At 25.9% G+C, this 144179-nt stretch overlaps 5 protein-coding genes across 5 annotated transcripts; 2 read left to right on the top strand and 3 right to left on the bottom strand.

Moving 5' to 3' along the window:
- Positions 1-19898: 19898 nt before the first annotated feature.
- LOC145829246 (heterogeneous nuclear ribonucleoprotein H2-like) lies at positions 19899-26454 on the top strand. Its single transcript, XM_082936989.1, has 10 exons — positions 19899-20057; positions 20252-20370; positions 21463-21624; positions 22442-22586; positions 23182-23372; positions 24286-24404; positions 24791-24934; positions 25309-25444; positions 25577-25762; positions 26197-26454. Exons 1-10 carry the CDS (start codon positions 19927-19929, stop codon positions 26226-26228), a joined length of 1365 nt encoding a protein of 454 aa, XP_082793115.1. The 5' UTR covers positions 19899-19926; the 3' UTR covers positions 26229-26454.
- Positions 26455-32038: 5584 nt separating this feature from the next.
- On the bottom strand, positions 32039-40250 carry LOC145830115 (dehydrogenase/reductase SDR family member 1-like). Its single transcript, XM_082938005.1, has 8 exons — positions 40206-40250; positions 38117-38276; positions 37739-37888; positions 36948-37027; positions 35352-35484; positions 33413-33550; positions 33028-33097; positions 32039-32611 (listed from the first exon to the last, which is right to left on the bottom strand). Exons 2-8 carry the CDS (start codon positions 38261-38263, stop codon positions 32364-32366), a joined length of 966 nt encoding a protein of 321 aa, XP_082794131.1. The 5' UTR covers positions 38264-38276; positions 40206-40250; the 3' UTR covers positions 32039-32363.
- A 7950-nt stretch (positions 40251-48200) lies between these two features.
- On the top strand, positions 48201-91656 carry LOC145829967 (reelin-like). Its single transcript, XM_082937859.1, has 65 exons — positions 48201-48541; positions 49264-49341; positions 49656-49794; positions 49925-50022; positions 50289-50355; positions 50774-50913; positions 51284-51371; positions 51671-51917; positions 52809-52972; positions 53354-53482; positions 53695-53868; positions 54631-54742; positions 55037-55155; positions 55343-55504; positions 55953-56165; positions 56591-56786; positions 57046-57158; positions 57287-57427; positions 57500-57695; positions 58121-58235; positions 59003-59163; positions 59672-59827; positions 60500-60652; positions 60993-61267; positions 61516-61688; positions 62016-62235; positions 62601-62730; positions 62901-63015; positions 63293-63511; positions 64059-64229; positions 64403-64508; positions 65102-65269; positions 65770-65864; positions 66124-66294; positions 66569-66733; positions 67077-67254; positions 67570-67687; positions 68595-68842; positions 70147-70394; positions 71149-71335; positions 71848-71906; positions 72166-72263; positions 73080-73252; positions 73753-73997; positions 74505-74669; positions 75826-75982; positions 76507-76693; positions 77359-77555; positions 77848-77982; positions 78469-78545; positions 78820-78983; positions 79683-79897; positions 80174-80369; positions 80800-80975; positions 81252-81358; positions 81688-81831; positions 82278-82400; positions 82856-83028; positions 83289-83368; positions 83927-84085; positions 84717-84924; positions 85160-85380; positions 87548-87755; positions 90515-90609; positions 90964-91656. The coding sequence occupies exons 1-65, from the start codon at positions 48340-48342 to the stop codon at positions 91064-91066; spliced, it is 10215 nt and encodes a 3404-aa protein (XP_082793985.1). The 5' UTR covers positions 48201-48339; the 3' UTR covers positions 91067-91656.
- Positions 91657-98789: 7133 nt separating this feature from the next.
- Positions 98790-125706, bottom strand: LOC145830178 (DIS3-like exonuclease 2). Its single transcript, XM_082938089.1, has 23 exons — positions 125565-125706; positions 121627-121795; positions 119416-119520; positions 118891-119112; positions 118137-118235; positions 117732-117822; positions 116576-116709; positions 115703-115854; positions 115386-115533; positions 115069-115177; positions 114504-114724; positions 113359-113529; positions 112105-112241; positions 110416-110521; positions 109916-109993; positions 109654-109740; positions 108442-108589; positions 107653-107792; positions 107236-107340; positions 106193-106258; positions 105839-105891; positions 103022-103139; positions 98790-99280 (listed from the first exon to the last, which is right to left on the bottom strand). The coding sequence occupies exons 1-23, from the start codon at positions 125669-125671 to the stop codon at positions 99239-99241; spliced, it is 2808 nt and encodes a 935-aa protein (XP_082794215.1). The 5' UTR covers positions 125672-125706; the 3' UTR covers positions 98790-99238.
- Positions 125684-126607, bottom strand: LOC145830179 (proteasome subunit beta type-4-like). The gene has a single exon (XM_082938090.1). It carries the CDS (start codon positions 126590-126592, stop codon positions 125858-125860), a length of 735 nt encoding a protein of 244 aa, XP_082794216.1. The 5' UTR covers positions 126593-126607; the 3' UTR covers positions 125684-125857.
- Between the last annotated feature and the right edge of the window lie 17572 nt (positions 126608-144179).

Raw genomic sequence — 144179 nt, 5'->3', positions numbered from 1 at the left:
GATAAAAGCTTGGACTTTCATGTGCCATGAGTTAAGCTCAAGTAAGTACTTTTCATACCCTTTTGGATAAACAGACCACAAGTTTTCGGTAGACTAAGACCCGGGTCTTGTTTTTATTAAAACTCGTCAATCAGTTTTAACAAAATTACTTGTAATCGTCAATTTAAAAGTTATTTTTCATTATTTTACAATAAAGGAAGTTTGCACCTTAAAAGTGCGTAGTTAAGATCAATAATACTGTATGTCATTAATTAATTATATCTTATGTTAGGTAGATAGGTAAACAAAATAGAGCTTCAGTAGTGTCTAAAAAAATCAGTGTACAGGCAAAGTTTAGAAAAAAAACACAATATTGATCTTAGTTTATTAACTGCCATGACTCATGATCACCAAGTTCGTTTTTAATGTAAGTCGATTAGTTTTCGCTTTTTCTAACACAGACGATTTAACTATTTTTTCTAAAATATCCTAAAATATTAAACGATAGTTTTCTGGAAATTTGCCTTGAATTCCTGAAAATAAATGATCTCAAAAGACCATCCATTAGTAATATCAAAGTAGTTTTTTTGCAAGTTATACAAGCTATGACAAAACTTGAAACTCGTTAAGAAATTTCAAGAGCTTTGGAACATTTAAAAATATCTGAAAGTGGTTGACTTTATTTTACCATGTTTTGTATACATAAAATAATTTTCTTTTTCAATAAAAATGCTTGATCTAACTGTAACAAAAAGAAAAATTTAAAATCTCAAGTTTAGTTAGTTATAAACTACGATAACATATTTTTTGAAGTTAATCTTTTAAATCAATAAATAAAAGAGGGAATTTATAATACTATGCTTAGAGTTTGTAAAGCTTACGTATTCTTTGTTAGTACGAGCTTTTTGATAAAAAAACACAACGCTGTAAAAATTTTGTCTTTCATACAGTTTAGTGAGCAGTGTTAAATTTGCTTCTCCTTTTATTAATACTGAAAATAAAAATAGTAAAGATAAAAAATAGTTGATTTGTCATTAAAAGAAGGAAGAAAATTTACAATTAATCAATCAGTCCACGAATTTTTATAGTTCTAATTAACAAAATTGTGTAATAATAAAATTCACATTTAAAATTTATCTTTTCATTTGGAATCAAACAGTTTTGTAACTGTTATATTAGACTCCATTATTATTTTTAGAAACATTCTTACACATCAGGGGCGTCGCGTGTGGTGGAACGTTGGAGCTGTTGCTCCACCTAAAAAAATAAAAAATTATGCTAGTTTCTTTTTGGTTTTAGAGTTGAAGCCTTTAAAAACGCTGCTTTAAATGGGCCCCTGCTTCAGCTGTGCAACCCAAAACTTCGTCTAAATAACTTTATTTTAAATCTAAGGAATTGAGCTTTGAAATTATATAAAAAAATATATATTAGCTTAAAAAATAAGAAAGTTATGTTTTCATGAAGTTGTACAAAAAATACAGCCAAATGTGTACACACAAACGTCGTTAATTTCCCTGCTAAATTAGTTTATTTTTCATATTTTTATATTTGATATTCAAAATATTCGTAAAATTAGAGTTGCAAGCTCAATTTGTGTCAGCTGCATCTTAAATGTTTACAAGCTTTCAATACAAAAAATGTTGAAAAGTTGAATTCTGGAGCTGCATGAACTTTCAGCACCATATGTGAATTAAATCATGATCGTTGTTGAAAATTTACTGTAACGATAGAACAATAAGACAAGTTAAACTCGAGCAGAAGAAACTCGAAGAGGGGACACTCAAGCAGAGGCAAGCTGAGCAGGGAAAACTCGAGCAGCAGTAATTCAAGCAGGGGCAACTAGAGCAGGGAAAACTTGAGCAGGAAAAACTCAAGCAGGAAAAACTCAAGTAGTGAAAACTCGAGTAGGAGCAACTGAGCAGGGACAACTCGAGCAGGAGCAACTCGAGCAGGGAAAATTCGAGCAGGGGCAACCTCGTTTTTTGAAGTCTTTTGCATGTTTTTTTTGGTTTTTATCAGTAGTTAGACAAGTCATAAAATTAAGTTAGTAAATTTGTAATTGTGCAAAAACAGAAACTTACATCTAAATAAATAAAAACAAAACTAGCTATAATTGTTAAGAAAGGTTTATGATATACAAAGGTATAAGATATATGTTTTTTTTTTTTGTTTATTATTTAATTATACAAATATGTTCAATTTTTTTTCCAAAAAATTTGCTATTTCTTCATATTACCTTTATGATATGAATCTAATGTTTCAAACTAGGGGATTTTTTAATTTGAAGATGTCAATCTGCAGCACCCCCTAACAAAAAGGCCACGCAACGCCACTGTTACTCATTAAAAACAATGTATTAAAGTGTATAATACTGTGAAATTTTTTATGATTTATGGCTTACTTGTGTTTTTTTAAGGAACATTTTGATTTTTATTTGAATACTGATAATTTAAATACTATTCCCAGATCTGGTAAAACAACAATCTATTCAAAGTTTATTGCAAATTAGTGCTTTGCTCAAACGTTTCATTTATTAAAAAAATATATTCGTAATACTATATTTTGTGAATTATTCTAAACTTAAACTTTTTATTTTTATTTGAAAGTATTCGGCACGACATTATTTAAAAACCGAACTATATGTTTTTTTTTGAATATTTTTATCAAAAAATCATACATTTAAAAAAGTCTTAAAAGTTTCTAAGTTACATGTTAATGCATTTTCCACTTAGCAAGACAGCTGTTAAATTATTAAACAGCTATAAACGTTGAACAGCAATTAGACAAGACTGATTAGTTTCAATATAAACAAACCTTTGGTCTTAGTCTAGTCTACAGTAAGAATTAAACTCTAATGCAGGGCTCGGTTACCTTTTTTAACTCGTGAGCCAATATTTTCTTAAAAGAAGTTGCTCACGGGCCGCATTTATTTTAAACTTTTGTAGTAATCGGTATAAAAATAGTAGTAAATGAAGAAATAATCAAAAACAAAGCATTAATGAATGGTAATTTATAACATAAAGCCTACTTTTAAATTTTTACAACAGAAAAGTTTTCAATAGAGTTTATTTTTAGCTGATTAGTACTTTGCGGGCCGATGATTTTTAGTTTGATTTTGAAAATAAGGGAATAATAACTAGTAAGGTGCAAAAAGTAGATTGATAATTAACTAGTGATTATTAATATATAATAAAGGGGCAATTACTTTTGATTTTTCTGCAAAGTGGGTGATTATTAAAATTACTGTTGAAAACCATGGGTTAAAGTTAAGTTAAAAAGGTGTAACTGCATCAAATTTATTTATTTACAAACATCAAAACAAAAAATAACTTAGCATAAGACCTATAAACTCTTATGCAAATCTAAATACTTAATAATAAATTTACACACTTTAAAACATAAAAACAAAACCAACTAACCTATTTATTTAAAATATAATACATGGGAATAATTTTTTCCTGATTTGGAGAGTTGTAAACCAGCTGATTATTTCAAACTAACCATCTTGATTTTCTTAGCTTACTTGATCTAAATGAGTTTCTCTAATTAAACTAATTATGTCAAGGCTTAATTTGCGAGTTTGATTTTTAAGAAAATTTATCATTCATTGAACTAGGTAAACAAGTGTTGAAAAAACACCTAGCCTAATTAAGTACATTGAAAATAACGAAAAAACTAATTATAAAAATAATTACCAAAAAGGCTCTTTTTTTTCGTTTTAAGTGGTTTATAGGTACTTAGTCTTAAATTTTAGCAAACATTGTTCTGTTTATATCGTAGGTTTAGCTTTTTATTTTCTAATGCTGTGAACAATTTAAATAAAAGTTTATAGGCTATTAAGGTCAATCAAAGATTTATAGCACCAATTTTTTTTTAGTTATCGACCTGCAATTTAAGATTGGTTTTTAAAACATACTAATTTATAGTTATACAATAATTGTATAAAATTAGTTGTCTATAAACAGTAAAACCTATTTCTAAACTGATACTATGAACTACTATGAACTTTTAAAAAAAGTATGTGAATTTCATAATTTTCAAACTTTTATTTTGATTTTACTTTGCACAGGCATTTTTATTTTAAATCTGCACGTTTTTACTATATAGAATATGTCAGTTTTAATATTTTTTTTACAAAAATTACATAATATAGACTCATCAACAGATAGGAAATTTCTAAGCATAAATTTCTCTTATATCTTTTAAAACATATAGCGTTCATAACACTATGTTTTTTTTTTGGAATTTAAAATAAAATCTAACTTTTTCTACATGATTAACTTTTAAAATAACTTAAGCAAAACGTATTTTAAAAGCTATTAAATCATAGTAAATTACTTTAAAATTATTCTTATCGTTTAACACAAACTTTTTGTAAACAATTTTGATCAAGAAGCTTTTTTTATGAAATTTGTATTTTCAATAGTTCCAAATTGTTTTCTGTAAAACTAAAAATGTATTTACAAAAAAAAATATGTAGGAAAGAACATAGTTTTTGATTTTTTGTAATTATTTCCAATAAAACTTGATGCATATTCTAATACAGGGGTCGGCAAACTGCGGCCCGCGGGCCAATTGCGGCCCGCAAAGGGTAATTCTGCGGCCCGCGAGCACGTTACTTTTTTGAATGGAATGCGGCCCGCGAAAGAAAATTTTGTGGCCCGCGAGCATGTAAATGTGGCCCGCTGAGCAAAAATAGATTTTAACTTAAATTTTTTACGGTAATTCGATTTAACTTGATTAGTTTGGTTTTAAGTCTCTGTATAACATTTAAAAATAATTAGAAGAAATTACTGCTTTAGTTTAAAAATGTGAAAAAGACAGATTAGCATTCTAACAGGATATTTTTCTGAGTTTCATAATAACTTCTTTTTTACAACAGCAAGAAATTATCTGAAAAAAGAGTGTAAAGAGTGCTTTAATTTAATAAGATAGTTATATAATACCTACTTATTAAATAAACTAAATGCAAATGTTTTCCATTTTGTACAAAAGTAATGCACAGTAATTAACTAAAGTGTCATTTCTTTATAGCTTAGATATTCTTTTTCAATATTATTTTTACCTAAGTTTCTTTTATAGATGTTTTGTTTGTAAATGTTATATTTTAGTGTAAAAACATTTAAAATAACATAGTAATAAGAAATAAGGTTTATTTAATTCTCGTTTTGACACATTTAAATTTTTTAGAAGTTTTCTTTGCACTTAAATTAATTTATATGTACACCAACTTAAAAAGATGCTCATATTTTAAACCACTTTTTATTTAATGCTTCAGTTAGTTTATACAAAATTGTCTAACATTGTTGTTTCTACATGTAGTATCTAAATTTGTACAGACACATTTAAAATAATATTTATGACATAAATTAATATAGTTTTTGTTAGGTATACATTTTCATATTTCAAACATTGTTTTTGTCAAACTAAGTTAACTTTTATGCCTTGCATATCAATACACACATTTGCTGTTTTTTGGAGCTACCTATTTAATATTAACTAGATTTAGGAATGGTAAACTTATCAAGTTTGTACATTGTTAATTAAAATAGTTCAAGTTCAAGCAAACAAACAACTAAACATTGACACACACTCAGACTATCACTATTTGAAGATTTCAAATCTCAGGCCAACTAAGTCATTTATAAGTGTTTGACTAGAATTGCTTTTTGTATACAAAAATATTAGGAATGTTTTTGTTGACTCAGGCTGGCTTTTTTGCTTGAAAGAGTGGCAAATTAAACTTATGATGTAAGTTTTGCTCAACCTAGAGTGTTAGTTTTAGTTATAATATATGTTAAATTTTAAGTCTTGCAGCTGATATAATTCAAAATATTATTTATATTATTGTATACATTTAAGTGTGAACAATCAGTGTTGCCAAAAAACTTGAATCCCAGAAAAGCTTTTAACTTGAAAATTTATGCTTAAAAATTGGAAAAAAAACTTGAATTCGAGAATTTTTGAAAAAACCTGGAATTTTAAACGATTTTTATATTTTAAGTAATGAAATTTCGAATTGACACAAAAAATTTAGCAAATAAATATTTCTTTATTAAAATATATATTTAAGTAGCTTTACAGTGTTTTTTAATATTGATATATTTTTTAAGACATTTTTAAACTTTAATCAAACTTTATACTAAAAATAAAAGAAGAAATTGTACTTCCAAAAACTTTGTATTGGTGCATTGCACCTTTACTTGTAAAATTTCACCGATTGTTGTGCTTCGTGTTGGAACTAAATCAAGAAATTCTACTAAAATGTCTAAGTTAGTAAAAACACCTCTAATAAAATATCAGATGAGCAATAGTTTTTCTGTCAGTGCTCTCATGTTAACAGATCGATTAAAGTCCTAATTTGATTTATGCGACTTTATAACCTTAATGCATTTCCTAAATACGACTTTTTGTTGTCATTAAAGAAAAAACAAAAGTTTTTCATTACTGCACACATAAATTCTTTAAAAAAAAAATTCAATTATAAACGGTATCTGATTTTGAATATTAAATTTTGCTACTTTATAACTTGCCTTAACAATTTTTTTCTGATCATTCTATAGTTACTGAATATAATCATGTGCTTTGTTGTAACTGACTTTGGTGATTTGTTTTTTTATCGTTTTAGCAATAACTCCTAACTAATGTTTTTTTTATTTTTGTAGCTCGTCTTATATTTTGCAATTAATATTTTTACATGCAATATTCTTATTGCAGGTAAAGAATAGCTATAAAGCTTAATAAAACTGATCATCCTTGATTTAGAATAAGTGTGATCATTTTAAAATTAAAATAAAGGAACATTCATAAGACTTTAATTACTTTGATAAGTTTTTCTATTTCGCTAATGACTCAAAAAAGTTTTTTACTTTTGTTAAAATTGTTTAAGAAATTTAATTGTCCATTCCAGCTGACTTATATTTTTTTTTGGCATGTAATTTATTTACTGTTAATAACTTTCGTTATTTCTTTATGTTGTAAACTTTATTTTAACTAGGTTGCTCCACAAACAGGCTATTTTAAAAGTTTAAAATCTCAGGTGTGTGTGAAACTTTTATTTCAAACACTTTAAAGAAATCTCTTAATTCCCAGAATAGTTTTTATGACTGTAGTGTAGTTTACTAGTTGTAGTTTTTTCTTGTTTTCCTGCACTTTGTGTACTTTTTGATGATGATGTTTTTACTAGGTATTTAAGCTTTATTAAGAACTATTTATTAGCTTTTTTAACTTTTAATATACTTAGGCTGGTTTGATACGACTTAGACATTTTTGCTTTTTAAGTGGCAACCATGTAAAAGACTAATTACTAATAACATATTTTATTTAAGTATTCGATAATTAATTATATTAAAGAATTTGTTCTAGCTTTCTGGAATACAAACAGGTATTAATATTATTAGGTTAACTAATTACTAAATTTTTTAATGAATGTAAACTATTTAACACGCAAAAACTTTTTTTTGAAGTAAATAAATTTAGAAATATGAAAAAAGGGATTGATAATGTAACAAATATTTAAAAGTAACCCATAAAATTCCTTTCAAGTTTGGTTTTTATAGAGAGTTAGGTTTTAAGTAAAATTAAAAAAGTATTATGTTTAACTTATTAAGTGCTAATGAAAGTACATAGTTTATTAACACTTAATTTTACAAGTCAAGGTGAATTTTATTCTCATAAATATTAATTTAAATAGGCATTCTATGTATAGCTAAACGTCGTTTAAAATGATAAAGTGAATAAAAGTAAAACTTTTCTCTAGTGTTACTAAAACTAAAACAAAAGGGTTATTCAAATGTCAATAAAACTAAAACTGCGGCCCGCGAAGACTCTGGAAAATTAAAATTTGGCCCGCGACCACCAAATGCTTGCCGACCCCTATTCTAATAAATCATTAATAGGAAGTTTTACCGATATTCTAAATTCTAATAATTTCAAAAAATTCAGACAACTCTACGGTTAGATAAAAATTATCTATAACTAGTATTGAGTTGTAAAAATTCACTAATATGTTTATTATACTTCTATAAATCGATCGGTTATACAATTGTAAAGTTTATATTTTGTTTTATTCTATTGTGTTTAAAAAACCATGTTGCTATAAAGTTTTAAATGTTAAGATCTAAACCATTTTTATTAAGGCAAATTTACGACTGAAAAAATAAGATTTATAACTAGTTTTAAATTCTTAAGCTTCAAAAATATGTCTTTAGAGCTCTAGTAATTGATCGCTTATACATTTGTAACAGTTTAATAAATTTTAATTTTATTTTATTGTGTTTAAAAAAACTATGTTATTATAAGAATTTATATATTTAAATCTAAATAGTTTTCATTAAGACAACTTTACGATTGAAAAAATAAGATTTATAACTAGTTTTAAATTCTTAAGCTTCAAAAATATGTCTTTAGAGCTCTAGTAATTGATCGCTTATACATTTGTAACAGTTTAATAAATTTTAATTTTATTTTATTGTGTTTAAAAACTATGTTATTATAAGAATTTATATATTTAAATCTAAATAGTTTTCATTAAGACAACTTTACGATTGAAAAAATAAGATTTATAACTAGTTTTAAATTCTAAAAATTCAAAAATATGCTTATAGAGCTCTAGAAATCGGTCGCTTATACATTTGTAAAGGTTTAATCAAATCTAATTTTTATTGTGTTAAAGAACTATGTTACTCTAAAATTTTACATATTGAGATCTAAACAATTTTTGTTAAGATGACTTTACGTTTTGATCAAAAAACAAGGATTATAACTAATTAAAAAAAAAAAACTTCAAAAACTTGTCTTTAGAGCTCTAGAAATCGATCGCTTACACATTTATAAAAGTTAAATAAACTTATATCCTACTTTATTTTGTTTAATTAAAACCATCTAAATATGAAATTTACGAAGTGAAATAAAACGATTTTTTGATATAGAAATTTAACTTATTAAATTAAATTATTCTATTAAATTAAACTTATTAATAACTAATTTTAATTCTAAAATTTCGTTACTAAAGTAAACCGAAGTAAATAACGTGATCAAATTTAAAAAATACACTTTTAAAGACTGCGTTAGAACATCTCTAAATGAAAACTAGTGACTAGGAAAATAAAAAAGACGATGAATTTTGGCTTCAATAGGACTAATAGAAGGAAGATTATTGTAAGAATGTGACTCAGAAGTCGGTATTTGACATAAATTTAAATAAATACAAAAAAAAATAAGCTGAAATGCTATGTGCAACTCCAAAAAACAAAACTATTACTTTTTGCAGAAGTTTATGCAAACACTCATGTCATTTTAAATGCCTCTAACTACCTTGTGGACGGGAATGTTTCTGTACTCCGAAGAAAATCAACAGAAAATGTTTTTTGTTTGTGAATTATCCCTCAAGTATGTTTTTAATTATTAATGTTTTCAGAGATACTAGTACATGAGCCGAGTTGTGGTTTAAATATTTTTAATATCATACTTTAAGAAAATAAACTAGACTAAAAGCGATCAGTTTATTTAAGAAGGTTTATGAAAGTTTGAAAGCGAGGTAGACAAATACTTTTAGTTGATATAACAACAGACATTTGCAATTTTATTCTAAAAAACTTATTTTGTTTGTATCTCTTTTAGAAAAGTTTATAACCAATAAAAAGTTTTCAACATCGTTTTTTTTTTTAAATACAGATACAATATTCATATAATGAACAATGAAGTTGACTACGTGGATCTGAAAAAGTGGACTGGGAGGGACTTCAACGTTTAAGGAGGTCTGGAACTGAAAAAACAACCACCAAATCATAAAGTCAAAAACATATCTAAGTATTTTAGGTTGGCCAAAGCACGCAAAAAAAATCCAACGGCTACACAAATTTTTATTGTTCCCTCCTTCTCGTGATATTGTAGTTATAAGTTATGCTGTTTCATATGAAATACGTGTTAAATATAAGTTAATTTGATAACTATTTTTATTAAATCACTAACTTTTTTACTTCACATTTGATTATGACTAGTTTTTCTATTTATACTGTCTTATGTCGATCTAAGGTGGTGAAGTTTGAGTAATTTTTTACTGAAACTTAGTATTCTTTAGTGTATTGCTATTTTTGCTAACTTTAGTTAGATATTAAATTTAGTTTCTACAAATTCCTAAAAACTTTAAAGTTCCAGAAAAAACTAAGAAAAGTGAAAAAAACGATGATTGCATTATAGTTCAAACGAGTAAAGCGAAAGAATACAAAATAAAACTAAATGCTAGTTATCTTTAAAATTAATACACATTTAATGAAGCATTGTCGCAGGCTTCAACTAAATTAAAATACTCAAGTGAAAGGGAAGTTACAGTTTGTTTCAAAACGGGAATCTCACCAATTAATTAAAAAGAAAATGTTTGGTTTTGTTTTCAAGGTGCTTGTAATAGTAATTTTGTTGAAGTCTTATACTAATAACTTAAATTGAATTTTTATGGAGATACCGAAGTATCACGAAAAAATGTGATGTACTGTTATTACCCACTTGCTGGGATTATCCAACAGTAACTATATTTGTGAAATAACTTTCGATGCTTTTAACATATTAAATTTAAACTCTTTTATTTCAAAAAGCCAATGAGATTTAAACTAATCTGTAAGGCTATATCGTTTTACATCCGAATAAGTTTAAAATAAACTAGTTTACACTTAAATCTATTATGTTTTTTTTCAGATTATTACAGGGTCAATAACAGATCTAAATATAAAATTTGATTTACATCAGATTATGTTTGTTTCTCATTGTCAATTAACAAATTAATTAGTTAAAATTGATATATATAAAATTTCTTTTACAGACATTTATTATCTCTAAAAGATTTAAAATTAAACTCAGTCTGATTTTTTTTTTGATTATCGAAGCTAAAGCTGTTTTCAGATTATATAACATGTAGAGGAAATGAGAGTTTTAGTATCTTGTACAGAATTTCAGATAAACTTTTTTTTTATTAGCAAGTCAATTAGTTGGTACAGAAACTTGATTTTTTTAGATATAGTTCTAAGTTTATGATTCTAGATCTCAAGTAAAATACTTTGTACCAGCTCATCGTTAATACTTTTGTTTATACTTTTGATTCTCACTTAGAGAAAGCTACGAAAGTGAATTCAGGAAAAGGTTCATAAATATTTTAAAGTCAGTTTTTTATTGATAAACTAAAACACTTTCAATGTGTATTATCTATTAGTTGTATATACTATTGAATTTTTTCAAAATATATTACATAAGAGAGCCAGAACAATACGACTGCAACTTGTGTTCACGTGTTCAAGTTGGAAAATTATGAGTATAAGCCATAGTTTTTAAAAAGATGCAATCAGTTGTGGCGCTCATGTACTGTGGCTAGATTTTAGTTACGGAGTTTAGAGTTTCCTAAGATAGCCGATTAGTTTCATTGCATTTTGCTTACTACTAGTGTGTAGCCTAATTCGCATTTAAAACTAAATTGCTTGAAATTACAGGCAGCATCACAAATCACAAAAAATGCTTTATGTATTCATCAAGAGATAAAGTTGTCAGCAAATGAAACAGATTTTGAACAAAAATTATTTTACATAGCTGAATTATTAATGCAAGATTGAGGTTAAACTTTCATTTGTCTTGGTTAAAGACCGTTCTATTTTGAAACAAAAAAAAATCTTTTATTTTTGATGCTGTTATTATTTCAAAAAATATCTTTTTAATTTTGTAGTTTATTTCATTTTACATAGTTTTAATTTTTAGTTTGTTTTTGATCAATACAGTTGTGTAACTCAAATGTTTCTTGTTATTAAAAACAATTTAGTATAATAAACACTTGACGTATGAAAATAATTAATTTTCAGATTAGAGTAAATAATTTTGTTTTGAAATCGTATTAATTGTGAAAGTTTCGTTTTTTTTACTTTAATTGTGCAACACATATGTTTTTCGTTTAAAGAAATAAAAACAAAACAAAAATTTAAAGTATTGGTTTTAATTTGTAAATAAACTAAATTTAAATTGTAATGAAATTTACATGAATATTGATTAACGAGCTTTGTACGTAATGGGTATATAAGTTTCACTAATCAAGTATTGTTTAATAACGTTTAATAAGAAAGTAAAAAAGTATTTAAAAAATCAATGAAAGAATAGATTGTATAACTAAAGACCTTTAGAAAAACGCCCATACTATTAATCAAATATCAATTTTGATCTATAAGAGAATACGTTGATAAATAATAAGAACTCTAAAAAATCTTTTTGTGAACTTTTGATCTCACTACGTAAACTTTCATAGTAAGATATTTTTTTGATAGAAAATAAAATAGTACTAAAAATTACTAAACGTTTACAAATAAAAAAGCGATCGATTTCAAAAACTTTTAGAAAAATATTTCAAAAATTTAGAGTTTAAAACCGAACATAACTGTTTTTTATAGTGATGTTAACTTATTTTTTTAATGTTAGAATGTAGAATATTGGTCAAACTTCCTATTAATTTTAAAATTTAGCAAACATTCGTGCCGTTTAATTGAAGAAACTTAAAGTACAAAGAGTCATTATTGTAATGTATTATAATCCTCGACAAGACGTTTATTTGTGATAATGGTATTCGGCTCAAAAATCATATGATTTTTTTCGTAAACCAGATCCTTGGACCAAACTTTTTAAGCGCTTAATATTTTTGTCGTTAAATAAACAATAGTTATTTATTATTACAATTTACAATACTACTTAGTTATTTAAATAAAAATCTAATTTAATGTAAAATTTAAAAAAAAGAGTATAGTTTTATTTGATAAAACAAAGAAAAAAACTATACTTAAACCTTTTTAATACTTAAACTGTTTTTAAATTATTTTTTATTCATCTTAGTATCTTGTTTTGTATATTGTTAGTATTAAAGATAACATTTATATATGTTTTCTTAATTAGCATAAATTTATTCAAAGTGTAAAATTTTAATACATTTTTCATACATATAAGGTAAAAAAAATATTAAAGCTTGTTACTTAGTAGTTTTTAGTTTTTCTAACACAGTTGCCTTGCCAGATTTCTATCACTTAAAAGCCGCACAAATTAAAACAAACGCAAAGTTGCTATTTTTAATAAACTTGGTAAACGATAGTTACTCAAACATAAAAACTTTAAATAAATTCTAAAATATGCACTTATAAAGCATCAAGTGTTCGGAATACTCTATTTCTGGCAACCCTCTTCAATTGTTTGCATATGTTAAATTTCAATTAACACTCAGTAAAGTAGTTTAGTTTAGAATAACATAAGAATTTAAAAAAAACTTGTTATCAGTTTAAACAAAAAGTACTAAAAGTTTAAATAGGTCATCAAATAAAAACTTATTGATTCATATATATAAAATATTAACGTTGTTTTTATTTTTACATACTGTTGTTAAAATTTTTTTTTAAATTTTTTACTTAACATTAAAATCTTCGATTTTTATTTTATTTGTAAGAACAAATCTATCAAGATTGAGTAATTCTCTTAAAACTATACTAAAAGCAAAAAAAAAAAAAACAAAGAGTTCTAGAATCAAAAGAAATAAAGAGTTTAGTATCAACTAAAGCATTAAATTATCAAACTAAAATACTATTAAAGATGCAGAGACAGAGTGTCCTACTTTTTCTAGGGTTCGATTGAAACGTTAAGGTGATTCCTCTAATATTTGATGAGTCAGACTTTCTTTTTAAAATGCTTTTATTTTTGTTTTTCAATTTACACCCTTGTCCCAAATCAACTTTAGCGCAACATAATAAAATTAAACATAAACATAATTGTAATAGCTTAAATTAAATAGAGATGTGCAAATTACATAATTTATTTATAACCAGGTTTTGGTGACAAAAAAACTGCGACCTCCTCAGGTAAAATAAAATAAAACTGTTTTATTTTATTTGAAGAGGTCGCAATTTTTATGTCACAGAAACCTGGTTGTAAATAAAATGTTTAATTTGCACATCTCTTTTTAAATAAGCTCTTTACATTTCAGTAAACTGAGCAATCTTTTTTAGTTAAGACAAATAACTATATAATAAATTAAATTAAAAACAACATGAAAAAAACGCTTCAACAAAACTCCTTTTTTTAAACGAACAACCAAACCGAAATCACCATTACAAATAAACAAAATTCTGCCATACTGTAAACGTAAAGTATTTATCTATAGAATAAAATATAAAAAGTTTCTAGCACAAGCAAAATAAAAACTGTTAAGTTTTGAAACAATTTGAAGTTATCACAATTTTAATTTTTTTCTCTTTATGCTAAATTTCAGAAGTATCAAGAATTTTTCCTCAGAATGTATTTGCGGATTAAACCGTGTTTCTAATTAAAATATCAAAATTTAAAAAAGATTTAAGTTTTTTTTATCTTTTTATAGAAACACTGTTTTCCAACTGGAATTTACATGGAACAACAGACTCAAATAGTTTACTATAATAAAATCCATATTAAGTATAAATTAATTTAAACATTATTAGTACAAAATGACTTGTATTATGTATATGGTACTACTTACCCTGCATCAAATTATTACTGTTAGATATTAATTATGAGTTTGATGTTTTTCTACCTTGAAAAAATATATATTGTTTTTAATTTTACTAAAACCACTGGATAATTAAAAAAAAATCTTGAATACTACTTTCTTATCTAGTGCTGGACCAGTATTTGATTAGAAGACGATAGTTTAAGATAAATTTAAATTTGTGAGTTTAAACTACTTTAGTAGTAATTAATAGAGTAAACTCTAATAAATTATAAAATATAGAATACATTTGTTTTCACAAGTTTGATTTAATACTAAATTAAAAAAATGTATTTAACCATTTTAACTCTTCATTCTTATATAAAACTGATAATAATTTTTTTATCTTGTTTAAATTAATGAACTTTAAATTTTAAAGCTTTAGTTTACTTCAAAAAAATAAGCAACATAAGATTTTAGTCACAATGACGATTTTTAAGAACAAATGCAAATTTCACTCTAGAAGGGTTGCCACATACTCAGGGTACTAGGAATAACTCAGGCTAGATTGAAATTTAGTTACTACAACTTGAAGGAGCAGCAATTAATCAACAAAATTTTTTACTTTTCACAGAAATGATTAGTATCATACTATTTTTTTTTCTATACCAGAAAGAATTTTCTTGTTTAGTTTCGATAACCTTATAAAAAAAAACAAAAATAATAAAAATAAAGTTTTCTACCTTTAAAAAAAAAAAAAATAAGGTCTATTTAACTGCTGCTATTTAATTTTAACTTAAAGGAAAGACATTTTTTTTTACTAAATTAACTATGGCTTTTTATGAAAGCCTTAAATACAAACTACAAGCCTGTTTTTATAGAGTTCAAAAATATCATTTAACTTAGATATTTTATTTTTTGTTAAAAGTTTCCAATACAAACACCTCAAATTTTTCTGGTAAATTTTCTTGGAAATTAAAAAATTTACTAAAAATCTATCTCCTCCTTCATTTTCAAGCAATCTTCTTCAAATTTTCTAGGAAAAAACATTACTTTAGAATTTCTATAATGTAAAAAAATAAAAATTTTATCACAAAAATAAAAAAAAGTTCTTATTTTTCAAAAAAAAAGATTTTTACAATTTTTTTTTAATTCCAAAGTATTGTTTTCTTGTAATTGTATAAAGATTAGAATGTGAAAGTTTGAAGAAGATTGCATGAATAATGTAGGAGGAGATAGATTTTAAATAAAATAGTCTTTTTTTGCTGTTTTAGTTTTCCCTCTCCATAGGGAACCTATAATGCGGCCCAACTTTGACTAGTCACATCTCAAAAAATATTTTGAATTTTTTAAAACAATAGAAAGCATCTACAAGCTTAAAAAATCTTTAAAATAAGATCAACTTGTAAAAAATATGGCTAACCCCCCGATGGCCTTAAAGTAGCTTTAGAGTATCTTATCAATATTTTTATACTATATAAAACAGTATCTTACCTTAAACTTACTTTGTGTACTTTTGAAAACCTGGAGAAAATTTTGAAAACCTGGTAAAAGTTTGCTTTAAACATTTGGCAACCCTGTAATCAAAACATTTTTTTTTTTGATAAAAGCTGACATGACATTATTAGTAGCAGTTAAATAGACAATCAAAAAAGTAGATTCATTTTTAGCCCTAGTATAAAAAAAGTTCTTGTGAAAAGTTAATAATTTAGTTGAACAACTGCTACCCCTTAAAATAATAGTAATCTAATTTTTTAATTAATGGCTTTCTCAGGCCAGTTTAGTTTGTAAAAGAAAATTGCTGCTTGTTTTAACTTTTTTACAGATTTTAGTTTAAATAGTTTTATTTAATTATATTTTAGTTTTTTTGACTTTGCATTCCTAAAACTTGTGTTCAAATTAAGTCATATTTGTATTTTAGGAATTGAAGCTTAAACAGTTTTTTTTTTTCAATTTTTAGCTCAATTTTTATATACTTTTCCATACGTCAGGTAAACATATACAGGGTTGCCACAAAACCTGGAATCCTGGAAAAACCTAGAATTTAAGAAATTAAAAAAAAAAATATTATTTTAAAAAATTCACTAAAAAAACCTGGAATTTTAGATACAATTTACATACATGTTAATTAGTAAAAATTTGATTTGACACAAAAAATCTATCATATAGATAAAACTTTTTGTGATTATCAACAATTTTTTTATTAAAAAACACATTTTAAGTAGGTTTACAATATATTTTCAATATTGTTATACTATTAAACAAAGTTTTTACCTAAACTTAGATATTTTAAACTTAAGATATACTCAAAAATGTGTACTTTTAAAAACCTGAAAAAATTTCTCAAAAATAAGTGGCAACCCTGCATATAACTTACACTAGTTTTTGGTTGCTAAAGCTGGCTTTTTTGCCTTGAAGAATGGCAACTTTGAATAGTAATGTGATGGTTTGTAAACAGTAACACTTGAAATGATATCAACAGTTTCTAAACATAAATATAAATACCCAAATTATATTACAATGCAGATAAATGTGTGGAAATATGCTCAAGTTTGTTTAAAATATTTATTTTATTTAAAAGGGCTCATCACTGATTACGTCATCAGTTATAATTTTTTTCTGAAGAAATCATTAAGTTTAAACAATGAGAAAAAAATCTATTTAAATCAATTGTTAAGTTTAACAAATTTTTTAGTTTTCATGTTGTTTCAGGGTTGCACACTCATTATAACTCAAGATGATTAAATTTTTTTGAACTTTCAGGATAATCAAGCTAATAAAAAAAATCAAGATGACTCAAGTTTTACTATTTCTTGAATGAAATTTAGTTGTCCAATTTCAATGTTTTGATATCTTATAATCAATATTGTTAAAGTTCTTGATTACTAAATACTTTAAAAAGTTTATTTGATAAATTTATTTTTAGTCTCCCTGAGTTTTAAAATTAATCCCTTAGAAAAAAAATCCCTTAGATTTTTTAAATGATTTAAAAAAAGCTAAGGATGACTCAGGACAGTTTAAAGTCACTAAAGATGTTTTTTTACAACTTGAGCGGCAACCCCGTGCTTTTTAAAACATGAAGAAAATATTGAACAAAAATGATTTCAGAAGTAAAATGCTTTAAAAGAATTTAAAAGGTTAAGTTTTTTAAAGCTTTCAGAAGGCATATGGTATCAAATTCATTTATTTTGATCTACCAGAATTTTACCCTGGCACTTAGTTTAACACTGTTGAGTAGCAAATTTTGTGTGTTACATACTATGTATGCATTTTATTGTACCATTGTTGATACTATATGCTATAAAAATGTTAACTGATAGACTAGCTTTTTTGCCTCAAAAGAGTAGAAAACCTGTAAGTATAGGAAAGTTCTCTGTACCTCGGTTGTTAAGTAAATACATTCTCTATTATAAAAATATTATTCGTGATAAGTATACATACTATTTTTAATATAATTTAAATCTAACAACAAAAAATAGTAACAACAAATTGAGGTAGAATTAAGAATATAAGAAAGCAGATAAAACTTTCTATAATTCAACATTAGATTTTTGTTATACAACCCTAGGTTTAAAATTTTTTTATTGGGAACCTTAAATGCAGGGTGGCTGTTTTACTATAAAAACCTTAAAATTGAAAATTTAGATAAAAAATCCTAGAATCTGATACAGAATAAAGAACCTGAAAAATATTTTGTATACAATTTTTACATGTAATATAGCAAATATTAGATAAGAATCTGTTTTTATATACATTAAAATCAATTCAGTATCATTTTTAGTTTTATTCTTAATATATAGCACATTGAAAAAAGTATTACAATCTCTTTTCAGTAATTTTATACTAAATAATTTTTTACCTTAAATGTAATTTTAAATTAAAAAGGGATAGAAAACTTACACTTTAAAAACCTGAAAGAAATTTAGAAAACCAATAATAAATCTCCTTTTTTTTTAACAGTGTAAAGAAAATTAAACTAAAATATTTGTATAATAAAAAAGCCTTGGAAAATTTTCCAAAAGGCCAGTGGTACCCTATATTAGAGATCAGAATTCTTGATCAGTTGCAGAATAAAAAGGTCAAATTAAGAAAACAGCCTAAAATCTAAAATTTATTTCAAATTTTGTCAACATTTTAACCCAATTTTAACAGCTGGTCCATTATACTGGGTTAAATCAAGGAAAAACCTTGAATTTTATAATTTAGTTAAAAACCTGGAATTTAACTATTTTTACTTTTAAAGTGATGACATTTTGAATGGACATGAAACATCTATCATAAAAAAAAAAGTTTTATTAATTTTATTTTGAATTAAAAACACATTTAAAGTAGTTTTACAGTATCTTATCAATGTTGTTATAATATTTCTAAGACAGTTCGTTTTACCTTAAATCAAACTTAATACTTGAAGTGAACCAAAAAACTTATTCTTTAAAAACTTGAAATAAATGCTGAAAACATGGAAAAAATTCAAAAACCTTTGGCATCCCTGCATATAAAATAACAAACTATTGAACTAAATAACTAAATCTCAGTCAAGATTTAGAAAATATCAGTCCTGAGATTTTTAGAAATCATAAAACTACCTTGAGTTATTCATAAAACAACAAATTTATCTTAAGTAAGCCTGAGTTAAAAAATACTCATAATGTCCTGACTTATACTGAAGTATCCTCAGTCAACCTGAGATTTTTTAAATTTCAAATTATCTTGAGTATCCTGAGTAGTGACAACCCTTTATTACCGAAATACTTTTTTCTAATTTGATAAATAGAAAATAAAAACTAACTTTTTTGTGCTTTATAATTGTAATAATAATTTTGCTTTCAATAATATTTTTAAATTTTAATTTTTGAAAGTTTATAACCTATTTGAGGATTTTTTCTTGGAAATTTAAAGTCTCCAAGTCAATAAAAAGGTAAATTTTAAAACTTTAAGAAAGTTGACAATAAAAAAGTGTAATTAACAAAATTGATTATCTCAAAAAAAAAAAAGAAAGTTATCTTAAGTTCATACTAATGCTTTCATTAAGGGGTCAAAGATTAAAAAGTATTTATATGACTTATGTTTAAAGGTTTTTTGTTTATTTAATTTTCCAGTGAGTTATCAGGATAAGGCTTTATCAAAAGTTTTTTCATAAACTTTTAGTATGAAGTTGTATCGATATTGTTTAAAATTAATTTTTACAACTCTACTTAAGGAAATTTTAATGTTAAAAAAGTAATAGTAAAATACAATACTAAGTTTTAAAGAGCTATTCTGACAAAACTTATAATATAAAGCATAATAAAGTTCAAAGTTCAAGTATTAAGTTTAAACTTAATTCATTAATTTTAAATTAATGAAAAGTACTTTTAATTTAGATAAACTGAAAAAAAAACTTGATAAAGAATTAATTGAATTATGATGGATATTTTTTAAATTTAAATTTATATTTTTCCAATTTAGAATTTATTAAACTCATTTATAAAAGTAAAAATATGAGCGAAGATAATTATAATAATCGAGCATATGTAGTACGTCTTCGTGGACTGCCGTGGTCCTGCACCAATGAAGATATTAAAAATTTTTTAAATGTCCCAACAAAAGATGGAGATGATGGTATTCATTTGTAAGTCTAAAAATTTAATTAATTATATATGTTTATATACAAAAAGTTAAATATTAAAAAAAAATATTAAATAAAATCTTTGTATATATAAGGATATCTTTTAAAAATTAAGTGATAAAATACAGTTAATAAATGATTATTTTTGTTTGATTTTTTGTTGTAATAGATTTTTGTAAAGTATTAATTTTATGCAGAACTAAAAACCCAGATGGTAGGTCAACTGGAGAAGGTTATGTGGAGTTAAACTGCTTGGATGACCTTAACAAATGTCTAGATAAAGATAGAGATTGTATTGGAAGACGTTACATAGAAGGTTTTATGTATTTAGAAATATTATATAGAAGCATAGTATTGAAAATAAAAGTTGTTCAAGTACAATTTTATGTATTAAAACAAAAGTTTTTAGTTTTGCTAATAGTAAAAACTAAATCTTGTTAAATTCATAAAAGTAAAACATTGTAAATATAAAATTTGCAACTTTGAAAAATATATTAAAAATTAAAATTTATTGAAAAGTTCTATGATATTATTCAATGTTAATTTTTGAAAGTACTCTTTGGCTCTTCTTTAATCCTTTATTAGTCTTGGTATTGGAATTATATAAAGATAATTTAATTAAAATTTAAAAGTTTTTGTATTTATAAATGTTTTTGAAAATTATTTGTTATTAATAACTATTTTATAACTTATTGGCTAGCATTACTTGACTTTTTAATTCAGATTTTTGAGATATGCATTTATACTAGTATAAGAATTAATAAAAAACTTAGATAAACAAAGAGATTTAAAAGTAAATAAATTAAAAAGAAAATAAAACAGTACTGTTTTTATATACAAGATGGTCAATAAACACCAACTAAATTATTCTCCAGTTGAAAATATTCAAATTGAAATTTTTGTTTCTTTCAACTTTTTTGCACATTTATTATATCTAAAAATTAAATGTTGATTTTATGTACTACATGTAGATACAAGACTATTCAAATTCTAAAAATTCAGTTTTTAGTGTTAGTTATCTCATTAAATAGCCATTAAAAAGTCTCTTTTTTATTATAATTACCTTACTAGTCAGACTTACATGAACTATTTTTACTTTTTAAATTTAAGATATTTCAAATAGCTGAATTAAGTTTCAAAGCTAAATATATTAATTTTTTTAGTTACTATAATAACTTTTTTACAATCATAGTTTTATTGATTTGACCTTTAATTTTTTTTTCCAAAATAAAAGTTTTTTTGAGATGCAGCTCCTTAAATAAAAAATAAGAATTCCAATTGTGTTGTTAATTGAGTTTTCATGTAACTACAATGTATAGAGCTCAATGATAAACTCAATCTGACTTCTATATTGAGCTGCTTTAAAAAATTAAAAGTTTTTATAATAAATATTTAATATATTTTTCAGTATTTTCGTGCACTTACAAAGAACTTCAGTTTGTTTTGAGCCAGGAGTCACCAAACAATGATGAATTTGACGATGACTTATCAAGTAGCGAAGGCTGGTGTGTCAAGCTCCGTGGTTTACCTTACCAGTGTGATAAAAGTGATATTGAAAATTTTTTTGAAGGTATGTTTTATATTACAAAGTACAACACAATATATAAAAAATTGTTAAAAAAGATTAATGAAATAATTTTTGTATTTTTTATGGCCACATAAGAAATTATTTGACAGTCTCATTGTAACATTCAGATATAATTTAAATAACAATCGTTTTTTGAAAAAAAGTATTTTTGACCTAAGATAAAGTTATTTAAAGAAGGTTCTATTTATGAAAGCAAAAAATTAGTATCAATGTGGTTTAATTATTTTTTCAAAGTTTGTTTTACTAAAGTTTAACTTGAAACAATCTAATAGTTTCCATTAAATATAAAATAAACTCATTATTTAATTGTTTACATTACTGTTTAAAGTGTCAGTTTATAACTTAAAAAGTATCATGCGGACTTATACATTAATTTTTAGAACATTAGATAAAATATTATATAGAAGTAAAGAAAAGTTTAAACTGCATTTAAAAAAAAAAGTTTTAAGAAGAATTCAAGTATTGTATATAAATAGTAAATAAAATCATTCAATACTTATATTTTATTTACAACAAGCTTTTAACAAAGTATAAAATTTCAGAAATAAATAATTTTTGTGCATGATTAAAAAAAGGATGCCAACAGTAATATGTGTTTGCATTGAAAGAATAAAATACATTAAATTTTATTATTTAATGCAGTTAATATCTAAAATTTAAGTATTATACATCACAAATGTTCAAAGACTTTATTTTAGAAAATTCTGAAACTTAATTCTATTAATGCACCTAAAAAAAGTTTATGACTAAATATAGCACATGGTTTACCATTTGGTTTGTAATTTGTTTTTATGGGAAGGTTTGGACATAGCTGGGCACAATAACGCAATTGTCTTGCCACTAGATGGCCAGGGAAGGTCAACAGGGGATGCTTATGTTGAGTTTCAAAGTGAGAGGGGGCAAAAGGGTGCTCTTGAAAAGCACAGAAACAAGATTGGTCACAGGTGGGTCAAGGAAGGGTCCTTGAAATTAGGATTCCCTTTAAATTTGGTTGGATTGTTGATGCTTGCTGCATTTCATTTACTTTTGTTAACATGTTTTAACTTATGAAACCTTGAAATATTCTTTTATTGGGTAAGTCTGACCAATGTTTTATTATAAAGCGTTAATTATTAATAATTTAATTAAACAGGCAGCAAGCATTAATATTTTTGTTACTATGGTTGTAGATATACTAGATTTCAGTTAACTTTTGTGGATTTGAAAATTAATACTCTGATGGTGTTTTATGGTTATTTAAAAAAGCTTTAAAGGCAAACACTCATAAAAAATGTTAATTTGGTTCTTGATAATGTTTATAATAGTTATTTAGTAACTGTTTTTTAAAGATAAAGTTTCCATCCAGTTCTTGTAAATTAGTTTTTAAGCTGTCAGGTAAGTTTGAATATTTTAAAAGGTAGTTTATGTACCTTCGACTATAATGAATGTATCTACTATAAGTATAATGAATATATCTATAATTTTTTAAATTTTAAATTCCATTTTATTTCATATTATCATTGTCTTTTGTAGCTGATGAATAATATGTTTGAAATTTAGATATATTGAGATCTTCAAAGCACGCAAGCATGAGCTTGTCGATTTCGCCATGATGCATAGAAACGGTGGTCGTGGCAACATGAGGGGTCGCCCATCCCCATATGACCGGCCCTTGAGAGGACCAGGACCCAGAGGTGGAAATGGACCGCCAATGAGAGGTGGCCCGAGGGGTAGGCGCGGCGGTTTTAACGGTTAGCTTTATTTCAGTTTTTATTTAACAACTGTTTATTAGTTTAAATGAAAAAAATAAATGTTATATAATTAATTGTTTTACCCAAAAGTAATTTAAATTTTTTTTTTGAAACCTGTCTCTTACATTAAATAATGCTTTTCTTGTTTGTTTCATACAAGATAGAATTGGGTTTGAGTAGTTACATAGGAGGTGGTTACCAAGACGACTATGACGATGAAGACGATTTCCAATCAAATGGTTACATTGTCTTTATGAGAGGTCTTACCTTCCGCGTTTTGTTAACCTCAACATATAAAATTGTTGAAATAAAACTTTTTTTTGTAAAGCTACTCAAAAGAAGAAACTTTGTTTATCAAACTAAAATTGAAAATATAATGTTTTCTTTTATAAAGATTATCTCATTTAAAGCACTTAAAATAGTTCTACTTTCTGGAAAGAACCATGGGTTTTAAAAATGATAAATGTTGATATATTGATTGAAGTTTTTGAAATATAATTTACTAGAAAGTCTTATAATGTTTAATAATTATTTTGTATGACTGATCAGTTTTTTGTAGTGCCTTAACAAAAATTTTATTAAAACCTATAGTAGGAAAACCAACTTTCAAAACTTAAATTCAAAAATATCAAAAACCTTATGTAGCAGTTAGGACTCAACTATGTCATAGTATTTTCTGTATAGACTTTAATTAAAGCAGGGTTGTAGATAATCTAAAACACTGTTGGTTCGCAAATTTCAGTTTGGTTGTAACTAATTTATTTAAATATTTTACAATATCTTTATTATATCACACAGCTTTCTTAATTTTATTAATTTTCGAGCCTAAAATGTCAAAAGAATACTTCATTAAAAGATCATGTTGTAGTTATTAAAAATTTAACCTTTAATTAATTTCACTAAATGTTCATAGGCCGTGGAGATGGTTACAACAACAGCTTTTACGACGATGAATTTGATTATGATGATGAATATGACTATGATGATGGTTATAATGGCAGAGGTAATATGCGTGACAACAGAAGAAATATGGTTAGTTGAAAAACAGTTCTTTTATATTAAAAAACAAAAAGGCGTTTAAAAAAGTTTTAATTTAGTTAATATAACTCTTGTTGTTTCTTGTTATAAGTTAAAAACTTGATTGGCATTATAACTAGAAACGTTTTTTTTAAACAATTTTTCATCGGTGAATAATTTTATATCAATAAAAGATTTAAATATTGATTTTTTTTTCAGATTTATATTTTATAGTTAACTCAAATATCTGTTTTTCTATAAAAACTGAATTCACTTAATTAATAAGTTATTCAAAATTTATTTTGTGTACCAGGTTCCATCATATTTAATCTAAATAGTTTAAACTTAATAAATCTTATTCAGTAAGTCTTAGTAGTACAACTTGGGTTTAATAATTATAGGGGGGAGGTCGCGACCGAGGTGGTTACCAAGACGACTACGATGATTACGACAATTATGACGATGAAGACGATTTCCAATCAAATGGTTACATTGTCTTTATGAGAGGTCTTCCCTTCCGCGCTACTGATGATGAAATCACTGATGTAAGAATTATCATTTTTTGTCTGCTTTAAAAAAAGTATAAGTTAAATATGTAGGTTCGTATAACTTTAAACACTCTAATTTACTTATTTGAAATCTTTATAGTTTCTATACCTTTATAAAACTTAAGATAAAGTTTATCATATCTTTATCAATGAGTTCGTTTTAGTTTCAAAATGCAAGTTCAATTAAGTATATGAGATGTAATTGAAGTAAATTGTATAGTTATATTATTTGGCCAAAATAAAAAAGGTTAACACTATTTTTGCAGAACAAAGAAAATTCTGCCTAAAGTTAATTTATAATTAAGCTTGACAACCACGTAGTTTTATTTTAACCACTTTTGCAGTTTGACATTTGTTTAATTTGTTTTCAGTTCTTCCTCCCACTCAAACCATTGGGAATAAATAGATTGTACGGAAACGACGGTAGAGTCAGCGGAGAATGTGAAGCGGAATTTGCAACTTATCAAGATGCACAAGCTGCTATGGAGAAGAATAAAAACCTCATTCGTTAGTATAATTCATGAAAATATGTTAAAGCATTAGTGGTAAAAATCTTATCAGATATAATATTGTTCAACACCTTGAAGAAAATATGACTGAATTATTATGGATAGCAAACTAATGTTACAAACATCACAGAAACTCGCTACATCGAACTTTTTTTTCGCGGTCAAAACGGAGGCGACCGACGAGACACGGGAGGAAGGGGTCCACCTCGAGGAGGCGGTAGACGCCAGTTTGGGGGAAATCCCCGGCAAATGAGAGACAGAAGGGACAGCCAGGGAAGCTTCAGAGGAAGAGACGGTCATCGCGGAAGGCCACAAAGTTTGTTATTTGTTTGATTGTACATTTAATTTTTTTTATGTTTTAATTTGTAAATGATTTTACACTAAGTAGGTGTTATTTAAAAAAATATTTTCGTTTACTGTTCAAATACATATTTAGTTATCATAGTGTAATGTAGGTAGTTATATTTTTATATAACAATAAATATTTGGTATGTTTTAGTTTACAATAAAGATAAGTGCTTTTATTTTAATAATAAAAATATATTGAACTTTAAAAGTTGCTTGTAGTAGCTAACAAGTGGTTGTTAATACATTTAGTATATTCTGTTTATGCATTCGTTAGCAATTTTTTCTATTTATTAAAATAAGACATATTCTTGACTTAACTTCACATTAAAGTATAAAAAAATATACAACATTAATTTTTTAGAGTCGATTAAATTTTTATAGTAAAAATACACTGAATTTTAGGGGGACGTGGAAGTTACAACAACCGATACTAATCAACCAGTTGGCAGTTCTTGAGGAAAAAACAAAATAAATAATTTTTATCTTAGTAGCAAATTTTCTACGTGTTTTGTTGTAAAATGTGATCGCTTTTTTTACTAATGGATTTAATAAAAGCAAAAAGGAGTTGTTTAAAAAGTGTTTAATTACGTTCAGATAGTTAACTTGTGTGAAGAACTTTATAAATTTATGTATTTTTGTTAATAAATTCACAAATTTTTACTGCACGTTTGCCGTAACCAGCTATAATTACAGTTATTAATAATTAGAAAAGTAAGATATAGATGAAAATAACTTTAAAAAATGAATTTTATCTTTAAATTCTTCTAATACATGAGTTAGATAAACAAATATATATTTTTTAAATTATTTATTTAAGTTTTACATATATATGGGTAAAAGCTCTTGAAAATTTTTAATTGTATATTTTGGTTTTTTAGACCAGACAATTTCTCTATATCAAAACTTCGAACTCTCGATAATAGTCGTAAACAAGTTACCTTTTCACTTAAGATTATCCTTTTACTAGTAAGAAAAATGTCGATTTTATTTTTTTAAACAAATAAATTGATATTTAATACAGACCAATATGTTTTTACTAAAAGTGTATGATAAATACAAAAGAATAGTTTCTGAGGTAAAAACTCAAAGTTAATCTCTTAATTTGATAATTAGTATTTACTGTACAATAGCTTATTTTGTCAAATTTTTACTAAAGTAGTATCTTTACATTGATTGGTTTAATTTATTTAATAATAAATAATGAACTTCAAAACCAGTGGCGTTGCGTGGTATTATTCTTATGTGGTGCAAAAAATTCAAGAAAAAATTGCGAATCGCCTCAGCTCGAGTTGCCTGTGCTCATGTCGTCTCTGTTGTTGTTGCTTAGCTTAGTTTTCATTTTTTGTTTACAATAATTGTGGAATGATACTTAAGCCGGCACTGTTTTAGGGAATTTTAAACTTAGCTTACTTACCGCAAGATATTGATTTTGCGGTAATTTTTGAAGAAGTTTTGCTTTTTTGAGTTCATTTGCGGCAGACAGCTAAGAGTTTGCATCAGTGTATAGAGCAAAACGGTCGTTGTCTAAATTGGAGTTTTATAATATAGTTTATTCTCAAAAATAAATAAAACGTTATAGATAATTTTTTCATACAAAATTTTAAGGTGGTGCAATTGCGGTAGTACACGCGACCCCCTGTTCACGACCATCAAAAACAGCACCCGAGACAACGACGTCAAGTTTCATCCTTATTAGGACTCATCAGGCAGGTATGGTGGCGGGAAACCGCTGTTGAGATCCAACCAAGCAAGCTTAAATGCCTACACACTAAAGTGACTGTATTTAGGCAAAGTCCAAAAAATTGAAGCAGCCAACGTCCAAGACATTTTCAACTTATTGTAAGATTATAGTCTACGCTCGTTTGATCAGTTTAAACCAATATTTTTTTCGGCCATCGTCAACAAAGTTAACATAAACAGTTTATTCTAAAACGCTTGTGGTCTGCTAGCAATTTTTTGAAATTTATCGCCATTTTTAGCATCCCGACGCCTGATAAAAAGTATCTTGAATAAAATAAAGCAATTGCTATGAACATTGTTAAACTAGATGTAGGAGCAGCATTCAAGGAGATCACTGTTGTAGAATAGAAAATGCCCCCTGAATGCTTATAATAGTTTATTTTTATTCACTTATTTTTTACACAATTTACAAATAGGTACAGTCCTAGGCTTAAAAGATAAAAGTCAGACATTTTATCCTGGAAAAACCTAAAATAACAATTTTTTGTAATTGTCTAGGGTAGTAGGAACTTTTTAAGAAGAATATGCATTTAAGAAGTCATTGATAACATATGTTTTGTTTAAAAAAAAACAGTTATGTGTTAATATCATGCCCATGTTGGGAGGGAGCAAAGCGATTTTTACAAAATGAATATTCGCCGTTACATGAAAGCTTGGAAGTATGAGCTATAAGTCAATTTTTAAACAAAATAAAATTTTTAACTAATTTAATATATGTAGTCTTTGTGTAAGTATTTTCCAATACAAATGTATATATACTGTTTATTGAACGCTAAAAAAAGTGCTTAAAAGTTTGGACCTAGTGTACAAAGGAGCTTTTCGGTTATCGAGTTGTACATCACATGCTTTTACAAATTCTTACGAGCATAAAAATATAAACTAAAATCTGAACTTTAAGAAATAAAACAATGAATTAAAGAGGAAAAATTTAAAGAAAAATTAAGAAAGTAACGTGTTTACTTTAAAAAGTTTTAAATTAAAATGTATCAAAAAACTTGTCTAATAATGTGAAAATGAAAATATAGTTTAAGCCTAAAACTTAAAAAATAGAAGTAGAGATCATTATTGGAACTAAAAAATTAACTTAACTTATAAAACGAAACAAACAGCTCTAGTAGCAAACATGAAAATACTTGATAGATTTCTTACAATTCTTTAAAAAAGTTAAAAATGTGTTGAACTGAAAAGTTTTTTTTTTAATTTTAATAGTATTTTATGCTAAAAGTTTAACTATTTATTTTTTATTTAATTATTTGTTTTAAACAGTTAAGTAAATTTATATTAAATAACTAGAAAATGTTTTATATAAACTTAATAACTTTTTGAAGAAGTAAATTCAGCCATAAGCCCAACTTAACTTAATAAAATAACTACTGTAGCATCTACAGACTATTTACTTGATCAGAACAAATTCTAATGTTAATGAATATAATTACAACAAATTTCCTTTTAATTAGGTAAATAACGAACTATACCACATGATCAACAACATCAGAGACAACTTATGACCGGTTTCGTCATCGTTAGGGCTTATCAGACAGGCATGGTCGCGAGCAACCGCTGATGAGAACTGACCAAGCAGGATTAACTGCAAAATAATGAAGCGACTGTTTGTGGGTAAAATTGAAAAAATTGACACAGCTAAATCATTCACAGCCCAACGTCTCAAATATTGTCAGCTTATTGTGAGATTATAGTCAGTGCTCGTTTGATCAGTTTTAACCAGTAATTATTTTAGCCATCATCGACAAAGTTAAGATGCTTCGCACCATTAACAATAAATAATGAACTTTACCACATGATCAACAACAACAACAACAGCATCCGAGACGACCTACGACCGGTTTCGTCATCATTAGGACTCACCAGACAGGCAGAGTTGCAAGGAGACACGTTCAAAATCCACCCGTGATCAAAATCCACCCGCGTTCAAAATCTACCCGATCAAAATCCACCCGGTCAAATTCGAGAACCGCTTACCGATCGAGGGTAAGGGTTAGGGGTGACAGTGATAGTAAAAAATAAATAAAAAAAAATCAAAAAATATATAAAATAAATTAATAAAAAAAGAAAAAAAAATCGGGTGGATTTTGAACGCGGGTAGACTTTGATCGGGTGGATTTTGAACACGGGTGGATTTTGATAGTATACCAGTTGCGAGAAAACGGTGTTGAGAAAAACTGTTTTTATATTAAAACATACTTTTTTACATTTTTAATACTTTTCTTTGGCTAAAAATGTAGCTAAAAAAAGAAATCAATATTTGTAAACATAAAAAAAAAGTTAGTTTCCTCAAAAAAATAGATTGAGTTATTATAAGTTTACTTCAAACAATAATCTCAGCTTACCATTTGTTATGTATTTATCTCTTTTTTAAAATTAATCAATCTATAACTCAATTTTTACATGGGCATGCTAGAAAAAAAAAGTTTGTAAGTATTCTGAATTTAATTCTAAATACTAATTTTAATAAGTAATCTTAAGAATATCCAAATAGAAATGCTTCAATATAGACTGAATCGATTTTGTTATAACCAAACAAATCAACTTTTGAGCCAAAATTTTTGGGTATAAAATGAGAATTATTATTAACTCTACAAACAAAAGGAAATAAACAAGTAGCAATGATCACTTATGGCTTTAATAAACACTACTTAATAAGAAAATTTTATTTTATCCTGGAACTTTCCAAAATGACTTTGATATTTTGAAACGTATAAGTAGCTCAGTCCATATTTTTCTACCTCGGTAGGCTAGCGATTTGTGACCACTCTTGTTGTTTAATCTTAGTGTACCAATATCTTCATTTACAGCTAGTTATTTTTTTGTTTTTTGTTAGATAAAAATTTTAGCAACAAATTTTCTTTAGTATTATAAAAATCACTTATACGACTAAAAATAAATTTAATAAAAACTATTATTTTACAAAAAAAAGTACTTTTTTACAAACTATAAGAATTTCAATTTTTTTTCTAGAATGAAGCTGAAACTTGCGCTACATTGTTTAAAAGAAAAAGATAACAACTTATTCTAGTAGTATTAAATGTCAATCGATTTTTATTTGAACCTTACATATGGAATCTATTAAACTTACTAAATTTGATCTCTCATACCTTAAAAAACTATTTTTAACTTGGTTAACCTATGAATGCTATATGTTAGAGGAGGTTGAAATCTATAAAATTAAATTAACTTGTAGAAAAATCAAATTGACCCTTCTATGGCGTTAGTTAATTTTATTTGAAATGTTTATTAAAAATTAAAATACAAGGTTGTGCAAACAAAAAATGACTGATTAGTATCGATTTTTAACTTAATAAAGGTTTGTATTTTTAGTTTAGGGATTTTATAAAATTAGTTTAGTTTATAAAATTAATTTTTACACTGATTTATTTTTAACTATATCAAAGGTTAAAATTCTAGTTTTTGCATCGACCAGCTAAATTTTTATGTTTTTCGCTCCTGTTGGTTGAGTGAACTCGAAGTGGACAGCTTGTCTAGTCGGCGGGCCAGTTCTATCAGAGGAAGACTTTTAAGTACCGAACTTGTTAGAAAAGCCTCCTTAGGCTCCTTATTTTGAAAAATATATACTTAAAATCTTTACAAGCCTAATTGTATTGAAATGCTGGTTTAATAACCATTATTTTGTAATGGAATTTATTTTTAGACCATGTTTTGATGTGTTTGTGCAAAAACACAACTTCATTTGTTTTATCAAAAAATACATCGCAGGTCTTACGTTGCTCATCTAATTTAAACACTTGAACTTACCTTTTTTTTTTAAATAATGTTCCTTAATTTATTAATTTGTTGTATGTACTATGGACTATACTTAATTTTTGAAATTTAAAGTTCTAACATTAGATTAGACAATAGAAGGTTTAGCCTATACGTATAGACCTATGTGTACATTTTTGAAAACATTTTGTAAATAAAAAATCCAGAATAAATCGTTTGTTCATGTCTAATAATAAAGTATGTTTATTTAAATCCTTGTTGAAGTTATAGTAAAATATTTAGCTACTTCTTCAATATATCGAATTGGGAATGTTAACTTCCAATATTTTAAAATTTCATTTTCAAAACAACGGTACACTCAAAAATAGATCATCGGTTAGTAATAAAATCTTCAAAAAATATGGTAAGCATGTAAGAATATATTAGGCTTAATTTGAATTAAAACTGTCAATTAGGTAAGAAAACAAAACCTTAAAATATTGCAAGCTTAATTATTCCACTTATCAATAAGTTAAGACCTATAATTGTTATCTTTAAATATAAAAGTTTTATATAGTATCGGTATGAATATTTAATTCGTCTTGAGTATAATAATATGTAAATAAAAGTTTGAAAAAGAAAATCCAATACTTTTTATTACCAAATAGTTTAATAGAAGCTGCTTCAAAAAAACACGGCGTTAAACACAATCCAGTTTATTTAAGAGAATATAAATCTGGTTTGAAACAAATAGTGTTTAAAAGAATGCATTGATTAAACAACATAATCTGTCAAAAACGATCGTAGCTTCAAGCTGACCTAAAACTAGTTTTGTATTCATACGTAGTTTTTTCTTTAATTTTTTTTTAAAGTCTGTACAAACTTCCAACTAATGAAAAATATTTATAAAGTATAAAATGAATCCAGAAAGTTTCTATTGTACGCTTAAGTCATACTAACGTTCATATATTTCAAACAACAAACTATTTTTTATTTTTCAATAAACGAAAAAAAAAAATGTATATGCATGAAATTAAATTAGTTTTAAACCAGTTTTTTAGATAAAAGAAACAAAAAACAGTAAATCGATATTTGAAAATAAATTTTTAGATTTAGTCGGCTGTCAGAGTTTTGTTTAGGTCTGGAGTTTTCGCTCCAGCAATATATTTGAAAACTGATAGAGGGACTTTTAACCAGCGGGGACATAAAGATGCGATCCACATGATACCAGCATTTGCGAACCCCATCTCGAATGATCTCATGCTCACCGGATGAGAGCCGTCAGTGTCATGAAAACCGAACTCTTCAGCAAGGTCTGTTGTCAGGATGATTTTCCCTGTTCTTCGGATTATTTCTTTGTCTGAAATTTATTTTTTTCTGTTGAGAGCTAATATTTTCATTTTTTTATAGGCATTAAAAAATCTGTTGTTTTCAATAAAGAAAATACTTTTAAGTCTTACTGAATTTAACTAATATAGATAAACTTTAGTCATTTATATGAGTTTTTAAAAACTTTATAAGGTAAAAGTGTTAGAGCCTTTGTTTACAAAACAAAACACAATAAAAATAGCGAATACTATTCGAACTCCTTGATCAATTTCTCAAAACCTACCTTTACCAAAAACATGTAAAATATCAAGGCTAATAAAACATGCAGACTGAAATTCATGTTTAATTTATAAACGTAAATATTGAAACTTTTCAAATGCAGTTTATGTTTATCATAAAAAAAAACGTTTAAAAACAAAGCGGTCAACATAAAAATAATTTTTAAACCTGTCAACAAATGAGAGATAGCTTTTCCTGCAAATTCAGTGGATTCACCGTGATTAAACATCCATTTCAACTATAAAATAAAAGCTAATGCATACTTTTAATATTTTAAAACTTTTTTAATAAAAATCAGTTGCAATTATTGCTTTTTTATGAAATCTTTGTTAAAGAGCTCATTTTAATTTTTTCTGTTTAATTCCTTCTTTTTTGAATAAAATCTATAGTAAAAATTTTACAGTAAATCTGAAAAAGCTAGTATTAAGATAATTAAAATCTATTATGATTTTTTTTGTTTGTAACAAAATGTTTTATTTTTTGCAACTAGCTAGAAAAAAAAAAACAAACATAAGTTTAAAGACAAAAAAAAATCTTTATAAATTGTCCACACCTGTTTATTGACATCTTGCCCCTTCTTATTGATCATGTCCATGACTGTTTCGGTTTTCACTGGTCCAGGCCACAATGACACAAACGCAACGTTGTACTTTTCCAACTCCAATCCGCAGTCACGTGCCATTCTGTCTTTCTATAACATAAAAAATCAGTTATGAATGTACAAAAAATTTAGATAAGCTTAGAAACTTTGCATGAATTGAAAATAGTTTGAATAGTTTTTCTTTCATATGATCAAATTAAAAGTAAGTTTTGTAGTTAAGTAGTACACACTTCATTGAGCTTACTAGATAAGTTTGTTTGTTTTTAGTAAAATTTTAAAAGTTATTCCTATATATAACAAAAATTGTTACGCTTATGTTCATATTTAGTTGTTTTTTTGAAGCATAAGTCTATTTAATCAAAAATATATTATAAACGCTAAATGTTATAATAAACATTGAAGCTTAAACCTTGTAGTCGTTGTATGGAACCATACAAACTTACGCAAATAGAAAGTTACTTTATAACTGACTAAAAACTAAAAGATAAAACAATTTACACAGTTTGTATATTTAAAAATGGTTTAAAATATTAACTATAAACGATATTTGACAATCAAAGATCCAAACTAAACAACTTCGATAGACAATTAAAAAAAAAAATTACTATGTAAATTAAAGTTTACATCTTTTCATGTTCCAGTTTAATATCATAGTTATGCGTAGAACAAAAAAAATGTGTTAGCTTATAGGGTCAGAATATGTATATAAGGTTTGGTGTAAGTAGAGGTGGGTACGTACAGCCGTGAAAAAATTTATGTTTTATACTTGGACCGCCGATTAGGAACATAGTACACCACAGTGTAAGTACAGTAGTCTTCCGCTTGAGTAAACAGCCCAAAAGTGCGTACTCAAGTAGTCCTGGTTCAATAATTTTTATACAAGTTCTAATTTAAATGTCACTAATGTTGTAAAGTGGCTTAAAATCCCAAAAAATAAAAACAAACATTAATTATAAAATATTTTTTTACTGAAGCTGTCAAAAGCTGCAGGGTTATTTAACTATTTAAAAAAGTATTTTAATTAAAAAAAAGTGTATAGTGTTTTGCATTTCATAAATTTAAGTTTAGTAAATGATTGATTCAATATCAAACTAAAAGAACGTTTTAACATTGGCTATTATTTAAGTACTTCAAATGAGCAATATTTGTTTATTAGATTAGGAAAAGCTGAAATCTATTTTTGAAGTTAAGTTAGTTTTGTTTTTGATTTATTAAAAGACTATTATATCAAAAATTTTTGTTAAACAAAGTTTATAAACAAGCCTTGAATTTTTAGACAACGATGTCCTCAAACTTTTCCATTAATTAACTACTCATTAGTATGGGTGTACGACAATTCAAATTCTTTAGAAAAAATATAAAGGGCCTTAAATCAAAAAGTAAAATATTTTAAAACAAAATAAAAAAATAGTTTGTAGGTCTGATTTATACCTACAGACCATTTTTTTCTTTTAGAAAATTTTTAAATTTTTTCAAGATATAGCTAAGAACTGTTTAAAAGTATAGTATCTTTTAGTATTTTAAAGGAATATTTTTTAATAATTATTTTTTCAGTTAATATTTTGCTAACATAGTTTTATTATATAGATCTACAACCACTTTTTTATTTATTCTAAGTTTATATTACTGTTTGAGAAATGGTTATATAAACATTTTTATAAGAATTTGAACTGTCGGAATTTGAATAGTCCAAATTTGAGTTGTCATGTAATTCATTAGTATACATTGCGTATACTAAGTGCTCTTCGGCGATTATACCTTATTATTCTGCTACTGTTTAAAAACTATATATTTTTGTTTATAGTTGTAAAACTTAACTATATTATACATTGGCTATTAACTTTATATTATAAGACTATCATACATTTTTTGCTTCTTTCTTAAAACTGACCCCGTTTTTTCCAATCCCGTACGCAGCAGTTTGAAAATAAGCAACTCCTCCAACTGAACTGATATTTACGATGAGTCCTCTCCTGTTCGGCACCATCATCTTACTCGCATGCATTGCACATAAAAAGTGATTTCTATAAAGGTAAAAAGTTTAATTAAAATATTATGCATGTTAAACAGATAGAAAATACAAAACTTTTTCATCAAGCTTAGAAAAAAGAATCTATGTTTAGTAACTTGCCAACTAGGTACGCACTTTGAACACAGCACAAAAGTGCGTACCTAGCCAGCAGTGCGTACCTAGGAAATTTTGGTCTTTAATTACCTACATTAAGCCTAATACAAACATGTTTTATATGTTTGTATACTTTTGATAGTATTTATACTCCACCAAAAAGTTTTGTAATCTATCTCGTATTTTTTTGTACCTTTAAAATTGACATAATATATGTATAATTAATTACTGATTAAGAAAAGAAATATATTTATGAAAAATTTATCATGCCTAATAAAAAAATAAATTATTTCTATTCAAAAAATATAGTTTACGATTACAAATTTTACTTCTGCTTACTTTAGATTTTGTATTTATTTTATTTTGTATAATGGATTTAAGAAAGAATGTTCAACTTTTTCATTAATCTTTTAAGACTAAGTTTTACTTATTTTATTTGTATGTATTTATCATGGTTACCACAGTCTCAGGTCACTTAGGCTATATGTTAATTGTACTGTTCATTATTTTCTTTATTTAAATTTTATATGACTATTTAAACATATTTTATTCTCTATTTGTTAATCATGGGGTATGCAAAATTAAATTGCACTATTCGTTATCTTAGTTAAATAAATAAAGTTTTATATGTTTGTTTTAAATGTTTTATTTCATATACAGTTTGTAAGTTCATTATATATTTTATTTTCTGGTTACTTTAGTTTTAATCTTTTAAAATTCAATACAGTACAATTTACTTTAAAGTATAATAGTTTTTTATACTACTTTAAGGTTTGTTCGTAATTTTTTTAATCTTGATAAAAAACAAAATTGCATTTTGAATACAGCGTTTTTCAGCTAAAAAGTGCGTACCATACCGGCAGAGCGTATGTAGAAAGTGCGTACCTAGTTGGCAGGTAAAAAATTATTACTAAAGTACTTGTAAGTTTAAGAAACTTGTTTTTTAGTTAAAGCTTATCTTAAAAGTAAACAGACGTAAGCAAATAAAGCAAAAGTGATTTAAGTATGTTTTAGAAATATTTTGTTACCAAAAGTATTACAAAAACTTTATAAAATAAAAGATTACAATATAATAGAATTGCAAAACTTTTTCTAAAAAATAAAAAAACAATAGCTAAGGCATCTATCTGCAAAATCTATATACAAATGAAAAGTAGAAGATGTTTTCTAAAACGTTGGATGAAGTTGAGTATGGACATTTTATCATTAAACTTTGAGTAACTTTACCTTACATATGATGCATAATTAAGTATATGATAGCTTTGTAATGATAATTTTTTTTTTTTGAAAAAAATTTGAAAGATTATTTAGAATATATATAAGATTTTAAACAAAACCATTTTAGCAAAAATATTTTTTAACCTAAGTCCAACATTGTTAATTACATCCCATCCATTTTCAGGTTGTTCCCAGAAAGGTTTATTTGAATGTTCCAAAATATACTGCGAAAACACAATTATTTAAAAGAATGTAGATAATATTTGTTTATTATGTTCTGTAAAAGTTTTAAGCTTTATTCTATCATGCTTTTATTTATTATATAGTAACTATTTAAAGAAATTTTACTAAACAATTTATATATTTTAGCTATGTTTATTTCATTATAACTTTTTATCATATAAACTTTCTAGTTTTCTTAACCTAGCGTTAATTTTTTTAAACATCTTTTAATGAAAAGAAATCGATTAAGATATAGATATGTTATATAAAATTTTATAAAAACATTATTAAAAGGTTCATTAAGTTTTTGTATTCATAGTATACTAAACTACTGTAATTTTAAATTTATTATAACTTTAATTTTCATAAGAAAATTCAAAGTTTTCTATTAAACATGAATATTTTATTTGAAGACTCCAAATATTTTCACTATATATATATATTATTACTCTTTTTAATAAAAAAATGTACCCATTACCTTTTTTATTTATTTTTAGTACTATTAAGAAAAATATCGTTAGTACCATTATTTTTAAACCTAGAAAAACCAAATATTTTTTGAAAAATCTTACATTTATTTTTGAACTAACCATTGAGAAAGCCACTGTTTTTGATAACAAAGTAAAGGTTCTTTATTAAAGAGGACGTATAAAACATTAACGTGTAATAAGAAGCATTTCTATTGAAACAAAACTAGATAACAAACAACATACATTCACAGCAGCATATGCGTTGTTGACAAGTAGATCAAGCTGTCCGTTGTGATCGCTCTGTATTTTTTTAAAGACATCTTTTACAGACTGGTCATCACTGTGGTCGCATTCAATTGGCACACATGTTCCGTTGGAATTTCTTTCTTTAGCCTGTATGATGTTATATAGAAAAACATAAAATTATCTCTAGTACTATTTTTTACGTTTTAGAAATAGTAGCCAAAAACCTAACTAGCCAAATACTTTACAAATTTACTTTATGAAAGCTCCGTAGAACTGTGTTGTTGATTTAAACGTTGCTAGTTTTCAACAAACTGAATAACTTTCAAATTTTTGCTATACAAACTTTATCTATAATTATGTATAAAACTTATATACTTCTTGAGCAACGAGTTCAAGTGATTCTTTTTTTCTTCCTGTGATGTAAACAGTTGCCCCATTAGCAATCAATTGAATTGCAATGCCTCTTCCAATACCTCTGCTGGCCCCTGTCACCAGACAAATCTTTCCCTGTAAATCTGGCATTCTTAATTACCGTCTGTTAAATACTTTATTAGTTTTTACATGAAAAACAAAAACTTCTTAATTTATTTATTTAGATACTATTGTATCGTTTAGAAAACAAAATCTAAAATTGTTTGTCATTGTTATGAGAAGTCAATTTACGTACACCTAAATCTACCTAAATATTCTTACTGTTTGTTTTTCGTCGTTATTTGCATTGTAACATTCAATTTTAAATGAAGTGTATTTGAATAAAAAAGTTATTGAGAATGTATAAATAGAAAACTTAAAAGTAGATTTTTCAATATATTACGTCACTATCAAATAAGTTAGAATAGGTTGTGTGTGAATTGGTGTAAAGTGCTAAAGTCTTATAAAGTTCTATTAAAATTATCTAACATACGAAATATGGGAAACAATCTATTAGAATGAATATCTTATTCGTTGAAGTTTTGTTGTTCTAACAAGTTTAGAAATTACTAAACTTATTAATGTAGATAAAATATTTTATAAGGATTATCAATTAATTGATAAAGCATAACTTGAAACAAATTCAACTCTCAATGACCTTTTTTCTATATACAAAAGTACCATCCATCAAGTACCATAAAAGTTGTAATATAACAAGTCTATATTTTTAAAATTAACCACCTTTTCATAACATTAAGGTAAACTAGACTAAAGACAATTATTACAAAAAAGTACAAAATATATTAAATACACTAACAAAATAAGGCAGTTCAAATTAAAACAAAATTAGACTAAGATTATTTTAATGATATTTTAAGAATTTAAAGTTTTCGTATTTCAATTAGCCTTAACTTGAAATTTTCTTAGTTGTTGTTTATTAAGTAGTCATTGATAGTTTTAGATAGCGAAATAAATTATGTCTAACAGTATATAAATTTTTATTTCACTATTACATGTTGTATTGATGCTGTTTCAATGACAATTTTTTAGATAATTAAAAAAAAGGCTTATTGAAAATCAAATAAGAATCATAGTCTTCTAAATCTTAAATAAAATTTAGATCATCTGTGCTATCACAATGTGTTTTTAATGAGCCCTATCTACTATCCCTAAAGTAAATGTTAAAACTCAAAAAGTAAAATTTAAATAACTCAATTGAACATTTTTTTTTTTACAATTTTTTGAACTCGACTATAAAAGGTAGAAAATTCTATTTTGTTTTTTTCAAACTAGATAAATCCTCCAAAGAAAAAGAACTAGTTCTAAAACTGTAAGAAATATTAACTTAAATATTTAGTTTATAAACTAAAGTAAAAAAGGTATTAAAAGAGATATACTTGAATATTTACTCTTTTATGAGGTTTTCCTTGTCCTGGACAAGACGTTAAAAGGTATTTGTGCTACGCGACTCGATATCCGAAAGGTTTTTCGAGCACCAGGTCCTAGCACCAAATGTTTTGAGCGTATTTTTATTTGTTATTCAATATCATAACAATTGTTTATTGAACGACAAAAAAAAGCGTTCCAAATATTCGGTCCAAAGACCCGGTGTCGAAAAAACCTTTCGGTTATCGAGTCGCGCAGCACTTGGATGCCCTTTAATGTCTTTTCTTCGTATCATATAAATTAAACTAATGATATAAAAACTAAACAAAGTACTTTAAGTTTTACTACAACTTTCAAATAATTCAATTTCTTATTCTAAGAAATATTCTTTTTAAATAAATCTAACTGAATTTGGTTTGAAACTATACAAAATTGTAAAATATATCTAAATTAATTAACTATACTTATGCTCTTAATTATACTAATAAGCCATGCTAGTAATGCATAAAGAAGATATAAGTAAAGCATTAGTAAATAATGTTAGTTATTTTTGTACATGGTTTATTTATTGAAAAGCTTGAAGTCACGTAAAGAAACTATCAAAACAACTTTATACTGGCAAAATATTGCAATTAGTTGACTTAAGTAATTTAGATAGATCGTTTACCTTGAAACAAAAGTCGTAAAACTTTTTGCAATTTGGATTAATGATTTACTTACAGACTGGCTGGAATTTTACTATTTGTTTACAAACAGCAGCTTATCTTCTTTCACTGTATGAAAAAAAACGTAATCTGTTTAATTTCTATATTATAACCTCCGTATTTAAATTTGTACTGCTTTTTTAACCTTTAAAAATAAAAACAATTAACTTTTACTTTTAGAAGAAAAAATACATCTATAAATAAATATTTCAAAGCGTATAAAATAAAATGTTTCTAACAATATTGTTAAATGATTTAAATTTACGTGGTTTTAAGGGAAAGTATACTTAAATGTCAGTTTGATTTGCATACTTGCTTTATCAGCAACTTTTTTAAAAGCTTTTTTAAAGTTCATTTTATTTGTACCCTTATCCACCTAACCCAAACATAATAAAAGTTAATCAAAAAATAAAGTTTTAATAATTGAAATTAAACATAACATCAAAAAAAGCTTTTTTTTTGCTGATTCAGCAAATATGCAAATCAGACTGACTATAACTATACTAGCCGGTTTTATTTCATTACTTTAAAAGTAGTCAAAGTAAAAAAAAAAAAAACCTTCATTATAATTTGTAGAACAACATTTTTTGGTTGTTTAAAAAAGATACTATTGAAAGTGGTATACAAGAATTTTTTAAGTATTTATAAAACCAGCTTACAAGGTACTATATAAAACAAAGAACCCGATAAGGTACGCATTTTATCTCAAGCAAAAGTGCAGTTTTAGGACGAATTTTATGCTTTCTATCTTGACAAAAATTAATATCTCGTTGTTTTTAATAAAATACAATCTACTTTGGTTTGTTTTAGAAACTTAACTATAATTATTAAATTTTAGGTTTAGACACATAGTTTTTTTTCTGATTATTAGTACTTCAATAATTTAAAGCAGCTGTTAATATAAAGCATTGTTGTGCTTATTTCTGAACCTCAAAATTGTTCTGCCAATAAAAAGCCAAATAAATTTGCATGACTTTTCAAAAAAAGTTTTATTTTCATTAAATATATTGAATTCATGTTTTCATTCATTGTTATTCGTTTAATACGGGGGTCGGCAGGAAGAACCAAACATCAAGATTCAAAAATTTCGCAGGTTGAAGTTTTAGACGGTTTTTATTTTTACTCGGTTGTAGTTTTAGTCAGTTTTAGCTTCATATAGAGGGCCTATTCAAAATGAACATTAGTTTTGTTGTCTAAAATTAACATTTATTAATATACTTAATTCCTAAAAAGCTCTCTACCATTATCTAAAAACTTTTTTTTTCATAATATAACAATTTTATTTTTTTAAATACAACTTAATTCTGTAAAAATAAAAATAAGCTAACTATCAGCCGAAATAGGCTATGCGTTTTGTTGTTGAATTTTTTCATATAATCCACCTTCATTTATATACTATTATGTTTTTCTAAAATGTAAAAAAAAACCTTTGCATATTCAATAAATTGCATACTTTTGAAGTTTTATTTTATTTTTTCTGTTAACTAAAGTATATACATTAGTGTTTTTATGAAAAAAAGCGTTTATTAAATAAATTATTTTTAGACACTTAAATAAACACTTAGATAAACGTTTCAAGGTTTTAAACTGGGTTGCCATGCCACTTTTTGAAACAAAAAAGTAAGCCTGAATTACTTTAAGTCAGCTTTATTATAAGTTGAAAAAGCCAAAAACCGAAAAAATTTGCCATTAAACAAATCATTTTATAAATAAAGAAACGTGATATTAAGCTGAAAAAAAACGCAATTAAACTAGCCTGAGTTTTGTAAAAAATGTATAAACAAGCCAGCTTAAGCTTAAGTTTTTGAAAAATACGCAAAAATGCCTGATTAGTTTCAAATTACTAGTAACTAATCAATTGAAAAATAATTCAACCTAATTTGTTTCAAGTTTAAAAAAAAAACTGGCCTTAATTTTTTGAAAATCTTCAAACAAGCCTAAGTCAGGGTGGGAACTGGTTTTTTAGAAACTTTTTCCAGGTTTTCTGATTAAATTTAAGTTACATTAAAACACTAGGATTTTCTTTGCCTCTTTTTAGAAAAAAAAAATTGAGGTTAAAAAATGTATATTTTTTCATAAAGTTATATAAAAGATACTGTAATGTTACTTAAAATTTGTGTTTTACAAAATAAAATTCTAAACAATATATAATTATTTTGTGTTTAATAGTATTTTTTTCTTATCTAATATAGATTTAATTATTTTAAACAAAAAAATATTCAAAAATTTATGTTATTCCAGGAGCTATTTTTTGGCATAAATTTTCAAATTCCAAGTTATTCCAGTTTAAACGCCTTCCTGCTGAGCTTATGATCAATATAAATCTTAATAATGCAGAAAAAAAAAAATTAAATGGTTCTTATAGATATTAAGAACTTAAATGGTACTACTCACAGGGCAGATAGTTTATTTTTATAAAAAATAGCAAATATGTTTAAAACATCAGTGAAAGCTGGTAACTTTTTAGTCAAAAATTCTGTGTTTTAAATCCTTTGCTTTACTACAAGTAAAAGTTTACAAAACTAATTTGCCTAACAACAATTCTAAACAACAGCTCTATTCCATCGGTTCCTTTATGTTTTTATGTCCCTTTTTAGGCTTGATTATAACACAATACTATTTAAAAATAAAGCTTTTTTAAACTGTTTAAGAGCTTTCATAGGTCGAAATATACATAAAAAACATTTGAAAAAAATAAAACACAAAAATAAGTTATTAAATCATAAACACAAATATTAGTTTATTTTTATTTAAGAAAATAATATATTTTATGTGATTTATTTACTTTTCCTTATGTGTTTTTATTTACATTTATTAGAACATTTTGTTTTGCTTTGTAACCATGATATACTGTTTATTGAATGGCAAAAAAAGCGATCAAAATATTTTAAATTTATGTGTAAAACAGCTATTTTATATTTGTTAGTTTAATATAGTTTTATGTTTAAACGATTATAAAGTGTTATTGCTTGAATTTATGATTAATATATTAATTTTGTAAATCTTTTTTTGCAAAACAATTTATATTTGAGAAAAAAAAGTTGTTCAATGGTATTTAGTATATTCTAATAAATTTAAAAGTTTAAGAAGTTCAGGGCTTTAACTCACAGGGAAAAAGAAAACTAGTCTGAATGACTATAAACTAGGAACGGGTTTAATATGCACGAAGACACTTTTGCACGAAGGCTTAAATATGCACGAATGAACACTTTTGCAAGAAGACTTTTATGCATGAAGCCACATTTTTACACGAAGGGTCGCTTTTGCACGAAGGGTCATTTTTGCACGGAGACACTTTTGTACGGAGGGTCATTTTTACACGAGAGTAAAAAATTAATAAAATAAAAATAAAAAAATTGTAAATAAAAAACCGAGAAAAAAAACTATATAGAAATAAGTGTCTTCGTGCATATTAGACACCTACTCCTATAAACTAGCTCGTGTCAGCCCGATTTTATTAAATTAGCTGAATAAAAATTCAGCCTTCAATTACTTTTAAGGCAGTGTGCAATATTTTGCACTTATATATGTATAAAGTTATAAAAACAGTTAGTTTTATTGAAGTTGAAAAGCTAAAAACCTGACCTATAGTTAAATAAAACACTGTATATTTAGTATTATTGAAATATACATAAAAGTTTACTTAAATATAATTGCCACTCTTTGAGGCAAAAGAGCTAATCAGTGTGACTAAAAAACAGCAGAAGTTTATAAAAAAATTAAAAAAATAGTTGATAAAATCCAAAAAAAAGAAAAACTATTTTAAGTTGTCTAAGGTTTTAAAATTCTTTAAACTAGCCTGGCTTAGTCTGAATGTCTGAAAATGTTTAGTTTTTTATTTACATACACTTAAACTATTTAATTAACAATTTACAAAACTTAATTAATTCAACAACCAAATTAAGTATAAATTAAATCAGTGTTTTCATACAAAAGTATCTGTGCACATTAGTGTGCATAAAGAATGAATTTATGTCCAAATGTTTTATTGTTAAGTAAAAAAGTGTTTTAATTAACAAATTATCTTATCTTGTTTATTAATTTAAATGATTCAAGTGTTTCATGCAATTTAAACAATAATATACAATGTACAAAACAGTTACAAAAGAAAATTCTGTATAAACTACATTTTAAACGAAATACCTAAATCGTAAAGAACTGAAACTTTAGTTAATTAATGTGCAGTGTGCACAACTTTAGTACACATGGGAAAACACTCATTTAAAATAAATTAATTCATCACATCAACAACTTACTGAGTCCAAGACAGAAATACTCTAATCCAATTAAATAAGCTGTTGTTTACTTTCCAAGTTAATATTATAGAAAGGAAAAAAAAAACTTAGAAGAAATACTGCTAGAATGACAACCTATCTTTTTTTACTTTTTAAGCCTAAGCAGTAAAATTTTTTAATGGATTTAAATTTATTGTAGAGACTTTAAACAAAACTAATCAAACTGCAGCTACTTAGGAAAAATTACGCTTAAAAATTAGTAGTGTTAAGCGGGTCACATTTACATGCTCGCGGGCCGTAGATTTACACTTTGCGAGCAGCAGTTTGCTGACCCTTTTAACAGAATACCATAAACAAAAACACTTGATCCACTCATTTGCAAGATTTAGTGCGTACCTTACTTGTATTCGTACCTCTAAAACTGCGTACCTTTTCAGTTACTCTACACTTTTTGATAATTATCAAGTCTCATAAAATTATAATTTTTGTTTACAGATCATATTTAACAATTATACCAACTAGTATACAGTATAAATCTTCATTTGAAAAAATATTATTATTAAGTTTCAAAAACAAAACCAAAAACGCTACATCAACTAAACGAATATAATATTTTTGAAATAATTAATAATGAACTTATGTTCACCCACGCTTAACTAAAGCCTTAACTTTTTTTTATATTCTCGCTTCAAGATGTGCTTTCTTAAAAGGTAGTGCATTGAAAAGAATTGCGTGCATAAGTAAACAACGTAGCTGAAAATATTTTAAACTTTTATTTAATTGACAGAAGTTCAAGCTTTTTCAGAATAAATAAAAAAATCCTGTTTTCATGATTATCCTATCAAAAATGTTTATGCAGTTAAAAATATATCAACTTATAGTACTAAATATCTAGGATAAGTTTAAGTTATACTAACTTTCAAAAATAACTGTTATGATTACTTATTAACTTTTGCATAAACCAGATTATATCTTTAAAATAACTAATTACCAACTTTGTTGGGTTCATATATAGTTATTAAAAATAGAGTAGAATTTAACTTTAAAAAAAACTAAAAAAATAGAGATTGTAATTTTTAAAAGTAGAATTGCTTAGTTACCTTTTTGCGTAACAGCTAATATTTTAAAGTTCACATCAACTTTTCTATTCGTGAGTTTTTATTTTGAAACAACTTTCCCATAAAGCTAAAAAATGAAGCTTTGTTGTCCAACTAAACTTTTCTGCAGCTGTTTAAAACTTTGCATGACAAAACAAAAATTATGTACTTAACTATTAATGCAATTTGATTTTGTTTTACGTCGGTTTTATAAAAAATGTATTAGATATATCTATAAAAAAAACTAAAGCTAAAATAAAGCCTCAAGCTGCTCTTTAACTAAAAAATTAATTGCACTAAATTGAATATATAAATAAAAATAATACATAAAAGTAATATTTATTTATCAAATCTTTCATATACTTAAAAGTCATGACTATATTTTACTAGTTTCATAAAAGTTACGATTATTATTTTTATTAATATTTGTAAACTTTTCCAACTTAAAAATTAATTTTTATTATTTAAAATACATCTCATTTTTTCTTGTTTTGTTTTTATATGTTGAAATGTTTAAGCTAATTTTAAAATAAGCTATCTTTGATAAAAAATATAAAGGTAGTCATTAATGCGAGATATAAAACGCTAAAAAATTTTACGGCCTTAATTAAATGTTTTTTTTTTAATTTGGAGTATAATTAGCAGGTACTACACATTCTAACTTAATTTAATTGTTTCAAGGCTAGTAAGTTCAAAATTGTTAGCAACAAATTAAAAAAAAAGTTCTATAGCAAATAAATGACCATAACATTTTAGCAGTTTAATAACAATTGAAAGATAATTTTAAACTTTTAAAACTTTTTATTTCTATCACAAAACAATATTTTAGTCTTCATATACTTCAAAAAAAAATCTTTCAGAAAATTACTTATGATATTTTTTCTTTGTAAAACCACTCAGTTATCAATGAATGTTTACTTAAACTTACTTAAAATGTTGCTTATAATTTGATTAGTTTTTCATTATGGCTATCAAGATTTTTTCATTCTAATATACAAAAAAAAACAACAATGAGTTTAAGCGAGGCTTTTGTATTGTATTATGTTTACAATCTTATTTACTTGTGTAAAGGACTAAGCTTCTTTAAATTGATGATTATCAATACATCGGTATTTTACTCTAAGTCCGTTCTACTTATACGAAGTACTCTTGTGAATGATCATTATAATAGTCTGTTTGTTCTTTCTAAAACATAACCTGTTTACTTAAAAAAGTACAGACGAAACTAAAGTCACGTGATTTATGGTCAAAGTTCAATTCCAACGTGATTGCAGCAACACATGGCAACCTGTGGAGCTGTTTCCTAGGTGATTAAGTAACATCAAAAAGATTTTACGCACTGAGGCGTGATACATACAACATGATGATTGTATTCATTCCTGTAAGTTGTTGAGGTGTGATAGAAGCTAATGTAAAAGTTGAATTCAAGAGTAGAACATCAGGTGTAGCAAAAGTGTGTATTTGTTATCGAAACAACTTACTTGAGACTGGGCTTTCAAGAAAAGCCTTTTCTGTAATTTTTGTTAAAACCAGAGTTTATATATTTTATTCAGATTAAAGTAGTTTGCGCAAACTTCAAAAGTTTATTTGAAATAATTCTACTATTTATTTTATTACTATGTTTTTGTGTTATGAGAGAAAAACACAAAATTTTGAAATGCGTTAATTGACGTTTAATAAACTTCAATTCAAACGAGAAGTAAATATTTATAATCTTATTGAGTTTGTTCATAACTTTATTATATTTCTACAACTTAGATAACAAACAGACTAAGCAGAAAATCATTCGAAGTTTGAAAAAAAAAAATACTTCCAAAAATCCTTACAACACAAATGAAAACATTAACAAAACTTTAAGTGTGAAATTTTTATACTCGTTTAAAAATATTAAAATGCATTTAAATTTAAAATGAAAACTAGAAAATGTTTTTTAAACTTCTATAAGGAGTTTTTTAGATTTTTTATTTAAATTTAAATTTTGAATTTTTTAGACTGACTGTATATAAAAGTTACGGCAAGTTTTATTAATTTGTTAAAAGTTATAATTATAAAGTTAGAACCATTTTTTCAATAACACATTATTGCAACTTCAACGGAATATAAACTTTAAAAAAACCTAAAAAACAGTGTTTAGCGGTTTTAGTTTATCTTAATACAGAAAAAATTAGACGCGGTTAAAGATATCTTACTTTTGTGGGATGACTATTGTTTTCCACTTAAACAAACACTAAGTATTAATTGAATTCTTAAAGAGATTTTATTCTAAAAAACAACGTTTTCAAATCTAACGGAAAAATATTAAAACAAAAAAAAAATTTAGTTACGTATTTTGTACAATCAAGGCTTTGTCTTAGAATCTCACACATAACACTACATACAAAGTGATGTTTTGTTATTTACAAAATTTTGCACAAAGCTTTGTTAGATTAAGAATTTTGCTATTATGTTAAAGGTATTTTGATGAAATAAACAAAAAAATCGTTATTTAAATGTGAAAACTAAGTATTTATATTCAACATACATAGCTAAATAGTAAAGGCTTCAGTTTTTTATGACCTTTAAGATATAAAAAATGTGTTTTTTCTGATTCATTTGTTTTATTATTTTCTAAATATTGTACAGGTCTTAATAGTAAAATAGTGAACCGTCTCTAGAATTTTTCTTTTATTGAAACTAGCTACAGTCAACAAAAAATTGATAAAAATAGGAGAGACTTTTATATTTCAAATTAAGTGCAACCTTCGTAATATCGAGGTCCTTCAGATATGACGTTTATAGCGTCACAACTCGTAATCGCACTTACTTGCTTCGCTTTCTTGTGTGATTGCGTCACTCAAGGTTTTTACCAAACGTACGGCCCCTGTATTGGGGTAGGTGAGTACCCTGGCGGTGGAAGTTTTGATTCTGACGTCAAAATAGAGATAGATGGGGGATTTACAAGTTACGACGGAGACAAAATGTATCAAGGTTTGATGCAATTAACACTCAATAACTTTTGATAAATACTAACCAAGTTTAGTAAACTAGAACGAATGTAATAAAACTTTATTAATTTATTTGACCGTAAAACAAGACATTTTTGTTAACTAAAAAACAATAAAATTAAAATACAAGTTTACTCTTATAAAAACTTAAAGCTGATTTTGTACTTTGATAAACTTATTTTTTTAATATTAGAGACGAACACTTTTATTAAAAAGTTTTAAAGCTTCTAGTAACAAAATAATTTATAACCCTATCTACACTGTTTACATTTAGTAACAAACATAAAACATTAAGTAAGTTATTAAGTAATACTTTTTACAACTACTTTTCACAAGCTACTGTGAGGAAAATCTTTATTTTATCTTTTTTTTTAATAAACATTTTTATTTATGCAAGTTTTAATATACTTTAATAAAAAATAAAAGTTTATAATACCATACAATATTTTTGAAAAGAAAAGTATTTCAAAAAACATTAAAAAAACTTCAACATTTTAAAAGTTAGTTTAATTAGAAAAATAAAGTTTTAAACGAATTAGATTGGTAAAGAAAATTTGGAATGATAAATATTTAAGTCTATAATGCATATTTTTTGAACCAGATTTTGCAATCACACAACTTACACAGTCACGTTTATTAAGTTTAGTAGAAATAAAATCTTATTGTTTTAATTTTTTATCATCTTTAAACAAAAATATTTTCCAGCTACTTTGACGACACAGCAAGCTTTCAACTATGTTATGGTTACGTCACAATTGCCCGGAGAAAAAAGCGTAAATAGAGGTAATTAATAAAAATGTTTTTCCAACAAATAGCTTTAAAATATTGTTATATTAAACACAAAAAAAAAAACTTAAAATAAATTTTTAGTTGTGCTTATTTTTATTTTTTTTTTATGGTAAAAAAACATCAGTCTCAAACTCTATTATATTAATTATCTAAAAATAAAATTAATAAAATAATACGTATTATTTTATTTACAACATTTAAAAAAATGTATTGGTATCTTTTTACAAGTTGATTATAAAATACATTTTCTGAGTAAACTTCTCATTAGATGCTTTTGAGTATTTTTATCATTATTGTTATTTTAACAGGGGATACTCATCTGCTTGAGTCGTCAGGCGATGTACCGAAGTGTTCTTTAATTTATACTTACATGTCTCCGATGGCAACTGACTCTTTGTCTTTCTTCTTTATGGCGCCTTCTAGTGGCAGTGGATGCGTCGTATTTTAGTTGGTTAAAATTATTTACATTGAAAATTGCAGTCAATTTTTTTTTACTATAAAACTATGCTTTCTACATGGACAAGTTTAGTAAATTGTTTTTTGAAAGAGTTGATAATACTTATTAAAAACTTTTAAGCGTCATGGCTCGCACTTGGACAAGTGTTATCCACAGAGGTGACTCACCTGTTCTGAAGTTTTGTGAATCTCCACCACAAATTACTACTTCTGTTTCAAGTTCGCTTTTAATTTTTGATGCACACTCGGTAAAACATGATGTTTTTATTTACGTTTTTGACAATAGTTTATTTTAAACTTATTTTTTTCGAAATTTTGTTAGTAAATTTGTAATGATTAAGCTTTTTTGAAACTTAAGTCAACAAATTCCTGTAAGTATTTATTGGCAATTAGTAAAATATAAACTTAATTAATGACCGCTTTTAAACTACGTTTAACATTTATTTAATCGTTCATTATTTTTAACTTAGATTAAATGATTTCAGATATGAATACACACCAAGGAGTTATTTTGTTTGATGATTTTGATTTATTCACTATGTCGCAAAACTGGTAAATTATTTTTAGAACTTAGCCAAACATAAATAATCTTGAAAATTATAAGAAATTTTTTTATCATTGTCAGAGCTCGGTAACAAAAATAAACTCCAACATTATAAATATTTGTATTATGTTTGTACTAATAGGGTTTCTTCACAATTTCCATCTTAAATATTTTTTTAAGCTTGCTTAAATTTGAGATTAATCAAGTAAATAATTTTGAATTACTTCGTCTTAAGTCGTTCTGTAATTTTATACCACATGAAATAAAATAAACTTAAGTATTATTTAAAACTAAATTTTCGGTAAAATGATTATTTTTAGTATTAACATACAATTTTTCCGATTATATTTTTTAAACAGTTACACTACTTATTAATACGTATACTATAACTAGTCTGAATTTTTAGTTGTAAGCTTTCAATTTAAGGGATCTGGATCAGACAACAGCTGTTGCGTCTCAACAATGTAGAGATTCAGAAACATCTTTGAACTTTTGTGAAGGTGGAAGTCAGGCTACAACAAAGTTATTAGATATGACCTCCGCAACTTATCTGAAACTTTCAATCGGTTAGCTAAAATATTATTTTGAAAAATATTTAGAATATGCCTTTACATACTTTACTTTTTGTAACCATATTTATTTATTTTATTTGTTGTAAAATAGCTATAAAAAAATTAACAGCTGTAATACTATTTTTTAAAACAACCATTTTTTAGAAACTTGAACTATGTCAAAGTATGTTTGTTTTAAAGTTGTAAAAAAATTTAAGGAAAAAACTCAAGTATTTACACATCTACAACTAATAGTTGTTTGTAAAAATTAGTTCAAAATAACACTACAGAAGTATTTTTGAGAATAGATATTTTTAAACAAGTGTACATAACTTCTTTTAATAGTTTTAATTGAGCATTAAAATTATTTTACAACATCTTTTAGGACACGGATCATGTTCTGCAGGATATAAAGCTGTTGAGATTCATTACAAGGTAAAGAGTTCAAAATGGAAACTTATGCAGACAATAGAGTAAATTGCATTACTAATACAATTATTTTGTGTTATAAATTATTAAACCTACATGCAACATAGATAAAAGTTCTAAACATTTTTAGAGTAAAAAAAGAAGTAAACTACAGTTTATCAAAAAACTACACTGAAATAAATATTTTAAATACAATTAAGTGTAATTCTAAAAAAGTATGTGACAATAAAATCTTAAAGTAGCGGAAAAAAAAACGTACATAAACATTTTTTTAAAATTTGTTTCTTTCCAATTATAAAGAACATTTTTGGTAGAAAAAAATAAATTCTGTAATATTTTTAAGAACGAACTCGGATAGAAGCTTCTCTGATCATTTGATTCAAATTTCCGAAGATGCTAAGAAACAGGAAACCCAGGTAAAACTTACAACTATCAATGACGATCCTCGCATCCCATCAAAAGGTGAAGCGTGTGTTGCAATTGATGATGTCATAATCACGAGCTCAACAGACCTTCCAAAGTCTTTCTATGATGATTTTGATTATGAAAACAAATTAAATTGGTTGTGGAAGTCTAATGGAGAAATTTTGGTTATTTTAAAGCTTGTTTCTATATTTTAGTTTTTTAAGCACTTAGCTATTCTTTAGAAATTAAAACCAGTTTTATTATTCAGATAGATGTTAAAAAATATTCTTATTCAAATACTTTTATCAGTTTTAAAATTAAAGCTAAAATTATCTAAAAACAAATGTAATTGTTTATCTTTGTTTTTAAACAAATAACGAAAATTGCAATGTCTGAAACATGCTTATGTTTTAAACTTTTAAACTACAAATAGCGATTTTTTCTTGTTAAAACTGTCTATTCATAATTATACTTCGCTGAATCAAAAAAATATATAGTTGCATCAAACGTTTACCATGCTAAAGAGAGTATTACTTATATGATGGGTAGCAACTTATTTGTATAAAATTTTGATTAATTTTTTAAAGCTGTGGTCTTTTGAAATAAAAACATAGAGAAAGTTTATAACCTTAAGTATAGACATCTAGCATGATATATGTTTAAAAAACTTTAAGTTTTAGTCAAAAAAAATCTGTCAACAAAGAAAATTGAAGTAACTTACATGAAAACAGTTTAAAATAAAAATATATATTTTGCTTACAACATTACTTTAAGTCGTGAAAGTAAAAGTAAATTACAAAACCTTATACCCAAACAAAAAAAGTACGTAAAGTATTAAAATATAACTAAAAAAATAAGGCAATTAAAGTTAAAACAGAGTTAAAATAAAAAGATTTAAATTAATTTTTTAGCCTTTAAAGTTGTCGTATTTCAATTTGCCGTGATTTGAAGTTTTCTTAACTGTTGTAAATTAAGTAGTAACACATTTAGAAAAAAATGTTTCTATGTCTAGAACTAGTTATACATAAAATTGTTTTAAATTTGTTTTCAATGCATAAAACAGCATTTATTTTTAGTCGGCATGCGGAAAAGATAATGCCATGTTAGTAACTGGTAACGGAGATGAAAATTTTCTTATGTCGAGAGATATAGATCTTAGTGAAGTTACTAACTCCTCATCTCAACATTTTATTCAGTTCTCTTTTAACTTGCAGTGTTCGGAAACACAAGCTAGCTCTGTGTTAGTTTTACTTAAAAAGTAATTAAAAAATAAAACGCTAACCTACTCAATTCCTAACTCACGACATGAATACGAGCTATAAGTATGTTTTATTTAATAAATATAAACTTGTTTAAAACTTAACTTTATTTCGAAAAAAAGTTGGAAATGTTAAAATAAAACATTTGTGGTTAAAAGTTGAAATACTAACTAGACTTAGAGGTTTTAATAGTATTAAATGCAGTAATACAGTTAAAAAGCTTAAAACAACATAAGGTTTAAAAAACATTATAAAACAGTATCTAAAACATTATTTTAATAGTATTTTTAAAGTAAGAATTTTCTAGTTAAAAACAAGTTTTTGTTTTTAAGTTTGCAAATAAGGAACATAAATATTTTTAGATTAAGCTTGATGTTTTCGATTGATTTAGGAAAAACTTGGAAATTAGTTCATAGCGAATGTCTGCCAGAAACATGTGACAAGCAGCATAACTCTTACCACACTGTATTTGAATCACATGCTTATAATGGGTATAGTTATTTGCAAAATATCTTTTAGAACAACCATTTTCTTTAGTTTAAAATCTTATTAAAATAAAAAATTACAAACTCTTGAGTTTAATTTTTTTTCGTTAAAATTAAGTTAGCTTTTGAATTTACTTGAAAAATAATTCTAAAAGTTATCTAAAAGTTTTTATAATAACAAAATTTTGATATTAAAATTGATTTTTTATACGCAAAAGTTGGACACGGGTTTCATTTCCACTTCCAGATGAAGCTAAAACTTCTACAACGCGATTCAAACTACAGCAAAGTGGAAATGTACAATGGGCGATAGATGACATTTATATCGGAAAAAGTGATGTTTGTCCTGACTTTTGTAACGGTCATGGATCTTGCATTTCTGACGGATGCTTGTTTGTTTAAAAGTTTCTTGATAAATATCTTACTATGCATTTTGCCTACTTTTATTATTTGTTGTTTTTCATACAACATTAATTAGCTATGGCATTTATAAAAAATTCAAAAGATAGTTGTAGTAAAAAAATATGTCTTATCAAAAATCTTATTAATATTTGTTTCCAAACTGACATATAAAAAACTTAACAAGTAATTAAAAATGATTTGCTATCTTTCTAAAAACTGTGCAAAATAGGTCACTGAAAAATTAAACTCTAGATTATCAATTGAGTATTTACATTGTAAAAAATATGTAGTTATTATGAGTTTTATTTTTTTGGTTGCTTTTAATGTTTTTGAATTTATTGTGTTTACAATGAAACAAGTTAAAAGTTTACTCTTTTTTTTGATTTTATGTTACTTGTAAGATTTGGTGCACAGTAAATTAGTTTTATGTATAAGTTTCTACTGTTCTTTAGAATATGTTTGAACAAAAAAGATCTATTATACTATTAAAAAAAATTCTAAAATGTGCAAAGAAAAAAACTAAAAAAACAATTGTAACCACTAATCTTTTAAACTAAAAAAAAAACAAGAAAATTTATAGTGTTTGTATATAGAATATAAGACTACTATATAAAAATTTTTTCGTAAGTATTTTAATTGACGCAATTTCAAACCTTAAAGTACAGCTTTATTTAAAGTTGAAAATTTTCAGTGCAAACTAACTGTTTCTTGTTTGTTCTTTCAGAAAAGCTAATCTAGTTAACAAAATTTAGGTGTGATGAGGGCTACACAGGTGGTAGCTGTGAAGAAGCAACCTTTCAAATGATTGAGTTCGTATCGGAAGGTTTCTCTAACAAGAACATCAACTCAACTTTATTTTCTGAAGTAAAATTTGTTGAACCTTTGTTTGTCAAAAAAGTATTTCTAATAGTATTTATAAATTTTTATTTATAAGGTGGAATCCCATTTATAAAATATAAAAGTTTATGAAACAAAATAATAACTAACATGAATATTTTTAAATTGTCATGTAACTCGATAACCGAAAGGTTTTTCGTACACCAGTTCTTTAGACCAAACTTTTTGAGCACTTTTTTATCGTTCATTAAACATTATTAACAAACTAGATATTTTTTAATCGTATAAATAAAATAAAAACAGATTGTTTTAATTTAAAAGCTTTCGGGTGGAATAATTGGTTTTGAATGTGGAATTGTTGGGTTTGGAAAGTCTCTAGTTTTTAACAAAGAAGGTGTGAGATCAGTTACTACCAGACAAATTGACGCTTCAGGACTAAAGTTGGTATTAAATATAACAGGCTGAAAGAAAAAATTACAAGCTACACTTTTTAAAAACTAGTTTATTAAAAAAAACATTATTTTGCACAAAAAATTCTAGCCTAAAAAATAAAAAAAAGTATGACATAATAATATATTTTAAATTAAAACGAAATGACTACTTATAACTTTAACTATTTTTATTTAGATATCTTCAGTTTTCAATTCTAATGGGACGAATTTCAGCCACTGGAAGTTGTCCATCACCATCTACTCCTGGTCAAGGTGTCCTCATTGAATACTCTGTAAATGGGAGAATCACCTGGAGTTTACTAAAACATATTTCCTTCAATTCTAATAGAAAACCTAGGTATAAATTAGTCTTAATGGACTACATTAAGTTTTTACTTTCTTACAATAGATTACAAGAAAATAATAGTTTTTGGTCAAGTCTATTAATGTTTTAATTAAATGAAATTCTTTGATGTTTAAATTATTATAGTAAATTAAATAAGTATTACCTAAACTTTATGATGCTTAAAAAGGTTAACGAAAAACATAACACAAACATTTTTGAAAACAATTGTCAAATGTTACTTTTTTATATGATAGTAAAAACCAGTCTAAACTTAACTTATTTCTTATTCAAAGTCTTACATGTAAGTAAGTCTAAAACCAGATAATAATCTCAAAGATTAAATAAAAAGAGGCTAGTTTTTTTTAGAGATTTAAAGCAACTTCCAAATATACCAACAGTACATACTTTAAAATATTTAAACCCAACGAGAAAGGTATTTTATTAATTATATTAAATGTAGCATTGTATCCATCGAACTTCCGCAAGAGGCGCAAGTTCGCGGTTTGCAGTTGCGTTGGCGACAATTAGCACGAAAGTTACCGGCAGGAGGCGCAGTGTGGGCAATTGATGATGTAACAGTGACGTCAAAGTTGTTCAGAACAGCTGGAAATGAAGCAATAACTTTCCATTTGGGTCACGCTCAAGAATTCTGTGGAAAGTTTCCTGTGCTAGCGTTAGTTTTTAGTAGTAATAGTTTAATACAAAAGTATGAACAAACTTAGAAAATTTTAGTTTAACAACCTTAATAATATCTAGTTTGTTTATTTTTTACCGAGAATTATTGAAATTAGATCAATGTTTTGAAAGTTTTTTAGTACATTACCATTTTAAACTGTTTTTCTAACTATTAGTTATACTATTTTTTAGGATTGAACTTGTTAAATAAGATCTAAGGTTTAACTATTACTTTAGATTGAGAACAATAGTTTGTTTAATACTTGCTATTGTTACCTTAAAATATTTTTTTAGTAAAATTGGTTTAAGAATAAATTTCAAGTGTTTCAAGTGATTACAGTCAGTTACACTAGTGCTTCAAATACTTGCCTAGTTACAGTAGTTAAAAGCTAGTTAAGATAAAAAGTATAGCACTAAAAACAGCTTCACGGAGGAGCCCGCTCACCATTCAGATTACAGATATGCAGAGACCGATTCTCTTCAAATTTCTTCAGGATTTATAGTTCAGGCGGAACTTGTTATTGGTTGTCACGACGACCAAGTATGGAACAATCCAACCACTGAAGTGCACCTTGAATACTCTACAGACCACGGAAAAACTTGGAACCTAGTTTATGAGGTGCAACTATTTTTTATTACTTTACTTATAAGAACTGTAAACTTATTTCCTATTTTTAGTTAAAAAGTAATTTTACATTTTTAAGTATTAAACAAACAATTTAATAAGTTTGTAAGGTTAAAAACTTTAAATTTTTAATGTAAAACATATCAACTAAACCTTAAACAAAAATAAACAAAATAATTTTTAATGATCAACAAATGATTTAAATAATTTTTGTTATGTTTAAGTTTTGCTAAAAACATGCTGCATTTAACAGTTGAGCACTCCTGGTTCAACAACTTCTCAAGATTACCACCAATCTTCTATTTATCTTGCAAATGAGAACGCCGATTGGTCGAGAAAAATAATTTGTTTACCGTCAAAAGCCTGGTTAAATTTATTAATGATAATTAAAATTAAAATAGGTTTATATATTTTTTTAATTTATCAACTATTTGATTTTAATGAAAATTAGATTCAGTAAACAACTTGATATCAAAAATAAAAACTATTTAAAGGTCAGAATCTACAAGGTTAAGAGCAATAGAGTACAACAGTGAAGAAAATGCTGGGGTTTGGGCTTTTAATGACGTGTACATTGGACCTTCTTGTCCTGATATGTGCCATGGGCATGGTTTTTGTCGTCACGGTCTTTGCAAGTTAGGCCTTTTCAGCTTTGTGAAAACTGTTTAAAACATGTTATTTAACTCAAACAAATCTTATTTATTAAGATGTGATGTTGGATATTCAGGGCCGACTTGTCTTCCTATGAAGACGTTACCAGCAAACTTACAGGCAGGGTTTGAAAACATTCAAAAGTTGAAAAACTACGGTTGGCAGATTTACGGTGGAGATAAAGTTGATCCAAGCGCTGGTGGTTTCGGCTGCTCTTCGATGACTGGATCAAGCTTTTTGCATTTTGACAAAGTATTACAATTACATTAAATATTAATTAATTTTCTAGAGTCTTAAACATAATAAGATGTCAAAATAAAAATGATAATGTTAAAAAAAAAAGCTTTTTGCTCTTATGAAATAACTTAAACCAGCTTATAAAAATTTAATATTTTTGTTCATTTCTTTAAAAAAGCATATGTTTCAAACTAAATAAAAGTTAAAAAATTGTATAATGTTATTAAATACTAAGTTTAAAACGAAAACTTAAACAGTATTTAAAAATTTTAAGTTTTTAGAAATATTACGCACAAAGACTAGTCAGTGTGCTGAATGTTTTATCAGGTAACTGAGTTAGAAGTTTAAAAAAGTTCGTTAGTATGGTTGCTACAAGTTTTTAAAATTGATTTAACCTTTATGTATTTTTTAACGATTGTTGTAAAAGTATACTGTTGTAGGAAGGAAGTAGAATTTTGATGTCACCTGACATGGACCTGACACATGGAGGCCAAATTCAATTCACACTTCAAATCGGAAGCGGTGATTGCCAAATTGTAAAAGAAAGAGAAAAAGGTTAATATTGATGAATAAACAGTTTTCTGCTAAAAGTGTTTAGTTACGTTAGAAATTTTTTATAGACCAATTAACCTTATTTTTGTTTAAAGACAGTTAAAATGTAACATCAGGTCATAAATAGTAAATAATTATCAAACTTTTGATGAAAAACGTTTATAAAGTAGCAAACACCTTAAATAAAAATTAATCAAAGTACTTAACAAAACTGCTATTCGCTACTTAGTATAAAAATTTAAACATACTTCATTTTTATTCTTTTATCGTTTTTCAGTTGAGTAAAAGTGCCTAATAAAAGTTTTCTAGATTTAGAAATAAAACTGGTTGTTTCAATTGTACTTTAAACTTTTTTAAACCCAAGTTGCTCATAAGACGACTCTAGGCTTCAGTTTGTCTAAGAAAAGGTAGTATACGGAACAAAAAATGTAAAAAAAAAAATCAAGAAAGTATTCTAAGCTTTTAAACAATAATAATATTAAACTAAGAAATATTTAGTTTACATTTAGTAGACTAATTCACGATGGATCCACAGTATGTATATACAACTTTAGTCTATGCATTAACAAAAGTTCAGTTTTTATGGTTTAAAAAAATTTAAATAAAACAAACAAAAGCTTGAAAACAATCTTAATGTTCACACTATTGAAATTCATACTAATTAAAATGTACATAAGCATTTTAAAAGTATTTAAATAATTCGATAGATTATTTAAATTTGACTTAAATTGAGCTAAATAATAGTTTAAATGTGTTCTAAACAAAAACAGGAGTTTTACTGCAATATTCACTAAACGGTGGTGTTTCGTGGTTTTTTATCCAAGAGTTTTATTACAATGAGTACCTTTCGCCAACTCACATCCACATTCCAGTTCCAACTTCTTGTATGACGTCACACACAAGGTTACGCTGGTGGCAACCAAAGCACGAGGTTTGAGATAATCTTTTCTTGCATTTGAATAATGTAAGTAGAAATAACGCAGGTTTTTTGAAATGACGAGTTTTGATATCCTTAATTGAATGTAACTTTTTACTAAGAGTCATCCGAAAATTAAAAACTCACATTTTTACTAAAAATTTTATAATTTATTTTTTCATGAAGAAAATAACTCAAAGATCAGTTCAAGCATGTACTGTTCAGAGTTATTATAAGTAAATGATCTTTTTTAAAATATTTTCAACATAAAAACTAAAATAAACTAACAAAGTAGATAACTTTATTTTGCAATAACTGAAGTAATTTTTAAATAATCTCTCAAATTTTTATGTAAACTTAATTTAATATAAAAAATATGTTTTGACTGCAATAAAAGATACAAATAAGCCAAAATTAAACTGTATCAAATGCCGTAAATTGATCAAACAGTTAATTAAATTTTACTTAACTCTTCTGTATGTTTTTTTTTAAACGTCATAAGAGAAAATTGTTAATATTTAAGGGCCTATCAACTGATGAATGGTCCATTGATGACATTATAGTAGGGGATTTCATGATTTCAGACGAAGCAGAAAGTTCACTAGTCATGCCTTCAGGTGGAGATCCACTTGTAGCAAGCTTGATTGAAACCAAGCAGCTGAGAGGCACAGGAAATATGGTTTGTAATTGTTTTGTTAAAGTATGTTCAAATATATTTAAATTAAAGTATGTTTAAATTTTGATGAGTATCTAAAAAATGTTGTTTATTTAAAGCATTTTTTTAAGCAAACATTTTATGTGTAGTTTTAATGATTCATTTTTAAGTTGTGGCCGCTTACACTAGTTTTATTAAATTTTTCTAACTATAGAATTTTTTTGCTTCTTTAATTCATTTTTTCTAATAGTCTCGTAAACTAAGTCAATTTTTATTAATTGTAGAACAGGGTCGGCAAACTTTGACCTGCCGGCTAGATTCAGTCTACCATATATCTGACTCGCAACACTTTTGTATAAATTGAAAACAACTCATGAAAAAAGCAAACTTATGTCGTTTATATAAAACTTTTTAAGATGTGATTTTAATTTAACTGTCCGTAGAGAGTAGTACCTATTTAGCGATCATTTTATTACAACTTTGGTTTAAATAGTTGTTTAAAGTTTGTTTATTGAAGTTTCTAAACCACGATGTCTCGCTGAGATATTTTCCTGTCAACTCCGGCAAACCAATGAAACTATTTTTAGACATACTCTAAATAATAAACATTTTTAACATAAATATTTAAGCATAATTTCTAGTCTATTTTCTATATCTTTTATACATTGTTAAGTAGCAAAATAAAAAACTTTTTAGGTTTCATCGTTTCTTTCGTTTTCAAACAAGGGAGATACAAACGAATTTTGTTCATCTCGGAAAAATGCTATTGTGTTTAGTGGTACAAAAGGTGACAGGTTTGCTTCCACTGATGATTTCTTTCTTACAAGTGATGATGTTATACAGTTTGAAGTAAGATATTTATTTATTTTCTAGCTTTAGTACTGAAGCTCTAATGAAATTAGAAATTAATTAATTTGTTTTTTAGTATTTAAACTTTATATTGACTTAATGCGGTTTACAGTGATGGCATATAATGTCTTTTAAAAAGTCCAAAGTCTTGGAATTAGTAACAAGTACAAACAGTTTTTTAAAAGATTATAACGTAAATTTTTAATTTAGGTAAAAAAAATTGTTTTACATAAAAGATATAGTATAAACCATTACACTAGCACCTATTAAGTGATTCGTAGTTTAAAAGAATGCATTAATAAAAAGATGTTTGTCTACGGTTTTATTTATAATGCAACAGATAAACTTGGGTTGCACACGTGATTTTAGTTACGACTCCCCTGTCAGACTCGAGTTCTCTCATGATGGAGGAGTTACTTGGGACTTGTTGGTAAGATCTTGTTACCCAAGTGGTCAGCACCTTGAGACTTCAGACCAGTCAAATGTTGGAGATCAAAGATCGCATCTGTGCACAGGATCTGCCAGGACATTAGACGAAAGCTCCAGGTATCATCAGGGCGACTACGATTTGTGGACAAGAGTTACTGTTGGCATCACTAAAATAGTTGCTTCAAAGTTAGTAATTATTATAATTTTAATATCAAAATTATATAAAACATTTTGAAAAGCAAAAAAAAAAAAGAGTTAGCAGCTTCAATTGAATCAATTCTTTTAAAACTATTTTAAAAGAGTATAACATTTTAGTAATTGATTAATACACGTTTCAAAGCTTGAGACTAACTTTATTTTATTAAATTATCTTTAGAAGTATATTTTCAATCACTACAAATAGTATCTAAATAACATTATTAAAAAAATTGAAGGATAGTCCGGTTCAGATGGTACCAAAAAGTTGATGTTTCTCAACCCCCTTCCGATTGGGCCATTGACGCTGTGTATGTTGGACCAAAATGTCCCGATAACTGTGGTGGACATGGTTCTTGTGTTAAGAGAAGTGGAAGCAGACATCAGTGTATTTGTGATAAGGGTTATCAGGGTTTGTTTTTTTATTAAGTTCTAATACTATATTTTACTTTAAACTTTAAAGTATCAATGTACAGTAAATTTTTCATGAAAAAAAACTTGTTATATATATTTTGTTAGTTTTAACAAATTATATTGTTTTGCTAAATTTATTTTCTTAATACAACTTTTTTTTAAACCAACTTGGTTTTAACAAACTCACTTATAACATCTTGAATATTGTAAAATATGATTAGTGCTTTATGTTAAAACAAACCAAACGCATAGAAGCAAAATTTTAAAACAAAATAAAAAATGACTTAAGCCACTTACTTGTACTGAAAACTTTTTATATAATCAGAATCCAGTATTGGTAGTTGCCGTCCTTCAAAGGAGCACGCCAGCGGTATTTGGAGCGATTTTGAAAGTGAAATTGACGGCACAAAATGGTACCGTCCTTACGGTGGAGTTGTGAGTAGTAGTGCAGTGTGCGGAGTTGCACATGAGGAAAACTCTCTTGTTTTCGAAGGTTTAGGAACTAGGAAGTTACAAACAAAAAGTATGGATACTACGAATACGAGGTTTAACAAAATTACGCATTATAGAGCTCAGTTTTATTTTAAGCAGTTACGTTTTGAAATTAAAATATAAAAAGAAGTTATTCTAATCTTACTATTTAAAAAAACTTATTTGTAAATTATCCCAATTTTGTTTCTATTACAAACAACATAGTCAAAACAAATTAGTTAATTTAAATCTTTTAAAGTAACAGCTTAACAAATTAAAAATATTTTTAAACAAAGAATGCAATTCGGCTAAACAATAAATCAATACAACAATATTTTTAATTTTTAGATTGTAAAAATAATATGGCAAAACTAGTTTAAAATTGTATATAATGCTATGGACATATTTTATCGTAATAAAATGAATGCTTTATATTCAGGTTGATTCAGTTTTACCTAAAAATTGGTTCGATACCTGCAACAAAATCTTGCGGTGCACCAAATAGGAGGAATGAAGGAATTATTTTTCAGTATTCAAAGAACAATGGCATTACCTGGTCCCTCATAAAAGTCTGATTTTTTTTATAGATTTACTTAATGAATTAAACCTACTGATTTCAAATAAAATTTAAAATAAAATTTACCTCGAAAAATATTTATAGGCAAATGTTAAAAAAAAGCATTGTGTCTAGTGGTTGACGAAAGTACTTACATTTTAAGAAGTGTTAATATTTTTTTAGGAATTGAGTTTTGACCAGTTTGGCAGTCGAAACAACATAGTTTCTATGGATATCCCACTTCAAGCACAAACTACATCCACATCTTTTAAGTGGTGGCAGCCTCTCGGTTTAAAAGGTAACATATAGATTTTATATATACAAACATTTTTCAAGTAAAATATCATAAAAGGCAGTAGGAAGTTTAGGTTTAAATTAAAATTTGGTAAAAATTATACAACTACGTTTAATTTCAATAAAATACATGCTTTTAATTTGCTTTACCGATTAATACTATTTCAAAGTTCTTTTTTTTTGTACTATTTCGTGATTGTTTCTACTATTTTAAAGAAAAAACGTGAACTTTGCTTAATATTCATACTTCTCTATTAGTTAATTATATGTTTATATTACAGATGACCAAAGATCATCTTGGGCGATCGATAACATTTTTGTTGGAGTCGCCAATATGCTTAGCAACGGTTTCTATGAAGACTTTGAATCTTACGAGTATGAATCTACTCAGCTAACAAACAACAACAACTTGTACCGATTGAAAGGAACGACTATTACTGTTACAAGCGACTGCGAAGGAACAAAAACTAAAGTGAAAGGGCAATCTGCTGTACTTGGATGTAAGTAAAACGTTAAAGTAATTTACTTTTGTGTGTAAAAAGCTTTAAGTAAAATAAACATCACTGTAGTTAAGCAATTTAAAAAAAACAACTAAAAAAATGTTTTACACAGTACCTATATTTAAGCAAAATGTACATGGTTTGCATAGTGTTAGACTTACTCGAATTTCAAGTATTACATAGTAAAATTATTCAGATTTAGATAGTTTAGTAAAAAAAAGTTTAAAAGTTTAAAGGAAAATAAATTAACTTAAATATATGATTATTATAAACTTTAAATTAATAGGTAGTTATGCTTTTAACGTTTAATCCTGAAAGATCTTATAAGATAAAACCGTATAAAATTGTAAAATTAGGTAGTATGTTTGAGTTTGATCGGCCAAATCATCTATTTTCAATTAGTTACAAATAAAGTTAGTAAATATTTTACAAAATTTACTAGACTACAAAACATTGTTTATTTGTTTTAAGTTGTTTCTATACTTTATTTTTAGTTAACCATGAGTTGAAGAAGTTTTGCTTTACGCAATAATACTTTGTTTTACAGCCAGCCCGTCGATTCTTGAGACGTGGGACTTCTACTTGAAAAGTGGGACTTTTTTGCAGTTTGATCTCAAACATACCAGTTGCATCGAAACATCTGAAGACAAACTGAGGTTAGAATACTCCCAAGATCGAGGAAAGTCGTACCAACTTGTAAGAAAACCTTGCTTGACAGGTAAAAACTTTTTTTCCCAATGTTTTAAAAATTATGGATGGTTAATTAAGAGATAATTTACATTGATAGAATTTTTGAATTTAATATAGGTTCTTACTTTTTAGTTTAAAACTAAATAAATAAAAGTTGCCTCTTTTAAACTCTTTGCTTTGTAAAAAACATGTGTTTTGTAGAAAAACAGTTCAAAGCTGGTTGCGACAGAGAGTTTGGAACTGTGTACAACCCGATGCTAAACAAGGAGTGGACACGACATACAGTCTATCTTGATGATGCTGTAAGGTATACTGAGTTTTAATGAACTATGATTTTTCTAGGTCTTAGTTAATATCTCCCGGCAATTAAATAAGTTTTTGTATAACTTAAAAAGCTTTAACGTTAGTTTTTTACAATTTTACTTTGGTTAAAGCTATTTTATAAAAGTATTTGAGTTTTTAAAAATTCTGAACATACAAGGTTATAAAGTGTTGATCTTTTTTTATTTATATTGAATAATCTTTTATACAGTATTTGTTCTGAAAAAGCTCTACCTGACTACAAGAACATAATGTTTGGATTTAGATTTTTGAACATTGAACTTTGGTACTTAATCTCATAAAATTTTTATACTCCGATAATTACTTTCTCGATTTATCAATAGCTGTACTTATTTATTATTTAAGTATTGTGCTTATATTAAAAAAAAAAGACCATAAATTGTTTGAAAATATTTAATCATTGTTGAAAATAAGATCTAGTATAAGTAAAATTCATGTGTTTACTTATTTCAAAATAAAAAACTCATCTGAAAAGAAAATCATTTATCAGTTAGGTTAGGGAAATTGATTCTAGTATCTCGAATGTATTTTAATTTCTTTTTTATTTGTTACAAACAGGATGTCAACAGCTAGATTTAGATGGGTCCGATACTCACACTCTTCAAATGAAACCTACAATTCCAACTGGTCAATTGACAACTTGTACCTTGGCAATGGTTGTGGTGAGTGGCTGTGTGGTGGATTTGGTTACTGTCAGCTCTCTTCTTATGATGACGCACAGTGCAGGTTTCGCATTTATAATTATAATTATAGGACTATTGAGCAAGTATAAAAACAATTAATTGTTCTATTTAATGTTTAAAAAGTATGCCTTCTAATTATCGCTTAAACCTTGTTTTTAATTGTTATTATTATTGTAAGTTTATTGTACTTATGATGGACTCAGGCATCAAAACCTAGGTCACTTAAACAGAAAGACACATAACGAAGTAAATCAAAATGAAAAAAATTAAAATAACACAAAACGTTCTTTTAAAACAAAGAAGAAATCATATTTTGAATAATGTATATTTCGAAATAAAAAGACTTACAAACTTAAAAAAATTTGTAGTTGAGTTTACTCATCTGTTGGTTTTTTCTAAAAAAATCAGTAATTAAAGACTACATATTTATTTAATGTAAAAAATGTTTTATTAAACAAGTTTTTATAATTTGTGGTTATTAAGAAAACATTTTCATACTTTAATTAAATATAACCTTAACCATTTTATCCTTTTTTTTTGCAGTTGCGACAAAGGTTTTGATGCATCTCCGCACTGTCAACCCTCACATAAACTGCAAAGTGAAACAATGAATAATTTTGACGACACTGACGTATCAGGTTTTATCAAAAGAATATTTCAATATAAAGTTGTTTACAAATAGTTGATTATTTCATTAAACTACTTTTTTTTGATTGGTTATATTCTGTTCATAGCCTCAAGTTAGCAACAAGCTTTAAAAAAATAACACTATTATTAAGTTTTAAAAACAAAGTTCAATGCAACATGAAACATTCCAAACGAGTGGAAGTTAAACTTAGGACAAAAATTTTCTGTATCAAAAAAACTACGTTTTAACACTTTATTTATTTATTATAGCAACGTTTGACAAGATAATTGGAGGTAAAGTTTCCAGTAGAGAGCTAGTTTCATCAGGCTCAAACGTTGAAATGTCAGGAGCTGGAGTTCGATTATTACAGACAAAACCTTTGAATACTGTAGACACTAAGTTTATTCAAGCACTAGTAAAACTTGAAGAGCAAGTAGAAGGTGTGTATAGTATTTAACTGGAGCTAGAAGTATTGTTAAACACTTTTTTAAAAATTATAAAATTAAAAAGATAATAACAGTTATTTTAATTTTACAATATCAATATAATTTATAATATTCTATAAACAAATACTAAAATATAAAACGTACATAAACTCTTTATCACATCGCAAAGTAGTGAATAAAACTAGTTTATGAAGCGAATATTTCCTAAAAAATGTGTATGTGTTGTTTTAAAAGTGTTATCAATACTCTAAAAGACAGTTTTTTGTAGATAATCTTCTTGTCGTTCAGTCGAGCATAAATAATGGTGTGACTTGGTCGACGATTCAGGAAATCACTGCAAAACAGCAAACTCAGTTTCTTCACACTGAAATTCCACCATCCGCAAGGTGGCAATCTACTATCTTCAGAATCTTTTCCACCAACACAAACCTAAGTTATTATTCTACCAAAAATTAATAAGCAATTTTTAATTTAAAGTTAAGTTTTTTAATTTATTATTAGTTGGTTTATGCTGTTCAAATTTTGTGTATTGTACTTGCTATATGATTTATACTTCTTTATTTGTTTTTATATATTACTTCTATTAAATGGTTGTTTAAAATGTACATTGTAAGAAATACTACATAATACTGTGTTTTTGAAACATGTTTTGAAACTTTTAAATAAACTGATAGCTTTATAAAAAGTTATAAATAAAAAATTATCTTGCATGAAAACATTCATATGTTTAAGTAATTAAAGTTTATAAGTTTTATCTACATTTCAAACTTAATTAGACGAAAATGAATCACCGTGGTCATTAGATAATTTTTACATTGGTGGACCTGCTAGCGATTGTCCAGTCAGAGAAGTCCATGACCAATTTGAGAAAAATGATTGGTCAAAGTGGGTATTTCACGATAATGCAGAAAGGAAACCATTTTGTAAAGTTACTGACGACTACGAGTATAATGAGTAAGTTATGACTAAATATATTGTAAGTGACTCAAGTTTTTTAATTGTGATATATATCAAAAAAACTAACTGATAATAGTTATTGTTTTAAGAATTTTTTTATTTCTCTACACTTTAGTTTAAAATCTTACACTGAAGTAAAAAAAAAAGGTTTATTCTCACAACATTTTTCCTAATTCTAATATTAACCTAAAGCTTTATAACAGTATTTTTCTCTATACCAATGAAAAATAAGAAAATGTTACAAAAACAATATTTGATAACAGCAAGTTAATTTACAACAATAAGATTATTTACTAGAATATTTAATGATAGATTATCTGAAAGTTCCGATGAGGATCTTTCTATTGTTTTTGAGAAATCTTCTTCTGGTAAAAAGTTTATAGAGACAAAAGATATATGCCTCTGTCAAGATGCTGTACTACAGTTCAAAGTTTGTTATTTTACGTAATGTAGAGTGAATTTCACCACATGATCAAGTTGAATATTTATTATTGATGGCGCGAGGCATCTCAACTTTTTCGATGATGGCCGTAATAAATACTGGTAATATAAAGTGCAAATGCAAGGACAAAAAATTAAACAGATATTTACGGAAATTTGGATTTAAAGGGACAGTAAATTTCAAGTTTGACCAAAATTAGAATTTTAACTCAAAAAATAAGTTGAATGGATATAATTTTAATAAAACAAAAACTAAATTATTTTAAAAGCCTATTGTTGCTGGCTTACAAACTGAGATACTTAGTAATGCTGTTATAAAAAAGTATAATTCAGTTAAATAACATCAAGTTATATTACTAATAGTGAGTAAAAAAAACCTAAATAAAAGTTATAAAATAGAAAATACGTCTGCAGTTTTTTATGCAAATACAATGCTTATAATGAGGAGTATAAGACTTCAGTAACAATTTTTTAAGAACTAAAATAAACTCAAATTCTATAAGCTTGGAAACACATAATGAACTCGATACATTTATAAAAAAAGATAGCTGTCTAAATTCCTGTAAAATAAAAACAAACTAAAGCAGAGATTTTAAAATTCTTCAGATCTTTACTCTAAATTGTTTTAATTCAAAAAAAAGATAAAAATTATTAAAAACTCGGTTTAATATTTTAAAAACATTATCTCCCAATAAAACTAGTTGGAACTTATTGATTTTATTTTCAAAATACACGTTGTAATCTTGAGTTTTTGTATAACTGTAATCATTCACATATAATGAAAACCATTTTCTAAAAAAAAAAACAGAAGTTGTGTTTAATAATTACACATTTATTAAAGTTTTCTGTTTTGAGCAGCGCCACAATGAACAATTATTCTACAAGTTTTAATTTAGATTGCTCTCGGATGTGAGAAAACTGATCCGTCATCTGACGGAGCGATCAGACTAGAAATATCACATGATCATGGGTCGTCATGGGATCTTTTGGAACCTCATTGTCATGGTGAGCTGTCGTTTTTGGATGCAAGGTGCTCTGGTCCCCATGTTCGTAGGGAGGCTTCAATTTACTACCCAGGATCTTTTGTCGGTTGGAGGAGTGTGACAATTTCATTGACGGGGAAAAACCATGTTTGCAGTCAAGAGTAAGTAATGGTTTTAAAAAGATATATAGTTATGTTTATTGATATTGAAACAACGTTAGAATTTTAAAGTATATAAAATCTTATACTGATATTTAGAGTCAGTAACCAAGTCGTTATGTCACTCTTAAATCTGAATAATTTTTAATTAAATATATTCTGGATTTTTAGATACTTTTTTTAGTTATTTATATATATTTTTTAGTATATACTATTAATTATTGTACTCTTTATTACACCCGTTTTTATAATTTTTACATTTAGAACATCTAATTTTCGTTTTTCAACTTTCCATTTTGACAATAGACTAATGTAACTTTGGTTAAAATGGTCTAAATGATGATGAATATTTTAACTTCACTTAGTTTATTTTTGACCGAGCTAAAGCTTTAGCCTTAAAATAATGTACTTGTAAATTATCTACAGTTTCGAATGTTTTCTTATACTTAAGTTCAAAATATTTTATTTATAATGTAATAATATCGAACAAGTATAAAGAAAAAGACGACAGACGTTGTTTTACAAATGACAAAAAAAAATGAATGAAAGTAAAGTATTTAAATACTTAATTGAGCGAATAAGTGCATAAAACTCGTTTAAACTAAAATAGCATTAAATGACAGAGCATAAATTAACTTGACGGGTTATAAAAAACTATAGATTTTTGAACTTAAAATTTGGTTTACTTAAAGAAAAAATTAAAAAAATTAAAGCTAAATTAATTAGTAGTATTACAATACTTTTTACTAGTTTGTTACTTTAAACACTTTTATTTTTTCTATTTTTTAGCTGAAACATCAATTTTGTTTGTTATGAAACAAAATATATAAATAAAAAAATAAATAATAAGAAATAATCGTGGTTTTTTTTTCCATTGAGTACTCAATATTATTTCTAATTAACTTAAGTCACGTTGTGCAGTTTAATTTGATAACTCTCCAAAATGATTTTTATAGATTTTATTAAAAAAGTTTATACAACTTCATCAATTAATTTTAATAATTCAAAATCAATTTTTAGCTATCTAAAACAGTATTTTAAATAGTGAACAAAGTTATGTGTATAGCAGTATCATCTTAGTCGTAAACACTAAACTGACACATTTAAGTATTAATTGGTTTTAGTAACTTTTAATTAAAATGTTTTTTTTTTCTTTTTCATCCTCTAACTGTTCGAATGTTTGTTAAATAATTCTAAGTATCTCAAAGTATCTAGCTAAGTTAATCTTTTTGTATAAAAAAAGAAATTTTAGCATATATAAACATTTTTTTTTAATAGATGATATATTTTTTATTGCGTCATTATAGGAACAAGCAGGTGAGGTTCAGGTGGATTGAGGAAGGAACTTCATCAAAAGTTACTTGGTCTATAGATGACGTGTATATTGGTAGGGCTTGCGTCAGTATGTGCAGTGGTCACGGTCACTGTGAAGTCGAACCAAATGATGGGGCGGTTTTTTGCGTGTGTGAACCCGGTTTCTATGGTGATGACTGTTCTCATGTCGACGAAAATTCTCTGCTAATGCCTTTCTTCTATGATACCTTTGACAGCTCAGGTAACAAATCTTTTATTTATCTAGAAAGTTTGTTTCATTGGAAAAAACATTAAACAAGCTCTACGATTGATACTTTTTTCATTAAAAAACAGCAAAATACTTAATAAACTGCTATAGATAGAAACTCGCTGTTTTATTTCGAGAACAGGGTTTTTTCAGCAAATTTAGGAATAAAGTATACATTTTAACCGTTTTCGTTATACAAAAAAAAAGGAATTGTCTTTAGTTCTAAAAAATGAATAAAATAAAAAACAATATAGAGTATTGAAAAAGTTTTTACTGTCCAGGTTGAACGAAAATTAAAAAAATACATTTAAAAAAAAATTTTTGTTTGAAAAAAAAATGTAACTAGTTATTTGCTTATTACTTACTTGTATTTCGTTTATTATTTCAATTTAGAGCTGAAATTAACATTTTTTATAACATATTCGAAGTGAAATTAGGTAAAATAATTTAGTTTTAAAATCTGCATTTATTATGTTGAATATTTATGTTTACAGTAAAAGTAAGTAAGTGTATAATGTAAGTTGTTATTTTTTCGGACAAAAATTAAAGGTCATAAAAATTAAATTTAAATAATCATTTGTTTATATCTTTTTACAAACTTGTTTTTATTTTTTTGTTCATACACTTTTATTTGTAAAAGTCTTTTTTTGCTAAATCTATGTAAATTTCTATATATATATATATATCGGTTTTAAAGGATTGTTATTCAGTAAGAACCTAAAACATAAAAATCACAAAATAACTCTAGATTCAAATGAAACAAGCACGATAGACAGTTCTCACTTGTGGCATCAGATGGCAGGAGGGCAGATTTCAGGATCAGAGGAGTCCTGCCTGGGACCTGATCAGGTAGTGTTTTCAAAGAAAAATTTTCACATGTGTCAGGATGGAACACGATCTCTAGTTACTTTCGACATTGACACATCTCATTCATCGTTAGTTTAACATTTTTTATATAGGTAAATTTGTTCTTTGAAATATTAAAAAAAAAACTAGCTATATGTAAACGACATTTTCTTAAAGAAATAACATAGTTAAAATTTATAACAAAAATTACGTTTAAATTTTTAGACGTCCGAGCACAAATAGCTCATTAAAAAGATCCACTTCGAAGCTTTTAAAAAAGTTCTGAAACTATTTATTGGTTTAAGTAATAAAACCAAAAACTTAAAAAAGAATATGTTTAAATGTTAGCTGTGAAATTCTTAAACAACAGTACCTTTACCAAAAAAATTGAGAATTTTTAATTGCTTACTTTTAGAACTTAGTATATTACGTACATGGTTCATGATTTAAAATACTCAAAATAATGACTTTTTATATTTGAAAATTGAAAAAAAGTGTTAATATAACATGTTTTTTAAATTAAATTTCTTACAAATTTTTATTAAGTAAAATTAATAGTACTACGAAAGTTTTGTATACTAAGCAAATGAACTTATTTTAGGTTTATACAGTTTTATCTCAAACAAGAAATAAAAGATGAAAAAGATTGCAATACCCAAGGTTTTCTATATATATATTAATTTAGTGTTTAGTTTTACAACTATTAAAACGTATTTTAGATATAAAGTAGTTTATTAAAATAAATAGTTTAAAAGTTAGTTAATTATCTTAATTATTAATAAAAAGGTTTTCACTACTATTTGTATAGCAACATACTTTGAAGGTTTTTAATTATTTTACTGCTTGGTTAAAAATCTTGAAGTTTACATGTAATTTTTTACCGTAGCTAAAATGTTCTGCAATAAAATTATCATTTTAGATTGCGCAGTTGCTCCTCTATATTTGCAATATTCTTACAATGGTGGAATCGATTGGTATACTTTGGAAAAGTTTAATTTTGAAAGACAAGGACGAAATGTTTGTATTTTATTTTGATTCATTTGTGAAAGTTCATCATTAAAATATCAAAAAATTAAGTATAAAGAATTTAAGTAAACTGTTAAAATTGCATTTACCAGACAGTCTGTGGTAATTACAGTAACCTGCCGCTTAGATACGCTTTTTGAAACTCAGCGCAAAAGTTTGTATTAAATCGGCAGTACGTACCTAACAAATTTAAGTCTTTATTTACCTACACTAAGCCTAGTACAAGCATGTTAAAAGCCACTCAAGTTTATAGATGACTACTACACCTAAATTTTATCTTACTTATAACATAATTATTGTTTATTAATATTATACCAACTAACTATTATTTTTCTTGATATAGTTATGATATAATTAATAATAATCTTTACTAATAATATAGAGCTTTTTATATTTATGTTTGAGTCTTGGGGTATGTTAATTGCAGTGCTCGTTATTTTTCGTTTATGTGAAATTCTTATGACTGAAATTTTTCTTTTAATTCTTGTGTATTTAATCATGGAGTATGTAAATTTAAAATCCACTGTTCTTCATTTTGACTAAATTTTTAGACTGTAATATTTAAATATTAGGTTTGATGTACAACCTATAAGTTTAAGACTTTTTATCCGGTTCCTTTAGTTTTATTTAGATTTAATACACTATAACTTATTTTAAAACTTAATTCTTTTCTACTATTACCTTTAGGTTTGTTTTTTTAATGTGGAGGTAAAAAATAATTAAATTTTTTTTAGCATTATGTTTTCATATATATTTAAGCTATATAATAGGCTTTAGCTATTTTTCTATAAAAAGAAACTATGACAGGGTGAAAAAATGTTTCAAGTGTTAAGAATCCCGGAAGATGCTAGAAACATAGCAACTAGATTCAAGTGGTGGCAACCTTCAGATGTTGATGGGAAATTCAAATCAAGTCAATGGTGGATCGATCATGTGATAGTCGGTAGCAATCTAGATAATATTGACGAAAATTTTTCACTGTTAGTAGAAATTCTATGTTAGCACACTTATTCTGTTTGAGCAATACGATAATATTTCACTGATTTTAATAACATATTTCAAACGTTTATTTGTATAATAACTATCTTTTTAGTTTTTATTATTTTTATCATAAGCTATTTAAGTTAACTATCTCAAAAAAAAAACATTACAGCGGTAATAGTTTACCGTGTATTAGCTTATTTCACTACTTATAAAATTTATCATAATAAAAACTAAAAAATAATAGCATTTCTGTTTTTTGTTTAAAAAAGTTTTTTCTTTAAACCTATGTGTGCAGAATTTTTTTAGTGGTTTATTGTATCAGATTTTTCTAAACACAAAAAGCTTTAGTATAAGACAATAGAATAAATAATAATGTTACTTAGAAATTATACTTTCAAAAAAAAAAACTTTAAATATTTTTAAGAATAAAAAAAATACTTTGTTAAAGCAATACACTGTTATTAGTTAAAATTGAATTTTATATTTAAAAAAAAAGTCTACCTCGCATTCCATTTGTGTGGCTTGAAATCAAAGGAGGCAAGATTGACCAGGAAGAGCCTTTAAATTGCGAACATTTCAAAAGTGGGCCTCATTTAAGGTTGGGGGGTAAAGAAGTTTGTGAGGTGGACTGTGGGGTCCGGGCAGCAACCACCAGTGGTGTCAAAGTTACATCAGGGTCTTACGTCAGCTTTAGTTTGTTTGCTGATTGCTCAACGAGCTCAGATGTTCAATCTTGCCACGGTTCGTTTTGTAGCTAAAATTTTAAACACATTAGAAAAAAAAAAGTAAATAAAAAGAAAGTATTTTCTGTGTAAAAAATTATAGCTTTAGAACGATACTAAGCCAAAACAACAATATTTAAATCCATTAAAGATAAAATAGGTAAGGCGCTAAAATAATGTTGAAGTTAATAACATACTTGTTTAGACTGTTTAACTTTTAATAATAGAAACTTAGAAGTTCATTGAGTACTAAAACAAGTGTACTTAAGGTTAATTTGGACATAGGTACTTATAACTTGCAACTTTTAAGCTACAGTTTCCTGATCAAGCTGCTCAACACTACTTATGCATTTAGTTTAAAAATATTTAGTAAAGCAAAGTATCTAAAATGTATCAATTTCTTTATCTCTTATGAATTTACGCGAAACAAAATAAACATCAAATATAGAACTAAATTCAAATACTTTTGTTTTTTATAAGTTTCATAGGGTAGAAAAATTTGACCAAACTTAGTTTTAAAATTTAGATATTCGTCTTGAATACTCTACTGATGACGGCAATAATTGGAAACTTATAAAAAGCCCGTGTAAAATAGACCAAGTCGACTGTCAGTTAAGCACAGCTGGTACTGTTTACAAATCAGATCAGTTTTTGGATGGATCTTCAAACAGAGTTATTGTAATTTTACCAGGTGTGTGGTATTAAGAACTAGAATTTATTTTAAATTTTAAAGTAGAGTTATAATTTTTTTAAGAAAAATATTTTAATTTAGATTAAAAGTTTCAATTGTGTACTATCAACGCTTTTATCTATTCTATAATCTCTTCCATTTTATCAACTCAAAGTGTTGATACAAAACAAAGTTTTAAGTAGGTATGGTAGAGTTATCATTACTCTGAAATTTTAATACACTTTTGATAACTATCAAAGCTTATATGCCATCATAAAAGAGTAATTTATCAAAAAAATTTGTAAGTTTATAAAATACCTGTAAACTTAAAGGTTTTTTTGTAACAGTTTATTTCTTTACGATAAATGATTTCTATTATAAAAAGTATACAATCTTTTTTTTAATCTAAATTTTTAGACTAAATAAACTTATAAAATTTTGAAAATTATCATGTCAGTAGTACAATAAAAAACATTTAAGTTTTTATACTTTTACAATTTTTTTAACATAGTTTTAGGAATATTGTAGTATGAATTTCAAATATGTTAAGGACTAATTTTTTGATTAAAGTATTGCTACATGATTTTAGCCACGAAGAATAAATTTAAAATAGTAAAACAGTATTATTTCGACAACTTAACTTCAAAAGCTAATTAACACTAAGTTTCATCTCTTCGATTTTGGCTACAAATTTGTTATCTACTTTCCATAAAAAAGCTCATCGTAAAGGATTTTCGTCCTTTAAAAACTAATGGGCCGGATTAAAAAAAAAACTATACTTCAAAGTCTTGCGTCGTAATTTTATCAATGTATATTAGAAGTTAATATCAGACAAACTTTTTTTTAACCATAAAATTGTAGCATAACAACATCAGTATTCAAAACGTTTTTTAGACATTATGAGAACGTATTACATTTTGAAATTGCTTGAAAGTTAAGAACTAAAATAAAAGCTCAAAAAATAGCAACTGAAAAAGTCATTTATCCCTTTATGATTCAATAAATAACTAAATGTTTTGAAGATCGAGCATATACCACAAAACAGATGTGATTACTTTTATATAAACCTCTAATGTTCTTTTTTTTAATTTGGAAGTAAGTCGGACCATTTTATAAAGCGTATAACAGTACGTAAAACAACTGTGTATTTGAACTTAATAAAATAATATTTTTCAAGAGTCAACAGAATCTTCTTCGACAAGATTTAGATGGAGTCTACCGAAACCTGATGTGATTGATGACGCAAGCAAGTGGATAATCGATGACGTATACATTGGTGGAGAATGTCCATGGGCTTGTTTAGGCCATGGTAGATGTCATGAAAAAGTTTGCATGTGAGTTTGCAGTTAACATCAAGTAACGAATACGTTTTTATTTTTAATCTTGATTTTTTATAAGTTTTAATAACTAAGTTTAAAGTTTTTAGATAGTGTTCCTTTACTATAAAACATCTACCTAAAAATAACTACTTAACATAAAAGTTTTCATATATAATGCTACAAAAAAATATTTCTTATAATGTTTGATTTTATAACAGTTTTGCCTTTCTTAATAGTGCATATATTTCATTAAAAAAATTTACACATAAAACCACATAAAATGTTTCAAAAATTTTATTTTTTTAGTCTAACGTTGATACCAAGACAATCGAAAATATAAGTCTGTTTATATTACCAATAAACTTCTTTTTGAGTCCTTTTTTTAAGTATTTCTTTATGTTGTCTTTAAGAAGTGTTTAAGCATATTAACAGCTAAATTAGTTTTGCGTATATCGTAAATTCATAGTATAACAATATCCAAAACTGTTGTTAGCTAGTCTTTTTTATAACTCTGACAACAATGTTGGAATTATATTAAGCTGCGACGATGGTTGGGAGGGAGATTTCTGCCAGACCCCAACTTCAAAGCTTCCTACTTCCCTGAAAGAAAACTTTGATCCAATCACGGGAAAAACTTCAACTTCGAAATTTCAGCAAGTAGTAGGCGGGCAGATTGATGATTCTTGCGGTAAAATTGGTTTTGGAAAAGCGCTGCACTTTAATCAGGTTTTTATTTAAAAAAGCTATGTAGTTGCTTTTCAGAATTTTATTGAAATTCTTAGAAAGTTTTGTATATTAAAGCCTTTTTTTCTAGTAGCAAAATTCTCATATAAATAAAAATATAACTGTATTTTTTAATAATGAAGTTTTGGTAAATGCTTAAATTCTGAAAAAAAAGAGTTTTACCTATAGAAAAAAAGCAAATTGTTTTTGGTTAAATTAACACAAGTATGCTTTAAACAAAAATGTAAAAGCTCTTAATTTTTTATAAACGTTTAGAGCATAGAATCTTAACAATTTTTCTATCGTGTGCGGTTAAAATAGTAATATATTCCAAAATATAAAGTGTACCAATCATTACAAATCAATACTTAGTTTTTTTACTGTCGTAATAAAACGATTTGTTTATCATTAATTAAATATTTTAGATCTACAAGTTAACTTTTTTTAAAGTTTTAATAATACAGATAATCATTACATCTTTAGCAATTTAATAATCTATTATTCGATTATTTAAAACTATGATTAGAAACTTAAAGTTGAAAATAGTTTACAAGCTTATCAAAAAATACCACTATTTTATATTATTTTAAATGTACTTGATTTTTTATCACTTCTTGTTATAGCTTAAATATATAGTAAAAACCATTAACTCTAAATGACAAAACCAGGGTTGTTCGCGACTGCTATTGACGAAGCCTTTGGACACGAGGGAAGCAGACTTCGTACAATTTTTGTTCAGATACGGATGTTCTTCAGTGCCAGTGTCACGTGATCAAGGCGTCATTGTTGAGTTTACATCGAGTGGAGGTGCTAAATGGCGACACCTGGTCGAAATTTATTTTACTGATCATGTTGAAAAAGTCGGGTGAGAAAATTTTAATAATTTTTATTTCTTTTCAATAAATTTTATGTTTAGGACTTCAATCGATACTTAAGTAAAATTTTTGTGTTTTAAATCAGTTTTCTTAACTTAATAGTTTAATTTTAAAATGTTTTATACTTTTAACTATACACAGCTTTTTTTTACTAGATAAAATTGGTTAAAAAATTAATAACAAAAAATATTTAGTTGAAGTTCTAAAGTTTTTTAAAGATATTTTGCTAATACATGCTAGTGTTGTTATTTACAACTTGTAAAGGTTTTTACTAAAATACAGTTTCATCAATATTCGCCTTCCAGCACAAGCAAAGAAGTTAAGTACTCAATTCAGATGGATTCAACTTAACCATGGAGGAGTTGATACGCATGATTGGGTTATTGATGATCTGCATATTGGTGGAGATAGAAAAGGGTATTTTGTTGTTAACTTTTATTCAAACAAGCAACACTGAACTTTGATTCCATAAGCTATTGTAAATCTAGCCGCTTAATTTCTATGGTTTCTTACACTTAGGCTGTGACTAATTTAGCGTTTAATGGTTAAGTGCAAAGAAATGAGTAGTAGTAGCCCGATATTCAAGATATCCTAATATTCAAGACTGCTTTATACCTTATATTTGTATAAAATATTTTTTGATGTGAATACTTAGACATAAAAATGATTAAAAAATGTTAGAAATTTTATATTTTTCCAACACTAATACATTTCTAACGTAGTATCTTTAGTAGACTCTTTTAAATAAGCTACAGTTTACACGTCTGATTTTATTTTTTGTAGAGCAGTACTATTTTATAATTATGAATAATTTCGTACTCACTGCTAAAACTTTCAGATTTATAGTAAATACCATGTTTCGTTGTTTCATCTAAGCTTAGATTAATATTAAATTTTCTTTAGAAAGTATTTAAGCGATGAATTTGTAATGGACGAACCGGAATTATACAGAGAAACTAAAAAGTCATACGGATTATATTGTTAGTTTTGCTAATGAAGAGAAGAACTAATATTTTAAACATTTATATAAAAAAAAAAAATATATTTATTTACATAGCTTACGTATTTGTGCTCTATACAAAGATCTAGAAATATTAAAATAGAAATTATTTCTAGTATGTCTAGTGTAACAATTTAACTTAATTTCTTCTTAGCTTTTTGTTCACCAACATTAAAGATTAAAATCAATTTAATAAAATTAATAATTAGTTTTTTGATGTATAAAGTTTATGTTTTAAAGATAATAGTTTATAGTGGATAGAGATGATAAGGATATGTGGCGTTTCTATGACAATACACGACCAACATCTTTTTGTGGTAGAAACGACGTTGTTTTTGCGGGGGTAAACACTGGTATAGATGCTTCTGTCGGGACTAAAGATTTCATCGCCGAGAAGGGCTATGTTTTACAATACACAGTAAGTTTACTCATATTTATTTGACCAATAATGTATAGTCAAAGTAGTAAAAGTGTGCCACTTTAGCTCATTGATTTTATAAATTTGAAATATACGCAAACAGTCTAAAAATTTTAGATTAAACAAACGACACTTTTAAGTTTTCTAAACAGATGTTGTAAAAACAAACGAAACTATTCTATTAAAATGGGTTACACTCTTTGTAATGCTTAGAAAACAGATTTTTTTTTCAATTTTGGCAATCGGCAGAGTCAGTTGGTGCAGTGTGTGTTATTTTTGGTAACATTTCCTTAGAAATAATTACAAAATGTAGACGCTTCGTTGTCTTAATTTCTAAGAATTATTATTAGTTTTTATCTCATTCATATATGTTCAATTATTTTGTTATCAGATTCAGTTTTAGTCTAGCTTTCTACGTTGTTCTCTTAATCTTCTTTATATTTTTAAATCCTTTTAAATCCTTTTAAATCCTGTTAATAGAGAATAAATCCTTTTTTCTACCCTTATATATCTCCTCTTGCCCCTTAAGTACACTAGTGCTATTGAAAACGAAAAAGCATTTTACTGATAAACATATTAGTATACCTACTTAATTTGTTAACCTATATAAATAAAAGCATGTTTGTTCTAAAGTACGATAAATGTTTTAAACAAATTTCAAAAATATGCAATCTTACTAAGTAATAAAACTAACTTTAGATAGCAGTTCTGTGTGAAGACGTCCAAAAACCACACCAGCCAGTTCACGTTCAGGCTTCTCTAGATTTCGGGGACACTTGGGTATATGTAGTTGAACAATGCCTGCCCTCTGACGGTAATTGTTTTGGCAAAGATAAAGTACAACCTTCAGCCCACTTCATCAGCAATGACTGGCGTAGAAGAACTATAAAACTCCCAGCTAAATTTTTAGATAGGTTATAAATGTCATTATTGTAAAATTACTTTAAGTTTAAGATTTTTTTAAACTAAAAAAATTCCGACTTTGTTTTAGATGTTGTTAATACCATCAAATAGTTGTTGTAACAATTCAGTCAATCGTTAAACGTTGTATTCCAATAAAATGATTTTTGAATAAAATAAAACAAACAACTACCTAGCTTAAAGTAAAAGCACAATTCTGTTCTTTTGTGTTAACCTGGTTAACAATATTTTCCTTAAATTATTTCAATACCTTTATAAAATTGGTTCAGACCGGTGAGATTCAGATTCATACAATTCAAATCTGACGTAGTTTGGGGTCTTGATCACATCTACGTAGGCCCAACGTGTCCAGATGCTTGTCAAGGACGAGGGGTCTGTGTGCGCAGCGACTCTAGTGCTGAGCCAACATGCATTTGTGACCGTAGTTACTATGGAGGTAACTGCGCAAACACGGATAATTTGAGGGTAACTTAAAACAGTAATTCTTTAAATGTAATAAGTGTTGTAGTAAACTGTTATATAATCTGTTTTAGTTGATTAAGCTAGAGCGAAAACAGTAGACTTTGAAACTTATTTGTTTTTTTTTTCAAATTGTGTTTCTACGTTTGTTATTGTCCAAAAAAAGCAAAACATAGGTATATAATACTAGCAATGTGCTAAAATTGTGATTCTAGGTTTTTGTTAACAGAAAAAATTTAAAGAGTTATTAGGGTTTATTTTTAGAATTGTATCGAATAGATATAAAAGTTTATTAGTTACTCGTTAACTGTTATAGTTTTAAGCTGTATACTATAGTAAAATTTAAATAAATGTAGTATATAAAAATGCGTGAAAACAAAAATTTTTAATAGCAATACAACTAGGCAGCTGTTGTCTAATACTTTTTTAATAACAGACATACTTAAAAGATAATTTTAATAATGGTGGTGTCGTTAGTGGTTTGTGGGAAATTCTGGAAGCAGAAAAAGTTGGGTCTAATTGTGGACCACTCTCTGATGGAGATTCATTGTATTTTGATGGTCCAGGCCCGAGACAACTAGTTACAGTAGAATTAGACTTGAGAAATGCGAGGTAACAGGCTACATTAAAGTTCTTGATAAAATTAATTAAAACATGTATTAATACTTATATTTTTATAAGTAGTTTAAACTTTTACTGAAAACAATAAGTTTTCATCGGATTATTTTTAAACTAGATCTGTTCTAGTTTTCAATGTTATACCATAAACTTTTTATTTTATACCTAATAAGTAATTGATAGTTTTAAGAATTGCAAGTTCAAGATTTTTGGGGTTGCAAAAAAATTTAACTGCTTATAATTTTCATATACTTAATTATGGTGTTTCAGGTTTGTACAGTACAAAATAGTTATTGGAAATGGAAGTCGATCTTCGACATGTATCCCTGCAACATCGAGAGTTGACGGACTTATAATGCAGTATTCTGTTGATGGAGGTATTTTTTATTCAGTAAACCTCTTTTGTAAGGATACACTTTTTTGTAATAAATCTTTTATTACATTTAAAATTCAATTTATATCAGTTATATCAGTTAGTATAATTTTAGTAAAACTTTCCTTATCCAAATGCAAACATATATATTAAAATTTGTTTACAAAAAACTTAGTTAGTATAGTTTTTCATTATAATAAAAAAAACACTTGTTTATTTATTTTATCTTACTTGTTTCTTGTTGAACTAATAACAATAATTACTTAAAGTAAATAAAATAACTTCATTACCTCCAATAAATACAAAAAAAATATTTCTTTAATTTTTATGCAGGACTATCATGGAAGGTTCTATACGAGCTTGACTATCAGTCATACAAAAACGTAGGAATTGATTATGTGCAAATACCTGTTGAGGCAATGACTAAACGAACTCAAGTTAGAATTTGGCAGCCTTTTGTAATTGACACTAAAACAGGTATGGCCAAATTTAATAAAAAATAATTAAAATATGTATGTAACGCTTTTTCTTTATTTAAAGTTTTTCAATTTTATAGTTATACATCAGTTTAAAACTTAACAACGTGAGTTTGTACAGAGCAAATAACTTTTAAACGGAATTAGAACAGTTGTAAGCTATATTACACAAATTAATATTATTTGAAAGTAATAATTTAAGTGTATCTATTTTCTTACGAACAATATAGTTATAAAAGTTATACTCTAATTAAAAAACAAGGTACATTTTTTTGCTATACATTTAAAAACTTTTGTTCTTTAATAGCCAGTTAAAGTGTGCTGTTCGGATACAAATAGTTTTCAACGATGATCTGCTTTATAAACTTAAAGAATTACTTAAAACAACTTTTTTAAGTCAAAAGTTATATGGAATTGAAGATCATCATTACCTTTACTTGTTTGCAGGACTATACACTATGGGAACAGACCGTGCAGGCTGGGCAATCGATGACGTTTTAATCGGAGGTGACGAAACAAATCCAAGTATGCTAGAATCAAGTTTTGAAAAAGCTGACAAAGAAAACATTGGTAATTATCATTTCAATGTTTTGTTACCAATTTATTAAGCTGTTTTAAACTTAAAAATTTCCGAATTTAAAGTATGTGTATAAATTTAAGCTATTGTCAATGTATTAGTGAGAACTTTTTTTTATGTTTCTTTATGTTACAATATTAAATAATCTATACTATTTTTAGTTTGCTTTCGAGAAACAGTAATAATTTCCACAGCTGTTTTATTTTTTTAGTTACTACGTTGACCACCAGACTTTTAATTAACAGTTATTTATACTTTTTCTAATTTTAAACTAATAATTTTAATAACGTTTTGAATACTAATCTAACAAGCTAATGATTATTTTTGCCTTGTGTTTCAAGAAAAGGTTAATTCAGCCTTTTTTAATTTTTTTAATGAACTTATTATACTTACAAAAAATATTCAAAATAGTTTCATTGTAATCTACATAAGAGTAAAAACGTTTTAGGTGAAGTACCTGACAAGTTATTTGACTTTTATCCGCATGGTGAAGTTAAAAGTGACGTTTGTGGGTTACAAAAGAGCACTGTATGGTGGTCAAATAATGAAAATACTGTTATTGACGGAAGTATAACAACTAGACAACTTATCATCTCTAAAAACTATCTAATGCAATTCAATGTTAATATCTAAAACTATGTTTTTGTATAAAAATGAAATATCAATCTGAAATAATGAATACTTTGTAAAAGTATTAATCATACTATATTGAATATAAAATTATTTAAGCTAATATACACGCCTTTATGTTGAATTTACGATGATTCCTATGTACTTATTCTTATTCCTCTAGTGGTTGAGATCTCTTTGTTTGTTTTCTTAAAACCAAAACATATAATGTTTCCTATTTTTTATACAATTTTCTTACTTAGACTTTTTAGATAAGAGTTGGATGCTTTGAAACAATTGATGTATGCGACAAAAGTTATGGAGTTTATCTCGAGTATAGAGAAGATCCCAAGTTAATTTTGCTTTTAATTGATAGTTGTAAACTAATTGTAACTTAGAAGTTATAAATTGTAGTTTTATACTAGTTCTCCATGTCAATTATGTTTTGTTTTAAAATTTTGTTTTGCTTGTATAAAAATGATAGTTTTAAAATCAGTTGAAGTTATTTTTTAAATTCGAATGTGTTTATGTTTATAATCAAAAGTAAAATTCATTTCTAATTATGAAACATTTTTAAAATAGTAAAAAAAAATAGTAAATTTGTATAGTGAAAAATCATAATAATGTTTTTTTTTAATTAATATCATGTCGATTAGTTTAGTAAAATAATTATTCTAGCAAGAAACACAATATAAAAGTATTAATTAACAGTTTTATTTTTATTAAACTTCAGTTTTAGATTCCAAAAAAAGCCTTAATGTTTTAAATAATTGACAAAATGACGTGCCGAATTTCAAAAACACGCATTTAGACTTATTTTCAAGAAATAAACTAAAAAGCTTATCTCAGTACGACCAAAATAAAACTATTAACGTAAGAGTGAATTTATGAAATGTAGTGTGATTTTCAGTACTAACAATTGGAAACTTGTGAGGGAGGATTGCTACCCCGCCGCCCCTCCTAACAGTAAATGTTCGTTGTTCGAAAACTATGAAGCTTCAATTTACAAACTTGACAAGGGAGGAAAGTGGTTGAGAGTTACTATTCCATTGGTTGGTATAGAATCCAGGTAAAACTTACTTTGTTCGAATGTCTTAATTTAGTTTTGAACTATTTTATACTGTAAAAAATCAAAACATTGTTTTAACTTTATTAACCATTAATTCTATCTTAAGTCAATAATAGGGAGTTTTTAAAATAACTTCAGCATTGTTTTGACTTAATTGTTTATAGTAATAATTACAAATAAGAAAAATTATATAACTTTTAAAAACTATATGTATACATGACTTATTTATGTGATAAATTAAGTGTTCTAATTGGAAGTTATAATTCAAAAACTAAAAACATTTTAATTTTAATAAATTTTACAATTTCTAAAATTCTCCTAAGTAACTACTTATGATTACTATTATTAAATAAAAGCAGGAAAAAAAGTTGAACTAAACATTATAATAAGCTTACTTTATAAATTTTTTCTAGCATTTTATATTTTTATCATCAAGTTAAAGTTTTATAAGTACTGATGGTCATACAATAATGAAACAACTTAAATGCAAAACTAAGTTAGGTCATAAAACTAAGAGTAATGCTTATTTTAAACATATTGCTATAAACTATAAAAACATGGTATAGTGTTACTTAAAGTAGACAATTTATTAAATTATTCAAAAGATACAGTTATTTATTTTACGTTACAGTACAACTCAATTTCGGTGGAGACAGCCAAGCATGGCGACCAAAATGCATTCTTGGTCTTTGGACCGAGTTTATATTGGCGAGTCTTGTCCTAATTACTGTTCTGGACACGGTCACTGCACTAACCCGGGCCCAGTTTGTCAATGCGACCCAGGTTTTGTTGGTGAAGATTGTTCTCAAACTGAAACACAGAACTTGCACGATTTCAAAGTTTGAGTTTTTTAGTTTAATGAAAACAAAATTTCACAACTTAAAGACTAATTATTATAAAGCTTTGTCTACAGTACAAAGTTTTTAACAACTTTTTAACATTGATAAATATCATGTTATGTTTTATAGTTATTTTAAAGATTATTTAGATTATTTAGTTAGTTTTGAAGTCATAACGTACTTTTTTAATGGCAGTCTATTTCTACTCTGTCTAAAAAAATAAATTTTGTTTAAGGAAAACTTCGAAGCTCCAACAAAATTGGAAGTTGCCCAGCTGCAGCTGTTGAAAGGACCCGATGCCAAATTTCCTGAAATGTGGTCTCATGTTTCAGGTGGAAAGATTGGATTAGGGGGGTGTGGTCCCCTCCGTCCATATGGTTACGGAAGAACTGCTTATTTTGACGGTTGCGGTCCCAGATCGTTGACTTCTGTAGAGCTAGATCTAACAAGAGCAGCGTGAGTTAAGTAAAATAAGCTCGTTAACTGAGATAGAACACTTAAGTTGTTTTTAATTTTATGGAAAGATAAAATACTCTTAGAATCTGAAAAAAAAGTCAAGTCATGTTGTCTATATATGTATTATATAAAGACAAGAAATTTCTTTTACTATATAATATAAAAAAAATTGTTAAATTTTTTAATCTATTTAACGAAATATTAAAAAATCAAGCTAATCGTAAAGGAATCAATTATAATAAAATTTAACCAAAATTATATATTTCGTTTTTTTTTTAATTTTTTAGCTAACTAAGTTTTGCTCAAAGAGGTTGTAAGTGCATTTAGATGAAAAATTAAAAAAAAAATGCATCTAAAAGCCATGGAAAATAGTTTGTTGATAGAGCTTAATTAGCTTGAATTTTTTTTTTTGATAAAAATATAATTGTTCTCCTTTTATGAAGTAAGGATCTCTATTTTTTTTTTAGTTTTCATTAATGATATTAGTTCAAACATTGATATTAAAATTTATATGAGTTTATTTACAGATGATACAAAAAATTTTAGTGAGTCAAAAATCTCTTTACAATAGGGGTGGGCAACGTACGGCCCGCGGGCCGGATCCAGCCTTCAGAGTGAAAATGACCGGCCCCCAACCGTTTTTTAAACTTTAATGGGATCTGGCCCGCAAGCGAAGTGACAGACCCGCGAAAGGTCAATATTACAAAGTTATAATAAAACTTTGCATCATATTTTTACAAATCAGAACTTTAAGAATTTTACTTCAAAAACATGCTAAAAAATGAATTTGTAAATTAATGTGTTTTAATAAATGTAGCATTTTGTCCTAATACTTTAAATTGTTCTAACTTAGTTGGAATATCGTTTTGTCAAATTACCCCAAGCAAAGTGTTTTTAAGTACAGTGCTTTACATACGTACCTTTGTCAATTACAAATTCAATTATATTTATAGACATTGTTTTAACATCTGACATGTATCAATATATATCTTAAGTTGTCAGACTTGAGAAAGATTTGTGAATTTTAAGGATTCAAAAAAGAGATCCACTGTATCAATATAACTAGATTCCGGCCGGAACCGAAGCTTATATTTTAATTAGAATCCGACCGGATTCGGATCTCGACTTAAAATTAGTATCTAGTCGGATTCCGATCTAAAAAATTATTATTTGACTGGATCCGGACACTGGATCCGGTAAATAACTAATTCAAAATGCTCCGGCCCGCAAAAGACTAAATACTTCCGGATCCGGCCCGTTGATTGAAAAACGTTGCCCATCCCTACTTTACAATCTACTCTAGATAATATCTATAAACGGCTAGAGATAAGAAAACTCGATTTAAACTCTAAAAAATTTTAAATTCTAACAATTAAGAAGAACAAACCATTTGGCCCGATTGACCTTTTAATCAATAACACTAAAATACAAACAGTTAAAGTTTTTAAGGATTTAGGAATATATACCTTTAACTATTTAAAATGGAACGAACACATATATTATTTATATAATGTTGCACAAGTTTTATCCTATCAAATATCAAAAAAATTTAAAAGTAATTCAGCTACTATTCTGGCAAAACTATTTAAAATATGCGTTCGTCCTAAGCTTGAATACAATACAAAATTTGGTCAACCTATTTAAAAAAGACATTAAAAAAATTAAGTCTGTGCAAAGAAATTTTACCCGTTTGATATGTAGTCATTGTAGAGTTTTATTTCTCTTTCGCCTACCCCCTAACAGACTATTATTTTACTTTTATTAATTTTGTAGAAATGTGTTTGTCTAAGTTGTCGCCTTTTATATCAAGCAAATAAGTTTAAACTTATTAACGAGTTTTTTATAATTCTAACTTTGTTTAATATTTTGCTTATGTTTATTTTTTGTTGAATATAAATGTATTTTATTTTTGTTTTTCTCATTGTGTGTCCTGTTTAAGTGGTTCAGGTTTTGATGCCTGAGTCCAAAAGTAAACAATAAAAATATGATAATAATAAATAATTGTCTTCAAATGTTTCAGACTTATAATAACTAAAGTTATGAAAAGTATTTAAGGTTGAATATGAATACCCTTTCGTTTTGTTTTTACCAACGAAATATTTTTAAATTAAAATCTGCATAAAACTTTATTAAAATACTTTTAACAAAAAAAAAAACACTTTCACAGTCACTTGCAGTATGTGATACAGATCGGTTCAAACAGTCCTGGAGGTTTGCAAACTTCCTGCAGAGTTTATAAGGATATATCTAGCAGTAACTCTTCAGTGCTTCTTCAGTACTCCACAGATGGAGGAGTGACTTGGAAGCTGATTAGGGAGCATTTGGTAAAGCATTACACCTCTGCAAGGAGGCTCTCTGTAGTTGTCAGCAAAAATGTAAGTTATATTGCGATGATTTTTATAAATATACTAGCTCACCTATTTGTTGTAAAAAAGACATTCAAAATAAATGTAAAAACAAACTTATGCTTAACGAGAACAAATTAACTTCTCTCGCATCTTTACGCACTCGTGACGTTACGCACTCTCGTTTAGTTACGCATTTTGAAATTCTATAAAATTCAAAATATAGAAGTTTTAATTTTTTAAATATTGCACAAATTAAGTTTTTGTATAGTTTTAATTTAAAATATGTTTTTAAATACTATTTCACCTCTATATCTTTAGACTTTGTTAACAATAAAAGATTAAATTTAAGTTTATCTTTATGTGGGCAAAGGTCAAATTAAAAAAAAGTTTTAGTAACATAAACAATTTTATTAAACATTTATTTTATATCTTATATATTTTTGTTCAAAAGAAGAAAGCCATTACAGCACCAAATGCATACTTTTCTAAAAGGCTATTGAAGCAAATTTTGATATAGGCACCACACCATTTCTTAGTTGTAAACAAATGCTTCATTATAAATTAAATTTATTAAGTACAACAGAATATAAATGTTAACTATCAAATAATTCACATATAAATAATAATAAATATAAAATCTACTTATTACTAAAATTTTTCTACAAGTAACACTATTTTATATAAATTTAAAACCTTTTTTTCAATGTATGTATAGTTCTACTTGTTGTTTTAATGTTTAGAAATAAAGTAAACAAATTGTTAAAAGTGGGAAATTCCCCAGTCTGCTTCTAATTGGAAGTAATATCAAAAAACAGCCATTATATCAAGTATATTTTATACCTCTCGTATCTTTACGATCTCTCGTATCTTTACGCATTTTTTCTGTGGACACAATGTGCGTAAATAAGCGAGAGGTTACTGTAATTGTATTAGTATAAAGTACAGTTGGGTACCATACGGCCAATGGTCTAAATCCAACCCGCCAACAGAAATATCTTGTCTGCGACATATTTTTAGTTTGAAAATATCTTAGGTAAATGAAATAAAAGTAAGCTTTTTGATAAAAAATATTTTCAAATGAGCTTATAGTTTCAGTTTAAGTAGAAACCAATATGTTAACTAATTATTTTTTATTACAGTTTTAGATTTGAAGAGTTTAAAAAAATTTATTGTTAAACTCTAAAAACTACTTAACCCACCAAAACCTACTTCACAAGTCCGGAGTGCGAAATTTTTTTATTATACATGGCCAAATGACTAGAAACCATTGGTTTAAAGTTTAAATATGCACTATTTCTGTAACTGAAGTTATCGATATTAATGTATATTACTTTTAGTTTCGTCCTGTTGCATTTATGTTCATTTTGTTTGTAATTTTTTTAACTCTAAAAAAAATCCATTAACTAAAATATATTAAATAGCTTTTTTTTTAATTAATTTTGATTTTAAAGATTCATATATTCTAATTGGTTAATACACAATTTAACCTGTAAAAAAGGTGTACTTATAAGGAATGTAGACAACCCTAGTTATTAAAAAAAAACATATTTACTTGATTGTTGATTATGTACTTAATATTCATTAGTTATTTATTCACGTGTATATATAGATTTAAAGAAGTTTCAACGAGCCTTTTGATTTTCACGCCTATTTCAGTATTTGTAGTAACAGCATCTATTCCAAAAATCAGTAATCGATATTTTTTGCTAAAACTGGATCTGGCCGGATCTCGATTAAAATAATCGAAAAAAAACTGATTAAAAAAATTTTAAGTGAAGTATTTTTTTCCAAAAAAAATATGAAACGTCTATTACTTAGAAATTATCAAATCAATTTTACTATAAAAAAAATTCTGAAAAGACACAAGCTCAATGTAGAAATTACGAAAAAAATAAAATTAAAAGTAACTTTTTAACTTTCACCTTACTAGCTTACTTTTTACCTATTTGGATCAATAAAAACATTTTAATTGATTTATTATATTTTCATTCCACCTTATCATAACACACCGAAACAGCGCTTTATTTCTTTACTCTTTTAAATCTAAATGGATAATTTTATTTCCTAATCAATTAAAACTTTTCTAATTTGTTTCTAATTTTTCCACGACGGTGTTAACTCGTTTTAAAATATATAAAATATAAATTATTAATCTAATTTTTTTAGCTGGTTACTACAATAGCTGTTATTTAGGATAAAAATAAATAGTTTGCATCAACAACAGACCTAACAAAAATGAAGTTATTTTTCTTGAACGTTTTATTTTAACAGTATTAAGTTAACTAGGAGTAGGTAACATACGGCCCGTGGATTGAAATTAACGGCTCGCCAATGTTTATAAGACTAAAGTTGAATCCGACCCTCGAAAGATAAAAATTCGGCCCGTGAGAATGCAAAACTGGCCTGCTTATTCAAACATAAAAGTTTTGAAAAACTAGATACTCTTGGATTTTAAATTAAAAGTAAAGTTTAAATAAAAATATAAATGTGTGAAGTAAAATTAACTTACATTAAAAATAGTAAACAAAGGTCCCATAGAATCAGTAATTTGTCGAATTTAGCTGGATAAATGAATAATTGTCGTAATTAGCTTTATTTTGTTTTAAATTAAATTGAAATGCTCCGGCTCGCCAAGTACTACTTTTCTCACAATCTGGGCCGCCGACTAGAAATAAAACCTAGCCAACTCTTAAATTGATGGAAGAACTTAAATTTCTAGATATTTTTGATTTCGATATAAGATAGCTTTGCACGAAATTTTTCCAATACGGTTTAATTTTGAACAGATGCAAACGACTCACACGACAATAAGATGGCTGCAACCTTATCATAATGGTAATAATTATGACCAATGGGCAATTGACAACGTTGAAATCGTCACGTTAGTTTTAAATGAAATTAAGCATGCTTGTTTTATGAACGAAAATTTTTTGCATTAAGACAACATACTTCTTATATTTTGCCATAAAACAATGACATCATTTGTAAAATATTTTTTATTATTTTTTGCAAAATTAAAATAAAATTAATATTTGGTAACAAAATCTTAACTTTATTTTACTTTAGTGTATTATAAGTTTTGATCAATAAACTATCTTAATTTTTTATAACTCAATTTAAATCAAAACTAAATAGCTTTAGTTTAAGATTGATAAGCTACAATTATTTGTATTTCAGAAGATCATATTTTCAAAGTTAGTAAACAAAAGTATTATAAAGTCGTAAAAACCTACAGATCACAAGAAAATGTTCACTTACATCAAAAATTGTCCTCAAGTAGAAGAAATAAACATGGGCGACGAAAAAGTCATCACAAAAGAAGATACCTTGATAAATAACTGTTATATTTCTCATTAGTTTTTTGATTGTAGATTTCGATCAATTTTACCTGTTTTATTTTTTAGGCTTGTTTAGTATTATATTTTAATTAAATGAATTTTTGTTTTTCTATGAAGTTTATACAAGATTGCTTAATACGAAAATTACACACAAAAATGTTTAGAATATAGTTTAAAGTAGATTAAGAACTAAAAACTAGTTAAACAAAAAAATTAGAAATTTTGAGGTCTGAAGTGTCAGGTTTTTTAAATTGAGTAATTTTTCCCACCTAATAAATTGCTTTTATAATTGCTATAACTGTTATTAAACTTAAAACTTACTAAACACTTTTCTAAAACTTAGAATATTATAAACCAAGTAATTAGTGCCAATATAAAAAAAAAACACAGTAAAATACACACATTTCTGTTGTACAAAAAATAATAATGTTTTGCAAAATAAATTAAAAGATAAAACTCAACTATTTCTTACAAACTGATTAAACTATATAATGAAGTTACTATACTAAATACTTCTATTAATAATAAGTTTTGTTGTTAAAACGCTGTCAGCCACTGGGTAATAGAAACGTTACAACCATGTTTTTATTGTGCTGAAAAATCTTTAATAAAAAAATTATGTTTTTTGCTGAAAATCTGAAAAAAATGTTTACTGTTAGTATAAAAGAGAAAAGAAACATCGTGATATTTTGAATAAATTCTAAAACTAATTTTATTATCTATTTAATGAATTTTATCAAAACTGAAAGAATTTTTATGTATAAAAATTTTTGAACAGTTACGAATAATAATTGATTGATTAAAAAATATGTGTTTAAAGTTGAACTAAGTAAGTTACACAAGTACGTACTATGTAATTTTATTTGCTTGGGGATGTTCTTAAGACTACTTTAAGAATAAATGACCTCAAATATATATACATACATATATATATAAAAGTTTGTTTCAAGATGTAAAACTCAAAGGACTCGAGTTTCGTGCCTATGCACCCATCAGCTTCTAAATAAGTTTAAAATAAAGCACAAAACAAAAACACACAAATGAAATTTAAAAAATTTAGCATCAATAGATTATGACGTAATTTTGAAACTATCAAAAATCATGCAAAACGGCTTGTGCAAAAATTAATTTACCAATCGACAATAAACTGGCAAAAATTCATAAAACTTCAGTGAGTAAATATATATTACGACAGATAATTGAAAGAGTTAAACATAAAATTAAGGTACAAATTGAAATTTAGATTATTTTAAGATGAAATTAAAACTTGTTAAACTTTAAAAGCGTATTTTTTATATGTCTACAAGACGATACAAACTCGCTTCTTTTATTTAGGCATCTCTTGTCTTTCAGTGCATATACAACGGCTGTTGCTTCTTTGAGACACAGCCTACATATTGGGCTATTGCCGTCAGCTATAGGCTGTGCTCTTTTTATAACTTCCCAGGATATTTCAAAGTCAATGCCGCTGCGCTTTAAGCCACAAACGTACTTCGAAAGTTCAGTGTCATTTTCATATATGCCGCCTTTAAAAGATTTTTTATGATTGGCATACCTGAATCTAAACTGAGTCGAGCACAAGCCGACATAGAACCTCGTCTCAATGCCAGAGTTAACTGTGGCCTTGTAAACGATGTTCTCTGAACGGCAATTGCCCCCTTTCAAATTATATTTACAACTACCAGCGCAGCCACATTGACTCCGAATTCCTGAGTTTTGATTTAAAATTTTTTGGTTGTGTGCCTTAATGATATTCTCCAAATTTGCCGTACACGAATAACTTATTCGCATATTATGTTTGTTGAAAATTTTTGTTAGCGGATTTTGTTTATTCAATATAGTATATTTTTGTACTGAATATTTGTAATGTACAATGTTCAATTCTTACGTCATATTGTTTTTGTTTTTTTTGTAAACTTTTGCATCTTTGTTTACCAAAGTGCTTTTTATTTTAAATTTGAACTGGCTGAAGATTAGAGACAATCTTTTTTGTCTTTATGAAACATAAGTTCCAGCATTTTTAAAATCGTCATTTCAATAAATTATTTAAAAGCCCTTCAAGTGGGCTCAGTAGAAGGTGTTTAAGTTTAAACATTAAGCTTATTATATATATATATATATATACATAATAATATGATTAGATAAACTAAATCACCTTCCACAGAGTCCACTTGTTTTGCATTTAATTAGTTTATAGCAAAAACTTTAATTTAAAAAGAACAAATATCACTTCGAACAATAGCTGAAGATTAAAAACTATTTTATTGTTTTTATGAAACATATGTACTTTTCTTTTTAGATTCAAATATTCATAATAAACTATACATATATCATATATACATACTTTTTTACTCCTTTTAATATCTAACATTATCAAAAGATCCCTAAGAAATCCAATTAAGAAATTAATGGGAAAGTAATACTTTAGTTTTTAATAATGTTTTTTAATGAAAGATTTTAATGAAACAAATTCGTTGCAATATTTTAGCAACAGTTTGAAAATATTTTGGTAGCGATGTTGCTAACTTCTTAAATCTATATCATACATAGCTATATATGACTATACACAGTATTAATGACTTTAAAATGTAAATTAACAGCTATCATAAGTAAAAAAAAAGCCTGATAAAATATTTAAAATAATTGTATTAGGTATAATTACATACGTAAAAAAAGCTGATGGTTTTATCTAATAGGCAAATACCTGTAAATTGCTAAAATATTTATATTTATCAAATAAGATGTAACGTTAAAAGGCGTTAAATCCTAGAGATCCTGATAAGCTAAGCTTATCGGAATATATACCACAGATGTTCTTGTGCTAAAACTTTATTTCAACTAACGGCGTTTCACTGCTCTCAAATAAATTTAAGAACAGATCTACGAAGTCTATAAAATATTAACACACATTAGAAAAAAAGCAGAAAAAGCATGTATAATTATGTATAGTGTTTATGTAGGTAGTAACTATATATGAACTTTATGGTTTAAAAACAAAGTTTGGGATAAAAACATAAAATTATAAAATTGTCTACAAAAAATACAAATTTAATAAAAGTAGGCACTAACCTCAAAAAGCTCTAAGAATAGGCAAGTTTTTAAATGAAAATTAAATTGAGTTGTGCAGAAATGTTACGTCATAATAAATTTAACAAATTGGTCAATAATTTATACAGCTTAAAAAAATGAAGTATTAAGCTTACAAGTGTATGTAATTGTAATGCGAGTGTTTTGAAATAAATTAGTACCTAAGTAGACAGAGTTATTTAAAGTAGAATCGTCGGTTGTGGGGACAAATATTCGATAAATCTTGCCGCTTATTCAGAATTAGGTCTTTATCTTCTGCTGCAATTACTGCTCTTTCTGTATTGCAAATTGGGCAAATTCTATTACAACTTACTCCGTTGGATGCATGTTTGATCTTTGAAACAATACTCCACTCCATGTTTGGCCTTTTACCGTACCTGTGAAAAAAGCTCCAGACATAATCCGATAAACGCGTACTTTGTTTTTTGTTTATATTTTTAAAATTATGTTTATGGTTAGCATATCTAGTAATATTGTTTTCATTTAAAAGTTCTTGTGCACGGGAGTCTATCGTATCAGCCGGATTATTGGTACATTTTTTATAGTTTTTTGTGATATTGTCTAAAAGTAACTTATCATAATTTTTTGGACTGATTTTATAGAAATTATTAGTTTTGTCTGCAAAAATAACAAGTTTATTAGACTTTTTTATAGAATTAATCTTGTTACGTAAATTATATTGAAAGTTGTTAGTTTTACCGGGTTTAAGTTCAATTTTATTAATTAAATCAATTAATTCAGATTCAAAAGATATTAATTTTTTACAGATAGGTGCCGACTTTTTAGTCGGGAAAGGCAAAGATTTACTTATTGTACTTAATTTACTTGTGTTCAAATGAGCATCAGAATTATCGGTAACATGGTTTGTTTTTTTACACAACTTTTGTTCGTAATAAAATGCACGCCATCTCATCTTTTGGATGAGGGCGTTTGTGTAATGAAACAATCTAACCTGATAAGTGTGCTTGTTCGCCAAAGGGATGTTTTTAAGGGAACCATCGAACTCAAGTACTTCAAATATGCTTTTTGTAACGTTACATCTTATAATTTTCCCTGGTACCTTTGTATTGGAGGATCTCTGAGGAATGCTGAATCCTAAGAAAAAAAGCATATTTGAAGTACTTGAGTTCGATGGTTCCCTTAAAAACTTCAATTATTCATTAAAGAGCATACCAATAAGTAGTAGTAATAAAGAATTCAAAATTAAAATGTACGAAAAAGTAGATAAACTGATAACTAAAATGAGATGGAAAGCATTCCATTTAAGGGATGAAAACACAGAAGCTAAAGTTTCAGATTATGACGGCTTATTTTCAACAAAAAAACGAGCTCTCGAGGATAAACTTTTAACAAATTTTGAAAACGACCTTTACGAGTTAATAAATAATTTAAAATTCCGAAACTACCAAAATTATTTTACCCGCAAACTTAACAAATACTTTAAGGAAATAAGGTTCACCCAAAAAGTTTTTGTTTTTGCAGATAAATCTCACAGCCTATACAAAATTAGTCCGGATAAGTATAAGAAATTAATTACAGAAAACATCACATCTACATACAAAAAATCGGAAAAAAGTCTCATCGAAAAAATTAATAATGAGGCAAAGGAAATAGTATTGAAAAACAAAATAAAAGGTAAAATTCCCAAACTTTCTCAACAACAATGTTACATTACTTTAAAAGATCATAAACCAAACTTCCCAACTAAACAAAGTTGTAGAATAATTAATCCGGCAAAAACTTTTATTGGCAAACCTGCAAAAACAAATTTAGATAAGATCAACAACTTTATAAGAACAAAAAGTAATTTAATACAATGGAAAAATACTTATGAGGTATTGAACTGGTTGTGAGATGTGCTTTGTATTTTGAATTTAACTGGCTGATGATCAAAGCTTTATGAAAAATTAAAGCTTTGTGAAACATATGTTCCAGAATTTTTAAAATCGCCATTTGAATAAATTATATATATATATATATATATATGTATACCGAGACAGAATATAACTTTAGGCAGAAATGATTAGTTAAATCATATAGACCTCGTAAATATTGTCGTGAGTATATAACAAAATGAAAGATATATGCTTTAAAATTACATTAAATTTTAGTAACAATGTAGAAATTTTTGTAGATGTTATTTTTAATCTATCTCACGCTAAGTTTCGATCAAAATCATATATTAAAAATATAGTTCCATAATAAACATTAGCTCTGATCATATCAAAATACCAAAAATATCTGGATACTCTTATTGAAATAAAAGTACCTTACAAAAGGTATATTTTTAAAACTAATATACTTGAAATGTAACTTAACTTGCTAAAATACCAAATAAGTACAAGCCGAAAAGTCACGTGGTAGCCGTATCTATTATCGTATGATGTTTTTAAGAACCTATATCGCAAAACTTGTTTGAAACTGAAAACCATATATTTACTGGGAGATAAAACTAGTAAAAGCAGAAAATTTCTAACATTATGATTAAGGTTGTCTTTTTTTGCCCTTAGCAATTATGTTATTCGTTCAGTTCAATTTTCTTTACTTCGATTCTATGTAACTGTTGAAAATTACGTGGTCTCCAGTGTAAATACTAAAGGGGTTGTAGTTATTGTGTTGCGTCTAATATTTTATCAATGTAAAAGATATGCAAATAAGCTAAAAATAATTGAACAAACAACGCTTCGAAGTTTTTCTTAACAAACTATTCTAATAACAATTATAGCTGTTTTATTAAAGAAATTTTTAGCCTTTGCAGTCCTTTTAAATCAGCATTTTAACTTCAAGTAGTCGTCTGAGTCAGGTGGTGCGTTACGAATGTAACAATTGAAAGTACTTTTTTGAGTCGAACATTTTATTTAAGTAATGTAGACGCTTCGTTTGTCTTAAGTTCTAAGAACAATAAATAATTATATTTCCTTATATTTGTTTTGATATTTCTTGTAGTTTCAGTCTAGTCTTTATTTAATCTCCATTTATTTTTAGTTCCTTCAATAAACAACATATCTCATTTGAATTTAACTAATAATCTAAGATGATGTTTTGTCAATTGCAAAAGCAATTTAACCTTTCAACCCATATTTATATTTACTTACTGGAAAGCAACCTTAGATTGCGACAGTATAAGAGTATGTTGCGGTTGAAGTGAGTTATGTGCGCGGTTGTTTACGAGATGTTCTGCTAATTCAGTTGGGAACAATCACATCTTTGTGTATTTAGATGATTTCTTTTTATTCAGTAACGAAAATATTAGCAGATCAAATAAAACTGTAAGTGGCACCACCTTTAAATAAAGTATTTTTTAAAACTATATGTGACTTAAAAGCACAAATAATAAAATGTTAAAATAGAAATTACTATCAGTTTATTTGTTTCACTAAAAACTTCTAGATTAAAGGTTTTCCAAAATAAGCGATTGTGGTAAGTGGGGGGTATTTTGGACATCATTAAATTGTTTCAATTCCAGGAGAAACATTTAAACAAGGGTTTACCGATGTAGGTGATACAAGAGGGCAATGATTAGTAAGGAGAGAAAGAGTAAATAGGTAACTTATTAATAAAGGGAGTTAAATCTAATAAATGGTGCGATTATGAAAATAAGTATGGGAAACTCTGTTCTAGATGCTTAGAAATGTAAAAATGGAACCGAAACTTAAACTTAAGAGCTTCAAACCCCAGGCTTACAAATAATTACTGTCTATTACATATAGAAAATATTACTTCTTTCTTAGATATGGACTTATAAGTCATTTGTACATTAACTTATCTACAAAATTTAAAAGATGCTTATTTACGCAAACAAAAAATATATATTATTATTTACCTCCGTAAACACTAACCAAAGTGACTTATTACAGAAAAAGTTAGTAGAGGAGTTTTGAAAAACCCTGCTATACAGACTTATTATAACAAAGGAATACCAATTATCAAATATTTTGATAAACACTACAAAACCTCATGCTTTAAAGAAAATTATCAAAGAAACAGAACAAATTGGTTTGTAGATTTATTTTCAGTATATAACTTCAAAAAGCATTATCACTTAAAATATCGTTTTACTGATGTACTTTTTACTATACTAATAAACTTGTTTGTTTCTAGTTCTATACCAGAAAAATAATTCATAAGGTTTATATTATTGGAAAAAAAATAATCTAGTTTAAACTTAAGTTAAGCCTTAAACACTTTTAAGCACTGATTTGTTATAAAACGCTGCACAACTACTAAATGCAAGACTAAATATGTGTGACTCTATTTTCAAAACAGCTTGATAGTACAATTTTCTTGAAGATTAAAAAAACCGATAAGAATTAATTTTTCAATTGCATAGGGTGCGAGTTTTAAAAACGTTTAAATTTTAAACTGAATACAATATTAGACCCAAGGACCTTTTGATATAGCTTTTAATATTAATGTCATTTAAGCTGACCTACTATTTTTAGTTTATTATAAAGAATATACTAATAGTACTTTTTCATTTGTAACAGCTTTATAAATATAAACATATAGTTGTGCACAAAACAACTTTTTATTAACATTAAACTTCATTGAACATTTTATTTTTCGGTAAAAAGCATCAACTGAAACATCTTCGAATTAAAATGATTTATTTTTGTATATAAGCAAAATTCATGAGCAATAAATTTATTTTTAATTACACAACTAAATTAAGTCACTAAGATTCATAGTAATGAATAGACAAGAAAAGGTTACTAATATTAAGCTTTACTTTCAGTAATAAAAGTTATCATAAAGTAACAGCTTTAGTTCTTGAAAAAAATTACCTACAAAAACTTAATAAAAAATTTAAATTAAACTTGTTGCAAACATTGTTTTATATAATCGAAGTTTAAACTACACACTAGACAAGTGTGGCTAATTTAATAAAAGCTTAATTTAATTACTTTTGTCTAAGTTATGTTTTAAATTGATATAAAAAAGTATATGATTTTATAACTGAACAAGAACTTTATACTAAATCCACACAGGTATAAATTCTTAACATAACGTCGCAATTCCATTTCAGCAAACACCACAAAAGAACCATAAAATACACAGCCCGGACTTTGATTGAAGTAAATTATTTTACTCGAGTAATCTCACTTCTTGTGGAGGTTTTAAAAATACCTGTTAATAAATTTATAGAATATAATTAATGTTAAATTTAGAATAACCTACTTCTAAAATTAAAAAAAAACAATCCGAAGTTAAAGTCTACCCTTTTTTGGAATATTAAGTTGAGAAATGCATTCGTGGTAGGTGAAAAACGGAAACTTTTATTTAAGATTCTTCAAAATGCATTTTTTCCTTAAAAACTTTTAATACATATTTTAGTAATATTCTATTTATCACAGGAAATTGTATGACTACTTGAACCTTTTTTTTTAACTATGAATGATGTTATTCACAAAACTTAGGTAACATTGATAAAACAAGCAGGACTATTTAAGTTATTTAAGAACAAATATTTTTATATTTATTAAATTATTTTTGGTTATCTAGGTTTTAGAGCAGGGTTTCCCAAACTCATTCACTAAATCGCCCCCTTTTCAGTAACTAGAAAAAAAAATCGCCCCCCACGATTTTACAAAGTAGTTTTACTTTTGAGGTAAAAAAAATTGTGTTCGAAATGTAATTTAGTCTTGTACTTCTTATGCACGCACTTTTGTGTTCAAAGTAGTTTACAGGGCTTGAGAAAATAATTTACAGTCATTTTCTTAGAAGCCCAGTAAAGTGTATTAAAATACTTAATTATTAAAAAGCCTGGAGTAATCTGTAATCAATCCTGTTTAAATATGATCTGTTTTGAAACTATTGAAACTTTTAGGTCAGTGGTGGACAACTTTTGTAGTCAGAAATTCATATTTACTAAAAAATATTTTCTATTTTCAACTCGTTAGAATATGTAATTGCGGGCTGCATGATTTAAAAAAATTACAAAAAAGATAATTAAAAAACTCGAGCAAAATTGTAATAAAATGATTTAGTATTATTGTGATCTAGGAAATACTTTTGTGAACTGAAAACGAAATGAAAGCGTATATCAAAATATTAAATACAAAAAACTAAATTTTAATTATTTTGCACAAGTAGTTTTCAATTTACTTAGCGGGTCGAAATTCGACTGGATCTGCGACTGGATCTGAGCCGTACGTTACCCACCTGAAATCTTAACTTAAACCTGACATTTTAATAATATCTCATATAACAAATTTCGGACATTTAGAAGTTAATACTAAGTAACTTATATAAATAGGCTTTTTTTTAAATATCTATACCAGAGATTAAAAAAACTATAAAAGAATTAACAGTTTATTTTACATGTAATGAAATAAATATTAAAACATTATTTCTGATCTAGTTAAAGAAGGTTTGACCGACTGGTTGATTGTCTCACATCAAAAGTGGTTTCATCAACAGCTTCAGTTAATGCAGTAAATTTACTAATTTCAATGCTAAGATATATTGTAAGCAAGTTAGTTGTAAAGTTAAAAATTTAATTTTTGACTTTTTAAACTATTTGTTTCGTAGCAGAATACCATGAAATAGCATTTGACTTGGAATAATCTTTAGGGAAATAAACCTTAATTCTAACAGTTTTTTTTCTTTATTTAAATTCAAAAAAAAATCCAATGTTTTACAGTTAATTCTGTTAACAGAAAGTAATCAATTAAAAAAAACTTTTAACTAGGTTAAAATTTTGTTTTGTAACTGTAGCAGTCTTTTTGATGGCTTATTTAATTCTGTTTAAAAAGTTTTTTTTTTTTAGCTATTAGCCTACAATAATTTAACAGAGGAAAATAGTGAAAAACTAAAGGCTAGTGTTGAAGTATTAAAATAAACTAAGTATATTCTAATTGCTAATATATATTGAATTCAGATAAAACAAAAAACAGTTGTATTAATAGTTTAAAACTCCTTATATTATAATAAACTTTTGAACAACAATAAATCAAGTTAGAAAATAAAATTGTGTTTAAGAAACTTTTAAATGAAAAAGTAGAAGTCATTTCAAATAGATACCTCAAATTTATACTCTTTTAAAACCAAAAAAATCTTTTTAGAAATAAAAACTAAAATTAAATATTACAATCAGATAATAGTTTTATAGTGATATAAGTTGTATACAGATTAAACTAGTAATAACAAAAACCTGTCAAATAAAGGTCTTTCAAACTAATATTTTAATCACTATGCTATAAAAACTTTTAGTGTAATGTAAAACAACGAATATCAACTACAAAATTAACCAGGTCAAAATAAAAATATTAAAATCTTTAAAATATAAACCATTTAATAAGTATAGTAGACTTCCGCTTGAGTTCGCACTTTGAAAAAAATCAAAAAGTGCAAACTCAAAAACTTATTACCATATTTTTTTTTACAAAATGACAAATTTCAATATGTTATATGCAATGATGTTATGAACAAACATTAAATCCACTAAAACATAAAACAAACTTTCATTAAAAAAAAAAGATCTATATAAGCTATTAAATATTATATATTTTTTGTTTTATTAATATTTAGTTAGTAATAGACTTTACTTTAGTTAAATTTAAGAAAATATAAATTTGCACTTTTTTTTGGGTAAAAAGTGCGAACTCAAGAGGAAGTCTACCGTAAATAATATTTATTAGGTATTATGCAAACCTGTTGTAGAATAAATAGCTTAATAAAGTTGTTATTATAAAAAGACTACTTAAATACAATACAAACCAGGTTAAATAAGAAATACTTCAAAATATCAAATAAAAATAAAAAACTTTCATAAAATAATGTCTGCTACTGAAGTCTAATATAATGTGAAGGATGAGGAATATGACTGTTTGCAAGTTTTTCTAACCTGATTCTTAATTAGTAAAATAGAGCCTTAAGTCACCTCCTTTATAAATATCTAGATTAGAATTTTTGCTCAAGATGTTGATAACTGAACTGAAAGCTTTCTCAACAACATAGCTAGAAGGAAAAGCTATAAACAACAATCTTAATTCCTCTAAAATGATTGGATACTTTTGCCTTAGTTTTTGTTGAGTCCTAAAGCTTTCATATCGTTCTTTGGAAGAATATACTTTAAGTTCAAGGTCAGTTTGTAAGTCTGTGAAGGTTTCCTGTAAGTCGTTTACTTCAAAAGTATTTGCCTCGAAGGGATCCATACTTTTATCTATATGATAGCTTTTTTGTGTCATATCTAAATTTTACTACTTAATATGTTAAAATTGTTAAAAATTCCAGATTTTTTCCAGGTTTTTTTTTTTGCTTAAATTGTCAAATTCTAGGTTTTTCCAGGTTTCTAGGTAAATTGGCAACTCTGTATAGTTTTATTTCTTAGTCTAACTTAGTGACTTTTCAAAAAGCAACTGGAAATATCATGAGGTGATAATTAGTAATAAATAACATAGATTTTTACAAACCATTTATAACCCCAAATAACATATATGTCAGGCTATAAAATAGTTAGAGGGATTCCAATCGTCTATGATATATGTAATTGTTAAATATGGAAATATATAAATGAAAATATAGTATTTACTTGAAAGTAGGAGTCATAAGAACTAGATTTTTTTTTTTCATAAATAAAATAAAAATTTTTGTTTAAGTTTTACCTCAGGGTCAAATAATTAATAACAAGCTAAAAATAGTAAAATAGCAAGAAAAAAGTAAAAATCTTATGACAACCCAAAAATTTAAAATCGCACCCTTTTCGCCCCCTTGCTAGTTATCGCCCACCCTTTCGCCCCCTTACTAATTATCGCCCCCCAAAATATTAAAATCGCCCCCAGGGGGGCGATATCGCCCACTTTGGGAAACCCTGTTTTAGAGCCTATTAGCAAATGTTTTAATAAAAAAAAAAGCAACAAAGCTAACTCTGAATCCATCAGGTATCGCTTTATCATCCGCCTTCAATGTGATGTTAATCTGATCAAATATTTTGTATTCTCTTTCAATTCCCTTTCCACAACTTTCGTATGTCGGTGGCTCAGTTCTGTTTTAGAGTTAAATTACTAGCACAGTAGTTATTAAAAAACCAATATTTTTAACTTTTCATTAGACAAAATTAAGTTTAATAAAAGTATTAAAAAATTCAGACTTGCATTATATTTTAGGTCAGGGTTTCCCAAAGTAGGCCATGAGCAGTAAAGGAGCCACAGGGGACCATGAGGTCATATTTGAAACTTACACTAGATATTCTGGAGTTGTTGATGAAGAGCAAAAAAAAAAAAGATCTTAGGTGTTTTTTACGGTAACTTTTGAGTAATCTTGTTGAGGGGGGCCATTGCTTTTTTAATTTCTTAAAAGGTGGCCGTTTGAAAAAAAGTTTGGGAAACCTTGCTTTAGGTAATGTAAATATTTACTAAAATATTAAAAAAAAAAATTAGATAATATTTATTGATTAACTCACAAAGATTTAAATGCTAAGTGAAATTAAATTACACTAATACTTCATATTGTTTTTGCTTTATAACAACTAAAAATATTAGCAACTTAATGTGTAGGTAAATTAATTTTAATTTTGTACCAGGGGCGTAGCGTGGGGAAGGACACTGGCGCATGCGTGCCACCCAAAAAAAAAGAAAAGAAATAAAAAAAAAGAATGTAATATCTTTATCTTTTATTGTTTATTTTTTTTCTTCTTTATTTGCCTTTTTTCAACTATGTTTATCTAGTATTCGAAAAAGTAAACGAAATTTTGAATACCAATTAGTGACAAGTTAGGGAAATTACCCAATATACCGATTCGGTGCGCAAGCGAAAGTGCGCATCGATGTTGATGAAAAACTCCATTAGGAAAAATTGTATAACTTCATTAACTTCATAAGAATTTAGACTCAAAAAACACGCAACAAATTAGTGCACCGCAGTTGTATAACCTTATGACAGATTTTTCTACAAAAATTTTCACAAAAATACGTCACGCTTAAAGGAAAATTGAACAACTTTACAAGTGTTTTTTATGCTACAATAAATGTTAAGACTACTGCTAGTTTTCTGATCTTTATTTTTGTAAACATACAAGAAAAAGCGTGTCGGCCTATGAGAAATAAACTTTGTTTGTGATTTTTATTTTTAACAAATACAATCAGATAAATTAAACTTAAAAAGTATACTTTTAACTATTTTACAAAGTTTTAATAAATTGTAATAGCAGTTATAAAGTTGGTCTATTCTAACTTCTGTGTAACTTTATTTAATTTATGTGCAATGAGGTGTTGTTGTCACTGTTGTATTGTATATTAAATAGATTGATGCTTTTTTTGTAAATAAAACAGATACTTTCCTTCTATTGAATATATTCATTTTTAAAGATATAAGTTTACTATAAGTAATGAAAACTATTTTTATTTAGTAAGTTTACATTTGCGCAAGTATAAGTAATTCTAATGAAATTGATACTTTTTTTAATTGTTTAATTTTGTAATATAAGTATAATTTAAAACAGTTACTTCGAACTTATTTTATGATATAATTAAATGAATTTATTTTAATTATATCACTTATCAAAAGATCTTTTTAAAGCTAATTACAAAAGTTTTAATTTAGGGAATTTTTTGAGAAAATACCATGCTACGCCACTGTTTGTACTATGCAGTATTTAAACTAGTTTTTGTATAGTTCGGAATTAAACAAGTCTCAGATGCTTTTGTTGTTGATCGTGTGGTGAAGTTAATAATTTATTAGGAATTTGTTTAGGAAAACTAGGAATTTTAAGCGACCATTATCTTTTTGTTTTTTGGGTTAGAGACTTTTTGGTAAATACAAGCTCAATAGTTCTAGAACTTTCACAAAATGAATTTTAGAAACAAAGAAAACAAAACTTTTTTGACAAAAACTATTAAAAAACCGTGCGTTTTTGACAAAAGGAGCATTTTCTAAAATGCTAAAATTCCTGAATGTAAACAAAAAAAAAACTGTGAACATTTTAGGAAACTTGGTTGATAATTGCATTATAATCAAATTCATATTGCCTATTTATTTAATAATTTGTTGAGTTTTTGCTTCGTACTTAATACAATTTTTTTAGATTTGGTTTTTTAGACTAACTAAACATTTTATAAACTGTAGGAAGTATATATTACCTTGGAAAAAATTTACAATATAGGACCATTTTAAAATCAATTAAGACCTTATGGCCTTACTTATACTGTATTTCATAAAATACAACAAAAAATTGATTTTTCAAAACTTATAAGTATTAAGGGAATTTTTATAAACTAAAAAATTCCATGAGATTTCAGAAATCATTGATTTTTGGCCTCTGTTTCATAGCATCTCATGTTAGCAAAATAACTTGGTTGAAATACTAAAATAAAATGTTAATCAAATAATTAGAAGGTCATAACAGCGGGGTGAAAAAAATTATCTGCTAGTTGAGCTCAATTAGTTATAAACAAAAAATCAATAAATATTAATCATATACGATAAGAAAATTAACTTGCTTAAAATTTAAAAAACAAATAAAAAACTACTTCTTAATAGTTAATTAAATTATTTTGAAAATATTAATCATACTTACCACTTGGAATTTATTATTTTGTGATATATGCTCTTTATAAACATAATAATCAATAATTTACACTTATCACTTTTTTATGCATACATTTAATTAAATTAAAACATGTATTAAAATTCTATGTATAGTTCTAACAGCTGTCACTTATATTCAAATACAAACAATCAACTAACCCACAAGGCTTTGCTTCTTTAGTTAATTCTAATGGCCATTTTATTTTTATATTCTGTAAAAAAAGTTGTCAGGTAAAATACATAATTAAGCTTTTGACAAATTTAGAATATACTTTAAAACTTTACTTAACAAAACACTACAATTATTAATTGAATACAGTTTTCAAAAATTAAAAATTGTTTAATTTCTAAATTCAAAACTAATCAAATTTAATTATTTAAAATATACTTTATGTGTTATTTAGATTTTTTTTCAAATATTACTTTTTTAAGTATCATCAAAAACAACAACGCATTATTTCACTGTATAAGTTTAAACAATATAAAAACAAGATTTTGAAAAAAAAAACTAACATATTGTTTTTGATTACCACCAGGAGCATCTTTTTCGCCATACTTGTAAGACAAAACTGGAGCAGCCTGGTGTGAAAACAACTTGATTATATATAGGTAAAAAAATTCAGCTGTAACACTTTAGAGATTAACTCATGCCAACAATATCTAGTGCAAGGGTTATCATACTTTGATAATGGTTTTTTTAGTAACTGACAAGTTTTTCTGTAAAAAATTTTTTGAATAGAAACTGTTAAGAAAGAAGTCTTCCGTAGGCAGCAGTTATTAAAAATAAATGTAGAACAAATAAAAAAATCCAACTTCAAACCGGAATTGTGATAAAATAAGCAATAATAAAGACTTAATAACTACTCATTTTTAAATAAAAATCCTAACTGTAAGTTTTTTAAATTAGTTTTTAGCTGCAAAGTGCGCACCGCAGTTTGCAGTTATTTGAGATAAACGTTCCAAGGCAGAACATTTATGGAAATAAAAAAACATTTTCGTAACTAGATTTAATTTATCAAAATAAGAAGAAAACTAGTTTTTAATTAATTTGAATGTGTTAAATGCTTTTCAAATTTGAAAAACTCAAACCAAAAAAATCATGCGTCTTTTTGTAATCAATTTTAATAGTAATATAACAAAAAATAACAAATCTAACATCCCTTTAACTAAAAATTAACTCTGAAACACTAGATGCAAACTTTCACCTTAAAAAGAATTAAAACAATATGAATCAATGCAAATTTCAAAATTCCTTGGTAAAAAGCTAGATAAATAAACACATTTTCTATTGTGTATGATATCCCTCGAGTATAACCAAAATTTGTAACTTTTGTAACTCGTTCTAAAATATCAAGATAAATCACCATAAATATAAAATATGAATAATTTTTTTAAATACACAAATATAATTAATTAATCATTGTAAATACTTTACAACTGTAAAACGCTAATTACAGGAACAATATTTAAGTTATGATATTGATTAAAAATATCAAATGCTAGTTTGACAACTAGAATAAAGATGTTTTAAAAACACTGATATAAAAATAGCTAACATCAATGTAAACTCGTTTGAGAACTCCATACTCCATTGATAAAACATCTAAACTATGATCATGGATATCTAATACCATCGCATTACTTTCCAATGGACCAAAACTCTGTTGAATTGTTGTTAATAAAAGAAGAATCTAATAAATTAAAGAAGAAGCCTTTTAAAAATTAAGTATTTTATAAATAGTTTTGTTTAACTAGTCAATTAGCAAGTATTTTATAGAAATTTAAATTTTAATAATTTTAGTAGGTTCTTGAAAAATATATCTGACATAATTTACATGTAACCATTTAAAAAAAAAAAAGTCAATTTTTCAACTAGCTATTTAAAATTGTATATACACTGTAGTGACAAAATACATAATAGCAAAATAACATAAATTATAATTTTTATAACAAATACAACAATAAATACTAACCTTGACAAACAATTTGAAAAACAATTTAACACTGTGGTCTCCTGCTTGTTTAGCAAAATTTTTGCGATCATTGCACAGTTTAGCCTGACTTTCCAGCAAGTCAGCATCTGCCTTCATTGCTTCCATATCACTTCTATCATCTGCATTTATGTTTTAATACATTATTAAGCTATAAATTAATGCTTTCTATTTACTAAATGGAAGTTTTATTTCTCTCATTGCAACTTTATTACCTTACAAGTAAGAGTTGATACAGGTAAGTGATAAAAATGAAGGCTACTTAGTAACAATATAACTCGGATTAATTACACAAGAATAGAAATAAAACATTAAGAAAATTTACATGTACTTTTTTTAGTCGTTATCAATAAACTTATGTAATTCAGCTTCATATGTTTTTTTAATTATAGGAGTTGTTCTTGGTTGTTTAAACATCTATTAGTTAATGTATGTAATTTCATTAAAATAAAAACTCATACTAAAATATAAACAACTCCAAAAGATCGTAATAAAAATAGCAAACAATTAATTTTAATTTAAAGAAAACATCGAATATTAAAAATAGGATTTAAACAGATTTACTTAATCAATAAGCTTTTACTTAATCTCAAACAAGTTCGGTGCACAAATTTAATAAAGTTTTTAGTACAAGGATAAGGTTATATTATATATAACTTTAAATAGTCTGACTGTCCACATGTATACTAGGTATCACTGCTTAGAAAAAACATGACTGGAACAAAGTTATAACTTGTGTACCACACTAATGTAATTTGTAACCTTACTAACTCAAGGTAGCAGCTAATTGTCGATGTACAATGAGATCAGCATACCGCCTGATGGGCGAAGTGAAATGAGTGTACAATGGAACCGATAGAGCGTAGTGATGGTAATCAGATTCATCTTCGTGAACTCCAGTACATAAATACATCGCTTGCTGGAAATATATGTTTACTCATTTTTTCACAAAACTATGTTAAACATTGACAAACTTTTATGTTAATTATAAATACTTCTTGTTATAATTTACATTAAGGGTATGGGGGTATGACATATCTTACATGCTGATTTTTTCTTTGAAGATCTTTAATTTTGCTAACAATTCAGTCCCTCTTGACCTTTTTAATAATAAAATTTAGTTTGAGATATGAATGGACAGTGTCGGAAATTCAATGAGATCTTTATGAAAGGCAAAAAAGACTTTTTCATTAAAAAGCTATTTCATCCTACATTTTTAAAAAATCTTAAAAATTTTTCAGTTTAATCTTAATTTAGTAATAAACAATCCCTTGGAACTTTCTAATTTTCATGTAAAAACTTTTCTTTATTAGAAAAAATAGAAATTATAGATTTTTTTTTTCTTTTGATCATAATTTTTTTTTAATCGTTACAACAGGATTTTTCTTATAATACTTTCTTATTCTTTAAGGAGCATTTCCCAAAAATTTGAAGTCAATGGCTTAAAAATTAAAGAAAAATATATCCTTTTTTTGAATTTAAAAATTCCAACTAAATTGAAAGTACAAAAAATGCATAGGTTTGAATAGGAAATATTATACAAAAGTTAATACAACTCAAATTTTTTTTTGTATTCTATAAAAACTATCTTATATTTTTTTACTTAGTTAAACTTTAATATAAGAGCCAACATTTTTTTAATTCCCTTTCCCCCTATGCCCTTAACTGTATCGTTCTTTTTTTTTGAAGTTTAAAACTCTTTATTTTTATCTACTAATAAAGCTACTTTACGTAAGGGTTTATTTTCTTCAAGTCATTTAAAAAGAAATACATAATGTTTTTTATCACTAACATTGCATTCAATAAACTAACTCACTTTGTTATTGAGTTTAATCGAAAATAACTACTAGAACTCATATGCAGTTTAAAAAGATAACAACTTATATTTTAGTGTGATATAAGTTACCAAGCTTTAGTTTACTCACGGTGATTCTAAAAACACATAATTGAATAAAAACAATTTCAAAACAGGTAAAGTGTTACCTGTTGTGGTTTGATAGCAAGCATGAACAAAGCCATTTTTCTGAATTTTGCTAACTCATCATCTCCGCATGCCGTCGCTATTGAGTTCTGTGGAATATTAAACAGTTATAATAAAGTTTTAAGATTTACTTTCTTAACTAAAAAACAAATCTAGTTTATAAACTTTAAAGGTCAGCTGCTTTTAAATGTTTTCAAAATCTTTGTTTAATTTTATACACATAAGTAAGACAATAAAAATTTCAAGAATCTAAATTTAACAAACTGATAGTGTTTTGGAATTTTTAGCATCAATTTCAAGTCCAATAGCTCTACAATTGTGCACCATGGTGTCCATCATGTCCTGTTTATTACATTACATTTAAATAATACAGTGTTTAAACTTATTTCAAGTGTTATTGATTTTCTACCATATTTATTACAATGTGCTAACATTTAAAATTAAAGTCATAAAGACTTCATACGGTAAATTAAAATAAATCTGTATTCTATATTTGAAAAATATCTCTAAATATAATGCATATAGCTTTGTTAGTAAAAACTATATAATAACAATTTTTAAAAGACTGCTTGATTATTGCTTTAAAAAACTTATTATATTATTAATTATTGTTAAATTTATAAGTAACTTTTTCACATATGACCTATTGAAGTTTCAACCTTAGTACTAAAAACTGTTTGAAATTAGTAATAGTTTAAAATTTAGTAAAATAATGTGAAAAACATTGAAAACAAAACCCCTCTTTTAAAAGCACATTATTTTACCTCCTTTGGTGGTGGGTGACCCCTAAGAAAGGCGAAACCTGGCAACTTTTTCCTCAATCGGTGAGCAACTGACATGTTGGCTAACAACATAAACTCTTCTATTAACCTGTGAAGTTTTTAAATAAAACTTACATTATCAACAATAAAACTTCATAACACTTTTAATTGCATTTAAGGGCATAAGGAGTCCAACATTTTTTCACAGGAATTTACATGGACTCTTATTTCAAAGCTTAGAGTATGTACTGTAAGATACTTTTTATATAAGAAAAAAAAACTCAATTAACTTTCGAGATATAAAACGCTTTGTCAAAAAATTCCGATACAACAATATAAAATCAAAAACTTTCAAGGCCAATTTTCTCTGAATCTTTAAAATTTCACAAAAATCTATCTCCTCCTTCATTTTTAAAGCAATTTATTTCTAATTTTCAGGAAATTTCCTTAACTCAAAAGCATAATCTTTTTTTTTAATAACCTTTCTTATCGATACACTATATTTTCTAAACTCTAAGAACTGCATATACAAAAGCTTCATTCTTTAAAATTATTATTATTTATAATCAATCATTTCAATAAAAATACTTTAATATTACTCTTAGCTATACACAATCTAAATAATAAAAAAGTTGTCAACTTGAAATCTAGTTATTTAAAATAAGTTTTTGTGGTAATTTTTTTTGTACAATAAATCAGAAGGAATAAAATATAGAAGCATATAAACTTTTAAAAAATGTTAGTTCATATGTATGTAAAAAATGTATAGTTTTGTATTTTTTTACAAAAAGTTGACATAACTTTTCTATTCTAATAAATATGAAAAAATATATAGAACCACAAAAAAACTAACTATAATTTATTGTATATAAAGTAATGAATTTATTCTTTCAAGAATTTATTTTATAAACTAAGTTTCGGTCAAATACCTCGTCAGTGCTTAAATAAATCTAAAAGGATATGTAACAGTCATGGAAAATAGCATTTAAACAATTAAATAAAAACAAATTTTCACTCAAATTTTTTTTACTTAAAAACTAAGAAAGTTTAATTTTAATATCAAGATTGAATTTATTTGTTTTCTAAAAATCAAAACACATAATAATAAAATAAACGTATATAAAGTTATATTTATATTATAAACTGTAATTGTTCACTTAGAAAAATATGAAGTAGGTAAATTTGTATACAGCACATCACAATAACATTATTTTTCTTAACTTTATTACAGTTACACTATTTCAATGAAGTATGAAAAATATTAAGCTTTTTGTTTTCTTTTCGAATAAGCTTTAATTAAGTCTGAATAGCTCTTCATTGAACTAGTAACAAAAATTAGCAAAATATAGTTATTGTATTTTTATACCTTATCTTGACTGATCAAGATTTTTAGCTCTACCACATCTGCCTACTTTCCTACTCAAGTAATCAAAGCAACATAGTTTCTCAGAATTTCGTTGCAACTTATTAACTTTACATATCACTAAACAAACTGCTATATTGATGTATGCTTAATTATAAGAGGATACGTTTGTTATATGTCAATTAAGAGTTTAGTCTTAACTGAAAATTAATTGTAATATGTTTATGTATTTTACTCTAACAACATGTCATTTGATTCTTTGATGCTTCTTTACTTTTTTTGACTTAAGTTTGTAAGTTTTTATACCTATCAAAATCTAAAAAACTTACTCATTACTTTTTTTATACGTGTACGTATAACATCCATTAGGAGTACCCGTCTCACTATCCAAGGTGTAATTAAGTTTCACTTGCTCCAATTTCAATGATCCATTATCAATTCTCTTTTGCCTCAGTATTTGAGCCAACTGTCAAATGCAACTTAGTTCAAAAGATTTCAAAAACACTGAGAATTTTTTTTATCTCAAAAATAACTAGTGGTTTTTCAAGTTTTAAATGTTAGTGTTAATGAAATTTACCACTCGCATCTTGTTATTTTGTTCAGGGTGGCCAGGCGACTAGTCTTTTTTATAAATTTCTTACAGTTTTTTTTTTTTCTAGTTATTTTTAAGTACAAGTTTACTTGTCCCTTTTATAGTAGAAAACTAAACTTAGCGTAAAAAATGCTTACAATAGTATGAAACAACTAAAATGATACTGTAACGCTAATTGCTAATTCAATATACCCTGATTATTTCTTAATAAATTTCACACAAAAAAAAGATTGCTTAACCAACTTTAAAGTTTTTTTTAGGCGTATCATTGAAATAGAAACATTATTTGCAATATTTATTTTTTAAACAATTGCAACAAAACTTCTGATTTACATTTTGAATTAAAAAAAGCATTTACAACAAAAATGATCAACTTCAGCTTTAAAATAAACACTTATATTTATAGAAACTTTTCGAACTATATAAGATCTTTTTCTTTATGTTCTAGTATTGGATTTACGCACTCAGAAAATATGAACTTTTGACATAACAACTCTTTTTATAACTTTAATTTGTTTTATTCTCTATTATTTAAACTTATCTTGCTAATCTAGAACAACTCATAAAAAAGTTACAACTCTATTTTTACCGTGGTTTAACGAACAGTAGAAAAGTTTCCACTATAAAACTAAAAAAATGCATTAACCGACTGAATTGTTTATATGCTGAATTTTTAAAGAATATTTAGGTCATTGCTATAAATACCAATAAGTACAATGTAGTTAGTACATACATATTCGTATGTTAAGAAAATATTTTACAAACGTAGACAGTTACTTCACTTACTGGTAAAAATATAACTCATTATTTTACTTTTTTGAAACATTATCTATGAAAATAATCTTACATAATTAGAATACATTCAGCTAAGGCTGAGATAAACTCATTTTTAATTGAAACAAATAAAAGGTATATTTAAGTAATAGTGTCTCCAATAAGGTTCATAAAATAATCTTTGTACATAAAATTAAATACTTTTGGATGAACAAACCATGTGAAGATCGTTGACTTTTTCGCTGAGATGCTGCATTGTATGGGGTGCTGATATTTGAGGAAAACCGACAACTTGATCAGAGGTACCGTCTATGAAGGACTGAGCGTGATCATAAGACAATTTAGCACAAGATTTTATCACTGATCGACCCATATACTGGTCTAATATCTGTAGAATTAACAAGATTTATAGAACAATATACTATAATACAGAATAAAACATAATTTATATATATTAACTTCAAACAGTTTGATTGTTAAAAGCTTTTTGCAATTAAAACTTTTTAGTTTAAATATTTTTTATGATTGAAAATAGAATGCAATAAACTTATTAAGTTTTAAAAACTAGATTTAATCTGTTTATTCACCAAATAAAATTTTACTGAAAGTTTAAATATTTTGATACTAGTTTATTAAGTGTTTAAATTAAAAAATATACATCTTTTTCTTATAACATATTTATTAACTTTTTTTTTCTGATGTTTTCAAACTCATACTCAAAAATATAAAACAATATACTATATACTGCATAAAACAAACAACACTTTGCAATTGTTTCAAACTTGATGCTTTATGCACCATTTCTTTTAGAGTAATAAAATTAATAAAAAAGAAACTATATTCACAAAGCATCAAGTTTGAAACAATGTAAGGTTGTGTCTGTTTTATGCAATTATTCTTTACTTTGTTTTTAAGGGATAGAGGACTAAATACCAACTTTGAAATAAAAAAACAAATTAAATGCTTGGTTTTAAAATAGTATGCTAATTCAAATACTAAGTCTTAAGATTTCTACTATAAACTTGTTGTGTCTTAAACTTTTTTATATTTAAATGGGAATATACTGGTACTAAAAATTTTGGATAAAAAGAGTTCTAATGGGAACTGATCGAAAGGAAATAAAATAGGTTGTACTTCTTTTAGGGATTTAATTATGTGAGAAATGACTTGAATGCAAACTGATTTGGATGAGAATGAACTTCATACAGTTTATAAATTATTTATAACCGTTTAATGAAGTTTGTTACACTGAGTGCAGACAGTTTTTGAAAGTGAATTGTAATCACATCAAAGTACTTTTTAGTTGTTTTTCAAATGCACACATTAAAAATAAACTTTATAAAAATACAGTTAAGTAAAAACTTCTCCGCGTTTATTCATTTTCCAGACTACAGAGAATGCTAATCTTTCAACATCCGGGTTCAAACTGCACAGCTGTTCACATAGCAACCTGGGTAGCATGGGAACCACTCGCTGGACCAAGTACACACTAGTTGCCCTGTTGCTAGCCACATCATCCAATGGCGTGTTTGGCTTGACAAAATGGGAAACGTCAGCTATGTGGACTCCAACCTCGTAGTTACCTGTTGTCATAAAAGTCTGACTGATAAATTGATAATGTAATTACATTTTGATATAATAAATTTACAGTTTAAAACTGTATGTTTATATTCAGAATTTCAGGTTTTCGTATAAGCTAGTAAAAACAAGCTATTATAGTTCAAAATGTTTGTTTCTACTAAATCCAACCTGACTAGCTATATTTATTTGTATAAAATAAAGTAAATCGTCAACCAGGAGATTCCTATGATAAAAAATCTACAAAGTTGTTTTTGCATAATCAAAATTGAGAGTACTTTCGAGACATTCTCGTCATTTGTTAATTACATTTAGTAATTGTTATTTTCAAAACTTAATTATTTCAAACCATCATCAGTTCTGATACAATGGAGAGCATCATCAAGATCACGGGCGTGGGGTGGATCGATCGAGAAGATGCAATGCTTCGTGTAATCTGCTCGTTTCGAACGTTCTTTCTAATAGAATATATCAAGTAATACACTACTGTTACTTTTATTTTTTTTAACCTAAAAAAATTCATATAGAAACTATAATTATAACTATGCAATTAATCCTAAAAATTGTCAATTAATACAAAACGTTGTTTAGAGTTTTAGTCTTTTAGAGAGGCTTACAATTTTTTCTAAATTTTATTATTTTCAGATAAACCAAAAAAAAAAGTACCTTGGAAATAGACCATTGTTGGCCGCTTGTAGGCAGACAATCAATAACTTCTTGTGTGAACTCTGTGTCATCAACCTCACAATCGATCAATATTCTTTGAGTTTCTGCGTCGATGGCTCCTTTGTCACCTATTACTTTGCACAATTCTCTGTTTTATTTTTTTACTACTAATAATTTCGGTGTAGAGCTTGTTTACAATTGATTAATATATTGTTAATAATATCAACTAATAATTTTATAGGGTTACCATAGTTTTTAGAGGTTTTTCAAATTTGTATTAATTTCTTGCATTTTTTTTGGCAGTAGACTAAACATACCCAAGAGGCCAACGACTATAATGTTCCCAGCTGACAATTTTGTATGCAAACATGACATTAGAAACATTTTGCTTTTTACACTCAGCTTCGTAATCCTTACGTGGAATAGCAACTTTCGGAAGTGTATGATCAGTAGGCTGCATCAATACGAACTAGAAAAATATTAACCATTTAGACACTGGTAAAACTAAATAGTTAGAACTACATATGATTAGTATAATAAGATGTAACGTTAAAAGGCGTTAAATCCTAGAGATCCTGATAAGCTAAGCTTATCGGAATATATACCACAGATGTTTTTGAATTAAAACTTTATTCCGACTAACGGCGTTTCACTGATCTCAAATAAATTTAAGAACAGATCTACGGAGTCTCAAAAAAGCTCTAAGCTTATCATCTATTCTTAGAGCTTTTTTGAGACTCCGTAGATCTGTTCTTAAATTTATTTGAGAGCAGTGAAACGCCGTTTGTCGGAACAAAGTTTCAACACAAAAACATCTGTGGTATGATTAGTATATATATGGGAGTGAATAAAACTTATGCTTTTGATAAAAAATATGTAACTATTTCACTAAGAATTTAACAAATTACGGAAAGTTATTTTATGTTTTTAGACCGTTCTAATCATTTTATTTCGTGTACTTACATTTTAGAAAAAATATTAACATATTAGCATTATCTTAAATTCTAAACCATTAGATTATGACCAAGAAAAGTTGCATAATATATGAAAAACTAGAACAAAACAATTACTTTTATTTTAGTAAAAACAGCAAAAAGACGGTAAGATTAACTAAATTTGGTCTGATTTAGAAATATAATAAGTCTCAAAAGAAACTTTTATGAATCAGGAAATATATTATAAAAGCACACCTTGCTTTTCTGTTTACCATCTTCGCTCTTATCTGGTTCAAATGAACCACAGGAGATCCTGGAACGAACTTGTTTGATGATGGCGACTACCTTGCCTGTTTTCCTTTTCAAATTTGAACTGTCCGCTTCATCAGCTGTTATACACAAGAGTTAAAATTTTCTTATAAAACGTGTACTATAATTTCAAATAAACACCGAAGCACATGCTTTAACAATTTTAAAAATTATATACTTAACACTTTACCAAGTCTTTTGTTAATTTTAAACTAAATAAATGTATATTCGATTGAAAACTTATTTTAAACTTGAAAATACAACTCTCATAAAGAAGAGCTTTTGTTAAATAAGTTTATGAAAATTATGTTTTTAAAAAGATAAAAGGCATTTGTTGTGGTTTATTTTCATGTTTGATTACGAAAAGCAGCTGCTAGAATATAATTTCTTCATTGTATTCTAACCTTTTGAAGTTATATAGTAACCTTTATTTTGTGTCATGAAGCAGCCAATACACAAAAAAAACTTACCATTAGTTTTTTTTTTTACTTAACAATCCGATTTATATTCATTACTTTCATAAACATGTTTGTTATTTATTTTAGTTTCCTACTTTTACGGATAAGTATTTATTACGAACTATTCTAAAGTAAAAAAATCAATAAGAAAGTCTACATCAGGTGATTGCAAGGTTTGTAGCTTAACTTAAAATTACTGAAAAAAATATTTACTACATTTGCAGTAATTATAGATTTTCGTAGATGGCAAAAGCAAATATTAGAATTTTGTATCTATAAAACATCAAACTTGGGGTAAGTTTATAGTAAGATTTGTAACAAACTTGATTAAACATCAAAAAATAAGCTTATTTATTTTGAGGAGTAATAAAAGTATTTTCAGAATAATATTTGATATATCTTAATTCGTTTTTGAAAGCTATTTTGAAAGATAGTTTTTTTGTTTGGTTCTAGTGTTTTATTTACAAGTTAACGATTAAATGATATTCAGATTAGTTTTAGTAGTCCAAAGGTCATACTAAAACTAAATAGTCTAGTCTGCAAGAAATTGTTTTTCAATAATTATGGCTCACAGCTTTTGAAAATTTTGAGACCACTAATTTAGAGTTTCAGTTTTATTTAGATAATTTTTTTTTTGCACTCACTTAATTTCATAGACAGTATTGAACTGTCTAATTGGCTAATATCAAATGAAGTATCTACTTTTTTATTCTGCGCTCTGCTTGAATTGAGATCCTGAAAGTTTATTTTAAGGATTTTTTTATTTTGTCAATTTATTTATACAAAAAAGTCTAAAAATCACTTTAATTCACTTAAAGGAACTATATGATATACACATACTTGGTAAAAGTTAAAACAACCAATTTTTTTTGTTTTATTTTGATCTTATTTTAGAAGATTTATCTAACTAGTTTTTACTTAAATAAATTTTAGAGGATAAATTTTTAAGGATAAAATAAAATGAGATGAAAAAAAACATGCATTGAAAAAACAAAACCAATTTAGTCTGAAAATAACTTAATTTACTTTAATTATTTTTAAAATCTTACCACCCAATCTTTCTCGTCTCTTATCTGAACAGCAACAATATCGCCATCTAGTGCGCGATTTCTGTCTTCACGGGTTTCCATCATGATGTCTTTACTGTTCTGTAAAAAATCAAAATACTATACAAATCAATATTTTTTTTGAAATGTATATAACTAAGTCTTAATAAGTTTCGAATTTTCAATTAACTTTAAATCTATTCAAATTCTAGACACATAAAAAAAAATTTAAAAACTAAGTATATTCATTTTCTATCACCATCAAGTTGCCATGTCTTTGAAAATTTATAACAGCTGATATATACAGTAGAGTACATGATAAGGATTCACTTTGATTACCAAGTAAAAAAAAGAGTAATGCATACCTAATAGTTTGGTCATTTTAATAAATTTAAAAGCAAAAAACAAATAATAAGAAGAAAATGATAATAATTTTTCGAAAAACAAGAGTTAAATGACCTCTCATGAATTATTTTTAAAGATAGTTGTGTTGTATTTTTATCAATTACATTAAATTATGTTTTCGTTCCTTTAACTATAATAGTATAATATAATATCATTAAAAAAAATCAAAATCTATTGATCATTCATGTTTGAAAATTAGTACGTACCTTATTCGATACTCAACTGTATAAACTTACAGTCGAGTTATGTTAGAAATTATAAAAACTTAAATACTTTTAAGAGAGCTAAAATGTACTAAAGAGTATTAACAAAATATATTTTTTTAGTGTTTAAATTTTTCAATACAACATACTGGATCAGTGATGAATGAAAATTTAGGGTTCTTTGGATTAATTCTAAGTGCAGCTTGTAACAGTTCACCCTTATCAAGTGCTTCTTTTACTTTTTCATCTGACCAATATTCTTCATATATATTTTTAGAGCCATTTTGGTTATTTTTATGTGTTTTTTGCATTCTACTGTCGTTGTAATTTTTGTTTGGTGTATCATTTTTGCCGTTCGTTCTTTTCAGAGTCTGTTGAAATTTTATAATAAGGATTGTACAAAATATTTAGATCCTATACATATATTCTACATTATGGTACTATAACGATAAGTCAATCCTTCATCTCTGTTACTTATAGAACTTTTAAAACGATTAAAAAACAACATGTTAGAAACAAAAAATTTATAGTTTTTTCAGTATTTTTAGAATCTTTTCTCGATACAAACTTTTAAATTTATTTTATAAAAAGTAGGTAAATAAAAACTTTTGCAAAATACTTTTAAAAACTATAACCAACTAACAATAATTAAACTAGAAATAAAACAAACTCACATAGTAGAACTCTGGCTCAACGGACAAAACCCCCCATGGAAGCTGTTGCAAGCAACTCCTCCAAAGTTTTTCTGCATCTTCTGAACTTGACAGCTCCACCTTTGTCTGTTGAATCAAAAAACTTCGTGTAACTTGTTATTATAACTATAAATAGTTGTTACTTCTTTTCATGCAAGTGAACAACGATTTCTGAAGTTTTTAACTGAATTAAATTAATAGTAAAATGTACTTAGTGTGTACGTAGCTCTTGGTAGTTCTGTAAGCTTTTGAGAGGGTTTGGTAGGCTTCTGGTAACTTTTGGTAGGGTGCTTTAGGGTTAGAAGATGCTAGTGCGGTCTAATTTGATTCTGCGTGCGCTTGCTTATTATTATCTTATAAGTTATTAAACCTGAAACACTTGATAAGGTAAAGACATACTATTCTATTAACACAATTACTAAAGTGCAAAATAAAAGAAACGGTTAGTGAACACTACACAAACAAAAGCAAACAAACAAAAACATATGACTTTCATCGTTCCCAACTTTGTAACCAAATTTTATCAACCAAACGCTTTATCAAGCGTTTTAAAATACTCTGGCCTTAAAACTTATAGTAATTAAAATAGTTATTCCTTTCTTATTTACAAACTTATTTAATTATTTCATAAACTATCAACCAAAATTTCAATAACATTTATTTTCACAAATCAAATTTAGTTTTTGTTACATTCTATTCTAACTTTAAAACAAAATGGTCCATTTTATTACAATTTGCTGAAATTATTAAAAGAATTACTTTAGTTTATAATTCTGGCTTGAAGCTGTTAAGTAGCCGATAATCAAAAGTAAAATTTTTAAAGAAAAACTCGAAGGCATTACCTTAAAATTGCTGCAGTGACCTACCAAGATATGTCCATGGTACACATAGTTTTAATTTACATAGCGAAATTATAAAAGATATTTATCATTTTCAAAAGAACATAAAATTTTTATAACATTACAAAATAATAATAAGTTAAATATAGAAAGCATTTATAGATACAACTATATTTAAGCTTTTCAAAAAAAACTGACTTTAAAATCTATTACAGTGTTTAACTTGGACTTAAAAGTGCCTTCAGATTAAGATGACAACCCTAATTCTTCAAAAAAATATGGCAAAAAGCTTAATAACTTACCTAACATGAAACATTGTTAAACGTAAAAAATGTCTTTTCTACACAATAATAAACTAAAAATTTAACTATAGAGATTATACGTATATATAAAAGTTTTAAACTTTAATTAAATTTTATAAACTTGATAAATTTAGTTTCATTTATCAAAATTAATTATAAGTTTCTACAAAATAACTTGTTTTTCTGAAGAAGGCTTAAAAGCAATCAAAAACTTTGTAGTTTAGTTATTTTTAAATTCTAAGAACTTTTTGGTTGATATAAGTTTAACTTAATTTAAAAATTATTATTTCAACTCTTTTGGGAGTTGATCAGTTGGCACACAGTAATACAAATTGACACCAATATGATGTTATTAAGGGTAAAAAGACATATTTTACAAAGAAATATATTTATGCAGAGCAAACTTGTTATAGCATTGCTTAATAAAATATTTTACTTTTTTAAAGGTATTTTGTCGGCCCTATTAGAAGAAAAATATATATTTTGTGTTATTAACAAAATGAACTTTTGTTCACGTTTGTTCTTAAAGTTACATTTAAATTTAACTTTTTTGTGCATCTTGTACAATTTTATTATTAGATAATATGATTTGTTTTTTGAAATTCATTTCTATTATGTTATAATAGGAAGCTAAGATGTGAAATAACAAAATACTTACACACTAATAATTCACTGTATGTAATCTAATTAATTAATAAATAAATAATTAAGACTTAAACTCACAATTAGATAAATTTATTAAGCACTAATATGGTTGTACTGAACTGCTAAAATAAATTACTTTAAATGGCCAGCTATAAAATTGTTTTAAATATTTAATTCCAACTTAAAAAGATTCAGTTATCCATATTGTCCATATTAAAAGCGGATATTACAACAGTATTAAGCTTAAAATAAAACTAGAATACTTTATTATTTTACATATTTTTTGTTAGTTTTAGTAAAATAAAAACACTAGTTTGAAAATGTAAAAATTATAACGATGTAAGTGAATTTATGAGTTAAAAATTTCGATATTTTTAGGAAATTAAAAAAATAAATAATCAAATTACTTGAAAGCAATTTTCATGATAGTTTGTGTGCATGTCTACAAAGTTGCATTGAAATTGCTGGCATATTTGGTTTACATTGAAAGGTGCCTGTTTTTGTGGGTGTAAAAACTTTACTACTTTGTGACTGGAACTCGGCCAAGCTGTAGCATTCTTAAACGATGTGAACCTTCTGTTAGAACAAATTTTGAATCATATAAATTACTACTATATTCTAATGAAAACCACAAATTGCTTGCAGCTAAAAAACTTAACTACTTATTTTTGTTTTAAACCTCTTCTAAACAAATGGTATTTTCAAACTACTAAACAAAACTGGCATTAAGTGGTTATTTTTAAGCTAACAAAAATAACCTTGTTAGAGTGAGACAATCTCAAAAAAATTAATAGGTGAAGTTTAAAAAAAAACTTTGACTACGAAATGTACGAGTAAATATATTGATTTGTCAACTTGATAAATAGAAACTATTGTATAGTTATTTATTAAAACTTACTTAAATATCTCTGTTAAATGGTTAAAATGTTGATCTTAAGACACAAATAGGAGAAAAGAAGGGTCAAGCATACATTGACTTTTTGGGAGTATAGAAAATAAAATCAAGAGTCAACAAACTTTAATGAGACTAGATTTCTTGGTTTCAAAACTAGTTTTGTTTTATTTTTGTTAATTTTAGTATTTCAGAAGTTATGTAAGTTTAAATGCAAACAATTTTTGCGATCATTCAGTTAAAAAATTACTCAAAACTCTTCATATTTTTGTGAAAAAATAACTTGCAAAAACTACTTAAGAACCTTGACATACTAACTAAAGCTGTTCTGTTTAACAATTTTCTTAAATATGATATGATGTTAACAGAAAATTTAATCAGTGATTTATCAACTGAACAAATATACAGAGTTGCCAAAGGTTTTTTGTAAATTTCTTACAGGTTTTTAAAAAACAAGTTTATGGTTCCAATTTTAGTACAAAATTAAACTTAAGTAAAAAAACTGTCTTTAATAATAAAACTACATTAAAAAGATAATATAAAGCTACTTTAAAAGTGTTTTTAACAAAAAAATTAATGAAACAATAAATGTTTTACCTTTCTGATACACTTTTCATATCTTATCGAAATTTTATTACTTAACATGTGAAAAGAGTTTAAAATTTAAGGTTTTTCTAGGTTTTTAGTGGTTGTTGTTCAAAATTCAAGTTTAATTTTTTCAAAACTTCTCAAACTCAAGGTTTTTCCACTATCCCAAGTTTTTTATTTGCAACCCTAGTTACAATATTTTTAAAATCTCTATTTACTAAAAAATTGTAAATGGCTTCAAAATTTTACTTTTAAAAGTCTTAGAAAAAGTTTTGTAATTAGAAACCTAATTCTCTGCAAATTTGTTTTTAGCCTTCCTACTTTATGTTCTCTTACTTGGAAAAAAACAGGTTAGGTTTTCCAACAGTTGTAGCTTTTAGCAGCTAATACTATTTAAGTGCACAAAAGAGTCCACCATGATTTTTAGGAGACCATTTTTCATAGAGTTCTATCTTAACTATCAGACACTTTTTACCATTTATCAAGATTTTAAGTAAGTTTTAAGATATAAGCATTTTAAATTTTAATTGAGTTCAATAGGTTTTTTGTTGAAATTGCAATCAAAAAGACAAAAAAAGTTCTTTTGAATATATCTTATTTTCTTTCATTTATGTATCAACTTTTTACAAATTTTTACAGTAATACTGTTAATAAACTTTATAAGCTCACCCAAAAGTATTGTTATATTTACATCGACAGGTACAACTTTATTTTTACACAAATTAAGATTGGCTCTTATATGAAAACTTAATTCATAAACTACAAGCCTGTTTACAAAGATTTTTAATATTTTACTTTGATATATTGAAATTTTTGTTAAAAGTTTTGAATACAATAATATGTATGTACTTTTATGAGTTTTTAATGGTCAATTTTCTAGGAGTCTTAAAATTCACTATAAATCTATCATCTCCTTTATTTCTTGAACTACATAACTCAAACTCTCGGGAACATTTCTTTTATAGTTTAATAGATAGTTTTAAGCTTTCAGATAAAAACAAAACAAAAAAGTTTTTTGTAATAACATTTTTATTTTTCAAAATTTAAAATAAGAATGCATTGATTCGATTTAAACATTAGTAATGAACTTACTGTGAAAATCTGAAGAAGATTGTTTAAAAATGAAAGAGTGATAGGTTTTTAAAAAAATAGTCTTTTTTATGGTTTTAGTTTGCTCCTTTTATAAGAAACCTATGGAGTTCAACAACTTTGATCCCTTATTTCTCAAAGGTTACTTTGATAAAAGTCACAAAATATGATTAACTTGTAAAAATTAAGGTTAACCCCAATGGCCTTAAATAAATTATTAAATAACTACCATTTTTTAAAAGTATAAATTAAAAAACTCAGACTTTTAAATTTAATTATTAACACAATGTTTCACTTTAAAAGTCTGTAAAAAAATCATTGTATAAACATGCATTAGGCTAAATTTGAAATAAAACTGGCATTTATGTGTAAAAACTCAAAAATAAAACTTATAATATAAAACTATCAATTTAATAAACTCATAATATTAACAGGTGAATTCATGCTAAGCCAATGAAAATATAAGCTACCTACTATAAATTTTAAACATACTTACAATTAGTAGACTTGTAAAAAAATTTAACAACAAAACTGTTGTAATTATTTTTTATTTAATAATATAGTAAATATGTGGTTACCTTCAATGAAGAATATAGAAAAATTTCAGGTAAAAAAATTTTGTATTGGATAAAAACATTGTCAATATACTGAAACCCTACTTAAATTGTGTTTTATAAGAACTTAAGTTCAAAATATACAAAAACTATTGTATATCATAGGTGCATGGTGACTAATCTAAATTTCATTATTTTACATGTAAAGATTGTTTAAAACTCAAGGCTTTTCCAGGTTTTTATTAATTTTTTGTTAACTCCTGGTTTTTGTGCTAAGTTGTCAAATTATAGGTTTTCTAGAATTCTGGGTTTTTTGGCAACCCTTTATTATATAGCTTTTTAATTCTTTTATAACCTCAGAAGTTAAAGAAGATTATTTTTTTAAAAAGAATCTATACTTTTACAAAACACTAATGGAAGAACATTTTTGTAATAATATGCTGTTTATTTCTTAATTTTTTTGATTTTAAGAAACAATTAAGTTAAGGGCATAGGGGGAAGTAAACACCCTTTTTTGGTTTTTGATCTTATTTTATATAGTTTTTACTAAGCTACAAGATGCTTTTTACAGATTTAAAAAAATTAAAATAATTTTTGAGATATAGCCGGTCAAAGTCGGAGGCAACAATAGGATCCTTATGGGAGGCGCAAACTAAAACGGCAAAAATAGACTACTTTACTAAAAATCTATCTCCTCCTACGTTTTTTGAGATAATTACCTTAAACTTTCAAGAAATGTTCCTTGATATATTTAGAAAATTCTGTCGGAAGGAATTTTTTAAAATTCTGTTCCGACAGAATTTTCTAAATACTGCAAGGAACATTTCCTAAAAATTTGAGGTAGTTATCTCAAAAAACGTAGGAGGAGATAGATTTTTAGTGATTTCTAGTTATTTGCCGTTTTAGTTTGTGCCTCCCATAAGGATCCTATTGTTGCCTCCGACTTTGACCGGCTATATCTCAAAAATTATTTTGAATATTTTATATCTGTAAAAAGCATCTTGTAGCTTAGTAAAAACTATATAAAATAAGATCAAAAACCAAAAAAGGGTGTTTACCCCCCCCCCCTATACCCTTAATGCAAACATTAGTAATTAAGTAGTTTTATTTTTCTATTGTTATTTAAACTTTGAACTTAATTAATTTAAAAGTTAAAAGAATACAAGACTTATGAAAAAAATTAGTAGTCAATAAACATTATTATCAAATACTCTTAACAAACTTGTTAGGATTTGGATTTGATTGTAAACTTGGACGTTTATTGTGAAAACTTTTCGACATACTTTGTTTCCAAATACTTCTTACAAAACAATAATTTGCTTTTAACATAGAAAAGATCTATCTATAGTATTAGAATTATAAACAACTAAGAAAAAATAATTTAGTAATGTAAGTAAAACTATTAAAATTACATACACTTGGAATATTTCTTAATAACTGAAATTATAAACAGACCTAAAAGTTTACATCAAAAACCTGAAATACAATTAACAGTATAAAGTCAACAATTTTAAATTAATATCCTTTAACGCAGTGGGCAACATCCCAGTTGGTAGGCACAGCTTTTGGTTGTTCAATAGTAACACCATCTTTGTTAATAACGACTATTTCATATCTATTAAAAGACCTTGCATCTCTATAGTACAGAACCTTCAAGCACTCCTCAATGACAGCCCTGGCTTTGTCATAATCAAAATCATCTTTTTCACTTTCAACTCTCAGCAAAGGTTCTGCAAGATAAGAACCAAAACCAGAAGAAATTGTTGGTGCTTCATAAGCAATACCAAGCTTGTCAACTTGACCTAAGAATGGTTTTCCATTTTTAAAGCCTGCAACCATAAGAGTGTTCCACAATGGATTCATCTTGCTTCGACGTTGATACATTAGCCTAGTCAAATATGAATAAATTTCTTGTGGGGATTTTTGGTACCCATCATCTCTAATAAGTTCTTCATGGGACATTCCTTCCAACATAGACTGGATATGTTGGAAGTCAGCAATATCACCAGCACCTGCTACCACACAACTGTCATTGTACTTGCAAATTCGAGAAATACCACGAAATCTTGCCATGCTTCCATAACTTCCAAGAGTGTCAGATGCAATGATGACACCTCCGTTGTACTTGCATCCAATAACTGAAGTTCCAGTAACAGTTGGCTGCTGTGTTCTTTTGACTGGTTCCTGGCAGAAATCCTTGGACAAAAATCCTGGTTTTGGGAACTCATCAACTTGTGGAGCGCTAAACATTTTGCTGTTTTACTAGTATCTGTAAATTTAAATGCATTAACGTATCATCATAAATTCTATCATACTTTATTATTTTCTTGATCAAAAAGTTAATTTATAAAATATACCATAATTTACACTATATGTTAACTAGATATGAAAATCTAATTTATATTAGAAAAACTTAATTTATATTAATCAAAATAAAATTTATGGTTTTCTCTGCTTATACAACTTTTAAACATTCATCTTCTCTAAAATACATTATAGATTTTTGAGATATTTTTATACATCAGGTTTTAAATTCATTTAATTTATAGAAAAATAATACTAAGAAAGTTGTAAATTATACTAAATGCAAAAACCAAGTAATTATATTTTTAGACATTCAAAATTAGTTAATTGAAAAGTATATATATTTATTTTTGAGGCAACAATTATCTAGAATATATAAATTTGTTACATTTTTATACAAAGTTAAGTCTTACTTCATGTTAATAATTAGAATCTAGCTTATTTTACAGGTTAAAATAGTTTCTAAATTATATTTATTCAATTTTTGTCATGTGATATTTTTTTCTAACTTTATATCTAATTATAAAATTTTGATTTATTCTCAAGTTTACAAAATCTAAGGTTTGGCAAACTACCGCAAACAGACAGTATTAAAAACTATCAAACACGTTTACCGCTTAAAATATTCAAATCAAGTTAAAAAATAAACAATCAAAGTAATTGAGTTATATAGGGTACTTAACAGAAAGAGCAAATCAAAAAAGGGAAAAAAGTACTTCTATAAAGTACTACACCTTAATTTTTATAAGTTGAATTTATTTTGTAGAGTTTAATGTAAGCTATCAGACATTTTTACCACTTTACAAAATTTAAGAAAATTTTGAGATATAAACGATCAAAGTTGGTGACCTCAATAAGTTCCTTATAGAAGACACAAACAATAACGCAAAAATTTTCTCCTTTATTTTTTAACTAACTTAAATCAAATTTTCACAGTAAGTCCATAACTAATATTTAAATCAATTGAATGCAGAATTTGTTTTTAATTTATAATTTTTATTTTTTGATATTTTCTAAAATGCAATTTTAGTGAAGTTTACAATTTCCAAGAAAATTGACAATGAAAAAATAGCTGGCTATCCGTTTGTATTAGAAACTTTCAACAAAAATTTCTATATCTTAATAAATAATTATAGTCTTTTATATTCTAAAAAACTGGCTTGTAGTTTATACTTGAAGCTTTCATGTATGAGCTAATGTTAATTTTTACATTAAAAAAAAGTTGGACTCCCCCACTGTGCCATTAATATTTCTGAATTTTTACAGTTTATTTGTTACTACTATTCTAAGAGTTCACCTTAATTTATTTTATCACTGAAAAAAGCTTTTCTTTATCTAAAAATACCCTTTTTTTCATTATTTTCTCTAACTTATATTTTCAATTTTAAAAATTTAACTTTTCAAACATTTTAAACTATTTAAATAACATTTCTTGAAAATTTGAGTTCTCTACCTCAAAAATAAAAATGCAGATAGTATTTTTTGATTTCAAAAAATTAAAAACAAAAAATTGCAGTCTATACCCTTGTATAAGTTTTTTTTTATTGACTACATTGCAGAAACTAGATTTTATATTTTATAAAAAGTACTTATAATATTTAACTAGAGCTTTCAAATCAATTTAAATGTTAAATTCAATTAAAAAATAATTTTTAAGTTTATGTTCGTTTAAAATTTTAATTCTAGAAAACTTGTATCATCTTGAAACTAGTTTATCTCTTAAACTAAAAAAGACGCTTAATAATAAGTTATTTAAAGCATATTTGAAATGTTGCTTTTTATTACCTGCTGACCCCTGAAATAAGTAATAAATATTAAAAAAATTCAAAAGTTTATTACTAACCATTTTTGTACCATAGTTTAATTACTTTCTTAAGTTAGATTTTTTATTAATATAAAAACAATAAATTACTTTTAAAATAAAATATTTCCTATTGAGTTATCTCACTATACATTAAATAGAAAACAAAATTGTCAATAATTTATGTGTGTTAAACAATTATCATACATATAATTTATGTAACCCATTCAATTTAAGTGTTACATTACACTTCATAGTTAAATATTTGTAGGAGTTGTAACAAATCATTATTTAATTTGAGTTTGGAGATATCAAGTTGATATCAAAAATATACATTTTGCAGACTTTTATTTTAACTAGTAAATACTTTTTAAAACTATAATTTTGATTTAGATTGAAGGAGAAAGCTTAAGAGTTAATCAGGGTTCGTGCGCGAAATTTTTTTTATTTAGCCTGACTGAGACCAATTTAGCCTGACATTTTTTCAAAGTAAGGAAAATCCCCTTAGAAGATTTTAGGTATAGGGAGGTCTTGATTAGTACTATTACAGTCTCCGACTTCAACCAGCTTTATCTCAAAAATATTCTGAGCTTTAAAAATATGCAAAAAGCAACTCATACTTAGTTACAACTCAATAAAATAAAACTAAATTGTGAAAAAGGTGATTTACCCCCCTATGCCCTTAACATAACAAATTCAGTGATAAGTTTTTAAATAAATGTAATATCTAATCTATTACTGGTAAACTAATTTAATATATATTACTAAACACAATTGTTCGATTTAATTAAGCACTAAGTAAAAACATTATAACCAGGAGATTTATAATAAAACGACGTGCATTGTTCATCTTTTATTAAAATTAAAAATGAAACACTTACACAGGTATTAAAATTAAAACAAACAGCTAATTTGTTGAACTAAACTGTAATGTTTAAACTGTATTTTTTAATGAATTTTCATAATTATGACGTATATAATCTACTAAAAAAACAAAAATGAAAATTCTTTAAAAAAAATTAGAGATTCAACAAAAGGTTTTAAGCAGTTATTTTTACAAATACTGACTGATTTTGTCTTTAATAACTAAATCTTTATTTAGAAATAAATTCACACCTCAATTTTATTTTCAAAAGATTTCTCAATTTTTTTTAAACAAAAAATTTCAAGCATTTGAACAAAGAAAAACTGAGATTGTCAAATTTTTTAATAAAAAAACTGATTTAGCCTGACGTTTTTCAACTTTTTTCAAAAAAATCGATTTAGCCTGACTTAGCCTGATTTAGACTGACGCGCACAAACCCTGGTTGTTAATGAGGTTTCTGGATAAATAGACAAAATGAAAAGACTAAAAACTTAAAATTTCAAATTACTTATTTATCAATATTACTACAGCAAGATAATATTGAACACTTCTGTATTTTTTAAGCTTATATACAAACTTTTAGTTTACAAAGTAATTTATCAGATTCAAACTTAGAAAACTTAAACTTATATAACTTAAGGTTTTAAATGGTAGTTTACAATAAAATGCATAAAACAAAGAAATAAAATTGAAAACGTGAGTTAAAAAAAAACAGAACATTTTTAACTAAACACTAAATTTTAAACTAGGACGGTTTTTGAAAAACTAGAATTTTTTTTTACAAATTATAAGCTCAAGTGTTTCTACTTTTTCCAATTGAAAGTCAACTTGCAGTTTAATTATTTAAAAATATTGAAAGGATATTTTATTTTTTTAACATGTTTTTTAAACATTTTTAGTAGTAATAACTGTACAACTTTACTACTTTTGTAACTAAAATAACTTCTAAAACTTGTAGGTCTGCTTCATATGCAGTTTTTTACCAATACACTAAAGTTTTTTTTTGATAAACTGTTAAAGTTGAAGTAAAGGTTAGAGTATAGGTAAAATTGAAGCATAATAAAATTATAAGCGAAAAAATAATAAAACAAAATCAATGAAAGGTATTAGTAAAAAACTGCATGTATAAAGCAGTACTATAAATTTTGCTAATACTTTAAAACTACCCATAAAAAATATTTTATAGTACATATTTTGATTTTTCAATAAAAGGCTAATGTTAATTTTTATAAAGACATTTTGTACAAATGGTCTTAAAAATACTTTACTAATAAAATCAATTATAATAGAAAGCTGCTACACTCTATACTGGAACAACGCCATCTGAACCCATTTTACATAACATAATGAAAATAGACAATGTTCTTTTAAACATTCTCAAACTTTTTCTTAACGTAGAAAAATTATATAGTTATAAATAGAACAAAATAAATTCAGCTTACTTTTAAAATTTAATGTGTTTGGTAAAAAGTTAATAAAATACAATTTTAAAGAGAAATTTCTCAAGCAAATTTTCTTAGAATTTTACCAAAGTACTAAAAACTTATCTTCTAAATTTTTTTTTTAATTTAAATAAATTTCTAAAAAAATTTATTTTTAATATTACAAACAACTAATAGAAATGGTGTTTTAAAGACAACTTATAAACTAAAAATATATTTTCTTTAATACATATTTCAGATTTATAGTTTAAATGTTATTTTAAGTTATCATTTATTAGAGTTTAGACTAAGAAATTTTAATAGCGATTGTTCAAAACTGCTGGAGGAAATACACTTTTAGTGAAATAATTTTATTTTGCTCATTTCATTAGGAATCTACTAATTTAACACAGCAACTTATAAATTTTAAAAACCTGTAAAAAAACTCCAAGTAGCTTAGTTACTAATTAAAAAAAACAAGACTTTTTTATGACTTATCCTCCTTATGATTTTACTAGTTTAGATATCTTTTTGTGAAAATAAGTTTTCAAATTCTTAAATAATGACACCGTTTGTATTTTTATTTAGTATCTTTTCCTGTTGCATAATTTTTTTTAATTTTTTAAGTAAGATTTAGATATATAATTGTAAAAAATGTAGATATAAATTTATAGATCACAATTATTTTTGAAACAACAAAATTCAATATTTTTTAACAATTGGTTTTATTTTTAAAGTATTGTAAGAGAATATACCTGAATTTATATACCTTAAAGCAAGTTAATACATGTATTAAACACTATTGAGATAAGTTATGATGCAGAGTAGCCACTCTTTGAGGCAAAAAAAAAAGCTAGCTTGAGTTTAAATTAAAAACTTGAAAACATATTTTAGGCCTTCAGCACGATTGTCATTAAGTCACTGTTCACAAAAATAATATTTGCTACTAAACAAAAGCTTCTAGCATTAACTATATAATTCAGTTTATGGACAACACAAAAACTTGAAATATTGTTTGAGATATATCATTTTTGTTAAAATTGTCTTCTACAAACCTATGGACCATTTTTCTTAATCACATTTTTCTGAAACTTCAAAATTGGTGAAACTCATAAACTTCTGAATTTTGCATTATTTTTTAGAACTTAAAATTTCAATAAAAATCTGTCTTTCTTTGAGCTAGACACCTCAAACTTAAAATTTCACAAAAAATTGGTCTTTCTTTGAGCTAGACACCTCAAACTTAAAGTATGTTCCTTACAATACTTAATATATTTTTAGTAATAATTCTGTTTTATTTAGAAAATATATCTTTATGACATACATGGAAAAAAAAAAAGTTTCTCTTTGTTTTTAAAAAATGATGGATTGTTATTTTATTAAATCAACTTTTATAAATTTTTAGATTACACTGAGAAAATTGTAAAATATTGCTCAAAAGTTATAAAAGATAAATATTTAGATGAACAACAGTCTTTTTCTCCTTTTTAGTTTGCACTTCCATTAAGGATGCTATAAAACTGTCACTCTTTGATTGCTTATTCTCAAAATTAATTAAATTCAAGTTTAAATAAAATTTAAAAAGTAACTGGTAGCTTAATTATTAATTTTAAAATAAGACCTTTTAACAACTAGCAAGAAGTTTTTGTGATATTCAATAACACAATATTTCAATGTCCTATAAAACCTAATACAAAACATTCAACTTTAAATTTAAAAAAGTCAATACTTATTTTTATCTGACAACAGTGAGACTTCATATTTAAGTTCTTAAAGGTCTTATATTAATTATCCATTCCTTACTTTTTGCTGATTGGCCTTACATTTTATGAGAAGTGACTTTTTAATACAGTGATTTTTGATTGTATGTTAAAATGTTTATTCACAGCTTCATGTGTTAAATTAAAAAAGTCAATACTTATACTTTTCTGACAACATTAAAATTTTATATTTAAGTTCTAAAAGTTCTTATTTTAATTGTCCATTCCTTAGTTTTTGCTATTTGGTCGTTTTTTTATGAGCAATGACATTTCTAATACAGTGAATTTTTCATTGTATGTTAAAATGATCATTCACTGCTTTAAACTTTAAATTAAAAAAATTTGATACTTTACTTTATTTGAAAATATTGAAACTTTATGTTTGAGTTCTTTAAGTTCTTATTGTAATTTTACATTCCTTACTTTTTGCCATTTGGCTGGTTTTTATGAGCAGTGATATTTCTAATACAGTGAATTTTCATTGTATATTAAAATGTTTATTCACTGAGTCATATTTTAAATTTAAAAAAGTTGATACTTATACTTTTCTGATAACATTGAAACGTTATATTTAAGTTCTTAAAGGTCTTATTATAATTTTAAAGCCATGATGTTGTTTAATCGTGTGTTAATTGCGTTGTAAAAGCTGTGTTATTTAATCGTGTTGTAAAAGCCGTGTTGTTTAAAGAAATTTGAACTATTTGTCTTTTTTATTCATGATATGTTTGGCAAAACTAGTTTTTCTAAAAAACAATAGTTTTCTTAAAATCAAAAATTTTATTGTAAAACAAATGAAAAGCAGATTAAGTATTTAAAGTTCAGTTTATAGCTACTTTGGTTGTAAACACGTATTACAAAAAAGTAACAAAAATTAAACAAAAAATTTAAAGTTGTTCTTTTATAACTAGTTTATTACATTTCAACGTTTTGTTTAAGATAAGTCGCTATATATATTTTAAAAAGTTTGAAAATTTTTACTGCATAGATTTAAAAATGTTAAAAATACGAATCAACATTTTGGCAGTGTATTTTCTTCTTTTAGAAAATAAATTCCTTTTTACTATAGCTACAAGTGAACCAAAACAAGAAACAAAAAGTACATAAATTCAGTAACCTAAACGAATTTAGAAATTAATTTAGAATAAAATTTATTTGAAACATCATGCGAGTAAAACATAACTTGAGTATTTTATATGTTTCTTAATTTCAGGTGTTCAAACAATTGGTATTTAACTAAGTAAGCTTTCTGAGCACGTTAAATCCTTTTTTTGTAATTGTCACAAAATAAGACTGTAAGACTTTAACCCTAAAAACGTTTTTAAAAACAGCTTTTTATTTTTGTGTAGTTATTAAACACCCTTTTGTTGTAATTTTGTTTCAAGTCAATTGGATTATTCCTTTGCTTAAGTTATCCAAAAACAATTTGTTAACTTAACTAATTTTGATGATCTTACTTACCAAAACGGCTTTTATAAACAATAGACGTGTCTTTCCAAGATAAGTAGTGAGTTGTTTTTATAAATGTTAAAATAAGTAAAAAAAAATTTTTTTTTCAAATAATTGACAACTAATTCAAATCTAAAATATTTTAAGTTGAAAGTTTTAACTTGAAACTACAGTTTGTACTCTTTTTTGCTATTGATTATTTTATTAAGGATAGGTTTATTAATTATATGGTTAAGTTTATTAAAGACCATTTGATAAATACTTCAAAGCAATACTTTATCTTCAAGTATGATTGGTTTAGCAAATTTATTATCAAATTTCATTATTAATTTTTTCATTTTTTTTCTTTAATTTTGCAATAAAATAGTAAAATACTTGTATCTTTTGTATGGTAAAATAAAAAACTTTGTTAATGGCATAGGGGGAAGTAAACACCCTTTTTTGGTTTTTGATCCTATTTTATATAGTTTTTACTAAGCTAAAAGATGCTTTTTACAGATTTAAAATATTCAAAATATTTTTTAAGATATAGCCGGTCAAAGTTGGAGGCAACAATAGGATCTTTATGGGAGGCGCAAACTAAAACACCAAAAATAGACTATTCCACTAAAAATATATCTTCTCCTACGTCTTTTAAGATAACTACCTCAAATTTTCAGGAAATGTTCCTTAATATATTTAGAAAATTCTGTCGGAAGGAATTTTTAAAAGATTAAAAAATAAAAAAATAATATAAAAAATAAACAATAATAACAGTTTTTTTTAGTTTTTTTATTATAAAATTTTTATTTTTTAGTTTTTTTATATTCTGTTTTGACAGAATTTTTTAAATATTGCAAGGAACATTTCCTGAAAATTTGAGGTAGTTATCTCAAAAAACGTAGAGTAAGATCGATTTTTAATGATTTCTAGTTATTTGCCAATTTAGTTTGTGCCTCCCATAAGGAAGCAATTGATGCCTCCGACTTTGACCAACTATATCTCAAAAATTATTTTGAATTTTTAAAATCTGTAAAAAGCATCTTGTAACTTAGTAAAATTTATATAGAATAAGATTAAAAACCAAAAAAGGGTGTTTACCCCCCCCCCCCCATGCCCTTAAAATCTAACAACAACGAGTTTTAAACCTAGTTTACTTATTTTTTAAACTTAAATATATATTTTTTGTGTTTATATTTAGTCAAAATTTTAATAGATGTTATCAGTGAAGTCACGGGGTGCAGAATGCAGTGCAAAGCAACATAAACTGCTTAAAATAGTTAAATCTCTTAATTAAGCCTTCTAATTTTCTTATAAATAAATATTTTATTAAATGTAATTTAAGTTGCTTCGTTCAATTATTATATCAACACGGCTAAAATAAAATAGCTAAAAATGTGTTGAACTTATTATACTAAAAAAAAATTTTCATCCAACAAAGAAAGTTTTAATTAAAATGTATTGTATTAGAAATATCACTGCTCATAAAAACCAGCCAAATGGCAAAAAGTAAGGAATGTAAAAGTAAATTAAGACTTTGAAAACTTAAACATAATGTTTCAATGTTGTCAGAAAAGTATAAGTGTCAACTTTTCTAATTTAATGTATTAATCAGTGAATAAACATTTTAACGTACAATAAAAATTCACTGTGTTAGAAATGTCACTTCTCATAAAAAAAACGGCCAAATGGCAAAAAGTAAGGAATGAACAATTAAAATAAGAACTTTAAGAACTTTAAAATAAATTTTGAATGTTGTCAGAAAAGTAGAAGTATCGACTTTTTAAATTTAATGTATAAAGCTGTGAATAAACATTTTAACATACAATGAAAAATCACTGTATTAGAAATGTCACTTCTCATAAAAAAACGGCCAAACGGCAAAAAGTAAGTAATGGACAATTAAAATAAGACCTTTAAGAACTTAAATATAACGTCTCACTGTTGTCAGAAAATGATCAGTATCGAATTTTTTAATTTGGTGTATGAAGCTGTGAATAAACATTTTAATATACAATGAAAAATCACTGTATTAAAAACGTCACTTCTCATAAAATGTAAGGCCAAACGGAAAAAAGTAAGGAATGGACAATTAAAATAAGACCTTAAGAACTTAAATATAAAGTTTCAATGTTGTCAGATAATAGTATGTACCAACTTTTTTTAATTTAAAGTTGAATGTTTTGTATTAGGTTTTATAGGATATTGAAATATCATAATATCAAATATCACAAAAACTTCTTGCTAGTCACTTAACATTGATTTACCACTTAACAGAGTACAACACACTCAGACTAACTTTGCCTAGTTTGAACTTTTTGTAAAAAGACTGATTAAGTTTGGTTGGTTTTTTAAATTAAAGGCTAGTTTTTGAATATTTTGTAAAACTCAGGCTAGACTTTGTTGAATTAACAATAATTTATAATGGAATCAGTAAAAATATATTTATTATCTTTTTTATTTAACAGTGTTAATTAAGACTTCTTGCATTGGAACTAGCTCTAATTTATACATTTAAAGTATTTTTCAAAACCTAGAAAATTCTGAGAAAATTTAATCTGAAAACATATATATTTTTAAATGGCCATTACTGATATAAAAAATAAGTTCAAAGTTCAAGTAAATATATGCAAAAGCAGAAAGCAGTGGTTCTTAACATCTAAAAAACCTATTCACATTGAACCACTGAAAAAATGAGAACAATAAACAAATGATAAATGCGCAGAAGACAATTAATCTATAACTTTTCTATTAGGATTTATATTATGTTACTTTTCAGTTTTCCTAATAATTTTTTTTGTATATGTTGGTCACAGGGTTTCAACCCTGCAAATTTAACTCAGAGAGTCTCCAAAGCTGTCATTAGGACCCCTAAACCACAGTTAAATGACATATTAATACTTTTTAATAAGCATTAGAAGTAGAAAAGGAATTATTAAGATTAAACTTAAACATACTTTTATATCTCAAAAATTTTTCTGTGCTTACTAAAATATAGTGTTCTACCAAATCCAAATGTGGCTGGATCTAGATCAAAACAGGTTAAGGTTTAAAAATAGACTAGATTATAATCCATACTGAATCTTGATTTAAAAAACAGATTTCAGTTTGGCGTGAATTTAGATTAAAGATCAAGATCAAGTTACATTTATTACAAATCATATGCACATTTTTTCAAGATAGCTTTAGGCAAAGAGCCAAAAAAAAACAATGTTTTCTAATAAAATTAGTTTAGTTCATAGTCTCTTTTCAGGCTAGTCTTTTGGCTTCAAAAAATGATAACCAAGTTTATATAAGATCAAAAACATCAACTAAAGTCTAACAGAGTCTAAGCCTAGACTTTCAAATGTCATGAGACAAGGTTAATATTAGTGGTATTACAAAATGCCTACATGTTAACTGTATAAAGAGGTATCCTTCATCTGGTTACATGACAATTCAAGTTTGGACAACTCAAATTCTTAAAAAAAAAGTTAAAAGACTATATCCCAAAAAGAAATACAAATTTGAAAAAAATAAAAAATACATATGTTGATCTTATTAATATCTACAAGCCACTTTTTCTATTTTGCAAAATCTTAAATATTTTTAAAGATACTAAAAATGACTATGTTTTTAAATTTATTTAAGCCATATCTCAAAAAATAAATAATATTTAGCAAAAATAAAAAAATGGCTTGTAGATATTACTAGGACCAACATATATTTTCTTTTTATTTGACAAATATACACACTACTTTTTTAGTTGTGGCCCTTTCAAAATTATTTTTAGAATTTGAATAGTCTTGCACACCTTCACCCAGTAATTTACTGTCTTACTTTTTATTTTGTATGATGACAATTAAAAATGAAATTTAAAACTTTATTTAAAATTAGTTTCCCTAATTTAAAATTCAAAACTATAACTTAACAGAACCCTATCTTTAAAAAGAGCAATAAGTTGGTCTCAGTTTATAAAAAAATTATATCATCTTAGTTTAGCTTTTAGAAAAAAAGAATAAAATTCTGCTTAAACTTTTATAATTTAAGTACAAGCAAAGCGAGATTTCCATAACTTTTTTTGTGTAGCAAATAATTTGCATAAAGTTGTAAATCGTATTTGCTAAATCAACCAAAAAAACTTTTTTTTTTGTTGTTTTTAACTAATAATTAAAACCTTTTTTCTTGATTATTTGTTTGTGTAAGGTGGGTTAGCGATAAGGGTATAAGTAAAATAAAGAACTTTCGTAAATAATTTGCACAAACTTGCAAATCATATTTGCTGATTATTAGCATCCATTCGAGTCAAAGTTTTACAGTATTAGCAATATCGCCTCTTCTGTGGCGGTTTCGACTATCAGGAGGCCTTAACTATTAAGAATGCAAAAAGTAAGTTGGAAAGTTACTTGTAAAACTCTCTAAAAATGGGAGGCTGTTTTTTTAATCTTGCTTAGGCGCTTAGGTTGCCCTGGTTCAAGTCGTGTTCATTAACTTAATTTAATCTGTTTAAACATTGCAAATTATTATACTGCTATTTAGTTAGCTTTTGTACAAACTGTTGAGTTATTTATTATAAAACGTTTTTTTAAGCCACAAAGTCAACATAAGTAAACATTACTGTTTATTAAAATAACAATATAAACATTTAAAGTCCAATTAATCTTAAACAGTATACAAAAGACACTCAGTGCAAAAATCCAAATATGTTTCACACTATTTTCTTCAGTGGATACAAGGCAATAAATTAAGAATGAATTTAACTTATTTAGTAACAGTAGTAATCATTATAAACAAATAATAATTACATAAAAAGTCAATTACACAAAATTAATCACAATACTAATTAATAAAGCTAATTAATTACAAACATATAAACACCAAAAAGAGTATTAAGTAAATAAAGCAACACTTTAGTCGAATTCTTTCTGCCTACAAGGGTTGGTTTTTTATTTAAAATACATAGAGCTTCCATTTCGACTAAGTTTAAAACGGTACAACTACTTTTAATTATATTAAATCTCTTCTAACTTAAATTTTTATCACAACTTTGATTGTTCACCAAATGTTCAGCAATAGCAGATATTTTAATTCAATTTATAATTTTAGCAGACTTCTTTTCTTTTTCAGCTGATTTCAAAAGTTTATCAATGCAAGCAGGTATATGTTCTTTGACCCTTTTCTTCAGCTGTCTTGTTATAAGACTGATTTAGTTTTATGTTTTTTAATCCAATAATTTGAGTATCGTCTAAATCCCGACTGATAGTTTTCTGACTAAGTTTTTTTTTTAATATCAAACTATTTTATATTTCATAATGTTCTTTGGTAATTTTTTTCGATCCGATTAGTTTATTCTTGTGCGATTTAGAACAATTTACACCTACTAAAGTATAAGTTTTTTTGTACATAAAAAAATTATAGAATTTAGGTATTGTATGGCATAGTTTTCATAAAACAATTTTTGAAATTGAAACTTTTATCATAGCTAACTTAATCATATTTTTGTTTTAAAATAGTTTTTTAGTTAACTGATACATTTATTTCAAATAATTGCGGCCTGCGAGCAATTTTTTATATGTACATTGGCTTGTTACTTGTAAAGAGCTGTCCTTACAATAATGTCAAATCTAAATCAAGTAATAAGCATCTTCGTTAGATTCCACTATAAAGAAGTTAAATTGCGTTATTTTCCACAACTTGTTTTATTAATACTTTACTTATATTTTTATATCATAGCAGTTCCTTTTTTTGAGTAAATTAGAAAAAAATCATTTATTTATGTCATAGCTTTAAAATAATTAGAGTTTACTTTACTAAATTTAGCTTAAATTAAGCTAAAATATTTTTCTTATAAACCTCAGTTTTTTTAAATATTAGCTTTAAATATTTATGTGAAATATAATGAAGCTTAAAATAACTCCTATATCACTTAATAACCAATAAAAACTTATAAATATACAAAGACTTTGTAGATCCTTTCAGCCTGACAAGAACAAATATACTTTTTTGTTTCACTGTATTATTTAAATTCATTCAAATACTATTACATTAATTTCAAACTATTAAATATACTTTTAGAAAGTATTAAAAGTTAAATATCATATTTTTGAACGTCTTTTATAAAAATTGATGAAATTTGTTAACTACTGCTTATGAACTTTTAAAGTAACTTTATTTATGTATATATATATATATTTTACATTTTTTAAAACTGCAACATGTACCTTAATAAAAAATATTCTAAGATGATAAGTTTACTACAGATTTTTAATTGTAACAATTATCAATCGATTTCATTAACAGAAGATATAAACAAAGAAAAAAAATATAATTGATACAGATACTAATTAGCTAATGAGATGGGCTAAAACTCCTCCTAAAAAGTTTATCGAAAATAACAACTGCTGCTAAAGAAATAATAAAATACGTTCTTTTATATATACCGACTGCTTTGAATTTCTAAAGCAACTAAATATTTTACGTTAATAAAATGAGTAAAATAATAAGTTGGCCACAGATAAAAAACTATATTAGTTAAAAATGAGCTGCATAAGTAAAAATGATAACGAAAACTGATAGAGATGCTAATTAATGGACGTTTTGGGCAATTCCTCTTTCACAACCCATTTTTCACCGCACTGAGGGGTTCAGGGAATGCATTTGTAGTGGTTCTTCCTACTCTCCTACTTGGCTGCTTCGAACAACTTGTGCTAGGAAGTTGCATTCCTTATTTTTCCTCAGCTATTTCGATCGATCGTCTGACAGATTCTTTTGTTACGATACCAGATCTGCTACTTCTTTTTTATTTTTCAACTGCTTCAAGTACCTGTTGGTTTAATTTATACAATTTAGCTTTAAGTAATGAAATAGTTTAGGTATTTATTTTAAATCAATTATTGACAAGTTAAACTACCTTTTTATTTTGGATTTGGTAAATACGAGTAGAAACCTAGCTTCTCTACAACCTAATTTTCTTTAATATTCACCTAAGTGTAAAAATAATTATAAAAAGTCACTTAAAAAACTCCAACAGTTAGCTGTATTTATACTTAAATAATAATAAAAGTGCAAATTAACTATTTTATTTACTATCAGGTTTCGGTGAGAAAACTCTAACTTTGAAAATTTTTAATGAAATAGTAAACTTCATTTTTACTTGTATATAATATATTATTATTATTATTAGAAAAGTCTTGATAATTATTTTAAAAATTACTTTAATGAATTTAGTTAAGTTGTTGAAAACTTTTGTTTAATTAAAATAATAACTGGAAATAAAAGTAAAAAGTATGTTATACATAGACTATATAGTAAAAAAGCTCTAAACTAAACCGTCTGAGTCTAGATTAAAGTTTTCATCAGCTACCATTAATATTTGTATTTTAATAAATGGTGTATCCTGAAAAGAAACTTAATTTACAAACAGCTAACAAATTACTTGTAAACTTTCCTTAAAAAAAACTACTTTAAGAAAATTAACTTCTATTTTTATAAATTATAAAAAATAGTTTAACTTTTATTATAAACTTCACGTGTTTTACAAAAACTGAGTGATTAGATGTTATTTACAATCAATGTATCAAAAAAAAAACTATACATTCTTTTTTGTATTTGGACTAAAAAGCTGGATAAACAGTTTTGCTAAATATGCTTTTATATCTTAAAAGTTAATTTTGACTTCATATTCACATTTACATGCAAGGTTTTTTTTTAATTCCAGGTTTTTTAGTGTTTGTTGTTCAAAATTTCATGTTTCTTTCAAAATTTCTCATATTTCAGGTATTTCCAGGTTTATTTTACTTTAACTGTCAAACTACAGATTTTTCGAAGATTCCATGTATTTGGCAATCCCGGTACATCTAAATTGTAATTCGAGCATTTTTTACTATATATCTAATATAATCTGTTATTGTTAGAAAATAATTCTTTAGTCTGATTTTACCTGCAATTACTTTAACCCAACTTCTATTAAAATGTTAATTTAATTTGAAAGTAACATTTACCATCTTTTTCACTTTTTTTTTTTTGAATACCTTTAAATTAAAAAAAAATAAGGCTTTCTATCTATATACCACACTTGGATTTTTTCTAAGGCGTAGTTAAATATGTTTTTTTTTCGTTTTACTTTTTAATAAGCAAAAAAGTAACTAACACGTTATATGAATGTCTTAGATTTGTTTGCTTAGATTTGTGTTAAAAATATATTTATAATACATGAAATTCTTATTATAAGTAAGTTTGGGATTCACTTAGTAGGTAAAACTTTATGCTATAACAATAAATTAAATAAAAAAGTTAAGGCTAAGGTTAGATCCACAACCTTTTATTAATTAAGGCCATATGTGGTAAAAACTTTTCTTTGAAGTTATTTTGTAAAGCTTTTGTTAGGTTTCAAATTCATTATACTGATTTTTTAAATTCAAATTAACTTTTTTTTTAGTTAAGACCAGTCAAAAAGGGAGACTACCATAGGTCTCTTATCGGAGTAGAAAACAAACCAATAAATTATAAAAAAGACTGACACTTATCTCCGCTTTCATTGTTTAAACTAGTAACCTAAAAATTTCATGAAACGTTCCAGGTATAATTTAAGCAAATTTTATTAACATATTTCAAAAACATTGAGAAAAAAAGGCAAAAGTTATTAAAAAGGTTATTTTTTCTAAAATAAACTTTTACTCCAAATTTAAAAATCTGCTTCTACAAAATATTTGGCTGAAAATCTTTGGGAACTTTTGCTTAAAAATGAAGGAAAATTTAGGACTTGAGTGAAATAGCTTTTTATCACTGTTTTAGTTTGAAACTTCCATAAGGAACCTTTTGAACTCTCCACCTTTGACAAGTCATAGCTTAAAACTTGTTTGAGCTTCAAAAATTGTCAAAAGATACTTGAAGCTTTCTCGAAACCCTAAAAAACTAGATCATAATATAAAAAAAGAATTTCTTACCCCCTTCTTACGGCCGTAACTTTGGATCTTGTTTAAATCCTCAGTGAACTATAAGTTTTTGTTTAAGTGACAACAATTTGAAATATTTTATAAAATACAACTAGTTATGTAAAAAGTTTTAAATACAAACACAGATAAAACAAAGTTTTGTATTAATATAGTTTTAAATAATTTACACATACTTAACTTTATCTATATTATTAGAGAAAAAATCTAGGTTTTCTATTTACGTTTCCTTGCAATTGAAAACTTAAATATGCTTTTACTGGAAAACACATTTAAGGAAACAATCTTTTAAATTTTTTAAAAAAGTGTTTGTATTCCGTATGAATATTTTAATTTGTTTTAGCTGTGTGGCGTATAACACACCAAATATTTATCAGTGTAAAAAATTAATCGACATCCATATAGCCTTAATTTTATTTCAAGTATTCTTTAATTCTGAACAAATAAACTAAAAATTTTTTTGAATTTAAAATTTTTCGTTTATTAACAATTAAATAGATGATAAACACGAGATAGTAAGTTTATTATCGTCCAAGCACAGAAACTCTCATAGACTTTAAACTTAAAAAACTAGGGTTTAATTATTAAGAAAGGAGAATAATATATAAAGGTATGAGTATTTTAAAAGCTTTTTTTTTTCGAATATAAATGTGTTTAAATTAATGTTTTTAGTTTTGTTTGCTTAAAAGTTTGCCTAATTCTTTATGAGTTTATCTAAATGCTTTAAACTAGAAGATTTTTTGCTTGACAATGTCAATCTGCAGCACCCCGTAACAAAAAACCACTTGTCGCCACTGCTGTCGACCCTTTTTCTGAAGGCTTAACTTAATTACAAGTAACACATTAAAAATAAGAGCAATTAAAAACAAAGCATATGCTGGTTGTTCTCAGGGAGTTCTTAAATTTTTTTGTTAGTCACAGAAGATTTATTACTGATAAACATAATCATAAAACTATACTAAGTTTCGCCTAAATAAAATTAGTTGAAAAATTTTTAAGACTTAGGTCAAAACTTATACTTTATACATAAATTTTATCAGTCTTATAAACGAGACTTTGCTTTATTATTTTAAAATATCTTAAAATCAACTTGTATAAAAACTCAAATTTATAAATTAAAAGCAATATCAAAAATTTATAACATCTTTATTGACACAAATTTCTGCAAGAAATATACTAATTGTTGAAAACAATAAAATCACAAAAAGACAAACATGTATATAAATATAAAATAATAGTTAAACTCTACTTGTAAGTAAAAATTATATGTTTTTAGTAAAATTAATTTAAATGTTGAGCTTCTTTCAATTAAACCTTTTACTCAGTTTTAT

This window comes from Thalia democratica, chromosome 2 (genome assembly GCF_965202585.1).
Source record: "Thalia democratica chromosome 2, ktThaDemo2.hap1.1, whole genome shotgun sequence".
Lineage (NCBI taxonomy): Eukaryota > Metazoa > Chordata > Thaliacea > Salpida > Salpidae > Thalia > Thalia democratica.
This window is presented reverse-complemented; position numbering and strand designations above follow the sequence as displayed.

Bases quoted from the DNA above. Each gene is read 5' to 3' on its own strand.
- LOC145830115 (XM_082938005.1), bottom strand. From the start codon at position 38,263: ATGCCAGATTTACAGGGAAAGATTTGTCTGGTGACAGGGGCCAGCAGA. The intron at 37,028-37,738 runs GTATGTTGTTTG...GTGTTTTCGCAG, and splicing joins ACGCATATGCTGCTGTGAAT to TATATTTTGGAACATTCAAA. The intron at 33,551-35,351 runs GTCAGTTTTAAG...TTTATGTTATAG, and splicing joins ACGGGATTGGAAAAAACGGG to AAAGACAGAATGGCACGTGA.
- LOC145829967 (XM_082937859.1), top strand. From the start codon at position 48,340: ATGACGTTTATAGCGTCACAACTCGTAATCGCACTTACTTGCTTCGCT. The intron at 73,253-73,752 runs GTTAGTAGAAAT...TTAAAAAAAAAG, and splicing joins ATTGACGAAAATTTTTCACT to TCTACCTCGCATTCCATTTG. The intron at 75,983-76,506 runs GTGAGTTTGCAG...AATTATATTAAG, and splicing joins TGTCATGAAAAAGTTTGCAT to CTGCGACGATGGTTGGGAGG.
- LOC145830178 (XM_082938089.1), bottom strand. From the start codon at position 125,671: ATGTTAAAAGCAAATTATTGTTTTGTAAGAAGTATTTGGAAACAAAGT. The intron at 119,113-119,415 runs GTGAGTTTGTTT...AAATTTCAACAG, and splicing joins TTGAGCCAGAGTTCTACTAT to ACTCTGAAAAGAACGAACGG. The intron at 103,140-105,838 runs GTTAGTTGATTG...ACTCTAAAACAG, and splicing joins AAAGAAGCAAAGCCTTGTGG to AACTGAGCCACCGACATACG.
- LOC145829246 (XM_082936989.1), top strand. From the start codon at position 19,927: ATGAGCGAAGATAATTATAATAATCGAGCATATGTAGTACGTCTTCGT. The intron at 22,587-23,181 runs GTGGGTCAAGGA...TTTGAAATTTAG, and splicing joins AGAAACAAGATTGGTCACAG to ATATATTGAGATCTTCAAAG. The intron at 24,405-24,790 runs GTTAGTTGAAAA...TAATAATTATAG, and splicing joins GTGACAACAGAAGAAATATG to GGGGGAGGTCGCGACCGAGG.
- LOC145830179 (XM_082938090.1), bottom strand. From the start codon at position 126,592: ATGTTTAGCGCTCCACAAGTTGATGAGTTCCCAAAACCAGGATTTTTG.